The sequence below is a fragment of the Xenopus tropicalis genome, chromosome 4 (genome assembly GCF_000004195.4).
Source record: "Xenopus tropicalis strain Nigerian chromosome 4, UCB_Xtro_10.0, whole genome shotgun sequence".
Classification (NCBI taxonomy): domain Eukaryota; kingdom Metazoa; phylum Chordata; class Amphibia; order Anura; family Pipidae; genus Xenopus; species Xenopus tropicalis.
Window position 1 is genome coordinate 64,049,600 of NC_030680.2, and position 144,179 is coordinate 64,193,778.

Here is a 144,179-nt window from a genome sequence, read left to right on the forward strand (position 1 = left end):
TATGCGATTTTCTAAATGTCATATAAATCTGCAAACTTAGGAAAGCTTTACAGCTTGGTACTTTGGAGCAAAAACAAATGTTTATCCATTATAGATTCGGGGGGATGTGTACTTTCCAAAACTATATTGCTGTCTGGGGTGAGTGTACTTTTTTTGTAGCATTATCCCACATAAAGGATGTAAATGTGTTGATTTTGCAGGAGCTGAAATGATACATCATATGGGGGTATGTTCCCATTGGGGCCTCTACATGCCACATACTTAGGTAAACCTATACATATTGGGCATCAAACTGTTCAGTGGACCCCTGGCATTCATATTTAGGGTGTTTTATCTTGGTACCTAACACTATGTGGGAGATAATATGCTGCGAAGTGGAAGCTTTGAGGGGATTTTTGGAAATGTCATCAAAATTGCTAACTTTAGAAAAGCTGTGCGGCTTGGTACTTTGGAGTAGAAAGACATGGGTACCCATTTTAGATTCGGGGGAATGTGTACTTTCCAAAAATATGACTTTCTGGGGTGAGCGTACTTTTTACTAGCTTTATCCCACATAAATGATGTAAATGTGTTGATTTTGCAGGAGCTGAAATAACAGAAATGATAGATCATATGGGGGTATGTTCATATTGGGGCCCCTACATGCCACATACTTAGCTAAACCTATACATATTGGGCATCAAACTGTTCAGTGGACCCCTGGCGTTCATATTTAGGGTGTTTTATTTGGTTACTTTATGACCTGTAGGAGATAAGATACTATAGACTGGATGCTTTGAAGCAATTTTTAAAAAAAATCACGAATTTTGATAAAAACCAATAACTTTAGGAAAGCATTGCGAATTGATAGTTTGGAGTAGACAGACCGTTGTGCCTATTCTGAATTCCCCAGAATCTGTTCTTTCCAAAAATGTACAATTTTCTGGGATAAACCTTCTGTTAGTGGAAATTTTGTCCTTGAAATCTAAAGTATGCAGCTTTCTGGAGCAGTGCTTTGGAAATTTGGTAGTGTACTGCTGGGAGTTTTTGACCTATACAAGTGACAAATCTCCATAAAACTATATATATTTGGTATTGGCACATTCAGGAGACATGGGACTTTCTAAATCAGTTGTATATTCGTGCATAAAATAATTTCTGTTTCTAGTATGTGTGTTTATATTATGGAAAATTAGATTTTTTTTTGCATTTTTAGACATTTAGAAGCCTATATCTTGTTACAGAATTGGAATTACACAAAAATTCTACCATATTTTGAAAGCTTAGGTTATTCTGAAAAAAACGATATATTGTTTTCCTGGGTAAACTAAAAGTCCCCCCGAGGAAAGGCCCCTAAAGTGAAACAGTGCAAAATGTTCAAAAACTGTCTGGCAATACAAGTTCCGCTTTGACCAAAACAGCTGGCAGTAAAAGGGTTAAGGTAAACATTCCCCCCTTACATGGTTTAATATCTTTCAGTATTGACATGTATCCTGCATTTATGCTTCCATATGTTGTGGGGGTCATACTGCATGGTACATTACTGGTTGTTCTCTCTCCCTATATATAATTTGCTAGGGATGCACTGAATGATACAGGATGCCACACCGATAGCTCTTACTGTAGGCTGCGTGCGTGCAGACAGAATTTCAACCCTCTAACATTAGGCATTAAAGATACCGGTAAACAACAAATGACAACAAGCATAACTAAGGAATTTCTGCTTACTGTATACTTATAACATGTAGGAAAATAACAGACGAGGAGATGTTTGCACTATTCCTGGATCCCCACATCTAAAGTGTTTTACATGTGGCAAGCCCAGTGTTGGTTAAGGGATGGTATTTTCCCCACAGGTGACAAATTGTGTGTGTCCGTGCCCTTGCACATAAACTGCACTCTCTTTAAATAACAAATCTTCCCAAACTTAAAGTAAGGCAAAAAGTTTCATGCAGGGCTGCAACCATTTTCTGGTTTGGTTTTGGCATGTGCAAAAAGTTCCAATGCTCTTCATGGTCAAAGGTGTATTTTATTCAAAAATAGTAGTGCTCATTTATTAAGCGCAACTGCAGTTGCGGTCACGCTAGTTTTTCCTCTGGAAATCATCAGTGCACCTACCAGTCTGTTCAGAAGAATCACACGCAGTCCATCTATTGATGTAGGGAAATTGGGTGTGTTCCACAATGGCCTGTATCAATCAACATGATTTACTTTTGCCTAAAGAATTGGGCACTGACTTATTCATGCTGGGTACTGGAAATGGCGACATTCTGATACTGACACCAACGATTTTCAAAGCAACTGCAATAAATTGTGTCAGGTGCGTCACCTTGCAGCTGCTGTGGTGCTGGAATTGTGGGGGGGAAAAAGGTTGCATTCTGGGGTAAAAATCATCATCGGGGTAAAAATCATCATCAGGATAAATGTAAACTTAGAAGAACATATACAAAAAAAATTATATACTTATAGGGGACCTGTCACCCAGACATAATAAGCTGTATAAAGAAAGTCATTTTCAAATTAAACCTGAAATGTATATAGTGTAATTAAAGTTTATTTTCCATGACAAACACAATAGAAAACAATTTGTAAATATTTCCTATGGTGACAAGTCCCCTTTAAGAAAAAAAGTGGATGGAGACCGTAAGAAAACAGGAGAGAATCATGGGACAATAAGATTAAATTTATTTAAAAAGGTTAAAGTAGAAAGAACATAAGAGTAGGGAGAAAATTAGTATTATAATTTGGAAGCCCACTTTTACCTACAAGCAGTATGGGGATGTATCTACCAATATACTGTATACATCCAGGTACCTCTTTTCATTTATATGACTGGATAACTTTGTATGGTAAGAAAATTGGGCTTGAGAAGGGGATTATGCATGTTTTGTGTTTATCTCTCCAATATATATGGAACTCCTATATAATAAATATAAATGTATATATTCATATATATGTGTTGGCATTTTTGCACTCTTTGTTGTCTATGATTTTTCATTTAACCAGGTAATCCTACATGCCCCTACATAGGGAAGCTCAGTAGAGACTATTGCAAACTATTGATTTAGGAGAATGCCCTTATCTGTGCTAGTTTAACTGACAACTACAGCTTGTAAAATAGTTGATTTATTTCATTTCTCTTAAGGGGGTTGTTCAACTTTAAAATTACTCAGGAAAACAAAAAATTGTGAAAATAGGCACAAAAGCCCAAGAAACTGTGCTGCAAGGTTTATTATCAAATGATAATCAGTGTACATTTACAACAGGTACTTATAATGGGCCCTTTTGCCTAACCTCCAATCATAATACAAAGTGAACAGGCTGCAATCCATTCAGTCCTTAGTGAAAATAAGTCCATTTCATAGTCCAAATACAAGTCCATATAGATCCACTTGTCCCCTTGTATTGCACCTTTGTTGTTTTACCTTTAAATGTACTTTTACATTGACTTTTTTATTATTTAGTAGAGAGTGATATTTAAGATAATGTGCAATTGGTCTTCACCTTTTATTTTTGTGGTTTTACAGTTATTTTCCTTTTTGTTCAGAAGCTCTCCAGTTTGGTATTTCAACAGTTATCTGGTTGCTAGAGTTTTACTTGCCCTGGCAACCAGGCAGTGGTTTAAATGAGATCCTGAAATACTAAAAGGAGAGGCTGTAAATAGGAAGATAAGTAAAAAAAAGAAATCAATAAGAGAATTGTAGCTTCACAGGAATAGTTCTTTTGGCTGTTGGGGTCAGTGACCCCCAATTGAAAACTGGAAAGAGGCAGAAGAGGAAGGCAAATAATTAAAGAAAACTATAAAAAATAAATAATGAAGACCAATTGAAAAGTCAACACAAAACTTGATACCAGTGTTATTAATTGAGATGCACATCACAAGGATGAAAGTGGAAGCTGTATCAGTGTTTCCCTGTTTTATATTCCAGAAGTCATTTTCCAGCATGATTAACCCCAAGGGTTTCTAGCCCACTCCAGTTTGCATATGTTCATATACACAAAGGAAATTTTGATTTACAGTCCATTAAGGGCATCATTTTAAGTGCAAACCTACACAGACAGCTGCAAAGGTCGGGCAGTTGCAGATTTACCCCAGGGCTGCACGATGCAATCAGATCAGCTCCTACATCACTTGACCTTTTATATTAGCTAGCTTTTATGCAAGCTGAAGGCTACAGTGCTTTGTTACTGGGTCTCTAATGGCTTATTTCAAACGCATTTCACTTTAAAGCTTTTAATGGCTGGCTTTAAGCGCATAAATCTTTCACGGTAAAGCAGTATCTTTCTTGGGTAGGAAGAACATAAATAGCAATAGTAAAATAAATAGCAAATACAGCATATAGATTGATTTCACTCTTTTCCTTAAGTGATCTGCAAGCTTTAATTGTGTACCAATACTAAATGCTTCTGAAGAACATCTGCTCATTGTACTTTTATCATGAGGTTTGATCTTCATAACGACGTTCAGTATAACAGCATTCAAGTGAAGTTGGACATAATATTGATTTCATTTTTTTTTTCATTTTTTCATTTACCCAATACAAATGTTACTGTTAGCACTATGCAAATCATTTATCATACGGTATGAAACTCACTACAATGATTTATTTATTTTTGCTTGTGCATTTTCATAAAATATTCATAAAAAGAGATGCAAAAAAGCACAACATACAACACTGGGCAAGTGTAATATATTTTAATTAAGTTCCCTTATTCTTCAGCCATTACTTAGGCATAGTCTACAGAGGGTAATTCCCAGTGGTGTAAATATTCAGTGGCAACCCCTAACTGCTCCACTATCTAGTATACCTTACTTCCTGCCACCTTTTGGGTAGGAGAGTGGCCAGGAAGGGGGGTCTCTAGAGTTATGGAGGAAGCATACCTTGCAGTTCAGGCCCCCCACAACCATGGGGTCTGCTTTCTATATTTACTGTATTAGTAATACCACTGAAGACTGAGTTACCTAATATGACATTACAGCACCCTCTGCTTCCATAATGGACACATTTGTGCTAATATATTATACTGATCAATATCAACATAGTAATAACTGGAAGCAAGTGGCTCTGAAAAATTTTAACTCGCTGACATTAGATGTTCAGAATAGCTCCACATTGGATATAGGAGATGCCAAGTGCACTGCTAATATGGAGGTGATGCTTGTTGTGATGACAACGGGTGCATCTAGCACTGCCTAGAGGGCATGGGGATTTCTCTCTGGCTGGTAAAATATAAATGCTAGGTGAAGCGATTTAGCTGGTGCTGGCATCCCCCTTTACTGCTGTACTCTGTGCCATAATTAGCTGTAAATCTGGGCCTTAAAACTGTCATATTTGAGTTTTGTTGATCCTCTAACACTTTATTAAATTCCTTAAGCGTGAATTAAACAATTTTGAATAAGACATTTGGATATATTGCAACATTTATAGAGCACACTCATTGTTACACAAACTAGAATTGCATGTTGATTTCATGTGATAAAAAGCAAACGCACACAGAGGCATGGGTAAACTGGCCAAACATTTGTATAATTAACAGTCTACAATAACATTAAAATGAGAACTGCAATAGATATCTTGTCCATGCCACATAAAGGGCTGGATTCAGACTAAACTCAGAGAGCACATACAGAGCGCCCAAAATATTTTTTTTTATGTGTAATAAGTCTATATCCCATTCTACTAAACTGCCGTGACACGTGCCCCCCTAGTATTCTGGTTACCTTTATTCCCTACCCTATGTGCATTGGGTGAGGAAGTAACAGTAAAACCAACAGCAAATGGCAACCCAGAAAAATCCTTTATCCCTCCCTTAATAAGGCAAATGGCAACTTTACCTGTTGATGTATTGTGTGGGTTGGGTTGGGTGGCAGGTAAAGACTCCAGCAAAGTGTCATTTGACTGCACCACTTATATAAAGCAATGCTAATTCTCCCCCACATACTACCATCATGATTTCTCCCTCTTTGTAATGTCAGTGATACAGTATGTCCAGGTTAGCAGAATGGTATCAGAATGCAGACCAGCAAATGTATTATTTTCATTATCATTAGATCCACAACTGATGCCTATGATTAAGTGCGCATGCGCACGAAACGCGTCAGGCGTCCTGGGTTTTAAAGGATATGAATAAAGACTGAGTTGTATGATACTCTCTGGCTGTCCGTGGTGCTTCTAGAGCTGTTTCTTCAAAGGATAGATCCACAACTGACACTTATTCCAGGTATACTCATGAACAATTGTTGGATTCCATTGAATTGGGTGCTTTTCAAAGTTTGCACTTTCCAAAGTTATCCTGTTGGTTGTTGATGGAAATAAATACATCTCAGTTCAGTAGATTGGGCAATGTACAGGGTTATTTGGATGAATACAAACATTGTTCCAATAGTGAACATTTTATGATAAGCTGTTAACAATGCTTGGCTTAGCCGATTTTATAGCCGGACACGTAACTTAACTTATGAATAATATTTTAACTGTTTACCGCTACTTCAAATTGTAGCACCATAAACAATGAAGAAAGTGAAGTTATCCAGTGAGCACAGTGACTAACTTATTTAAATAAAAAGAGGCAACTGTCTAAATATAGGGTAAACAAAATCCAATTTCTGTCAAGCCAGTCAGTGTTCTGGCATTTTCTTAAGGAAGCTCTCTTAATATATGTATTTTAGTATCTTCAGATGACAGGCAGCAAAGCATTTCTCTATAAAATTTGCACTCCCAACTGTCCATAGCAATTGTAGAACATCAGTATCAATCAGTAAACATCTATAAATTGTCAAAGGCATTCTTTTATGAAAAGTGCTCCTTCCAGTTTCTCCATTACAAGGTCCTTATGGCAAAAAGACTTTGCAAATTTTCTTTATGAGTAGAATTTGCTGTTACTGATCTGTCTTTCCTTTAACCTTAAGCAGAAAAATGAAGCAAAATGAGTGACAAGTAGTACAACAAATGGCATGTGTTATATGCTATGCTAATATATATCCATCTAGAGGCGGTAAATACACTGCTCAAAAAAATAAAGGGAACTTGAACAACACAATGTAACTCCAAGTCAATCACACTTCTGTGAAATCAAACTGTCCACTTAGGCTAATGCCAGACAAATAGGCGGAGGAAAAGCAATTACCGAAAATACTACCCTACGCCTCCTACATGTGCCTGCACCCGAATGAATGGGATACGCTCGTGTGCTGGCACATGTTGCCGAAATACGCATAAAAAACACAAGACTTTCAAACTCTTTCGTTTTTATGCGTATTTCTAGCTACATGTGCCTGCACCCAAGCGTATTCCATTCATTCAGGTGCAGGCACAAGTAGGAGGTTTAGGGCGGAATTTTCGGCAAGCGTTTTTCTGCTTGCCAACAATATCCGCCCTACGCCTCGTCTGACATCAGCCTAAGGCGTTTTTTCTTAGCCTAAAAACGCCGTACAAGCCACACAGCCCGAGACTATGGCGTTTTTCAGCCTAGTACTGGTGACGTAAGCAAATCCCATTTCCATGGTGCTAATAGTGCGAAATAGCAAAAAACGCCGCGTATTTCCGCTAGGTCTGGCAGCTGCCTTTGCGTATACATAGGAATAGCTTGCTTTGCAAATACTGGCGTATTTCGGCCTACGCTTGAAAAATCCATGCTAAGGCGTTTTCTAGCGTATTTGCGCTTGTGTGGTTTGCTTCGAGTCTTTTCAAGCTATTTCTATGGATGATGATATCAGGCGTTTTTCAGCCGCCGAGAGAATTAGAAAATACGCAGCGGAAAAACGCCACGTGTGGCATCAGCCTTAGGTAGCAACACTGATTGACAATCAAATCAAATGCTGTTGTGCAAATGGAATAGACAACAGGTGGAAATTATAGGCAATTAGCAAGACATCCCCAATAAAGAAGTGGTTCTGCAGGTGGTGACCACTTTTCAGTTCCTATGCTTTCTGGCTGATGTTTTAGTCACTTTTGAATGCTGGCGGTGCTTTCACTCTAGTGGTAGCATGGTCTACAACCCACACAAATGGCTCAGGTAGTGCAGCTTATCCAGGATGGCACATCAATGCGAGCTGTGGGAAGAAGGTTTGCTGTGTCTGTCAGTGTAGTGTCCAGAGCATGGAGGCGCTACCAGGACACAGGCCAGTACATCAGGAAACGTGGAGGAGGCTGTAGGAGGGCAACAACCCAGCATCAGGACCGCTACCTCTGCCTTTGTGCAAGGAGGAACAGGAGGAGCACTGCCAGAGCCCTGCAAAATGACCTCCAGATGTGCATGTGTCTGTTTAAAAGGTCAGAAACAGACTCCATGAGGGTGGTATGAGGGCCCTACATCTACAGGTGGGGGTTGTGCTTACAGCTCAGCACCGTGCAGGACATTTGGCATTTGCCAGAGAAAACCAAGATTGGCAAATTTGCCACTGGCGCCCTGTGCTCTTCACAGATGAAAGCAGGTTCACACTAAGCACATGGGACAGACGTGACAGAGTCTGGAGACACCGTGGAGAATGTTCTGCTGCCTGCAACATCCTCCAGCATGACCTGTTTGGCAGTGGGTCAGTAATGGTGTGGGGTGGCATTTCTTTGGGAGGCCGCACAGCCCTCCATGTGCTCGCCAGAGGTAGCCTGACTGCCATTAGGTACTGATATGAGATCCTCAGACCCCTTGTGAAACCATATGCTGGTGCAGTTGGCCCTGGGTTCCTCCTAATGCAAGACAATGCTAGACCACATGTGGCTGGAGTGTGTCAGCAGTTCCTGCAAGACGAAGGCATTGATGCTATGGACTGGCCCTCCCGTTCCCCAGAGCTGAATCCAATGTGGTGGCCACACACACTACTGAGCCTCATTTTGACTTGTTTTAAGGACATTACATCAAAGTTGGATCGGCCTGTAGTTAATTTTGAGTGTGACTCCAAATCCAGACCTCCATGGGTTGATAAATATGATTTCTATTGATAATTTTTGTGTGATGTTGTTGTCAGCACACTCATCTATGTAAAAAACGAAGTATTTAATAAGAATATTTAATTCATTAAGATCTAGGATGTCTTATTTTTGTGTTCCCTTTATTTTTTTGAGTAATATATATATATATATATATATATATACAACCCGGATTCCAAAAAAGTTGGGACACTAAACAAATTGTGAATAAAAACTGAATGCAATGATGTGGAGGTGCCAACTTCTAATATTTTATTCAGAATAGAACATAAATCACGGAACAAAAGTTTAAACTGAGAAAATGTACCATTTTAAGGGAAAAATATGTTGATTCAGAATTTCATGGTGTCAACAAATCCCAAAAAAGTTGGGACAAGGCCAGTTTCACCACTGCGTGGCATCTCCCCTTCTTCTTGCAACACTCAACAGACGTCTGGGGACCGAGGAGACCAGTTTCTCAAGTTTAGGAATAGGAATGCTCTCCCATTCTTGTCTAATACAGGCCTCTAACTGTTCAATCGTCTTGGGCCTTCTTTGTCGCACCTTCCTCTTTATGATGCGCCAAATGTTCTCTATAGGTGAAAGATCTGGACTGCAGACTGGCCATTTCAGTACCCGGATCCTTCTCCTACGCAGCCATGATGTTGTGATTGATGCAGAATGTGGTCTGGCATTATCTTGTTGAAAAATGCAGGGTCTTCCCTGAAAGAGATGACGTCTGGATGGGAGCATATGTTGTTCTAGAACCTGAATATATTTTTCTGCATTGATGCTGCCTTTCCAGACATGCAAGCTGCCCATGCCACACGCACTCATGCAACCCCATACCATCAGAGATGCAGGCTTCTGAACTGAGCGTTGATAACAACTTGGGTTGTCCTTGTCCTCTTTGGTCCGGATGACATGGCGTCCCAGATTTCCAAAAAGAACTTTGAATCGTGACTCGTCTGACCACAGAACAGTCTTCTATTTTGCCACACGCCATTTTAAATGATCCCTGGCCCAATGAAAACGCCTGAGCTTGTGGATCTTGCTTAGAAATGGCTTCTTCTTTGCACTGTAGAGTTTCAGCTGGCAACGGCGGATGGCACGGTGGATTGTGTTCACTGACAATGGTTTCTGGAAGTATTCCTGAGCCCATTCTGTGATTTCCTTTACAGTAGCATTCCTGTTTGTGGTGCAGTGTCGTTTAAGGGCCTGGAGATCACGGGCATCCAGTATGGTTTTACGGCCTTGACCCTTACGCACAGAGATTGTTCCAGATTCTCTGAATCTTCGGATGATGTTATGCACAGTTGATGATGATAGATGCAAAATCTTTGCAATTTTTCGCTGGGTAACACCTTTCTGATATTGCTCCACTATCTTTCTGCGCAACATTGTGGGAATTGGTGATCCTCTACCCATCTTGGCTTCTGAGATACACTGCCACTCTGAGAAGCTCTTTTTATACCCAATCATGTTGAATCAACATATTTTTACCTTAAAATGGTACATTTTCTCAGTTTAAACTTTTGTTCCGTGATTTATGTTCTATTCTGAATAAAATATTAGAAGTTGGCACCTCCACATCATTGCATTCAGTTTTTATTCACAATTTGTTTAGTGTCCCAACTTTTTTGGAATCCGGTTTGTATATATATATATATATATATATATATCTCTATACCGTATATACTTATTTCCAACTGATTTGTTTAGTTAATAACAGGATAATATTTACAGGGTTTTGAGAAAACTCACCAAAAGATAAAGGTACTTAATTTTGCCTGATTAAGGTAAAAAGAAGACAAAGGTATACAGAGGAAGGCTTCTGGTATACAGGCAGAACACTAAACTTGCCTCTGTATTAGATATGGATCATATATTCAATCTGATCTTTTCTCATTTTATACCTCCTGTTGGACACCTCTGGACTGGCATTCCCTTTACTGTCGTTCACAAATGCCTCATGACTGGGGTGTCTCATGTTTTGGTGAGTGTCGTAAAGAAACAGTTCATTGGTCAGGTCTGTCTGGCGCTTGCGGAGTTGCTTTGATGAAGAGTACAGTTCTTCTACTTTTTCCTAAAACATAAAAATATTAATCAGATTTGATTGCAATAATGACCTTATATATAATGACATTATAACAAAATCACAAATATCCCATTGCTGGGCAAATAAATCACAAACATTTACAAGAGAAACATTTTGATTCCATGTATTTTTGTAGAATAAAAGGGTTTTGATCCCTACAGTACCTTAAGTGGTATATCCACAGGCAAAGAATGAGCCCCTATACTGGAATCAGCCTTCCCCTGTGCTTACACCCGGAGCCATTGCATTGGCCTGGGTGCAGGCACATGAAGTGGATTTCAAAAATCTTCATACTTGCACGTTGAGGCACTGAAATCCATTCTGTGTGCCTGCATCTGGCCCAACACAATAGCACAGGGGAAGGCTGATGCCATGTTTATTTGAAACCTGAGATTCAGCTCCGTCTGGCATTAACCAAAACACAAGGCCGCTGTTTGAGAAATGTCTGTACTTTGGTTATTGGTTTCTCTCATCTATACCTATGTGATATTAATGACCCTTTACAAATCCCTTCTGCATGAAGCAGTTAGGGGCCAAAGAAGATGATGTGGGTAAATATTTGAGGTCTTACCCAAAAGCCATACTCTTTCTAAAATTATTAGAATATAGCATAATATAGAATTCATTTTGTATGTAATTTTCAAACTGCCATATTTAATAACAGTCATGGAATATTGATGTGCATTTTTGCACATTCTGTTGAATTTGTATACCTACATATCCTGAGCAGATTCTATAGAAAGCATATAGTGACCCCAAACCACAACGTCTCTTGAATTAATTTTCATAACTGCAAAGTGTCAGTTCACATAATGACTTGCAGTGTCTAGTGGTAAATATTTTCTCCTAAAAAACATACATAGAAATAACTGCCAATAACATAACGTGCAAATAACGTGTTAGATTCTTTTTATGACTGTGGTAATAAAATTAAAGAGCTTCAAACAAACAGGTGAAGTCAAACAGTTACAAATATAAAACAAAAGAGAACTGTTCTATAAAAATTGTATAGAGATTACCCAGTTCTTATGACACACAAGATGTGTAATTTAGACTTTGGATATTGGTTAAAACAGCTTTCTGTTACTGAGGCCCACAAAATTCTATTTTATGGCCAGCTGTGTCCCTTTATGCTTTTCTATTTCTCATCAAAGTGCCTGCAGATGTGACTTTTAGCAAAGCAGACTTACTATAAAATTAGAGAACTTTATTGAGGATTTTTCAAGTCGCAGAACAGATGGATGGGGGCTTCGGCTTGTGTTTAATTTCACATTTATATTACACTGGCAAGCAGCCCTAATATGATTGGATCATAACAATTATGGTTCAGTATAGACATGGTAACATAAAAAAATGACATTCTATTAAGAAATAAAAAATTAGACCTAAAGAAAAGATCCATAAATTATATATTGTATTTATACTATTTATTTATGCAGTTTCAGCATATTCTGCAACACACATCTGTCATTCACATTGGTTAGTGAAGCTTACAATCCAATCCCCTTCAACACATACATGCGTAACTGGGGTTAATTCCTCAACGCTACGCAGATTGGCACCTAGGCAGTATATCATATTAACCAATTGGTTATTAGCTATCAGCTGGAGCTAGAATGATGACAACAAAAATTTAATTGGTTGCCATGATTTACTGTCAAGAGGCAAATGTGGCCAAAGTATTAAAAAATGACTTGGATTCAAATAACCTTTTGTATGTTTCTGTAGTGTGGGGGAACACAGGGTACCTAGAAGAACGCAACAAACAAACTCAATGCAGATATTGCTAGGATCGCATTGCTAAAAGGCACCAATGCTAACCACATAACACCAATGTGCAACCAGTATTACAACCCCAATCCCATTGGCACATTGTATTCAGGTAAAGTATATACTATCTATTTTTAAATTAATAACTATGTTCAGAATATAGAAGGTCCACCGTAACACAGTAAATTTATATATATTTTACAGATGAGAGCTGATACTTATATAGTGGACTATATACTGGACCTGTTCTCAAAATATTCCATGATATTGCACTACCCCCAGCCTATTCTTCTTTAAAAAAGGAACTGCAAGATAATATGCAATGGCTGAGGGAAAGGAAGAATTTATTCTAGAAAAGCAGGAGAATGTTCTGCCACACCCAACTAGCGGGTAATTTAACCAGTAGCCTACATACGCACTTAACAAACAGTAGAAAGAAAATATAAAGTTGACCCTGGGATCATGTGATTTCCCTCTTGGGAGTCAAGAAGGAAGATCCCCTACCCAAACTCTGATGCAAATTAGAAAGGCTTCAAATTTATTTTATTTTTTAATTCCTCTGGATCAACTAGCTATTGCTTGGGTTTCATAAAAATGTAAGATTAATGGATGCATGTTTTGTTTTAGCCTGTATCAGCAGATGCACTACCTTCTACTGAGACCTATTTTGTCATTTAGTCCAGAAGCTACAGCTTATTATCTTCTTAAACTCACTATGAAATCTTTGTGTCATATGAGATAAATCAAAATCTTTAAAAATCACTGTTTATTTCTAGTGTACAAAAGTACACAGATTAAAGATCAAGTACATTCAGATTAAAGATCAAGAACATTGATATGTTTGGGGCCTTGTGGATACATCTTTTTTACACTTTTAACAAAACAAGTTCATATAGTAAATATATTATATATATATTAGATCTTTTATTAATTGTACATTTCTTGAAAAATATATCTTAATCTGTATATGTACATTTTGATACATCAGAATAACCTTAATTTGTATTGGGAGTACAAGAATGCCCCATTCATCAAAATTAAAAAATTCAATTCATCCCAAGTCGATTCATCCCAATCTTAACTCAGTGCAGGTTCTAGGCACTGCTGATTCATGTATCAATCCAAAATGGTTGTTTTTTTTGTTAGAAGGGGTTAACCAAAATACTAAATTATGCACAATGAAATCAGATTCAATTCTCAATAACTTTGGGTATACGGTGGTGCTTAACACTTCATAGACCTCATAAAATGTTCAGTATTTTTGCATAAATATGATCTAAAACATGATCTGTTTTTTATGCAAGATAATGATACCCCAATTAAACAAATTAGTTACAACATAATACATGTTTGTTTAATTATAGAGGGACCCATATTGGTGTGTGACAAACGTATGTGATGCTCTAGGATTTCCAGTTCATTTAAAGGGTGCTCCACTTCCTTCTAAAGATGGTGGAGCCCATGGCTGCAATGTCACAACGGTGCACTTGACGTCATCATGTAGAGATTTTAAAATCAAACCTGCCTGATCTAGATCTGGCCAATTTTACATGCCTTCTTTGATCTGCACCTAACAGACCTGTTGAGAAGGAGAATTACAGGAAAGCGGGAACATTGTGCGAACTGTAGTTTTGCCTAGAGGAGAGCATATTACTGCAACATGGCTTTAGTAGTGCACACACTTTTTGTAATTATTATATAATATAGCTTCTAATGTATTATAAAAATAGTTTAAGCGTTTATACATATGGCTAAGAATTACATTTGCTTTCATTATCCATTAAGTTAAAGCCTTATTTACTGCAAGCAGACATGATCTGGCAAGGTAATAAATGCAGTAGACTTGCCAAGATAATGTTAGGGGCTCATTAACTAACCATTGATTCATATTTTCTTCAAAAAAGTCTCAGAGAAAAAAATGCTGCAACTTTTCCAAGATCTACCATGCGTCTAAATGGCTAAAAATCCAAATTCGACAAGATTAAACTTCACCAGATTAAACTTGTTGAGTTTGTGTTTTGTCTGAAAATCAAACTTTTCGAAAATTCAGACTTTATCGAATTGTCGTTGCGACAATTCGATAAAGTCTGAATTTTTGCAGCGATAATTCGAAAAAGTCGAGTTTTCTACGACATGCCTCGGAACAGTAAATATCAGACATTCGGGAAAACTATTAGTTGAATTTAAAATAAAAAAAGAGAAATGATGGAGTTTTAGTAAATCTACCCCATAGTGTATAAAAAGCAGAAATGCAGAACGCAAGTAGCAAGACAATATTAGTGTACAAATGTTTGTCACTGTACAAAAGCAGAAATGCAGAACACAAATAAGCAAGACAATATTAATGTACAAATGTTTGTCACTGTACAAATGCAGAACATAAGCAAGTCAGCAATACAAGTATCAAGCTGCTTCTACTGGCAAAGCAGTCAAACATTTTCAGGAGCAGCTGGTGGTCTGGAGAACATGCAAGTCAGCCATTGTTGGGACACAGCCTGGCAGGGCATGGAGCAAGCAAGCAGTGCTAGGAATTGCCACAATCCGGGGAACATGCATTTCATGGATGTTGGGCCATGTCACCAGTAATGCAGTGTATAAGCAAAATGAGGAAGAGGTGCAACACAAACTGGTCAGCGGAATTTTGCACGTGGGCGAGTCTGCAGCAGAGCAAAAACAAACATATTTCAGTCTATGAACTATTATTAAATGTAATGGGCTTCTATTTTGATACTACTTAAAGGAGAACTAACCCCTAGCCTAAAGTTTAGCATCTCTATTGTAGTATTGAACTGGGACTTCACAGTTGTCACAGGAGCTCCCCATTTTGGATTTTGTCAGAAGTGTCAGTGACACTGACATGCTCAGTGTGCTCTGAGCAGCCAATGAGAAGCTAAGCTTAGGAGTCATGCTTATCAAGCAGAAAATTAGGTTTGCCTGCCATATAAGCTGATGCTAAAGGACTGATTATTAAAATCTGATGCTAATTGCACTGGTTTCAGAGATACTATGTAATATGATCCTGGCTTAATTACTAATCCGCCTTTTATTGTGCCATTTATATTCTAAAAATACAATATATACAATCTAACTGACAGCAGCACAGAGCATGTGCAGTGAATCAGCAGAAAAGAAGATGGGGAGCTACTGGGGCATCTTTGGAGGCACAGATCTTCCCTGCTAAAGAGCTGTGGTTGGCTTGGGCTGGTACAGAAGCACAAAACATACAACATGTACAACATTTCTAGCCTACTTCTTTAGTTAAGCTTTAGTTCTCCGTTAACTCATAATTCAAACTCATTCCAGTACAAGTATAGGATCTGTTATCCAGAATGCATGAATAACCATATTATAAGTCATTTAAACTTTAAATAAACCCAATGGGATTGTTTGCCACCAATATGGATCCATGCATCTTAGTTGGGAGAAAGTTCAATCTACTGTTTTTTTATTACAGGAAAAAAATGAAATAATTTGATTTGAAGCTTTCTGGATAACAGGTTTCTGAATAAAGAATCCCATACCTGTGCAACATTACTAAAAAGGGTGTCAGAGGTTAATGCAGGAGGTAAAAGAAGCAGAAGCAAAATGTCCAGGACTAGCAGTAATGACTTTTTATTTTTTTTTAATGAAAGAATTGGTATATTGTATTATAAATACTTTTGCAAGTTTTTATTTGATAATATGTTTCCCTTCATTTAAAGTGTTTTAATAAAGTACTGCAGAATCCATTCTAAATTATATGGTTCACGCAAGCTATCTATTGAATGAGCATACATCTTTGGTAGGCATTTATAGAAAAATCTCACAGACAGGCCAATGTGAAAATAATAGCACTATTACTAGTGATGAGCAAAGCTGTCCTGTTTCACTTCGCCCCTAATTTGCAAATCTGCTGAACTTAGAAAGCCCTTACTGGACAATATTTGTCCAAAAAACTGCTAAAGTACCAAGCTAATAACAAAACTCTGGAATAGTGAATACATTATTATATTAAAAGAGAACTAAAGGTGAAAGGGGTCAATTACAATGCCCCACGTACAATGTCACTCAGCACTTACCAGATCTTTTTGTATTTGGCAATAAACCAACAGAGAAGCAAGCTCTAGGTTTTCACTGTAACCGTTTTTTAGTGGAACTGATCTATAACCTGAAAAGTAAACAATGTTGAAGTATTAAACATCTTTTAAAAAATACTTATAAATATATATAACATATGTATTATAATACATATTATTATAAGTTGTATCTAAGTTTTTGGCATACAAATAAGTGTTAAGTTTTTGACATGTGTGCGACACCTAAACTCTAACACTGAAGCAGCTAAAACCAATAAACAATCTGAATAATTTGTATTTCTTTATCATAAAGAACACAATATATAACAGCAATAAATTTGCAATATATGGTACAGGTATAGGAGCAATGCTTGGGGTTAGGATTTCTATAGATAAGGGATCTTTCCATAATTTGTAACTCCATATTTTAAATCTGCAAAAGAATCATCTCAACATTACATAAACCCAATAGGATTGTTTTACCACCAACATGGATTCATGCTGCTTAGTTACTATAATGTACAAGCTACTGTTTTATTTTTACAGGGAAAAAGGAAATAATTAATTTTGTTTTAAAGATCTGCTTAATGGGTCATGGCGTTCCCATATATGAAGCTTTCAGGATAACGGGTTTCTGGATAAGGGTTCCTATACCTGTATTTTAATGTCTTGTTTGAAATGTCAGATTGGTTCTTTCTGCACTGGTTAATGGACCGGTGCTGAATGTTAGTTATAGGTACATAATACTGGAAAACAGAGTAAAATGCTGCGTAGAATTAATGTCACATTTATCAAGGTGCGTGTATTATTTTACATTGCCCAAATGCCAGATTTGAAACTGTTATTTTATACCACTTCAGGCCTTGTGTAATCACACAATTAAAGTCAATAGGAGGATTTCAAGTACCAAGTTCTGGCAGAAAGGAAACACAAAAAAAAGTGATGGATAAATGACACCATTAAAAGTACACCATTTTTAACACAGTTGATGCCTGGTGATGTGTGGTGTATTTCACCATTTTTTACACAACATGATAAATAAGCCCCTAAGCTTTACTCACAAATGCAAAAGTAAAGCAAAATTGAATCCAGAAAGGTAAGTTGCATTCTACTTGCTCCTTTGCAACTTGCAGTGAGAGCCAATGCACCTCTTTATCCCATTCTGATGAATTACGTGCATGTGTATGCACCAATACTATAGAACCCTGGAATTAAAGGCTGGTCAGATCTAGGGCTTTATGTAACTGACCTGCATCAAGCAATAATGTTATTAGTACCAGGGGTCAGAAGTCTGTAACACACATTATACTAAAACGGACTCTCCTTTGTGTCCAAATTGGTGCATTGCATGCAAATTGCAGGGGACTCAACTTACCATGCACCTACAATTATGCTGGAATTCTTGGGATATGGATATAAATATGGCAATGTGCATACAAATTTTGCACTTTGTAATACGTTCAAAAATGAGGCTTGTATTTTTTAAGGTCAGAATTAGTCTTCACACAAACTCACAATGAAAATATTCAAGAAACAAAAAGCCAACCCACAGGATTTGCATGACAAAACTCATATTTACCTGTTTTTAAACATTTAACTGGGATGGTGCACTGAGCTAAGAAGTTGGGGTCACTGAACATATCTTCTTCATATACTACAAACCTCAGAAAGGCAATCTCAGGCTCATGGATCTCAAACTCAGCCTGTTGAGAACTTCCTGACCATACAGGGTTGAGGCCATTATCATCTGTAATTATCAAGATGGCAAAATTAAGTTTAAAAATCCACAAGTGCTACAAAAGAATATAGAATTCAACAGAACATTCTGAACTTTGGGCACTGTTCCCAGTACTGACCAGATGTGACAACTGAACAGATTGTTGCTAGTTTAAATGTCATTTGATTAGTGTGGGGAAACAATTTCTTCACAGACCATTATTAAGATAGAATGGATATGGTAGTGTGGCAGTCCTGTGAACCTAGCAGCAGGACCAGCCACAGGCTAATCTGAATAACCGAAATGGATGTATGCAAAAAGCACATTTTGACACAAGTACCTTTATTGAAAGTGGTTTTACGTGCAATTCACTATGATGAAAAGTTCAGGTTGCCCACTGTGCTTGAGCTCATAAATAGCCCTTGTGAATAACTATTTCACCCACATGGGTGTTCTTACTAATTTATTAAAAATTCTTGAAGATATGGCATAAATGACTATACTTACTCATAACAATTGTTCTGAACTTATTGTTGTCATATTCCCCACCGCATACCTCCACTTCTACAAAAGGGCATGCAATACCTCTCCCTGGTTTTGGCAAATGTCGAGCTCCTAAGACCTGGGAGAACAATAATTTCAGGTTTCATATTGATGAAGTAATAAAAGAAGAATACAGTCAACTGACCCCCCCAAATCCTCTTTTTAATCATTACTGTCATTTAGTAGTAAAAAGTCTAACCTTAATTGTCACAATCATTTGGAGCTGTCTTCTAGAGTCACTGGGGTCATATGACTCTTCCCTCATACACTCTGGCTGCAGGATGTAGCCGCATTCTCCATTGTAAGCGAACATTGCATTATTTATTTGCATGTACCTATCTGAAAATAGAGTAAAAGAGAGGATTGTAACCTCAAATCTTGCATCTTAAAGGACATTTAATCCTCCTACACAAGAATGTAATTAGTGAACAGACTCTCTGAAATCTTCAAATGCCTGCCACTCCTGTTGTTCACAGATTAACAGTAAAGCTGCAGCTTCCCCTTTATCACTTGGGATTCTTTCTCCTCCTTTAACTCACTCAGCTCCCTCTCTTAGAAACTGACTTTGGCTTTTGGCTTACTGAGCATGCTCACTTCTTCTCAACTCAGGTTACCGAACACACCCTTCAGTCTAGCAGCCAATGAAGAGATGGCATTGCTGTTTTCTGCTGTAGCTGTGCACTCTACTGGAGACATGCTTTTCTCCTAACCTCCTGTCCTGAGCTCAGTTTAACTGTTACAGGGCTCAATCCAAGCAGGACTTTTTATCAAAGTAAGTTCTGCCTGTGTAAGCCTGCATTCTTCATTGCTTGGGCTTTACATCGCACATGTTCTGTTTGTACATGTAAATGTCACTGATAATATGTCAGAGGGAAGATGGCCGCCAAATGAAAGCTGCTATTTGTTTAAGGAAAATGTGATGGTGCTGGCAAACAGAGGAGATATATGCAATGCAAATAGTGTGGTTTGGGTGAGGGAGATGTGCCCAACTTATATACATGGAATCCCCATAAGCCCAGCCTAGAAGCTGAATGGTCAGTGGTAAGCAAGACTCTTGCAAGGCTCTGTAAGGTACTGGTGGGCTTAGGGAAGAGATCTCATTGATGGGACTTTTGGGACAACCCAAAAGTTCTTCTTATAAGGACATTACTTGTTGCAAATGCTATGTATGCTATTACTGTAGCAGACATCCTTTTATAGTCAGACACAAATCTCCAATCAATTGTGAGTTAAAATATAGTGCTTTGTGTCTGTCTTTTGCATTGTGCCCACTTTCATACATGAGCCTATACTTGGGGTACTTGGCTCATACCAACACAAGCATGCTTACCTGGAGTCTGGTAATTTAGTGCAATCATCTGGTCTCCACAGAGCCATAGGGGTAGGGGGTCATAGTTTGAAGAGTCAACTCTTGAGGACTTAGGGTAGATTCGCGTAAAGGCTTTACGGTTATACCGCAACAACTCAATGGATTTTTGTCGAGCAATACTCTCTCCCTTATTCTCTGCAAATGATCGAATTTCCCGAAAATCCGGCGACTCTACAATCAAAAATTAATTTAATCTTATTTTAGTGCAAAAGAAATGGGCGTCATTTTAAAAACAGCAGTTACCTCAAAGTCAACTAAGGATATATATATGTGTGTATATATATATATACATACATACACATACATACATATATATATACATATATATATATATATTTATAGGTATGGGATGCCTTTTCCGGAAACCCGTTATCCAGAAATCTCTGAATTACGGAAAGCCCATCTTCCATAGACTCCATTTTAATCAAATAATTCTGAATTTTAAAACTGATTTTCTTTTTCTCTGTAAAAATAAAACAGTACCTTGTAATTGATCCCGACTAAGATATAAATTATCCTTATTGGATGCAAAACTATCCTGTTGAGTTTAACAAATGTTTTATTGATTTTAAGTAGACTTAAGGTATGGAGATCCAAATTACGGAAAGACCCCTTATCCGGAATACCCTTGGTCCTGAGTATTCTGGATAACGGGTCCTATACCTGTATATACATACATATATATACACATATATATCAAGTCCAAAGAGAGCACTCACAGCAGAGGAATCAGTGAAAAACGGCAAATTCATTAGTGAGAATATTATTATATAGATGTGAATGTGCAAAATTCTGTGATTTTCACTAAAAAGGATGTAGATTAAAAATCAATAGTTAAAAAGAGATCAAATGCGAAAATCAATGCATAAAAAAGCATAATCGGCATATCAAACAATATGGAAATCAGAAGCCCAGTAGTTCATTATCCACTCATATAGTTATTAAAGTCCATATAATTAACAACCACGTGGCAACATGATTACAGTGGAATATATCCACAGAGAAATGATCCCCTGTAGAATCAATAGTAATCCATATTAGCTCAAAGAAAACAAGATAGTGAAAACTCTCATTTAGACCCTGAGGGGCAATTGTGTCAAGTCTTCGGATCCATTGAGCCTCTCTCTGTAACAATAACTTAGATCTATCTTCTCCACGTGGCAAGGGAGGGATATAATCAATCAATATCGCCCTTAACATGGCCAACAAATGTTTTTACTGTACGAAGTGTCTAGCCAACAGGGTGTCAGATTACTGATCTATGGTTGTTCATCCGTGTTCGAAAAGTTGTAATGCATTTTCCTATATAGTATAGGCCACAAGGGCACATGATAGGGTATATAACATATTCAGATATACATGAAAGTCTGTGTCGAATCAAAAACTCTTTCCCAGTATGTGGGTGGGCAAAGGTGGCCCCCGTGAAACCAACAACCACAGGTTTTACGATTGCCACACCGAAAACATCCAGGTTAACTGGTCCTCAAACATCCAGGTTTTACTGGTCCTCAAACATCCAGGTTTTACTGGTCCACCCGGCCTGTGTCTATATAATCCAAAAAGAAGACCAGTGCTCATCACATAAATTTCCAAAAAATATAAAAGCTTTGCTGTTTGATCAACGTTTCGGTCACAACTTAGACCTTTCTGAAGAAGTTTTGATCATACAGTAAAGCTTGTATGTTTTTTGAAAATTTCTGTGTGTGATGGTCTTCTTTTTTGGATCATGTTGAACTATAAGTCAGCACTCACTAGGCCTGTGCATCTTTTTGGTGACCTTCTGAATATCTTTTATATATACTACTTCATCATGCATAGTTCATGCACGTACAAAACATTTATTACTAACAGTACCTAATTTCTCCTTAGCTTCACTTTTGGGCTTACAGTACATAACCAGATCAGATAATTCTCGGGCAATCTCTTGCTGCTTCTCCAGTGTTCCCTTTTCAAAGTCCTGTTAAAATAGAAAACCACATCAGGTGTAAGTAGCTTTCATTCATTTAAGAAAATAGAAGGCACATGTTTATGCATTGTTATTTGATGAAAAAATATCATTTTCTTTTCAATTAAAACAAAAGTTAGAGGCACTTTCTTAATTATTAAATACATTCTGGCAGCTCAAGCAATTCTTAAGGACCTATAGCTAACAATATAAACAGAACAACCACAAATTATGCATTTTTACTAACTGAACATTGAGTATAAAAATGTATGTGGTTTGTCAGATTGTTATGGGCCATTTACAGTATACCTTCACCACAACAACACATCAGAAACCTCTAGCATGACTCTATCTATTGTAGCTATCTCCATTATGGGATTGCAATATAATCTTATTTTTATTATACAGTTTACCTTTGTACAGTTTTAAAGATCCCAATTCTCTGCTTTTTTCATTTACATTTGAAGCGTGAGTCTTTCAATAAATATTTTTTTTAATGCAAAGTTGTTTACTCTATGCAATTTTGGTAGTTCTTCTGATCCCAAATTGATTTTTAGCTGTATGACTTGTGGCAATGGCAATTGGTTTTAAATAAATTCCCACACAGAACCAAAGCTATCAAACTTTTCTAATTACAGTTCTGTATTAGAGCTTAGTGTGTATAAACATTGACTTACCTCTGCTCCCTTTTTCTGTTCAATCTGTTGGATGTGTTTGTACCACACAAAAAACTCTTCTATTGTATCTGCTGCAAAATCTACAGTAGGCTCTTCTGGATTCTTGGATTCCAGGGACAAAACAAACTGTTTGTTATATTTTCCATTAAGCAACTTCCCTGCAGGAAAAGGATTCATATTTAAAAAAGTGCATTAAACCATAATTAATATTGTACATTTAAAAAAAATTTAAAAAGAATTACAGAACTGCTGGGATTAAAAAAAAGACAAATTAAAAACATAACTAGGTAGTACAGTATGTCAAACAGCTAAAAACTCATCTCAATCATCTTTTTCCACCTTTTCCCAACTTATTTTTATCTTTTCCCGCTGCCTAACAATACTGATTCACTGTTAGAAAAACCAATTACTAGTTAACAAATATCACTCTGAATCCTGCTTTTGAATTTATTTATACAAAGTTATTTGCATTGCGGCCTAAACTGTAGAACTCAATACTTTTATTCGGGGGGTGTTCTTAAATAATCACATCTGGTTTTAAATCTATGAGTTAAATACAATATCAGCCTTCAATGCTACATGTTACACATTCATAAAGGTATTAAAAAAAATAATAATAATAAACCTACACAAAATATTTTGTATAGATAACCATTTCTACAAATATTAAGCTACAAGAAAATCAGGCAGGAAAAACAACTACCCTTTCCTGAACCAGAACCGCTTAATTTACATATATTTCCCTCTGCCTAATTCTTTGGCAATCATGTCCATGTTTCTCTCTCTGTGCCTCCAGTTGGCCACAGTCTACTTTTCCTGCTCTTGTATTTCAGCAATCAAAGAAGAGCTACAATCCCCTGTAAGAAAGGCCCCTTCTACCTGATCTCCCACAATTAGGGCCTCTCCAGCCTTTTCCACTGAACAAAGCAACCAGTCAAGTCTTATTCTTAGTCTTATTCTTTTTAAGAAGGGTCTGTTTCACCTGAACTGTTAGAGGAAGTCATGGGAATCTGTTTTGTCAGTTGAATGACGTGCCTAGATATTTTTTCTTCCTAAAAATGATGTTATTCATGGCCCACACAAGTTTTCATTTTCAAATGTATTTACTTTTATTGAAATGGTGAGTTCTAACAGACATAGCAAACAATGGAATAGATAGCATCATGATATGTTCTAATAGCTATAATCATTGGTTAATGTTAGCAATTACTAAACAGATTTGATTTGGCAAGGCATGTAAGCTTAAATATTATGTGGTATACTAAAGTACACTATGTATAATCTCATTTTTTTAATTGTAGTGCAGGAATTTTATGCAGTAATGAAGAAAAGAGGAAGGAACACTATTATTCTAGCTAACGCTGTCCTTCAATCTGTTGCTGATGCCTCTTTGTATTCTGATATTTTCTCATGTATCGGTTTTTGACTGTACTTGTCTGCTGAGAAAGAAATGCACTCAAAATGGCAGTGCATTTTTTTCTCAGCATTTCTGCCTGGTGTCTGTCTCTTCTTGTGTCTTTGTATGTTCCATACTATAATTTTTGGGTTGGGTTGGTTCTGCACACCACATTATAAATAATCAACAATAATAATAAAGTTTCAGTGATGTATATAAATGTGCATAAAGTATGTATTGTGCAATGGGCCATAGTCAGGTTAATGAGAAAATGTTATTTTATGACTTATCACATGAAAACTTGGCGAAATTCAATTTGAGGAAAAAAAAAAATTCTACCATCAGTTCCAGTTTTTCCCAAACTGATTTGCATTTGATTCTATGGGGAGATCTGTAATTGAATTAGGGGATAAGCTATCCTCATCAAATTGAACCTGGCCCATTGTGTACTAATGTTTGAAGACATGTACTTACTGATATTATATGATCCCATTTCCAGGATACCTCTGCACATGGACCCCAATGGACTGTCTTCAATAAGCTGTACAGTACAAAAACATTATATGTTTTATTTACCATTTGTACTAACTGAATTATACTCCTTCACTTTTCAGCTTCTACTTTTTAACCACGCACATGTACATGCAAAATAAATATCTGTAAAATGCTGCATTTTATAACACAAAACAAATCAGTTTACCATAGGGGAAACATTAAATGAAAACATTTTTTTTAATTGCCCTTTAGTGATAACTGCAGAGGACCAAACAACTTTGCCCATCTGATGTCACTTCTCATTCAGTTCCATAGGAGTTGTCAGCAGATTACCACACAATGACCATAAGGCAAATGGCACATGAGGTGATTAAAATGGTCTTGCTTCCATGCAGTTTCAACACCAAGAGAACTTTTCAAGACCAGATGATTACTGCTCGAAAACACAGCAGTTCAGAGTAAAATTAGCCTGACAACGAGGGTTCAGGCAATTAGCTTTTAAGTAAACCAAAGGGCGATTAGAACCAGTACTATATAAGTATTACCCATACTGGACAGATGAAGAAAAACACTTGCAGTAATTAAAAAGGAAATACTCCCAGAGCTAAAATATTAAATAAAATGTAAACTTTATAAAATGTTTCAAAAAGGAAAAAAATTCTAGAAATGAGGAAAAGCATATTAGATAAGGTATATTAGTGAGAGACAGAATTGGGGATTCCACCTGCTTGTTCCCTTTTTTTGTTATGCATAATTTCATAAAAGCAGGAATGCAGGATATCATTTCTATCTTTAAAGAATGGCAAAGCCACAAATTATAGGGGTCATCTGAAGGAGAAGGAAAGTTTTATCAGAGTAAGCTCTAAATAAACTAAGTAAGCTCTATCAGAAAGGTCTATGTAAATACAGTCATAAACACTTACAGAACTGCTGCTCTGGGTCCTCAGTGAAAAGAAACACCACATTTCTTTCCTTCTATTTTGAATATATGATTTGTGTCAGACTTCCTTCTCTCAGAAAAATAATTTACTAGTCTGCTCAGTTTTGCACCTCTCTCCATCTCCCCTCTCTGCTGTAATCTGAGCTGAGAGCTGTCCCCTGCCTGCAAGCTGCTGCCTGGAAGTGAAGTCAGACAAAGCTAAAATGCTGCTGCTATCTTGAACAAACAGAGGGATCTTCTGGGGCTGTTTATTCAGGTATGGTAAAGCATTCTGCAGAAAAAGTACAGCATTCTAGCTTGCACTATTGTGACTAATCTATTAGCAATATGTCTGAGTAGCTTTCCTCCTCCTTTAAGGCAAATTTCCCCTTGGTTTGTGTGTAAAACCTTATTCATTGAAGGCATTTGTGTAAAAGTACACTCCTGGCATTTCTATATTGTTGTGCTTGCAGCTGCCACCTTGCTATTTAAAATCAAGTGCTGATGCACCTGGTCTCACAAAGGAACTCTGGAGTTACCACCACCTCTGCCCCAGGTGGTAGCTGCACAGTTCACTTAGTGCCCAACAGGAGCAACAGGCACAGTGCCCTTGTATCTAAAGGACCAAGCGCACACATCACTTTCATGCAGAATGCTGGAAATGCCACCAAGAGAACTTAGAAAACTTTTAGTGCATTGGCCACAATTGCATCAGGCATAACTTCCCCTGCAAAGTGCCACAATTACACTTGAAATTGCCCTTTGTTTATTGCACTTTGAGATACTTTTGTCAAAAATGGGCCCTAAAATGCAAAAAAAAACAAAAAAAACAACTAAAGCGTTGTTCTTTAATTTCCTATGAGTTTTGCCAGTTTTGAAAAACTAGTAAACTGCACAAAGCTTTGCATTTTTCCTGTATTATTTGCCAGGTAATGACCATAATTGGCTAAGAATTCCCTGGGGTAAGGAAAGGTTATGTCAAGATTAAGAAAACACAGCTTTCAGTCAATAATATTCCTATATCTAAGGTATTGAACATCAAAGAAAAAAGTAAAGCCATATACTGGAGACAGAAGATTTAAATTTAAATTTGTAGATCAGCTTTTTCTTCTTCAATGCAGTAATTCCAATACAGTACTCTGTGGATTTTCAATATATCCAGCTCCCCCTAGCCCTTAAAGGGCACCTATCACCCATAATTTGTTTCCCCCACCAGAGGTGCAAACCACTTCCGACACAGGCTAATAGAGCCGCACTCCAGATACGGAAAAGAATAGTTTTTGTTTTAAAAGAGCTGCCCCTGCCAGTGCTGGGCGACCCGCGCTGGGAGAGAGCCCCAGGTGCGGGCACATGTTGGGACACACTTATGTGAAAAATGAGCATGTGCCTCAAATCTCCCATTATGCGCATGTGTGTGATGTAGGAAGGTGATTCACCACACCTACGTCAGGCACATGCACATAGTAACCGGAGGAGATCACATATTATGCACATGCTCCAACCAACATGGCCACTTGCACTGGTAGCTATTGTTTCCCACAAGCAGAGTGAAGGCTCTATTAGCCCGCACCTCTGGTGGAGGAAACAATATAGGGGTGATAGGTGCCCTTTAAAGTATTTTATGCATATGTTAAATACAATAACATTTTTTACCTGATTTGCAATTATTTCAGAAGCATTCATTGATATGTCCTCCACATAATTTGAGGGGAAAAAATACTGTATCTTGTCTCCATAATCTCCTTTCCACCTACAGAATGCATAAATATTGTAACAATTTGTAAAAAGTTGTTTAAATGGCTTACTAAGACATAATAGGGTTGATTCACTAAAGTGCGTTAAAACGTGCGCTATTTATAGCATGAGTTAAAAATGGTATCGCGTCTAAATGTTCGTGTTTTAACGCACGATTCACTAAAAGTATATTTGCATTAATTTAGACGCGATGCTGTGTGCGTTATTTAAGTCGCAAAGAATTTTCGTGCGGTATTTGACGGAACGTGCGCTAATCAATGCATCGCATCTTGACACAGTATATTGATTTGCTTTAAAGAGCGCCTATCAATACTTATATACTATATTATGTACAGTATATAATACTATATTATGTATATTATATAATTTATATTATAAAACTAATTAGAATTACATTTTCTTGCATTAAGTATAAAACATAAGCTTCCAGAAACATATAATTATGGAATTTACCTTCACAAATGATGGCTTACCAACGTTATTATTGCCAACTACAGGTAGCAACTACTGTTCTTTACTAGAAACTATGGACAAATGTTATTATAATAACTGAACCAGCCCAGGGTACTTCTGTAGACCATCACATTGTAATCTTCTTAGTTTATTTCTTCTTCACAGCAGGGCAACAGAAGAATGAAAAAGTAGTGCTCCATACTGCTAACAGGAGCACTGGCAAGAGTATCAAAGTTATCTGCCTCTTTAAAGCATCAGACAAAAAAAACTGACATGACACTTTTCCTTGATTGACACATTTATGAATGAGAAGTGTTCCAATTAAAAAAAAAAAAAAGATCATTAAATTGTATAATTTTCAAAATACACCCAATATCCTCTTACCATCCTTCAGAGACCCTTGAGACATTATGAATCAGGGCACCTGTGCAGAAGCTCAGCTCATCTGATCTTACAGCTGTATAGTTGTACAAAGCTTTCACTGTTCCTTGGGGCTTTAAGAGAATGAAGAGAAGGTTAGTAATGCAAAATAAATACAAAAACACAATTATTCCTTTCAGGAAATTGTTAATAAATTCCAACAATAGCAAACTGCAGGGAGTCCCTCCTTAGATTCCTAGTTCAATCAAATCTGCCCCTTCTACAAGCTGTCCGAAGTATATGCCCCTAAAGTAACATACAATGCTAACAATGTACTTGTTTACAAGGTTGTACAAATGATCCGCATTGTCAGGTAGCAAAAGGGTTGAAATATGGTATCCATATTGTTATTTCAGTTACTTCAGGTCTGCAGTTATTAAGGTCCTCTTGGATTTACAAAGAGCATTTATTTTGCATACAGTCATGAATCAGTAAATTATGGAACCATTTACAATTTGTAGCTCTGCCTCAAATATACTATTTCATACCATTGCTGGAGAAATTTCTTCAGGATTGACATACAGTTTATTCTTTACATCATATATGGCACTTAAATCCTTTTCCTAAAAAACACAAGGTAAATTGTTAGCATTTTACATAACACTGTTTTTTGTATATTACACTCAGTGTTTAATATTTTACATGTTATTTAGTGTTTCCTTGGCCTTTAGAAAGTCAACAGATATTGTACCTTATGAAAGATCAGTAGAACTAAAAACAAATACTCTCTCTCTCTCTCTCTCTCTCTCTCTCTCTCTCTCTCTCTCTCCCTCTCTCTCCCTCTCTCTCCCCCTCTCTCCCTCTCTCTCCCCCTCTCTCTCTCCCTCTCTCTCTCTCTCTCTCTCTCTCTCTCTCTCTCTCTCTCTCTCTCTCTCTCTCTCTCTCTCTCTCTCTCTCTCTCTCTCTCTCTCTCTCTCTCTCTCTCTCTCTCTCTCTCTCCCCTCTCTCTCTCTCTCTCTCTCTCTCTATACAGTGGTGTGAAAAACTATTTGCCCCCTTCCTGATTTCTTATTCTTTTGCATGTTTGTCACACTTAAATGTTTCTGCTCATCAAAAACTGTTAACTATTAGTCAAAGATAACATAATTGAACACAAAATGCAGTTTTTAAATGAAGGTTTACGTTATTAAGGGAGAAAAAAAACTCCAAATCTACATGGCCCTGTGTGAAAAAGTGATTGCCCCCCTTGTTAAAAAATAACTTAACTGTGGTTTATCAATTTCAATTTTCAATTTCAATATCAATTTCTGTAGTCACCCCCAGGCCTGATTACTGCCACACCTGTTTCAATCAAGAAATCACTTAAATAGGAGCTACCTGACACAGAGAAGTACACCAAAAGCACCTCAAAAGCTAGACATCATGCCAAGATCCAAAGAAATTGAGGAACAAATGAGAACAAAAGTAATTGAGATCTATCAGTCTGGTAAAGGTTATAAAGCCATTTCTAAAGCTTTGGGACTCCAGCGAACCGCAGTGAGAGCCATTATCCACAAATGGCAAAAACATGGAACAGTGGTGAACCTTCCCAGGAGTGGCCGGCCGACCAAAATTACCCCAAGAGCGCAGAGACAACTCATCCGAGAGGCCACAAAAGACCCCAGGACAACATCTAAAGAACTGCAGGCCTCACTTGCCTCAATTAAGGTCAGTGTTCACGACTCCACCATAAGAAAGAGACTTGGCAAAAACGGCCTGCATGGCAGATTTCCAAGGCGCAAACCACTTTTAAGCAAAAAGAACATTAAGGCTCGTCTCAATTTTGCTAAAAAACATCTCAATGATTGCCAAGACTTTTGAGAAAATACCTTGTGGACCGACGAGACAAAAGTTGAACTTTTTGGAAGGTGCGTGTCCTGTTACATCTGGCGTAAAAGTAACACAGCATTTCAGAAAAAGAACATCATACCAACAGTAAAATATGGTGGTGGTAGTGTGTTGGTCTGGGGTTGTTTTGCTGCTTCAGGACCTGGAAGGCTTGCTGTGATAGATGGAACCATGAATTCTACTGTCTACCAAAAAATCCTGAAGGAGAATGTCCGGCCATCTGTTCGTCAACTCAAGCTGAAGCGATCTTGGGTGCTGCAGCAGGACAATGACCCAAAACACACCAGCAAATCCACCTCTGAATGGCTGAATAAAACCAAAATGAAGACTTTGGAGTGGCCTAGTCAAAGTCCTGACCTGAATCCTATTGAGATGTTGTGGCATGACCTTAAAAAGGCGGTTCATGCTAGAAAACCCTCAAATAAAGCTGAATTACAACAATTCTGCAAAGATGAGTGGGCCAAAATTCCTCCAGAGCGCTGTAAAAGACTCGTTGCAAGTTATTGCAAACGCTTGATTGCAGTTATTGCTGCTAAGGGTGGCCCAACCAGTTATTAGGTTCAGGGGGCAATTACTTTTTCACACAGGGCCGTGTAGGTTTGGATTTTTTTTCTCCCTAAATAATAAAAACCCTCATTTAAAAACTGCATTTTGTGTTTACTTGTGTTATCTTTGACTAATAGTTAAATGTGTTTGATGATCAGAAACATTTTGTGTGACAAACATGCAAAAGAATAAGAAATCAGGAAGGGGGCAAATAGTTTTTCACACCACTGTATATATATATATATATATATATATGTCAATCCAAATAGTGTCAGCACTCCAAGGCTCAATATCCTGCGGGGTGCACAGCCAAAATGTGAGTATGCAAAAAGTAATAATCATCCGTGGCCGGCACATCCTTCAATGCTTTGTCAAAAATTTATTGAAAACATATTGTTTAAAACCGACGTTTCGGTCCTTATTAGGACCTTTCTCAAGTCCTAATGAGGTCCAAAACGTCGATTTTAAACAGTATATTTTCAATAAATTTTTGACAAAGTATTGAAGGGTGTGTCATCATCAGGATGACGATCCCATGTGGATCGAAATGCGTAGATATTATGCCTGAATAAAGGATTTTTTCTACGGATATTTATGCTCTCTGTGAACTGGATATAAATATATATAGTCATATACATATGGCTAAATGTTTTGTTGATTTTCTAAGGGAAAATCATTTAACATAACCTGTGCAGGAAACAAACGGCAAATTTGAATGCACATCACAATTTATTAGCTGAATTTAATAGATAAAAAAATCATTCATCATTCCAGTTTATTTACTAGTGTTATTTGTGTAAAATCAATAGTTTTGTGCTGTGCACATTGCATTCTGTTATTGCAAAACTGTTACATTGCAGAGACATTGCACATGTAGCCACATGTGCAATGTCTCTGCAATGTGACAGTTTTGCAATAGCAGAATGCAATGTCCCCTGAATGCTGTCTGCATTTGACAGCCCTCTATTCAACTGGGAGTGGGAAAAGGCAGGTATGCAACCCCCCCCCCTATCCTCTAACTTGCAGGTCATGCAGACATGTAAGTTAGGGACCATCAGTGGACCTGTGACCCACTGAAGCTTCACTGTGTACCTTTTCCTGAATTTTGTCTCCATGCTAGGTGCACTGTGCAGCCTTTCCCCTGGGCAGAATGCTGTCTGAATAAGCACCATGATGCTCCCCTCTTGCTCTTCTGCCTCAGGGAACAGAAAATGACCACTTATGTTGAAAATATGGTATACTTTGTTCTCTGGAGAGTGTGTGATAATGTCTACCAGATAGTAAATCAACAAAACATTATTTCACTATGGTTGCCCAAGATCTTTGATACTGACTTTATAAAGAAGCACAGTTAGGAATGCATTTTTTGTAAGAGATTACATTTATAATAAGCTTTAGAAAAAAAAACATACTGTGCTATATCTCTGAAGTAACTCTTCTGTAACTGGATAGCGTAGTTTCATTTTTCGGTATAGCGGGTGTTTCTGGTAATAGCTGACAAGTTCCACAAGGTTTTCAAAGTATGCAGAAGTTCCTAGTACAAACATGCGTCCATCCCTTTGTATTCTACAGTGCTTCACTTTCCCTTCAGCTCTGGGGAAAAGGGCATTTTTTAAGAACTGAAATCTTTAAAAATCATGAATACATTATCATGGCTGTAGTCTATTGTGGCACAAATATTAGCTAATATAATGCACTAATATAGGAGTTTATAATAAATCTATTGAGATCCAGAAATTTAGAAATTATTAGAATACATTTATAAATGTTTCTAAAGATGTCAAATTAAAGTTGACATCACTGCTATGATGCCATCCAGCTTCATATTGGTGGAGGAACTAACTTTGCTTTGTTTCATAGATCCCATTATAACTATATTTATGCAGCTGCAAGCATGAATAGTAATGGCAACAAATACAAGTTGTTTGTCGAACAGTAACAAGCAAGGGCTTCCTTATTTCCCTATTCTTAATATGCTGCAACTTCCAGGTATAAAGAACAATGAAATGGTAAGCGTTTTAGCATCATATAAATAAGAGACACATATCAGTTTTCAAACTCAACAGCAAGGTCATAAATACTTACATCTTTCATTATGATGTTAAAAATCCACCAATTTGTTGAGTATGTATTTTTTAAAATAAAAAAGTAAAAGATTATTAGTGATCACCTGCGGCCAAAAAGTGTTCTGGATATAATAATTTAGTCATGCTTTGTGTCCCAGACTAATAGCAGGATTAATTTGTTGTATCAAGCGAAGCAATGTAATGTAAATGCATCTGACACGGTATAACTAGGTAGGGGGAAAATGTTAAGGAAGCAAACTGATAAACCCTGTTAATATTTCATATCCTAAAATCTACAAGAACAAAATATCAAAATATTACAAAAAACAAACAAAATTATTACCCACAAAAAGTTATGTGAATTTTAGGTATGGTGTTCCATTTTATGTTATATGGAGCCCTAGGATGACAAAATCAGTGCTACAGAAAAACAAATAACTTTAATTCTGCTAAGGAATAACAAAACTTGCTTACAGCCATGTCTTACTATACCTAAAAGTAATTGCATAGGAATCTTGTTCCTCTCTTCTTCTTATTAAAAAGGCCCCATCCCGAGGGATTCTCATTAACATATCTTCTGCCTCTCCTCTGCTGAGGTTATCATAGTACCAGCTGCAAGAAAAAAAAATAACAGACTTAAAACTGCTTTTATTTTAACAGTATTTAAACATTTATCCTAAGAAAGGCAAATGGTCTAAATCCATCTCCAATTTGCCTCAAAAGGGGAAAAGATTTGTTTCTTACGTAAAATGGACAATTCCTAAATCAGGACTATTATTACTAAAATATACAGTAGAACCCTGATTTTACGTTTCCCAGGGAAATGGTGTAAATTCTGGGAAAGTATTAAATCCGGGCAAGTAAAACTAAATCTTGCCTGAATGGAACTGTGACAAAACAGCACCAACTCTGGGAAAACTTTTACATCTGTGGATGTAAAGTCGTGGTTCTACTGTAATAATAATATTAGTACCCTAATAATGCAAAATAGGCACACAGTCCTTTCTGTTTTATGTATTTGCTGGTACAACCGCTTCAGGGACTGAATTCTATAACTATACATCACATTAAGAGGAAATCCTTCTATGTTCTGGAAAAATCTACTCTATAGGTAATTACATTCTGGTATGGCCCCTTATATATTTATATATACACATCCTTAAGCTTCTGTTCTCCAATCTAATCAATCCTAACTTGGCCAGCCTTTATTTATTAACCATGACATTAGTGGGAAAAGTAAAATTACCCTTAGGTTTCAGTTGGTTGTCCCTATAGTTGCATTTACACAACCTGGCAACTAGAGATACAGTGAGGCTCATTTATAAACACTCGGCAAATTTTCATCTAGACAGTAACCAGATGTTCCAGATAAACAAACTAAGGGCATCCCAATGCGTGAGAGTTACAATTAAGCAATCCAACACAAGACACATTTTATAACAGGCATCCATTCTCTCATTGCAGTCAATGCTTGTGGAACAGTATGCCAGCAACAATTTAGGCTATATTGCCCAAGATATTTATGCATTAAAATTACTTTTTGTAATTTTGTACATTATTTTAAGATGCGTGATTCATTGAAATTGCTTGCAGCTGTCTTGGCCTTCAACTAAAAGTTGGGATTTAAGACCAGCAGTACTCTTCTAAGTACAGTTAACAAATATCTAATCTTAAAAATGTAAAAGCCCTCAGTTTCTGCATTGTTTCTCAGACACGCATTATGATTTTTAAAGAGGTACATTTAAAATTATTTTTACATTTGTATCCCAAAAAAAAGTCAGTCCTTCTTATAAATATTATTTGTTTTTCCTTTTAAGGCTATTTCCAAAATAATCACTTTATAGAAAAAAAACACATTTATTCTGTAAGAGGATTTTATTTGCCTTGTACATACTCTTTGGATAAGTGAGGGTTGGGTTGAGGAACAGCATCTGTTAGTCGCAGCTCAAATTCTGCACAGCGCAATGAGTACTCTTTGTAGTGTTGAATCAAATCATAGATACTATCAAACATTAGGTTGTCGGTCAGGAAATACTTTATGATTTCTCCATCTGTACAGGAACGAATACGGCAGTGTTGGACCCTGCCTGACCTCCTGCCAAAAGAAAGCAATGTAAAATACATTAGAAGGTCCACATAACCCAATGGTACCATGTAATGTTAGGATAAGTGATTAACAGTGTTCATACAGACAGTAACAAGAGGGTCCTCTGCACTCACCCCTTATCAATATGTATAGGCCGCAGTGCTGTCCAACTTTTGTGGTACCGGGGGCCGGAATTTTTCCGGCCTACATGGTGGAGGGCCGATAATGGAAGCCAGTTTTGACCACTCCCCTTTTTAAAACCACACCCACTTGAAACCACACCCATGTTATTGCATGGCCATAGCCATATTAAAGGTGATAGCGCAGCAAAAACCTGCCATACTCTGCCTTCCCTACCCTGCCTGTGTGTGCCATACTCTGCCTGCCCTATGCTGCCTGTGTGCAATACTCTGCCTGCCCTACCCTGCCTGTGTGTGCCATACTCTGCCTGCCCTATGCTGCCTGTGTGTGCCATACTCTGCCTGCCCTATGCTGCCTGTGTGTGCCATACTCTGCCTTCCCTACCCTGCCTGTGTGTGCCATACTCTGCCTGCCCTATGCTGCCTGTGTGTGCCATACTCTGCCTGCCCTATGCTGCCTGTGTGTACCATACTCTGCCTGCCCTATGCTGCCTGTGTGTGCCATACTCTGCCTGCCCTATGCTGCCTGTGTGTGCCATACTCTGCCTGCCCTATGCTGCCTGTGTGCCATACTCTGCCTGCCCTATGCTGCCTGTGTGCCATACTCTGCCTGCCCTATGGCACACACAGGTAGCATACAGTGACACAATGCTGGCACTGCTCCTACAGTTTGCACAATAACTATATATTAAAACAACTTTTTAATTGCAGTACCCCTTCAGTATATCTTCTTTTATACTGTGCAGGGATTATTTGTGGGTTTCTACTGAGGTGTGAACAGGGGAACAATATGGATGATTTCAGCCTGAGCCTGAGGTGTGAACACTGCAGGGGTTGAATAATGTAGGGATTAAAAGGTGTGAACAGCACAGGGGATTATATTTTTAAACAATACAGAGGGATTACAGCCTGAATCTGAGGTGATAACCATGCAGGTTGATACTATTTAAATCTTACACAAAGGTAAGTCATCAAAGCAGCCAGACAGGTGGGGGGCCACACAGAGGGGGGCCGCCAGTTGGACAGCACTGGTATAGGGCATTAAGACACTCTGTGCATTAAGCTACCAAGAGATGCCCTCCCCTTTAAGCAAAACAGGGATTGTTTGTCCATATATTGCAATATACTTAAAGCTGGCCAACTACGTCAAAGTCATTCCCGGTCTGGCCAGTCTTACACTTACTTATCTCAGAATTCTACTGCCTCAATATACCTTTAACAAAGGCACTGAGTTTTACTTTCAAGGTTAAAACCCCCAAATGGTTGCCCTTTTATTGGCTCCACTGGAATCACCTGATCACCTGTAGCTAGGCAGGGTGGGAGCTACAACATGGAGCTGGTGAAGCTGGCCTCTGCTCCTATATAAACTATAAACTACAGTAGTTGTAGTTGGCCAGTTTGATGCACGGAATGTCTTAATGTCCTATATATATTGATAATATGTGAGTGCAGAGGCCCTCTTGTTGCTGTCTGTATGAATTTTGTGATCACTGCCTCATTGCACCCCATTTAATGGTTAAAAAATGTAGTAGTGAGCGCAAATTTTCTTTTGTTTGTTATAGATTAACAGTGTTCATAGTCATGTTAGTATTTACCTATTAAATAACATTTCCAGGGCATCAGTACTGTTACATTTAGAATAGAAATTTAGAACATCTATACATCTGCCTAGGTCAGCTGGAAAGTCTTAAGCTTCTACAGAATTTCTCAAAACCATATGTTGATAAGTCAGAAAAAAGTTTAAAAAATTGACATTATTTAAAGCAGATCAGTGTGTCAATATATGTGTCAGAATGTTTGCCTGGTTGTGGGCAGTGTTTGGCTCTGAATCGTTAATCCCCATAAATTAACTTGCATTACAATTATTGCAATGTGAGTCAATAGGCCAGTACCATTTGTCATTTCTCATTACTTTGCATATTTTGTCTTTCAGGTTGGTTTTCATCAATGGAAGGGTGGGGAGAGAACTTTCTAAATTATTTGTGTGGCCCCCAAATTCCAGCATTCCTTCACTTCCACTCTTTTTTGCCTGTAACCATAAGTAACATCACCACCAACTGGTGGTGCATCACAAGCTTTTTATTTTGCTTGTGTCAGCTTTCAAAAGAGGGTCTAATTTACCCTAATTTACCCTTACCCTTTGAATGAGCAATAGTTTTTTTGACTGCTGGAGTCAGTGACCTACATTTAAAGCTGAAAAGGGACAGGAAAGAAAGGCAAACAATTCAAAAACTATAAAAAAATGAACACCAACTGAATTGTTTCAAAGAATAAGAGGATTCCAGGCATTTTTTATTTTGTACAGATTTGCTTTATATTTTATATACATATAATTTTGCTTACAATTCTTCAGCAGACTTTAAAGGGGTATAATTTTACCAGAAAGAGAGTGTGTAATCATCACGATAAGATTCACTTTGTCGTACTAAGAAAGTCCCATCTTTGCCTCCCACTTCTGCACAATACTCCTGAAGTAGCTTTTCCGCCATGAAACGCCCATTATACATTCGCCCGTGGAACCATTTCTCTTGTAGATGTAAATCTATTGTTCTCTGATTTGCAGATTTAAAAAAATAAGCATAAGTAGGGCATAATTTTTTTATAGTTCTTCTTTTACAATTAATACATTAATGCACCACTGGTAAAAAGACACCCCTTTGTAGATCAAGGTACACAAAAGTTAAACAACAGTAGTAATATGTTGCTGACTAACGTGGAATTTTTTGACGAGATTTAGACATTTTTAATTTTGTCACAGGACAAAACAGAGCCTCTTTAAAATAACTGTGTATAAGCTATGTAGCAAGATACATTAAGACTTATGTAATTATTTAAATATTACTTACACTTCAATTTCAGCTTCAGACTAACATATAAACCAGGCCGTCATCTTAAAACACAGTTGCAAAACATTTGATAATGTTGTAAATTAGGGCCATGGATTTGGAATCATGAAAATACAAATTGCGACACATGCTTTCTAATATTTGTTATTAATATACCTAAAGATTTTGTAGTTACAGCCCCATTAATAAATGGGCACCTACTATGTTGTTGATGTATGCTGGAACTGTATGCTTGAACTGTTTTCAATATAACAGTGTCATAATAATAATATCAGTGGTACCTTTGGTGCTGCGCTGTCTTCAGTCTGTTCAATTTCATCTCCATAAGATAATTTATCACCAGCAATAGCACAGTAACGAGAAGACCATTTCTACAAAGCAATAGTTCAAACATTTAATTTCAGCAAATTAAATGAACTGCTATTTGTTCATCCTGATGTAATTTAAATATAATTTACCTGGTCAATACCATCCCACATGTACAGCTCACCCTGAAGATTTTGTTCTTCTTTATGATTCTCAGTGTTTGTCCCAGGATTCTTTGTTTCCAGTTTTTTATGCTTATGAAAAAGATTAATGCAATTAAAATTAAAATAGCTGACATATCTGCATTTGATACAGTCTCATAAGCTATTTCTAGCAGGGTCCACTTTGCCTTCTGTATTAGCACATTACATATACATGCATACAATTTGTATGTTTGATGTATATCTATATCTGTTGTACAGCATTGTGAAATATATTGCTGATTCTAAAGTGCGTTATGAATAATAAGAGCAATTAAAGCTGCAACATTTTTGATCCAGTGTTGCAGGGATGTGGATGCACAAAGTTACCCTTAATTATGAGTTACAAGGTAGGGTGCAACAGTGAGCACAGGGCGCAACAAATCCCTGTCATTACTGCCTACTCTATTTCCAATCCATTGATAAGTGCAGCCAGACCCCAGACGCAAGTGCTTTAAAAATAAATGATCTCCATAAAGCTGCACCAATTTAATTTCATTATATATATATATATATATATATATATATATATATATATATATATATATATATATAATGAATAATATATAGGTGGAATAAAAGCATAATCATTATTCACAAGAAACAAAGTGCTGGTCCTTTATCTATAAATTAACAATTGACCATGCACCCTAAGTTAAGAAGAGGACTGTGTGCGGACTTCACTTTGAATATATATATTTATTTATTTATTTATGAATTAGCCAGTAGATTAACACAATGTTCAAAGATAGTTTATGTACCTCCAGTATTTAATGCTAAAATATTTTTTTAATATTAATATTTTTCTACAAGTTAAGTGAAGGGTCATGACTCACATCTGATCAATTTCTTTACCCATAAGTAGCAATTCTATGCTACACCACTTGTTATAAACATAAAAGCAGAACCAGATAAGGAGGAACTGAAAAAAAAAATGATTTGCAATGCAAACACAGTCTAATGTCTTTTACCTTTGCAGGAACTTAGTCAGAGGCATAAAACAATGATCCAAAAAGATTTCTGAATGGCATCTTCCATAGCTCCAAGGGAGCTGGTTTCTATAACTGGAGAAAAGTCATGAAGTGGACCAGGTCTGGATGTCTGTGTAATTAGTCAGGGCTAGGGAGGGCTATAGCATTAATTGTCCTGTTTTTAATTTTCAACTGTTGTGATTTAAACTATAATAGGGGTTATAAAATTAAATGAAAAAAGGGTTGACCAAATAATTTGATTGCTGTCATCATCTTAGGGAAAACTCACCACTTACACTTCCATATCATCAACATTATGAACAACATAACTATTATAATACTCAATGGAAAATGCCTAAATGATGTCATAAAGTGATTATGTACTTTCACTTATAGGAAATGCTTGCATGTGTTATGATCATTGATGGCAGTAGGAAGCATGCCAAGCAAATTAAATTAGGGCCTTGTTTATAGAGAGCAATTACCACCTATACTGATACAATAAATATAATTGTTTAATACATATGGTACAACCAGAGCACATCTGTATAGTGCAGTACTGATTTAAATTTAATTAATGTTTTATGCACATGCACAAAGGCACAAACCCAAATCTGTTGGACAAGACTGCTGCTCCCCTGTCACCTTACCTTGACATCAATACTGACATTAGCAAATGGCTATAGCTGATTTACTTTTCCACAAAGTATCAGGTTACTGGTAAAACTCTTTGTGAAGCCCTGGCTATGGCACACACGTCTCATGTTCAAATCTGTTGATATCGGCTTTATCATTGCCCAAGAGGCTGCAAACACAGTGGAAACACTACTTGCAGCATCTTAGTAGACATTTACCCCATCTGGATGCAGCTATAAGGAAATTTAGTCCACAAATGTACATATATGGAAAGCTGATTTTTACAAGCACAGTTAATAATAAACCACGAGTTAAAGCATATTTTTGGACTGGGTTGGGTTCATTCAGATTTCATAGGGATGGTATTTAGTGAATTTAGTCTAGTGTCAAACACAGAATTGGTAAAACCTGTTTAACCTGCCCATTGAAAAGTCAATCACACTGTGTTTAGTATGTTACATAGCAAAGAAAAATGTAAAGGTTTATTCTTCTTTACAACACTTGAGGCCATGACTATAAAGTAGCAAGGCAGAAAAAAATGTTGCCCATTTCTATAGTTTTTTCATTTTGCCAATTAATAAAAGTCTGGCATCTTTATTTTCCAGGGGTAGGCGAGAGAGGGTTCTATTTCTGTTACATTCTGCCAGATCCCAAACATCCTGCACAGATGTAAAAACATGGCACCAATAAAGCAAGAATGTAAATGCTATAATTCTTTTGCCAAATAAAAAGAGTAAACCCACTGCATGAAAAATATATGTAGCAAATCAGTAAATCAACAATTTATACTTGGGTGCCAATGAGAAAATAAAATACTTTTCTAATTAGGAGCTCCAATAGCCGGTACATAATGAGGCAGGCCATTGAGAGTAAAATAAGTCAATTTAAAAGACACCTTTATTATTTTAAGATAGGGTGTCAACAGTTTAAAGGTGGTTAAAATACATTGCAGGTACACAGAATCCATTCATTGTCTGTCATTGCCAATTAAATGCTATATACTATCCAAGAGTGATTGTGAGTTTTCCCTTTAATTTCTCTTTAGTGGATGATGTGAGCTTTAGTGAAGATGTTGTTAAACAGAGAATAGTTTCTCTGTTTAAAGGGTGTTTGCTGGCTGGCCTTGGAAGCTATAGAGTTGCCAGTCGATCCATTCCACTAATCCAGCTCATATTGGAGCTCACGATCCTGTGGAAAGGCATTTAATTGTACAGGTATAGGATCTGTTATCTGGAAACCTCCAACCTGCAGAAAGCTCTAAATTACCAGAAGGCCATCAAATGATTCTTCCCATTAAATACTGCGGAATAAGTTGGTGCTTTATAAATAAATGTTAATAATAATAATGTGTATCGAATTTTAAAAGTACATGGTTTCTTCTTTAAAGAGATACTGACCCCAGAAATTAAAGCTTTTTCACATCTATCATAACACTGTCTTTGCATGCTGTTTATAATTTTGCCATAAAAGTATTTGCCCGATGCTTTTACATTAGCTATCTGATCCCCATCATACTCTATGAGGGGCTGCCATATTTGTGCAGCAGTAGGCCGTAAGCATTAAAAGCTATAACTGACAGGCTGAGAAGGAACAGTCAGGCTGGCAAAATAGTCAGGTTTAGGAACTTCAAGTAACAATTATTTACAAAAGGAGACCTATCAGTGAAAAATGATCAACATGACCTATAGGGAACTTTTTATGTACATTAATATTTTAAAGAGTAGTTTCACTTTAACCAGTGAAAAAAGACATGCCATACAAGCAGCCTGCATCTCACTATTCGCAGTGGCCTAGGTACAACTTTTATTGACTGCATTGGTGTTACATTCTCGAGTTTGGACAGGGTACCAACCAAAAGTTTTTTTTACTTTACACTAAGCCACACAGTGCCAGCACTTTCAATGTTGATGTGTTAATGTATTGTCCCAAACCCTGTCTTACATATACATACAACATACAACAGAGATGCTTGAACCATTACAAAACACACCAGCCTCCAGTACTAACATTTCAACTCAAAGTACCGTTTAAGAAAAAACACATTTGCCTGACCTTACACCAAAAGTGTGCTGCCCATGACCCAGGCCTATATTGACTTTCCACCAGTTACTAATGTGTTGTTGCATGTTAGTCCAATTATAATAATACACAAAATCTTATGTATCCAGTATAAACTGGATAATACATTCTTATGTAGTCTGCAGTATATATAGAGCTATTGCAATTGTTACGTATACAACATATTAAGGGGCCGATTCACTAAAGGTCGATAAAACGAGCACTATTTATAGCATGCGTTAAAAATGTTATCACTTCTTATTTTTTGTGACTTAACGCTCGATTCACTAAAAGGACACATGTCATAATTAAGAAGCGATGTGCTTTGTGTTATTTAACTCGCGATGAGCGTTATTTCCTACTGCGTGCGATATGTCCCACTGCGCGTAATATATTTCGCCGTGTGCGATATTTAGCGCACGATATTACGCACATAACCATTACTTTCAGAAAACTACTGTTCAGGAAATTACCATTTCCCTGAAAACTGGAGGATGCCTCACTCTAGGGCCAACACATACTTGAAAAAGTACGACTACAAACTCTGTTATGTTACCAAAAGCTCACGAACCGCAATTTTCTTTAACTACCGCCTACCCCATGTAGGTGTCAATATTCATACAGATTAATGCAATATTTTGTGCGTTTAACACTTCATATGCTTTTGTGAATCATACATTAGTACTATTTCTATTCGCTAATTAACGTAATGCATTAGAAATAACGCTTTGCGATGATGCTTTTTTTGCGCATGCGATATGTGGATTAACGCATGCAAAATGACTTTGAAGAATCAATAAAAAAAAAAAGCATGCAATAAGCCTTATCGACCTTTAGTGAATCGGTCCCTAAATGTTTTTACTTTAGTATTACAACCACCTATAAAAAAATGAATTGTTACCCATGGGGTCCAGGTCCCATTTTTGTCCCCTCACACCAATGACTCCTGCAGGACAGATTGCAAAACACTGCCCTCTACTATGGTGCAGGATCCATCAAAGTCTATAATCAGGTCCTGGATACTGCAAAATTTAACACATTCCATTTGTTTGGAAGCATTTAATGCACATTATACTTTTTCAGTTGCTCCTAACCTTAATAATGATCCTCCCTTTAAGTTGTGTGGGAGAAGGCAACTGATCGGCAGTAGCTTCTATTGGTTTAGTCAAAAGAAGCTCTCCTAATACTTCTTTAAAAACTTTGGCCATGTGTCTCTGTTGTTCAACACAGCAATGTTCCTCTATAGAAAGGATAACTGGATACCTAAAGAAGCAAAAAACATACAATTACACACATGTACCAGATATTATATATTAATACAGATATACGCTCTAGTGTAGTGCTATGTGTTCAATTCCCTTTATATCATTCATCTGTTTCTTAAAACATACATACAGCCTATATTTTAGCAGTTGCCCAAAATTCTATGGAGCAGCATATGTTTAATATGCTGCTTAAGGCAGCAGAAAAGCAATTTACACGGTTTACTGGTGGGAGACCAGTAAAGGATTCGGTCACCCCTGCCTTTTCTCCTAACAGGGGCACCAGCCCGGGGTAAAAGGTAAGCGATGAAAGTAACTTGGGGGTGCCAAACATTTTGGCACCCCCAAGTGATTTAGCCTTTCCTTCTCATTTAATTTACATCTTTATCTATAATCTTTCGTTATTGAAAGTTATTTGTTCCTGAGGGGAAGATCCGCCATGTGCATGCCAAAAATGGTAAGGCCCCACAGTACCAAGTTTATAATCAACTATTACATAAACTTTAATACATTGTCCTGAAGTATAATGCATGTCATTTTTATATATTTTTATATAAAATATATGGATATGACATATTCATCTCTCTGTTATGTATATGTATCTTTTAACAGACAGATGGATATGCCATGCATGTGTGCAGGGATTTTTTTTCTTTTAATAGAGTTGAAAATAAACACTTACTCAGATGTAGCAAATGCATGGTCCCTAATAGCCTGTACCACATCATCAAATTTAATTTTTGTTGTTCGTGTCCATCCATGATAAATAATTGGCTTTCCATCAGGTCCATCCCAGCAGTCCACTAGAGTGAGAAGAAAAGAGAAATTCAGTGACTTTATAACAGGTAAAGAAACAATGAACACAGCCTGTATTGCTTCACCATATAGTTTTTTTTTTTTTTTTTTTTACATAATAGCTGTTTATGGATCCAGCAAGGAAGCAGCATGTCAGTAGTTTAATGAAGCCACATTGATTTTGTTTCTTCACCTGAAGTGTGGGTAGGTGGGAAAGATCCAAAAGTAAAAGGTAGTGTTCACTAGCTTTGGCTGCTATGTTGTTTTATCTAACTGATTGTTTGCATTCTTGATTTCTCTTTTGTAACTGATTATCAATAAATTCCTTCATTCTGTGAATGTTGCTAAACTTAGAGTTCTCTTTCTCACAGTTTGAATCTAGTCCAGTAGTAAGTATAATTAGAGGATAATTAGAGGATTAATAATTAGAGTATAATTCAAGAGGATTAATAATTAGAGTATAATTAGAGGATCATAAATAAATAAGTATATATGCAGACTTACAGCAGAAATTGCAGCTAACTCTACTCCATCATTTATCATGTGGCATGATCATTGTATCCCGGGAAGATAAAGGTTTAAGTAGGATCAATGAGTCTGCTTTGTGTAGGGAGTTACCGCCTTTAAATTATGAACAGCCAGAGTCCTTACAAAGCAAAGTACAAAAAAGAGACGAGCCGCACCCTCCACACATGAGTGTCAAACTCACATAAAAGTCGATATAGTTTGACTAAGGAGATAGTATATTAGAGATAGAAGCCGCCTGGTAACGTGCAAATGACGTATATATATTTGCCAAGAAAACAAATTAGGAAATACCCTAGCAGATATTCCCCATTAGACTTCACTTGAATGCAAAGTTGGTTCATCAGAAAAGGGGATGTTCATCTTTGATTAAAGGGGATGTTTACAAAATGTTTAACAAAAATTTGGTTTAAGTTAAAAAAAAACTTAGTGTTTTCGATATATCTACCTGGAAAGGTAGCGATGCATAGATCCTTAAAGGGCACCTGTCACCATAAGAAATAATTCCAAATTGTTTTATATTGTGTTTGCCAAGCAAAATAACCTTTACTTACACTATAGAAATTATTTAAATCATGTTTTCTTCAGTCCTGAAATTTACACTCACAGCAGGCAGGCAGGTGCCATTTTGTGGACACTGTTATTAAGACAAGCTTTGTATCACTCCAAAATCTTGTTTATGTGCCAGAATGGGGGACCTGATGCCCATGCCAATGTATTGGCTACAGAATTAGATGGTGAGGAGGGAGGGGGAATAAGAGGAGGGCAGTGACATCAAGGAAATGATAAATGGAAATGTAGGGCAGGCAATATACACTGACAGCTAGGATTTTTAAATGCCTTTATGATGTGCAAGGATGTCTTAATAAAAAAAGGAATGTGGGTTTCATGTTTAATTTGAAAAGGACCAGCAGAGAGGAGGAAGCACACGTACTAATCTCTACTGTGCATACCCCTTCCATTTGCACTTCCCTGATCTGACTGGCTGATGCAATTCAGCCAATCAGGTCAATGACTAGTGAAGGAAGGCAAAAAAAGAGGGCATGCCTGCTAGCAAGTGCCAGTTCGATATATTTTTAAAATGCACTATATTGCAAATATTGTTAAGATGACAAGGACTATTTGGTCTCCAAAACTGTTAAAAAAGGTGAACAGCCCCTTAAAAATATCAAGCAGCAGAATACAGATACACTCAGCAGCCAGGAGAGCTTTGTGCTTCCCTGCCATTACATGACCTTTTACAGTATGGAATACACATTATTAAAATATATAATACTTACCATTTGATTCGCTACAGATTACATTATCTAATTATTATTTAGTACAGACTATATCAACATGCATATTTCACCTTCAACAATCACCAAGTCAACCTTTGTTCGCCTTTACTCAATATCGCCTACTTGCCATTTTTCAGCAATAATTTTAGATCAAAGGCTGATCCTTTCACCCTTATGCCTACCACAAGGCTTGTCATAAGACCTAACAATAGTTAACTATTAATGAAATAATTGAAGCAAACTTAACTAAAGAATTATCTTTAGTGATGAGTGAAATTTTTCACCAGGTGACTCCAATGGCCACAAAAAAAGTTGTGTGGGGTGGAAAAGGTTATGCAAAAAAAATGCCCAGCTTAATAAAGTCAATTCAAAGGGTATGTAACAGATTAAAAAACAAGTAAAGAAGTATTTACATGGATGCAGCAATACACAAAATATGGAAAATTATTAGTCAACTAAAGGCATACAAAGTCCCTCCATTTTTCAAGGTACCACCTTTGTAGGGTTCCATACCCCGTAGCCAGTTCCTAGGTGTGGCTCTAACAGTCAGTAATTTCAGGGGATGGATATGTATAGAGGGCAGATGACAAGAGACATGCAACGCATAAAATACCCTGTATTTTACAACATAAGTCTTTGAGTGATAGTGTTACAAAACTTGTCTGTAGACACTGGGGAATCAGTCTTGATTTTGGTGAATTTTAAAATGGCTAATCCTTCCAAGTTGACTTTTTTAGACAAGTAGTCATTAAAGGCAGATTACATTTTATACTGTATATTCTCAAATGTCCATGGGGAGTAGTTTATATTGTTGTTTTCCCAACATAAATCAGTCTGTTCATAGGCATTTGGCATAGATTTCTCATACACCACAACTGTTCTGCTTTGAGTTGAATAAAGGGATAACCCCACCTAAACAGGTGTCAACAGGGAGCTTATACTTAAACAAGCCGAGTCTACAATCTACATATTTTTATTTACCTTTGTATGCCTCTGGTTTCTTGATAATTATGTTGGTTTGAAAAACCCAACCAGCTTCCGATTCTTCTTTTTCTTATTCTTAGCGCCCCCAATTTTCTAAATGCTACTCCTCCTACAGTTTTAGGGGTACAACACCAGACTCTCCACGCTTCTTTGTCCTTTAGCTGAGCAGGTTGCTTGTGCTTTCTAAGCGATCTCGCCCCTGTCTTTTAGTAGTGCTGCTCCGAACACCCCAATTTTCAAACTGCTGCCACTCTTACAGCTTTGAAGCTACACCACAAAACTTGAATAACATAATTATGGGGTCAGCTTGAATGTAAATATGATATTTGTTGGATGCCCAAAAGTGGGTGGAGCTACAAACAGCCAATCAGATTTTACCTTTTGACTTTCAGTGGAAGAAATTAACCTGCTGCCATTCTCATAGTATTAACACCAGGGTTCTCAAACTTTGCATAGTCAGTCAGTGGGTGACTACCTATTCAAGGTTAGAAAAAGTGGGCAAAGCCACCAACAGCCAATCACATTACTTTAATTGATTTTAACTGCTGCCATTCTCACATGTTTTATGCCAGTGTCCCCAAACTTTTCACAGTTTGTCACTGAGGGACTAAGGTTGAAGGTTGAAGTCAATCCATTTCCACTCATTGAATTTAATTGGTTTATATTTAAACTGATGCCATTATTTAAGTATTAATTTTTAACTTTGCAAAGTTAGTCACTGGGTATTTGCGGCACAAAGTTAGAGAAGGTGGGCGGAGCCATCAACAGCCAATCAGATGTCACTCATTGATTTTCAGGGGGGGAATTTAAATTGCTGCCATTGAGACACTATTAAAACCAGGGTCTCCAAACTTTGCAAAGTGGTTTTTACTATATAACCGTGGTCCAAGTTTAGATAAACAGCCAATCCGATTTCATTCAGTTACTTCACATTTTTCAAACCAACATAAAGTTTGTTCTCAAACTTCCCTTTCTAGTTTGCCATATTTTATGAATTACTTTCAGTGAATACATTTTTTTACTTATGTGTTTTTTAAGCAATCTATGAAAATTGACACCTTAAAAGTTACTTTTAGTATTGTGCAGAGAGTAGTATTTGCAAATGGTCTTTTTATGTACATTTTTTTAAGATCTCAAGCTTGGAAATTTAAAACTGTTATCTGGTTGCCAGACATTAATTATTGAAAAAAGAATATGAAAAGTAAATCCCCTTTAAACTGTAAATCAATAAACAACGGGCAAGCCGATCCTTACATTCAATGCACCTGCATCCCATGCGCAGACAGCGCACATATGCTTCAGTAGATGATTCACTCCGCAGCTGGTCCCCTGTTAAATACCTAAGTAGAAAACAAAGCTATATAAGAAAAAGGGTTCTAAAAGAAAATAAGAAAAACTGAGCCACAACCTAAGGCTATGCAATGGACAGAAATAAAACATATTCCTAGCAAAGATTATACAGAATTTGCAGTGAAAATGCACCAAGAACTCTTATAATATCTTCATGTGTTTGTCCATTTGTATAGTAGCGATTTAAATACTGTAGAGTTGATTGTCTTAAGCAAAAACCCCATTAATTGAACTGGTATTTCCATTTTTTATCAGTAAACAAAATCTGGGGTGCATAGGCTGTGTTCCATAAGTAAATCCAATATTTTTTGAATGCACTACAAGTTTTTCAAGACATTTGTAACCAAAGTATGAGGACAAGTTGGAACACTCATTATTTCACAGGCTGACGTAGGTTGGCTAACTAAGACTAGTACTTACGTATTATGTGAGGAAGCAATCCAGTAATGTGAAAGAGGATTATTCATATTTTGAACACTGATCGTGTCATATTTCTCATCCCAAATGCTGTTTTCTTTCGAAAATAAGTAGGTCAAGAACTGAATAAGCCAGAGCAACAGAAAGAGTGACAATAAATTACAAAATAGCTTTTACAGTGAAGGAGGGTTAAGCAAAAACCCCCATATGTAATAAAAGGCACTAAGTTTGCCCTGGAGCAGTAACCCATAGCAACCAATAAAATGTTTCCTTTTAAACAGGTGAACAGTAAATGCTATCTGCTGATTGGTTGCTATGGGTTACTGCTCCTGGGCACACTTAGAGCCTTTTAAGGTATAACCCCATAAGAGTCCTAAATAGTATCTTCATACTGTTTCTTCATACTAATCTCTCTCTATACGTTATCTTACCATAGAGGCTTGGTGCCTAAAAAGTGAGTTTATGTGCATGCGCAGTAAAGTGAAAAGTCAAACTATGGACAAAATATTGTTACTGTGCATGCACCGGCAAGTGGGGGGTGCCTAACATTTTGGCCCATGTCAATGACGCATTGACATGGATAGAATATTATATTTATTTTTTGTATATAGCACTATACATTTCTTTATATAGCACTACACATTTTTCACAGTGCAAAGATTATACATCAGTCTTTGAGCTTACAATCTTAAACTTCGGGTCATTGTCCTGCAGGAAGGTGCACCTCCAACCCAGTCTCAAATCACAGGCAGACTGACACAGGTTTTGCTCAAGAATATCTCTGTATTTAGCACCATCCATTTTTCCCTCGACCTGGACCAGTTTCCCAGGCCCTGCTGCTGAAAAATATCCCCACAGCATGATGCTGCCACCACCATGTTTCACTGTGGTGATGGTGTTCTTGGGGTGATGGGATGTGGGTTTGCACCAGACATAGCTCTTCCTTGGTGGCCGAAAAGTTCAATTTTAGTCTCATCTGACCAGAGCACCTTCCTCCATACATTTGGGAAGTTGCCCACATGCCTTTTGGCAAACTCAAAACATGCCTTCTTATTTTTAACATTAAGTAATGGCTTTTTTCTTGCCACTCTTCCATAAAGCCCAGCTCTATGGAGTGAAAAATGCCAAGAGGGGTGAATACTTTAGCAAAGCACTGAATATATGCAGTCATGGCCAAAATTGCCCATTTTGCAGTTTTGTGTGACATTATGTACAATTTGCTTTTTTTCCTCCCTTTTTTGTTCTGTTCCAATACACACAAAGAGAATAAACACGTGTATAGCAAAACATGTGTTACTGCAATACTTTTCTGTGAAAAAATACTTTCTGGGGTGCCAACAATTTTGGTCATGACTATATATATATATATATATATATATATATATATATATATATATATATATATATATATATATATATATATATATATATATATGTGTGTGTGTGTGCTAATGAGCTGGGGCTTAAAAGCTCCCTGCTTTTCCACTAGAGCCTTTTTGAGCTAAAGGTAGGTGCAATAGGTCTTACTACTCAGTCACATTGTTTGCTGGGGGACTTTATTTTAATTGCATCACAGACTCAAAGTCATTAGACAGTGTAGGACTCACGTACAATGAGGGGCCTTGACGTGGCACGTGAGCTTACATATTTTGGCCAAAGTGTGGTACTAACACCTCAATTTTTTGTAAAAATTATTTTTAAAGGCAAACTAAGCGCTGGCAAACTTTCTTTCTCTTTGTGTATAATTAATTGTTTTTTATCGTTTATAGCAGCTGGTCAACTCCAGATTGTGGGTTAGACCGAGCGCTGGCACAATAGTGTGTTTCTAGCAGCTGGTCAACACTACAGCATGGGTTAGACCGATCGCTGGCGATTTCTTTCTGTGTTTTGTATATATATATATATACCGGTATGGGATCCATTATCCGGAAACCCATTATCCAGAAAGCTCCGAATTACGGAAAGCCAGTCTCCCATAGACTCCATTTTAATCAAATAATTCAGGGTTTTAAAATTGATTTCCTTTTTCTCTATAAAAATAAAACAGTACCTTGTATTTGATTCCAACTAAGATATAATTAATCCTTGCTGGATGCAAAACAAGCCTCTTGGGTTTAATTAATGTTTAATTGATATTTTAGTAGACTTAATGTATGTGAAGATCCAAATTACGGAAAGACCCCTTGGTCCCAGAAAACCCTTGGTCCTGAGCATTCTGGATAAAGGGTCCTATACCTATATATATATATACTCCCTACACACAGGAACACCATATTTTATTTATTATGTTTTTATGTAATGGCATGAACTTTGCTTACCTCGTCCACAAAAAGAAATGGTTCAGCTGTTTCCCTCATAGTATCATCTACAAATTTTGTCATCCGTTCACGAACCTTACTGAGATCTTGAGCTGGGGATTCCTTTGTAGAAATGAAATGATCAGAGAAGGTAAGAAATTAACTGTATTCATCTTGTCGGGAGATTCTCATCACTAAAATGCTTACTAATATGCACCATTACCCCTTTGTGGAGTAGTTAGTAGGCACAGGAAGGAATAAGAAAGACAAAGAACACCATATGCAACCCCTAGTTCCAGACCTGAATTTGCTGCCTACACCTAGTTCCTAGGTCCTGAGAATATTTAAAAGCTTGCTGTCACATTTTTGACTGCTTATCAGATTAATCATATTTAGCCTTGTTCAGAAAAAGGTCAGCTCTGTTACAACCATCTGTCTGTCTCATACAGACACCAATAAAAGTTTGCATTCTGAGTTCAAACTTCAGCAGACCAGCAAAAGCTGTGTGCTGATTGGTTGCCATTGCACACAAAGTTAGGGAAACATTTGCCAGTGTTTTAATTTATAAGAAATGGAGTCTATCATTACTACAAGAAAAGGAACAATAAAGATCACTGCTAGTTGTGTTGCCAGTAAATATAAAAAAATACAAAGAATGTTGATGCCGAATCAAATATCACTAGAATATCGAAGCAATACAGAAATGTATCTCAAATATTAAGGGATTTATAAGTTTTACTTTTGGATCATTAGTAACAAGGGGAGAAGTTAGAAAGGAAGCAACAAACAAATGTAATGCCATGCAAATAGAGCTAAATTAGCTCATCCTATAGTAAAGGCATCCAATTTCCCTATGCAAAATGGCATAATAAACCATAATACACATTAACAACATCAGTGGGTCAGCAGTGGAAATGATCTTCAACACACAACAGAAACACCTTTTTACTGGCAGGGACAATATAACAATGTAAGATAAAGGATGACACTTAGGGGCCGATTTACTAACCCACGAACGGGTCGAAATGAGTCCGATTGCGTTTTTTCGTAATGATCGGTATTTTGCGATTTTTTCGTATTTTTTGCGATTTTTTCGGCTTCTTTACGAATTTTTCGTTACCAATACAATTTTTGAGTAAAAACGCGAGTTTTTCGTAGCCATTACGAAAGTTGCGTAAAATCTGGCGATTTTTCGTAGCGTTAAAACTTGCGCAAAAAGTTGCGCTTTTTTCGTAGCGTTAAAACTTACGCGAAACTTTGCACCTTTTAAGTTTTAACGCTACGAAAAAGGCGCAACTTTTCGCGTAAGTTTTAACGCTACGAAAAAAGCGCAACTTTTTACGCAACTTTCGTAATGGCTACGAAAAACTTTTTTACGCAAAAATCGTATTGGTAACGAAAAATTCGTAAAGAAGCCGAAAAAATCGCAACAAATACGAAAAAGTCGCAAAATGTTCGTTTTCAAGTCGGAACTTTTCCAATTCGGGTCGGATTCGTGGGTTAGTAAATCAGCCCCTAAGGGGCACATTTACTAACCCACGAACGGGCCGAATGCGTCCGATTGCGTTTTTTTCGTAATGATCGGTATTTTGCGATTTTTTCGTATTTTTGCGTTTTTTTCGGCGTCTTTACGATTTTTGCGCAAAAACGCGAGTTTTTCGTAGCCATTACGAAAGTTGCGCAAAGTCGCGATTTTTTCATAGCGTTAAAACTTGCGCGCAAAGTCGCGCCTTTTAAGTTTTAACGCTACAAAAAAATCGCGACTTTGTGCAACTTTCGTAATGGCTACGAAAAACTCGCGTTTTTTCGCAAAAATCGTAAAGACGCCGAAAAAATCGCAAAAAAAACGAAAAAGTCGCAAAATGTTAGTTTCCAATCGGAATTTTTCCAATTCGGATTCGAAATCGTGTCTTAGTAAATCAGCCCCTTAGTTTCACTTTGTGAACACATCAAACAGTATTTCTAACACTGCTGTCTACTCTCACCTGTTGCTCATGCACTAGAAACCTTTGAAAATCATGCAGGTGGACAGCTGACCCATCTGGGCGGTCAACATTTCTATAACAAAAAACACCCAATTAGAAGTGGCAATAGAGACATATAAAAGCATACAAGGCATTTCTTTTAACATGTGGCGTCATTTGCTTACAGCTGTATTTGCACACAGCCTAAATAAATGTCACAGACATTTGTCAGAAGGCAATGGAGATGACAATGACAAGTGTATCTCTTTATACATGTTTTTATGTAAATAAATTTAGGCCCCCATGTGAGAACCAGTTAGTTACAAGTTAAGGCTTTATAATGATGATGATTTTTTTTTTTTATCTTTCTTGCATTTTCTTCTGCCCCAACCCACTAAAACTGCTGCTAGCTAAGGAGCTTAAAATTTTAACTATCATAAAAAAAAATGTAATATAAGACATATCACATGGCAAAAAACGTATATATCAATATATATACGTAATAATTCTTTACTATTTCTGACATAATAAAGTTACTCTTCACTTTAACCCTTTTAGTGTGAATCTACAATTCTAAGTTCTATGGTATTTGCAGGTAGTGCTAATGTAGGAATAGTTGCTCCTTTGCATGTCATTGTTTACATTAGAATGATTTTGGGTGTGCAACCATTTGTCATGCCACTTTGGCTTCCATGGTAAGCAGAAAAAATTACATGGAAACTCTGACAAAAGTAGATACATATAAACTGCAAATCAAATCATGTAGAAGTTCCCTTTTTCCTGGAAATGCCACATTTGAAGATATTCACTAGAAATCAATTCCAAATAGTGCACCCTCAATGCCAAAGAGGAAGGTGAAGCAGCAAACCTTACCCCAAAATAAACACTGAAGAATCCTTCCGAAATTCATCCAGTATCTGAGGGGAGAAGAGAACTTACATTGAAAAGAAAGTTATGGAGCTTGTGTTTAAGACCAGTAATCATAAATAACACCAGTAATTGCTGTTAAAGGTTTAACCTTATAACATGTTAAAAACAAAACAAGAAAACAAGTAAAAACCCAAAATACTCCTTTTGAATATAGGTAATAACTGAAATATTCCCCTTGCAAACTGGTAATAAGCCACAGAATATAGAGAAAATAACGAAGCATCCACAATACTCAGGAGAGCATGAAATGCAATATGAACTTACCATCTTCTGCTGTTCAAACATGAGCTTTTTGTAGAATACGTGAAAATGTTCAAAACTAATATCATCCCTTTGAATGCCAATCTCCTGTGGAAAAATAAGATTTTTTTTTTATAACCACAATTCATCTAAAATAAAACAAAATAGTTAAGTACATTTCACATTTACCGTTAACTTGTCCTTCAGCACTCTCATGCTATTAGCTTTGAAGTTGGCCTGTGAAAGAATGGTCTTCAGTTCCCGGAAGCTAATACTTAAAACAGAGGAAAACCAAATGATGATTCGAAATAGATTTGAAATATGCCTTGTAATTCATAAAATCATATGCTATAGATAAAAAGAACACCTGTTCTGGCAACATGGAGATCAGAGTTAATATACCGTTTGATCTTTTTTTATGTTTTGGCCATATTTACACATGTGATATCTTAGAAAAGTGAGCCTTCTTTTTAAACATGTACATATTAAATAATGTATTAGAACCTACAATTTGCACACTCAGCAGGATGCATAGAATTAAAGGACTGAAATCAGATTAGATGGATCCCAAAGTACCCAGAAATCTAAATACAGTCAAATCCAGATTCAGAAGCTATTTCATGCTTAGGAACAGCGCCGAAGACTGGTGTGTGCCGTAAAAATGCAGTGAGAAAAACTGTACACCAATTAAGTAGAAATTGATTCAATGTTACCAATCAGTCCCAAAACTGATGTCAAGCTTAGTAAAAAAAAAAAAAAAAAGAACTGCATCTATGCAACTGATTTATGTTTACAGCCATGACCTCTTTAAAGCAGGTTTATATAGCAATTCGCTAATTAACTAATCTCAAACTGAAAAACCTTTTTGTGATATTATTTTAAAGTGCAATGAAATGCAAAATCGTTCTTGATGTAACATAGTTGTAGTATATATATATTTATATCTGTTGATGGATCAGCCTACCAGTTGTTAATTTAATTTTCAGTTCAGTTTCTTAACCCCCTTATTTATTATATATAAACAAAAGCAGTCAATATCCTTTAAATTATACTGTGTTGCTGTGTGTTAAAAACCATGCTTAGTGATGTAATTTGTGTCACTAAAATTTGTGTATTCTAAACCATAAATGTACCCCCCACTGGCGGCTGATAGAAATCTGATCCAAGAACCAGCTGCACTTATCAATTGAGGTGGGTTTGCTTTACTTCAGAAACTATTTACCCCAAGATTTTATGCAAGGAGTCATAACTACTTACAAAATATGCTTAGTGTTTGGTTGCATATATCTCAACATACACATACATGTGTTGCCCTAGAGAAACAACCCTTCTAGTGAAGTCAGGGACAAAGGACTCTGTGAATGAGGCTTTTGTCAATTACAGGTTAATTATTTTTATAGCACTTTCTAGGAAAGTGAGATAGATACTAAGGGCAACCTGTGTTCCAACAAGGATTGATAGCCAGGAATATCTCTACCCTAGGCTCAGCTTGCCTAAGTAAAGGGACCGCAGTACTGATGAGAGATTCAGGCCTAGTCTTCTCCCTGATTCATGTCTGCTGTGTGGGATCTGGATAACATGAGGCATTAAAACCCCAGAAGGGGAACCTTATACTTCCATAAGCTGTCTCCACATGGTGTCACATTGTGCTGTCTCTGTCTTATGACCGTCCTGATATTTACCATCAATTGCTGCTTTTTTGCCTCATCTGTCAGTGAGTATTTACCCTGAGGATTGTCTTGGACAATAAAACCAGTTCTGTTTGTTTGCTGCAAGAACCTTTTGGCATTGTTTATTTAATTTTTGGCACACAGCCTATGTGAGCTGTACTCCCACTACAACTCCCCCTTTATTCCTTCCACATAGCAAAGGCCCATCCTAGTGTGTTAGAGAGTCCAATGTAACCAATGCTCTATCTCTTGTCTGTGGACATTCAAAGTAATGCTTAATATTTGGCTTGATATACTTTACCAACCAGTGCACAATGCATTACATATGAACTGGAATGTTTTCATGATACAGGACAAGCATAGTAAAAATGTATAATGCTGCATATATATACATATTACACAAGGTCATATGTGAAAATGATGTGAAAAATCAAAGCAGTTAGTAGCATGCATTTAAATTATTAATTGCTGATTAACTATGCATAACCAACTATCAAAACCTAACATCTCATAACCAGCTTTAAAAACTCTAACTGTGCATTATATTTCAATCAAAACAGAGAAAATATAGAATAATTAATATAAAATATATATATACAATAATATAAGAAAGCAGGTTAAAAGGAGTAATAATTGCAGAAAAAAACAGAAGTACTATTGGATAAATGGAATCTCTACCCAAAACCTATTTTTTTTACACAATAAAATATAATTCTACAGAACTTTCCAATATAGCATATTTTTATGAACATATAATTCATTTATAAACTTTTGGGTCACAAAGCACACGTAAATATCTCTCGTTAAAAATTGATGCAATCATTGCCCTATGTGTGTATTTTTTTTTTTAATAATAAAATACAATTCTACACAACTTTTCAATGTAAAATACATTAATTAAAAGATCAAAGATCAAAAAGAACAAATACTGTGTTAAGTTGCATTAATTGTTGCAAATAACATTAAAATCAAGAAACCGTTTTAAATGAATTTATAAATTTTTTGGTCATGCAGCACAAAAGTTGCATGCCATCACTGCTATACTGTATGTGCGTGTTTTTTTTAACATCAAGCACAACCAAGGCTAATGGGTTAATTAATTAATTAAACAACCAAAGTAAAACAGATTTGATATATTCAAAGTACGTGGATCATTTACCTCTCAAGCACCAGCAGGCAATAAAACCAGTAAATGTACTGTAGGTTTGGGAATATCGCAATTACCTATCAGTGAGCAGACTTACAGAATATATCACTTGTACATTATACAGTTAACATGATAGAAATCATTAGCCCTGTGATGGATTTCCTTGAAAAACAGAATACAATAATTAAAAGCTCAAAATTCTAAGAATAATCATTTAGCTCCTGGCATAGCTCATAACAAAAGGCCTATCCTGTATTTCCTTTGAAAGGATGGCTGCCATAAAGGTCAGAACAAAGATATAGGCTTTATTTCAAATCTCTACTGGTTGCACTTCTAAAACAATTAAATATAACAGGGTGGAAGTAATACTGTTATCCCTTAATGACTCCCTATAGGCAAATATTTCTCTTAACTTCCCTAAGTTTGCACTGTTTAGGGCAGTGAGGCTCATTTGCTAATAACTCAATAAGCAAGACTGGCCTGAAAATTTATATTGAAATATTTGCACACACACACATGGGCGGATTTTCAATAAGGCTAGGGGAGGCTAAGCCTCCCCAAACTTGCTTTGGCACCTTAAAAAAAACTAAAAAAAAAACCTGGCTCTGTTTCTGCACTGTCCTCCGGTTCTGCTCTAAACAGTTGTGCTCTGATTGGATCTTTCTTGGATTCTCCAATCAGAGCACAGCTTTCTTGACAGACAGTAAAAATTGACCAATCAAGGCACAGATGCAGACGGCTTAGGAGATATTATAAACTGAAGGCAGTGCAGAAATGAAGACTGAAAAGAAGAATCTGCAGCTGTAACTTTACCTGAGAACCAACTTTGAACTTTTGCTGCAGATTTCATCCCACAGGCACTATACTGTATATGTTCTAAAGGCTGAATCACTAGCTGAAATTAAATTGTTTTTTGTCACCTGACATCTATAATATCCCTATCCCCTATCCTAACTCATGGATGGTTGACTCTTTCCCCCTGAAAAAGCTCATTGTGCTTTTATATATTTGTTGTTTTTTGCACTTTCTATTTTTTTTTTTTTTTTTACTTTTGTCATTGTTTTGTTAATTTCTAGTTAGTTACAGTGGAGCCAATGTATCAGTGCCAGTGTTATAGTGCCAGGGCCTGAATAGCTGCCATCTATACCCACTGCTTCTCATTGCATATAATGTGCTGGTTTTGTAAATACAGACTGCATCTCACTGCATATAATTATTATTATTAACATTTATTTATAAAGCGCCAGCATATTCCGCAGCGCTGTACAAGTGGGTTTCATACATTGGACATACAGAGTAACATATAAAGCAATCAATAACCCATACAAGAGGTGAAGAGAGCCCTGCCCAAAAAAGCTTACAATCTACAAGGACAAAGGGTTGAGACACAAGGTGTGGGAATGGGCATGACCAGAGTTGTGAGAGGTGGGGCACAGGGTATTGCTTTTAGCAGCACACCGAGGTTATGTTAAACTAGATTAGGGTAATGTGCCTGGGATGTCAGTACCCACTGCTTTTCTCTCTATAAAACTAACTTAACACATCTAACGGGAAGGTTCACTTTTAAGTTAACTTTTAGTAAGTTATAGAATGGCCTATTCCCAGCATCTTTGCAATTGGTCTTCCTAAGTAATGTTTTTATCATTTTTGAATAATTTGCCTTTCTCTTCTGCCTCTTTCCAGCTTTCAAATGAGGGTCACTGACCACAGCAGCCAAAAAGTTGCTCTGTGAGGCTACAGTTTTATTTTTCCATGCAGGCCCCTTAACTATTCATATTCCCATCTCTTGTTTAAACCACTACCTGGTTGCCAGGGTAAATAAGACCCTAGCAACCAGATAGCTGCTGAACTACCAAGTGGAGAGCTGTTGAACAAAAAGCTAAATAACTGAAAAACCATTAAAAATAAAAGAGGACCAATTGCAAATTGTCTCAGAATTTCAATGTCTACATCATATTAAAAGTTAATTTAAAGGTGAACTACCCCTTTAAGCTAACTAATCACAAACACAAATGTATGGAGAACCCCTCACAGGAGTGCACGTATAAATAGTTTTACATCCTAATCATTTTAGGGTGAAAAAAGCACTCCCACCCACACCCGCAGTATCCCTGGGAGTCAGTGGGAACCACAAGAGGTAGTTGGGAGGTTAATTATTTATGCCAGCAGCGAATCCACTAAGTCTCACATTAGCTGTAGGTCAGTCTGTGTACAGCCCATCTTTAGCCCCCCAAACAAAAATATCACCCTCCGCCTATGCACACACATATCAGAAGGCCATAACAGGAGTGTGTAAATTCTTTGCTCAAAGACATTAGTTATCAGGCCAACAGGCCAAAACAATCCAATGTTATCAGCTTTTCTTTTGTCGCATTTGCATCTGTCTCTTCAGTATGCATTTATTGTGAGACAGTCAGCATAGGAATAGTAGAACCTTGAAACATACATTATCAGTTATATTGCTTGATATTCCCAGAATTTTCTTTATCTGACCTTAACAAGAAACAGTCACAACAACATGTCAAGTTTGAAATAAAGACTCCATACATACTATCAACTTTCCAAACAGATTGTGCTTAGTGTTAATTTATGCAGAACTGATCACTTGTCCCTCTTATCCATTTTCAATAGACGTCTAGAGTATAAAATGTGTCACTGTATGTATCCTAGTATATAAAGAATATATAGAAGACATCTGGTGTGTTTTCTACAAATAAATATATACTTTTTTCTTGAAGTTGAAAAAAATAAAGACTTACCTGTTCTTTCTAGTCTGATCCACAGAGTATATCTGTTTTCTCAGCCAACTGTGGGCAAACACACAATACTGATATGACAGCAAGAGAAAATTTTTACTATTTTTATGACTTACAAGAAAGCTAAGGGACTCTTAAAATTAAATGGCAGTGAACTTCTCTCTTAAATCATTTTTCAGTGAGTTGAAATAACAGATAATATTTAAATAATAATAACAATCATAATAATAATTAATTATTATATATAATAATATTAATAATAATAGAAACTGCAACTTTTTGGAATTGTTACACATAAACCATCATCAAAAATGCAAACTTTCGAGGCAAAAGAAGGCTCTTTAAGGAAAGGGGCATCTGCCATTGACTTCTAAATGATCTTGGCAAGTTTTAGCTGGTGAATTATTGGATTCGGATTTTTAGCCTTTCGGTCGCATAGGCAATTTTTTTTTTCTTCTAAAAATTCTGAATCGGAAAAAAAAATCTGACCATTAGTAATGGCCCCCTCAGTGTAGCACTTATAAACAGAAATATCCCTGTTTAAGCAAGGTCAGTACTACAGGGTGGAGCTCACGTATCATATGTGGCAATATTTTGTAGGTATTTATATCCCTGCTTACTTTCTTCCATATCCTCTGCTTTACTGTTTGTAACAAACATCAGCATTTTCAACCTATCTCATAAGCATGCTGTTTTATATCCCAGAAAGAATAGACAGTTTTTTTTTTATTTGAAGGGAGTAAAATGTCTTACAGACAAAGGGAATAAAGAATGAGAAAATATTACATACAGTAGATAGGGAAAAAATGAAAAGCCAGTAGGGAAAAATGGATAAAGTTACAAATAGTCTAATAAGAGTAAAGGACAAGAAAGAAGAGAGAAACAAAAATAAAGAAAAAGTGCATTCAGCAGAAAAATGGAATGACTAGGGATGGTGTGGTAAAAATTTTCTTACGTGTCTTTATATTTATATTTTTTTACTGAAGAGGTTAAAAGTACAAAGGAATTACATTTTGTTCTAGTGTTCTATGCCCACCACCTAGTCGCAGTAATACTTTTCAGCATGTAACATTTTTAGGGCAGTTTAATACACAAGTGCATCAAAAGAAAGTATGAACTCTAAAGTGCTTTTGAGTATTTTTTACACTAAAGAGAACTTGAGCTTCTGATTCAATTCTGCTTAAAGGAGAAGGAAAGCAAAAAAACGAAATACATATTTTTTGTTAGGGCATCAGCCCCTGTCTTGAATCGCTACATTACCAAATTAGCCTCTGCTACTGGATCGGCGCACTGTGCCTGAGAAGATTCTGCCGTCTGCTGTCTTTGGCGCCGACATTTTCAAATGCGGTGACGTCACTTCCCCCTTCGGCCGCTTCTACTGCGCATGCGCCGCTTGGTGAACCCTGTGACGTAGCTGGCGCGCTGGCGCGCTGATCTGTCAAGGAGCCGAGTGAGTTTTTGGGCAGAAAGGTTTTAAGAGCTTTACTTCCTGGGACTGTGGCTGTGGGATGCCTGCTGGATGTGGGACTGTGGCTGTGGGATGCCTGCTGGATGTGGGACTGTGGCTGTGGGATGGCTGGGGATGTGGAACTGTGGCTGTGGGATAGTGGGACTGTGGGATGGCTGGGGATGTGGAACTGTGGCTGTGGGATAGTGGGGCTGTGGGATGGCTGGGGATGTGGAACTGTGGCTGTGGGATAGTGGGATAGCTGGGGATGTGGAACTGTGGTTGTGGGATAGTGGGACTGTGGGATGGCTGGGGATGTGGAACTGTGGTTGTGGGATAGTGGGGCTGTGGGATGGCTGGGGATGTGGAACTGTGGTTGTGGGATAGTGGGACTGTGGGATGGCTGGGGATGTGGAACTGTGGCTGTGGGATAGTGGGATAGTGGGGCTGTGGGATGGCTGGGGATGTGGAACTGTGGCTGTGGGATAGTGGGATAGTGGGACTGTGGGATGGCTGGGGATGTGGAACTGTGGCTGTGGGATAGTGGGATAGTGGGGCTGTGGGATGGCTGGGGATGTGGAACTGTGGTTGTGGGATAGTGGGACTGTGGGATGGCTGGGGATGTGGAACTGTGGTTGTGGGATAGTGGGACTGTGGGATGGCTGGGGATGTGGAACTGTGGCTGTGGGATAGTGGGACTGTGGGATGGCTGGGGATGTGGAACTGTGGCTGTGGGATAGTGGGACGGCTGGGGATGTGGAACTGTGGCTGTGGGATAGTGGGACTGTGGGATGGCTGCTGGATGTGGGATAGTGGAACTGTGGCTGTGGGATGACTGGGGATGTAGGAATGTGGCTGTGGGATGGCTGGTGAATGTGGGATAGTGGGACTATGGCTAGGGATGTGGGACCGTGGGTGTGGGATAGCAGGTATAGTAGGGAGAGATGGTGCCTATAGTAGCAGTGGGGGGATAATAGCCTCTGGGAAGGGACTGGGGCTGTGGGATAGCAGGTATAGTAGGGAGAGATGGCGCCTATAGTAGCAGTGGGGGATAATAGCCTCTGGGAAGGGACTGGGGCTGTGGGATAGCAGGTATAGTAGGGAGAGATGGTGCCTATAGTAGCAGTGGGGGGATAATAGCCTCTGGGAAGGGACTGGGGCTGTGGGATAGCAGGTATAGTAGGGAGAGATGGTGCCTATAGTAGCAGTGGGGGGATAATAGCCTCTGGGAAGGGACTGGGGCTGTGGGATAGCAGGTATAGTAGGGAGAGATGGTGCCTATAGTAGCAGTGGGGGGATAATAGCCTCTGGGAAGGGACTGGGGCTGTGGGATAGCAGGTATAGTAGGGAGAGATGGTGCCTATAGTAGCAGTGGGATAATAGCCTCTGGGAAGGGACTGGGGCTGTGGGATAGCAGGTCTGTAATGCAGTTTCAAGTTGGCACAGGAAAGTCTTTCTGCTCTATCCAACTCGATTTCAGCACAGCAAATGCAGCCAGAGGCACCGTGCAGGACTAGAAAAAACACAGGAGCATTCCGATTGGACAGTAGAGTGAAGTGGGCGGGGCTAAGGGGGGTCAAGCATTTCTTCAGAGACTGCAGATCTTGAAAGGAAAAAAAAAAAAACGGAGCTCTCTGCTGTGCACTGAGCATGTCTGTGTCCTGGACAATCTGTGTTCAGTGAGACAGGAAGCTGCACAGGCTTAGAGCAGGTACTGCATTTACTGACAAGACTTTTCCATGTCAGAGCCAGATTAAGCAACAGCACGGTGAGTTCAGGAAATATGTTAAGGACTGTGTTAAGGCTAAGTTATTGAGCTCATGTTGTTTTTAGACTTTCCTTGTCCTTTAAATACTATGACTTTCTAATTAATTTTTATAAGAATACATCATTACCACTATGAGAAGTGATTAGTTTCTATGGATATCTGGGGTTTTTTTTAGCAAACTTTGCTGCTGTTATTGCAGCCCCCCAAGTTCTTTCTTTTCTTTCTGTCTCTTCCTTTTCATTCTCTCTCTTGTTTTTGGTTATAATTACCTTTCAATTATTGCTGGTGTTGAGGCAGAAGCAACTTCTTCAAGTAAGATAGTTAAACCACATTTCCATTTTTCAGCATCGTCAACTGAATCGGCTGAAACGACAATGATGGTACAGATCATGAAGTTTTAAAACATTCACATATATACACTGACTGTAACCCTGAAACCCAAAGTATGAGAGTAGGTGAGTTATTTCTGGCCAACCCTGTCAGCATCCCTCTCCCGTCCTTAGTGTGTTAGACTAGGTGGCATGTATCAAGCAGTAGTGGCCTGTGTGGTCGAGCTGAGTGAGCTGAGTAAGTTCCAGTGGAGTTAAGTTCATGGGAATCAAGGTCAAAACTGCCTTCCTGGGTTTCCAAATTAAGACATTTTTTTAACACAAAAAAATCATGTTTTATTTTAAAAAAAAAAACAGGAATTGTGGGGAAAAACACAATCATTAGTAATCTAACCTTTATTGTTAACTTGCCATGTGGTAGGGGTGTTAGATGGCTGAATCTTTACACTGCCTTGCAGGGGCGTACCGAAGTGCTGCCGGGCCACCAAGGACCTTGGTAGAGGCCCCAGGTGCACCTGCCCACTCGCATTTGCATGCCTGCAGCTTTCCCAAGTAGGGGCACACATGCTCTCAGAAGAAAAGTACCTATAGAGGAATATAATCATGCAGTCTGGCCACCCCTGTCCCCCGGGGTCTGCTTCCTCTATAGTTACACCACTGCTGCCCTGGTAATATACAGTACTGAATCCTGCACCTGGACAATGCAAAATATACACCATGGAATCCAAATCAGCCCACAATTTATTTAAGTTCTAGCCTAATTGCAGCAAGCTTTAAGACAAGGAAATTCTAATTCATCAAGTCACCATTTTGTCAGTTCCTCTTCAGTAAGAGTAACACCCTCGGCTGGCACATGTGCACTATAGTAAAGTTAAAACAATTATATTTATCAACAATTGTTAGAAAGCATCACTGGTAAATTAAGCCAAGGAATTGTCTCTATGCATTTTGACAAATATGCCTCATTGAGTCATATTACTGGTCAAAACAAATTTCTGTTTATGTACAATGAACACACATATTAGTTGCTTTACAGGAGAATTAAAGGGATAGTTTACCTTAAAATTACCTTCTACTATGATACAGAGATATTCCAAATTATTGGGTATTTGAGTAATTATTCTGTTATTAATAACTATTGTTAATATTGGAACTTTGGCCAAACAGGCCTACTATTGTGCCACCCTACTACAGATCACTTTTGTGCAGAGCTCTTGATATTGCTGTCCTATTCCTAAAGAAAAGTAAGGTATGCTATGGGGCTGCTTTCAGAAGGCTCATGTCAAACACAAGTAAAATTATTGTGGTTTGAGAACTAAATTGTTAATGTCCAGAAATGGCCCAAACACAATGCAATAAAGCTGAGAATTTCTGGCACCATTCAACAAAAATCATGCCACTAACCTGAACAACATGGAGATAATGTACATGCAATAATAGGCCAAAATAACCCCTGAACAGTGTGCAAAGCTGGTATCCATTTACCCCAAAACAACTGCAGCTTTTAACTGCATCCAAGCTGGTTGTGTCAAGGACTAAATACTTACAGAACCAACAAAGTTCTGCTTTTTGTTTAATTAAAAGAAAACTATACCCCAGACAATGTAGGTCTCCATTTAAATATATGGTATACATTAGCTCATATGTAAAAAAAAAAAAACCCTGCTTCATCAAAATGAACCATTTTCATAAAAAAAATATGTAGTAGTATGTGCTACTAGGTAATCCTAAAAAATGTTTTAAAGGAGACCTGTCATCCTAAGAAATGATTCCAACTACTTTACTATCATGTTAAGTGAGCAAAATAAACTTTACTTATAGTCTATACATTATTTACACTTTGTTTCCCTCAGTCTTGGAATCCAGAATTACAGCACACAGACAGGTGCCATTTTGTGGCACACTGTTATTAAGGGAAGGTTTGTATCACCCCAAAATCATGTGTATGTCCAGATTGGGAGACCTGATGCCAATGCACAGGATACACAATTATAGACTGTGAAGAGGGAGGGGAAAGTGAGGACTGAAGTGACGTGCCGGAAGTGTTGAATGGAAAGTAAAAGTAATTGACTGTCCGGCCTTTATGTCTAAGGCAGGCAATATAAGATTGACAGCTTACATTTTGAATACATTTATAACAGGAATAGATGTTTTAATAATAGAAAAAAAAAAGGAATTTGTTTTTCACATTTAATTTGCAAAGGACTTTATAATACAGCTTTTTAGGTGTGGGTGACAGGCCCCCTTTTAAGTGCTAAGGGCCGCCCCCTGGGATCTTATAATTTGCGGTACATACAAACAGACCAAGGGCACACATTATTTCTGGTCATGTGATCACTGTCCATCACAAAATGGTGGCTATAGGTAAGAGATGTAAAAGGGCAATATTTACTGATATAGATAGAAGTCCAATTAAAAAAAAGGGGTCTACTGACCAAAAAATTTAGATACTTATGAAAGAGGGTCAGAACACCAATATATAAAAATAGTGCTAATTTATTTCACTGCATTACACAATGTTATCAATTATAAAGGTTCTGTTGGTTAAGTATTCATAAGTATTCATTTTGTGGGTATAATTTTCTTTTAACTTGTATTAGAATATGCATATTTTGCACATTCAAAGAATAAATTATGCATAAATAAAAAGGTTACAATCCCAGCTAAATCTGTTTAAATAAAGGTTTCAAAACAGAAAACTCTAAGGTAGGTGAATGATTCTGCAAGGCACTGTGTGAGTATTTGTCAAAATACAGTGCAAGATTTATAAATTTGTGATTTTCAAACTTCAATGTTAGGCAAAATAACATATAACATTTTTTTTGTACGCTTGCATACAAACCAAGTTATGTGTTTTTGTGCCTAATACAGTCTGTCTGTATGAAAAATTGTATTTGGTGATGGGGACAACACATTTTTCCTCCAAACCATCTGTTATTAGAAAAATAGACTTTAGAATATCTAGGCCCAGCATATAAAGGAGCATAGCATTATGGTTTGCAGTCAGTTTTTCATACTTGAGCATTCAGCAAAATGACTTCTTAAAGCACTTCCTAGGTAGTAAGATCAAAGATTTCAAACCACCAAATTTGGGGAGAAAAGTTCATTTGAAGGAAAGTGGGTCTTGGATATGACACACCATGGAATGTAAAAAAGTATCAGTATTGAAATATAAATTAAATAGAGGTTGAATGCAAACATGGTAGCCATACTCTATATTACCTGCTAAACTCAAAGTATTCAGAACAAATTGGTTCCCATAAAAAATAGTGAAGCAAACGTCTTCTTTACAACGGTCACATTTTCCACGTTGAAAATCCTTTGAATTTTTCCCTGGACGAATTTCCTTTATTTCCATTAGGTCCACTGAAAAACAATAAAATTAATCTAACATAAGAAATCTAAGATATTACCATTTTAGCTAAACTGAGCATGCACTGGAATCCGCTTAATGTGCACAAAGGAAATTACAAAAATGAAAAAAAATGATTATAGTTTACTAACTGGTTATTATTTGGTTATTTTAAAAAAGGACATTGCAACTATATATAAATTACCTCACATCCATCTGTTAGTGACAGAAAATGCCATGCTGAAAATTACATGTTCATTGAAAAACACATATACCCCATTAAGAAACGGTGCACAGTTTCATCTTATTTTACAAAAAGTCAAGTACAACATTTGGGCCTTTTTGCAGATAAAGCATTATTTGTCTGCCTCTGCTTACTGTGATGATTTAAAATGGAATACCATTGTATAAACATCATGCATAAACCTCATTTTTATGCAAAGGAAACCCACTACCTAATTTGCATTTTCATGCAAAAAGGGTCATTCAATTTTTTTCTTGGGCAAGAGTGCACCTAAGTGCTGATCTAAGTATTCGAGTTATAGGAATGCTGCACTCTGCTCTTCATGCTGGAATAGGCCAGAGTATATTGACTGTCTGAATAAGCAAGTTAAGAGAAAGTGGGGGTGAGAGGGGAGTCACCTACATGCATCTCCAAGCCTGCCCATCTTGGGTACAGAACTGATGGTGCTCCTGTTAGCAGAAAACTGTACCGGCCTGGGGTTCGTCTGTGCAAGCACCATGGAGCAATCCTCTTTCTGCATCTTCTTTCTTTACGCGGGTGACCATGCACAATAGAGTGAAAAGTAAATCTACAGAAAAGCCATCTTTTTTACTACTAGAAATGTGTAGGCCTCAGTGGATTAGTGGATTGGTGAAAGGAGGAATCCTGGGATGGTGCAGTTTTCTGCTAATAGGAACCCCAGCCAGGGTATCAGGTAAGTGATTTTAATCACCTGGGGGTGCCTAATACTTGGCACCCCAAAGTGATTTACATTTTCCTTTAAGGGGCAATCTACAGGTGCTGTGAAATGAAGTGCAGAGTTCTGTGGTAACTCTACAATAGGAGAAGACAATGTGCAAAGTGGAAAAAATGGCTGCATTGTGCTGTTTTTCTGCAATTTGCACACTGCCAAGGAGGTTGTAAATTAGGAATGCACTGAATCCATGGTCCTGCGGAACTGAATCAGAATCCTTAAAATCATGTGACTCTTTGTCACATAAACAAGGAATTTTAAAATTTTCCGCCGTACACTGCACATGGCCGAATCCCAAAATAGTGGATTCAGTGCATCCCTATTGTAAAAGAATCCTAAAATCTTAACCACTGGCCTTTTACAGCCAGGGCAGTTGCTGATCAGATCCCAAATATAGACCAGATTCATTCTTAATCGGACTCATCAGTGTAGTGTAGGGTCCTATGATCAGTATATGCAGAGCCAGGATATGGAATTCAGAAGAAAAGCATTTTCAAGTAAGAAGACTTTTATGGCTATGTAATAAAAGGCACTAAGTTTGCCCAGTGTGCAGTAACCCATAGCAACCAATCAGTGGGTAGCATTTACTGGTCACCTGTTTAAAAGCAACCATCTTATTGGGTGCTATAGGTTACTGCTCCTGGGCAAACTTAGCACCTTTTATAACATATGGGGGTTTATCTATTGTCTACAGATCTATAGCCCATAGCCCAGTGTGAATAAAAATAAAACATTTAAGCCATTCATTCTTAATAATATTAATATGTTCCCATGGATTATTATAGGAACATTTCAGTATTAACATTATACAATACTGGAGAATAACTTTTGTTTCTGTATTTTGTAAAAAAAAAAAACTATATTACATAAACAATAGATCTTTTTTGTATTCTGTAGTAGATTTGCCTCTGTTCCTTTAGTATTAGAGTATATATGCTACATTTTGATAAAGTTTTTTTATTAGCAAGGTGGAGGAAGTGGTTTGTACCACATACAATGGACAGACACAAAGCACTTCCTCTTTTCTGAAACCTAAAAAAATACATAAGTACTGTAAATGCAAAGAGTTCTCACCTTTAGTATATTTTATTAGAACCCAGGATTAAATAATGCTGCATCACTTCTGTTTTGAATTAAAGCAACTTTCAGAGTGCAATAAAATATATACACTTTTTATTAATGAATATTCCTCCATCTATGTGTGTATTCCAATAAAAACCAATTCAATAAAATGCATACAATACAGCCCCATCTATATTATAGTTATTTAACAATAAATTATGGTGGGTCTATCCAGTATTATAAGCAAATAGACTGCATATCCAAGCCCAGCACCCTTGACAAACTCATACATATACAGTTTCTACCTCAAATGCTATGAAATGGTGAATCTTATTGGCCAGATAGGCAGGCATGTTATTTTGGACTATCTAAAAACCTCTAGGTGGATGTTTTGTTTCTTGCCACAATTATCTGCTAAGCAGTTCTTTAGCACTATGGAAAAGCACAGTCTTACTGGTCAGATGGTCAGGTGAAATTTAAAATGTGGAACACTAATTCTTCACTACTATGGAATGGTGCAATCCTTAGTGCAACTTTTGTTGCACTGGTTTGTGCCTTATGGCAGTGCTGTCCAACTGGCCCCTCTCTATGTGGCCCCCCACCTGTCAGGCTACTGTGACTGATTACCTTTGTGTACGCTTTAAATTGTATTAGTAGACAGATTAACTGGCCCCATGCATTGTTCACAGTTTAGATTTAGGCTGTAAACCACTTTATTGTTTAAACATGTAATCCCCTGTACTGTTCATACCTTTTAGTCCCTGCACTGTTCACCCCCTGCATTTGTTACACCTCAGATTTAGGCTGCAGTGTTCACACCTCAGGCTCAGACTGTAAGCACCCACATTGTTCACCTGTTCACATCTGCCTGCCCTATGCTGCCTGTGTGTGCCATACTCTGCCTGTCCTATGCTGCCTGTGTGTGCCATACACTGCCTGCCCTATGCTGCCTGTGTATGCCATCCTCCGCCTGAATTATGCCATCTGTGTGTGCCATACTCTGCCTGAACTATGCTGCCTGCATGTGCCATACTCTGCCTGCCCTATGCTGCCTGTGTGTGTGCCATACTCTGCCTGTTCTATGCCACTTGTGTGTGCCATACTTTGCCTGCCCTATGCTACCTGTGTGTGCCATACACTGCCTCCCCTATGCTGTCTGTGGGAGGTGAACCTGGCAGGGGTTTGTTCTGGGAGTTTGTTAGCATTTGGAAATAGTCATTATATGGTGCCTACAGTGTGTAATTATATGCCGGGGGTTGCTGTGCTATCCACAGGAGAGGAGGCATATGGATTTAAGGGTATGTTGTAATATGACATTATAAACTTATTTCAAATATGAATGAAGGGTGATATCCATACAGTGAGCACCAAGCATTTGGGTTTTTGCTGTGCAACCAACATTAATGTGGGTATGGTCTAAAAAGCTCTTGTAATAACATGGGTGTGGTTTGAAATAGGCGTGGTTTAAAAAAGAGAAGTGGTCAAAACTGGCTTCCATTATTGGCCCTCCATCATGTAGGCCAGAAAAATTCCGGCCCTCGGTACCACAAGAGTTGGACAGCACTGTCCTAGGGAATGCTGAGGTCATGGGAGGTCTGAAAACTTAGTGTGAGGTGTATTGATTTAATAAAATGCTCTGCGGCCTTTGCTTCCCAAAAATGCACCCTATGTTGGGGACGTTGGTGGTGGAGTTTTGGGTTGGCATATTGGGGGTGGCGGTGAATCCCGAAGGAGTGTTTTCATAAGTTGGTTTGTATTCATGGAGTTGTTCTCTAAACAAGCTCTAATAAAATCCCATTTACAGCATATTTAGGAAAACTTGTCACTGTAATCTGACCAATGTACATAAATGAAACCAGAGACCATAAACTGCAACATGCATATTCCCAAGGCCAAAATAAAATAAGAGCATTTTACATAGCCTCAAAGAATGAACTGTACAACATTTGGCTTACTGAACAGTGTGAATCAGTTTTTTCTGAATACCCACAGTGTCTGAACAATAAGCGTACTGCTTCTGGTGATATCAGAACTTTAATAATCAGTAAAATATTAACCTCAATAGCTCTTGTAAGGCAATGACTACAAATGAATGGAGTTTTAGTGCCATATAAGATAAAATAGATAATCTACATTTTTATAAAGCGGGATTAGATGCTAAAATGGGCCAAGTAAAGCAGCCATTGGAACAAACACCTATGTTTCAAATAAGACTATTGGGGCTATGTAATAAAAGGCACTATGTTTGCCCAGGAGCAGTATCCTTCAGCAATCAATCAGCAGGTAGATTTTACTGGTCACTTTTTTATTGTTTGCTATGTGTTACTGCTACCGGGCAAATCTAGTGCCTTTTATTATATATGGGGGTGCAAATTTGCCTAGTCTTTATAACTGAGTGCTAGGGGCTAAAGCTTAGCACTCCTTACTTGTAGCAATATGATATGATGATATGATCGGATTCCAACCAGGGCACTCTACCTGCAAAGAGTTTGTATGTTCTCTGTGCCTGCATATTTTTTACAACAGGTGTTCTGTTTTCTCTCAACAAACTTACACACAGGTTATTTGGCTTCTATTGAAGCTAACCATACTCTAAGGCAGTGCTGCTCCAACTTCTGTGGTGCCGAGGGCCGGAATTTCTCTAGCATACATAGTGGAGGGCCACTAATGGAAGCCATTTTTGACCACTCCCCTTTTTTAAACTGCACCCACTTCAAACCACACCCATGTTATCACAAGAGCTTTTAAGACCATGCCCATATTAATGGTGGCAGCGCAGCAAAAACCCAAATGGTTGGAGCTCACAACAGGGATATCAACCTTCATTCATATGTAAAAGAATTATATCATGTCACATTAAGACACACCCTTAAATCCATATGCCGCCTCCTCCTCCCCTGTGGATAGCACAGCAACCTCCAGCACAAAATTACGCACCTTAGGGACCATTTAATGGCTATATCCAACTGCTAACAAACTCAGAGAACAAACCCCTGCAAGGTTCACCTCCCCAGGCAGAATAGGGCATGCAGAGTATGGCACACACAGGCAGCATAGGGCAGGCAAAGCATGCCACACACAGGCAGCATAGGGCAGGCAAAGTATAGCACACACAGGCAGTACTCAGCCTGCCCTATGCTGCCTGGGGAGGTGAACCTGGCAGAAGTTTGTTCTGGGAGTCTGAGCCTGAGGTGTGAATACTGCAGTGGGTGAATAATGCAGAGATTAAAAGGTGTGAACAGTACAAGGGATTACATGTTTAAACAATACAGGGGAATTACAGCCTGAATCTGAGGTGGGAACAATGCTGGGGGCCAGTTAATCTCAGTACTGATACCATTTAAATCTTACACAAAGGTAAGACATCAAAGCAGCCAGACAGGTGGGGGGCCACACAGAGGGGGGTTGCGGTCCAGGCCGCCAGTTGGACAGCACTGCACTAAGGGATAGATTTATCAAAATGTGGGATTAGAGCTCACTGCAGAAAAATTCTCTCATTTTCTATAAATTCCTATGGGATCTTTAGAAGTGTATGTATCAAATCGTGGAATCTAATTTTCACCCATTGTTAAATAAGCTTCTAAAAATGGAGGCTCTAATTTCACATTTTGATAAATATGCCCTTATGTATGAATATGATAGGGCCCTTTATAAGTGATCAAAACAGCTTTAGGGTAAGGACCCACAGAGCAGCTCAGTTGCTACTAACAATTACAAAGATTTGTAATAATGGGAGCTAAGGTACTTGTAAAATAGCAGTATTAAATGATGGGCAGACCATGCCAAGGGTGTCATGTTAATGCCTAGTTACAAGTTCAACTTCTTGTAAAAGTCCTTTGATACAGTAAGATGGGAATGTTCAATGCCTCAAGCAATTCAAGACACAATCTTTCTCAATTTAGAAAATGGAGGAAGTAACTAAGCATTCAGCTCAGAAGCAGGCAACATCATTCTTAAATCATCCACAGGCTTTAGAAAACTGGAATACAGATACAACATTTTTTACCAGATGGTATAAGTCACCTATGAAACGTAGCAAAATATTTTGTGGTACAAATGCCTAATTGTGGAGCTGTAAAGGACACCCTGAAAAACAATACTACAAAAGGATGTGTTGGCCCTGCCAACTGCGCCGCGCCCCCGTCCTTTAAGATTCTTACTACTATTTATGAATAGTTTTATGCATTGTTTTTCGGTATATTGCCAAAGATTAACAAGGTAAGAATACGTTTGTCCTTATTTGGGCTACTGAACCCTCTGAACAGCCTTGATAAAACTTCAGAGGTATTTTTTTATGGCTTTTAGGTGATGTTTTAAAGCAGAGGGCATTAGTATTTGAGCCAGCAAGAAAAACTTAGGGATGTACCAAATCTACTATTTTCAGATTCAGGTGAATACCAAATTCTCAACAAAAAAATGGAATCCCTAATTTGCATATGCAAATTACAATAATCCTCCTAACATGAAGCATGTTACAATATTTTGTCGCTCTCTTTTCTCACATGGTCTAAGTTATGTGATTTAATGGTTCGGACTTGTTTGGGCTAGGCACATGGATTCAGCATAATACGAATCCTGCTGAAAAACGCTTTGAAGATTGATCCCAGATTTAACTGCATTTATTTTTTTGTGAATATGAAATACAAGTAAGCTGATATTGTTTATCTATGAATACAATCTTATAGTTACTTTGTCACTTCATATACAGCAATGAAAAAAATAAAGTGGACACATTCTTATTTTATGAAATGCAATTTTTTTCTCAACCTTAGATCAAAAATGTTAATCTAAAAATTACTCACAGAATCCTTCAATCTTATCATTTGTCTTACACCACGCCACCTGGCCAGTTTCCATTATCACTTGGATGGTCCTTCGATCAGGCTGTGACTTCTTGTAGTTGAAGACAGTCATGACTGTGCCCAGCTCAAGGGTTCTCTTAATCTGGCTCTTCTCATATTCAGGGAGACTTCTATAATCAGAACTCCCCCTGCGATCCATTTTTCACAATCTTCTAGTCCAATAGCTATCCTTTATATATGCTGTGTGAAGAAGATAAAAACCTTTTATAAACATATATATATATACCTATTTATTACTGTACAGTTTTAATTTTATGAGCTTTCATTATAGCCACAACAAATCTATGCTCCGAGTAATGTGCATTACAGTATTAGGCTGGTCATAAAAGGTCAGGTCTTCAAACAAGTGGATCTCTGCCCAATTTGGCTACCAATGTGCTGGTCCAAATCTGGCTAATCATGCAGTGGGCCTATGGAGATTGTGAGACGAGGACTGCAGAAATGATATTTTAAACCTGCCTGATAGATATTGGGCATATTTCTGTTCACATATCAGTCCTATACAGGGGCCTATAAGCTGTTCAGTTGGTCTCAAGGGGCTGAGACACAAGATTTTTTTCAGCTGGTGTACGGCCAGCTTAAGTCTTATAATATTTAAGACTAAAAGAAAACAAACAAGGAATTTAAAGGAGAATGCAAGTCAAAATTTAAAAAGCATACTGCCCAATAGTCCTCCTATTGTTTAGTAAAAATGCCACACTTTTGGCTCACCTAATCAAATATTTACTCAGTCACACTTACTTCACATTTTCTAGAACAGGCAGCTATCTCTAAAAAGGTATTCTCCCTTCCTTTCCCTCCTTGCTTCATACTGCACATGTGTTTCATTCCCCCCCCCCCCCCGCCCCCGGGAGATCTGTTTCTGATTGGCTGGTGGGCATGTGTAGCTCAGAACAGGAGACAGGATCAAGTTATACACATGTGCATTGATACTGAAGGCCTACAGGAAGGACAGAGAGATTTCAGTGATGTCACTGTAGTCTTCACACTGCTGTAGGCTGCCAGCACCATATCTCAGAAGCAAGCAGGGATCTGTGAATTTAGATATGCAGTAAGTAATTGAATGCCTTTAGACTTACTTTTAATTTATATTAACCTTTCATTGTCCTTTAAAGGCAATAGGCCTCATTTACATTTAAAGGCTGCAACCAGACATTTATTTGCCTTTGAACACTACATGGGCTACGGTATATGAAGAATCAAATTGTAACACAGAGAACTTCAACATGGGCATTGCGTACATATACCATGGGAGCGAAAGCGACACCAACGTAGCAGAGATCTGCTTGAACTGCATGTCAAGTCAGTATGATAACAGAATACTTTAAACTGTATCTGTGGTTTAGGCCCACACACCATACAACATGGTTTTATGGATAATCTTTTACATCATTTACAGAGAACGGGTGTGAGCAGAATAATTATTCTATTAGTTTTGACAAAATAATATTAATCTTAAAACCATTTTGAAATGTAGGTTATGGTATTCAGTATAAGCATGAGCCAGATCATTTTCTCTAGGGTCTGAGACCTCAAAAGATTTTGTGATAGGGGCCACTAATGCTACTGATATTTATTTTATTTTTTTTTAAAAGGCAAAGGAACAATTCACACGTACATTTTTGGTTAAAAAAAACTTTTCGAACAATATCCTTTAAAACTAATGCAACTGCCACATACCTAATGTTATGATATAAGTTCCTTCCTTGCCTTCTTCAGGATCAGCTAGAACCCAGGCAGACACTAATCACATTAAAAGACTGCAATGTAGCAATAATTTATGCATAATACATTTCTATCTGTCATGTCCATATTACATTATATCCTTTGCAAACATGATATTCTTTGGTACTCAAAAAGTTTTTCAATGTACTTCTAAATATATATATATATATATATATATATATATATATATATTGTGTCATGTGCATCTAACAGGGCATAGTTATTACAATGCAACTGAATGTTATGGAACAATAACACCTAAAAATAAAACGGCTTTGTATCTATTTAAATATAGTACACTGTGTCCCTGCACTAGAAAAAGCTGTGTCTTTGCTTCAGGAAATGTGATGTCGTTTATATAAATAAGCTAATATGTAACAATTCAAGTTCCAATAGGTTAGTTTGTACATTTTGAATACTGCCAACACCATATTCAACATCCACTGTATTCTTAAACAATAGTAATAAATTAGTCTAAAATACTCTTACAATCTTTTCCACAATTCCGTTTGCTAAAATTAAACATTGCTACCATATTTCATCAATACAAGAAATACTATTCCAACAATAGAGCAGCCTCTTAACTGCAGCTTTGGTGAGTGTGGCCATACAATAAAGTGTTGCTGGCCCATTTAAAAGGTTACAGTTCAAAGCTAATATAATACATGCCTGCTGCGGTATAACAGATCTCTCGATGTGAACCTGTCCCCAATACTCACCGCCATCCTCCTAGGCCTGAGTGTCAGAGATTTTGTCTCTGTTAAAAGGCACATAATGTGTTCATGCATAAAACACTAAACTTCTTCCTTGTTGCCTCTTTGCTTCTGCTTTTTTTGTATTCCCCACGGCCCCCACCGCAACTAAGGCGCTGTGCTCTACTGCTTCAACTTCCTTCCTTGTGCTTCAAGCTTACACAGACCTTCCTTCCCCATTGTCAGACACACATTAAAGACAAAGAGTAAAGTTGATTCTGAATCAAACAATCAAATGGTTGCTTTCTCTCAAACATTAAGGGAATATTTAGCTTTACATTGTAGAAAATGTGAAAACTACACCAGACATCTTCTCAGGCCTAGTGATTACCACATAATTACTAAATAGAAGAGGATCTGGATAACATATTATCTGAATCAATTTTATATGGGACCATTGATCAGCCCATTTTGTTTTAATTGCAGCAAATAAGAACAAGTACCATGATATACATTCCAGCACAACAGTTGTTACAAGAACCTATTTCTCCTAATACAAAGAGAGAAGCACAGCATCTAAAGTATTCTTGTATTTCAGTTAACTTTCCTTATTTGGCAGCACCCACCTTAAGACGTACAGAGTTACTGTAAACTTTTTAAAGTGGACAGGACCATTTTTGGAGCACATTATATAAAGCAAAAAAATATATATATATCTATATAGTAAACGATACCCCACCTGACTAACAGGAGTCTAAAGAGAAAATGTAATAAAACATATGAACCGTGTATGAAAGCACCTAATTTGTTTTGAGAACTAGTGTACAAACTTAAGAGGCTAGTGTGCTGTTCCCTATATTTGATAAAATTTAATTTTGGACACAGTTTTCTTGTTAAAAAAAACTACTGGGCCATCCACAATGCCCATAGGCAACTTTAAAGTAACCAATCCACACAGTAGGGTTACTTTATTCATAAATACAGAGTATGCAGGGCCGCTTTAGGGGTGGTTCACCTTTAAGTTAACTTTTAATATTTTATAGAATACCATATACCTAGCAATAATGGTTTTCATTATTTATTTTTTATATATATTGAATTATTTGCATTTCTCCTCTACCTCTTTCCAGCTCTCAAATGGGGGCCACTCACCCCGGCAGTCAAAAACTCTGTAAGGCTACAATTTTATTGTTTTATTGTTACTTTTTATTACAGGTATCTGACCCCTTATCCGGAAACCCATTATCCAGAAAGTTCTGAATTATGGAAAGGCCATTTCCCATAGACCCAATTTTAATCAAATAATTCACATTTTTAAAAATGGTTTCCTTTTTCTCTGTAATAATAAAACAGTACCTTGTACTTGATACCAGCCAAGATATAATCAATCCGTATTGGAGCCAAAACAACCCTACTGGGTTTAATTACTGTTTAAATATTTTTTTTTTGGCAGACTTAAGTTAGGAGATCTGAATTACGGAAAGACCCCTTATCTGGAAAACCCCAGGTCCCGAGCACTCTGGATAATGGGTCCTATAACTCTACATCGTATTAAAAGTTAATTTAAAGTGAACTACCCCTTTAAGGTACCAGCAGGCCCTGGGCAAAATATCATTGGTGGGCACCCACTGGCCCAAGAAATTTGTGATAGAATAAACTTTCAAGCACGTAAAGTTCAATATATTAAGGCAATCAGTAAAGAAATAGTCTGCACTTATTGAAGTACACATGATCCCCAGATGTGCAGTAGAGCACTTTCAGTTGATTAAAATGAGGGGTCTGCTATCTCTGCAGGATGCTTCTGCCAAAAGTTCTCCCAAATGAAAGGTGGGCTAGTGGACCCCCTATCCTGGTAGGCCCTGGGCAAATGCCTCTCTTGCCTGTTTATTAAAACCTGAGAGTATGAACAAAATGGTAGAGGCAACAATCAGTTCTGCTGCAACATAACAGGTTACAGGGGTTTGCTAAAACAGAAACTACTACTTCCAGCAACCTCCAACACATTTAAGGGCTGTGACAGACGGGGAGATTAGTCGCCCGTGATAAATCTCCCTTGTCGCCGGCGACTAATCTCCCTGATATGCCATCCCACCGGCTAGAATATAAATCGCCAGTGGGATGGCATATGCGGCGGCGCAATTTGTTGAAATCGCCGAAGTTGCCTTGAGAGGAAGATTCGCCAATCTTGGTGCTGCGTATGCCATCCCACCAGCGATTTATATAGCCGGTGGGATGGCATATCGGGGAGATTAATCGCCTGCAACAAGGGAGATTTGACACGGGCGACTAATCTTCCCGTCTGCCACGGCCCTAAGGGGGTCGGTCATGTTCAAATCCATGAGCGTGGGTTTTACAAGGGAACATTATCCAAATGTAGGTATGGAATCTATTATCTGGAACGACGAGACCTGAGGGGTTCAGGATAAGCATTATTTTCCATAATTTTATTTAACAAATCTTTTACGTCTATTAAAATGTAAACGTTACATAAACCCAACAGGATGAGTTTGCCATAAATTCATTAATTACCATCAAGTACAAAATACTGTTTCACAGAGAAAAAATTAATTGTAAACAATTAGACTTATTTGCTCAAAATAATAATTTAAGAGATTCTATACCTATTATAAACCACTGCATTGTTTTCATAAAATACAACAAAAGTACAGGGAAACAATTCCATCCTTTCCATAGCATTCTTTCTCTCTCTGAGTTCTGCCATTATCAGGCACAGCTGAAACTGTCTTTCTTCCTGATGCCAGTCACACTCTGTGTAGCTTTATTAATCTCACCCATGTACTTGTAGTCTCCATAAAAAGTTACTAACTGGAAATATTAGTGGTCAAAGGTCTCTTGTCCTACATCATACACTCACACAGCATATTGATCTCATGGAAACCAATAGTATATCATTATTTTCAACCAAACCCGTAAATTTTACAGGCTGACCACTTTTTTTTTATTGAAGCCTGAGTGTGCTTCTCACCCAAGTGCAAAAGAGTGAAAACACAAATGTGCAAAAAGTGTGCAAAGGCTGACCATCTATTACTCAAGATATATTGTTTTTTTGTTTAAATAATATACTTTATTAAATGTAGATAATAATTATATATAATAAATATATAAAAAAACAAGACATTTTCAAAATCAAATATCTTTGCCAAATACTTGGTCAATATTCAAGACAAAATAAAGCTATGGACAGAAGAAGGAGTGGATGCAGGATTGGTAAGTGATCTATTACTTGAGATATACCTCAGCAGAACACCCAAAACAAAGAAAAAAACAGTCTAATGAAACAAAATGAGTTGATACCCACACATTACATTTATCTTAGAGAGAAAAAATGTGAGTGATGTCCAGTCAATCCATATTTGCAAAACAACCTTTGTCAGATTTTTTAATTCTCTTAAAAAACCTTAATTCCTCAGTCATTGAGTTTTCGACTAAAAGTTGTCTTATGAAATCATATGTACCTAAGGCTGATGCCACACAAGGGGGCAGATTTACCAAAGCACGAATTCGAATCCCGAATGGCAAAAAATTCAGATTGGAAAGAAAGTTTTACGCCTTTTTCGTCGCGGTCGCAACTTTTTCGTATTTTTCGCAACTTTTTCATCACCGTCGCAACTTTTTCGTATTTTTCGCAACTTTTTCGTCGCCGTCGCAACTTTATCATATTTTGCGTGACTATTTTGTCGCCGTCGCGACTTTATCGTATTGAACGATCTTAAACGGCGGAAAAACCTTTCCGACTTTGCATAATTTTGGAAGCCTCACAGAGGAATAAATGGCACTCTGCAGCTCCAACCTGGCCCAAGGAAAGTCACGATACTGAAGCTTGAATGAATCCGAAACTTTCGTACTCGGCGCAACAATACGATTTTTGCGCGCCGGCGACGAAAAAGTCACGAAAAATATATACGGAAAATGAATGGAGTACACTCGGGTGCAGGCACATGTAGCCGATATCCGCTATATGTGCCTGCACCCGAGTGTATCTCATGCATTCAGGGGCAGGCACAGGTAGGAGTGTATGGCGATAATTTCGGCAAGCGGATATATACACCATACGCTATGTGTGGCATCTGCCTTAGCTATGGGTTTAAACACCAGCAGGTTAGCATTTGGTTATAGTAGGTGTTCACCAAATACAGGATTAAGTTTGGGATTCAACCAAATCTCATCACTTTTCGCACAATTTGACCAAACCATTAAAGTTGTGTGAGTTTACAGTTCTGGAAAACTGTGCACAGCAACTTTCTGTTTATAGATAATGCAATTTCTTTATTTTTCTAAAAATCCACAAATTAGGGTTAGGATTTGTTTTGGTATATGGCCATATTTGCATTTGCCATATGTTAAATTGGAATGCTTTCCATCGCATGGAAATGTAATTGTTAACTGATTTCAGTCTGCCCTGTGTTTCTGTACCACATATAGCTGATATCAGTGCTGCAAAAAAATGACACGTTCAATTTTTCTACATTCCCCATTAATGTAAACTCTATTTGGTCAAGATGCACACTTACTATGCCATTATAGAATCTGCCAAAGGCTACTTCATTTTCACTATGACACAGTTATAACAGAATGAATGTATGCAACTGAATTGTACATGTCATGTAAATGGGGTAATTAACCTTTAGGGCTCTTACACATTTTAACTGTGTCCCCCTGTGGTGATCTTTGAATTATTTAGCTTTTTTTATCAGAATCTCTCCAGTATGAAATTTCATCGGCATCTGGTTGCTAGGGTGCAGTTTACCCAAGCAATCAGGCAGTGGGTTGAACAAGAGTCTGAATGATGAATTGGAGATGGTCTAAATAGAAATATTAGCATTAAAAAGTAACAATAAAGTTAAAGCACCACAAAGCAATAGTTTTTAGGCTACTTGAATTAGCGTTAGCATAATGTTAACTTAAAGATGAACTGCACCATTAAGCAACATCTACATTTATTTTTAAGTTGGTCATACACATAATGTTTGTTATTTGGCAAGGTCGCCAAACAAACAGATCTTTTCTCGATATGGCCTCCCATTTAGTAGGTCCTTTCCCAAAGCAATTTACGTTCCTGCCCAACAGATAGCAAGCTGATTTTCAGTCAGATATTGTTCAGCAGATCAGATGGGCCCACTACATAGGCCAATAAGCTGCCAACTCAGTCTAGCCAAGTCAAGTAATCTTAAAGTAGGTGCCCATTTTAAATTTCTGGCTTGGAGGCAAGTTTTAGAAGCACAGAGACACAGTTTTACAGCACACTAGCAATCCATATGGGGCCACCAAATAGCAAATTACATTCCTTATTTGGCATTTCCAGAGAACTTTTTACATGCTTGTGTGATGCAAGTGTGGCTGGGGATTGGGGATCCCTGTTCTAAGGGATAAAGTTGCACTCCTGTACAACTGTGGAGGAGCAGTTTGGAGAACGGCTCAGGTCAGCACCTTTCAGCTTTAGCAACTCCTGGAAGAGGTGTGGCGGTGACTTCACAGGGCAATAATGTCAGGGGGTGGGGACTATGACATGGAGATCAGCGATTGGCCAATTGTCATTCCAATCTACCAGTCCTGTCTGGTTTTCCTAATAAATCAGTCAAACAGTTTCGACCCAAACAGCCCTTCCAAAAACCATGCTATCCGGGTCAAAACCGGACAGGTGGCAACACTAAGGGGCACATTTACTAACCCACGAACGGGCCGAATGTGTCCGAATGCGGTTTTTTCTTAATGATCGTGGCCATTCCGAAAGTTGCGCAAAATCTGGCGATTTTTTCGTAGCGTTAAAAAGTCGCAATTTTTTCGCAGCTTTCGCGCCGAGTACGAAACATTCGGATTCATTCAAGCTTCAGTATGGTGACTTTCCTTGGGCCAGGTTGGAGCTGCAGCGTGCTATTGAGTCCTATGTCCTATGAGTCATGCTAAGTCTGAAAGTTTCGCCCGCCGCTTACGAGCGCTCAATACGAAAAAGTCGCGACAAGATACGAGCGAATCGTAATGGCTACGAAAAACTCACATTTTTTCGCGCAAGTCGTAATGGCTACGAAAAAGTCGCGACAATTTCCGAAAAGTCGTAAAGGCGCCGAAAAAATCGCAAAAAATACGAAAAAGACGCAAAATGTTCGTTTTCCAATCGGAATTTTTCCAATTCGGATTCGGATTCGTGGGTTAGTAAATGTGCCCCTAAGTATGGCAGATAGTAATGCCTATAAAACCATGTACTGCTTTTAGAAATGTCAGAGCTGTGCCCACATTCCAATAATACAATTATATTCTTTTCTGTTGTTGAATTATGAGGTTTATGTGATAAAAGGTGCAAAGTTTACTACATGTCAAGTCACCTATAGCAACCAGCTAAACGTTTACCTTTTTAATAACAGACACCTCACAGTCCCAAAAAGAAAGAAGATCTACAGATAAATTGGAGCCCTAGCTTAGGTTGACAGGAGATGTAGTTCACCAATATAAAATCTACACATATAGAGTGCTCAGAATACTGCCAGTTGACTAAAATTCGGTCAGCAGCAGCCTAATGGCAGTATTTTATGGATTCAACAAGGTAACAGGGAGACGTGTACCTTCATGATTAGATATGAACATTGACTGAATTAGCCTATAGGGACATGAGTATAAAGGTGGAAAACAGTGGTAGTCAAATTGCTCCTTATAGCCATCAGTGTTTTGGAGCCAAGGTCCACCTGAGCCGATATGTTTCTTAGATTACATTTAGAGAACTGAGTGAATTCACATGTATCTTAACATTTATTCTAACAACAACAGCTTCCAGGGTCAACCTGACACTAGCAAAAGGGTTAGAAGGAACTGGATGATTAAAATATTTTTACACCAGCAACGGTAGATTAAAAGCTGTGCCAAATATATGAAAAAGACACCAACACCACAAGGAAGCTTTCTTGAGAATACTCCCCATTTTTTATCAACACAAAAAAATCTAAAAAGCCCAGAGTTAGTAGCAAAGGACAGTACCAAAGCCCCTTTATTGCTGGATAACCCATGGGTAGAGCACAAACTGTCACCAGACCTCCACTAATTTTGCTTATGTACACATTATAACAGAGACTGGAAGCCACCGATTTTGTTCAACAATTTTTGTATTGAAGTGAAGCGCAATTTGAGCTTTCCTTGTGTAAACATTAGTTTGTTTAACTCAACTAGTATTTCTGCAAGGAATAAGTATTGCTTGTTTTTATTTCTGAGAGCAGCTATCCCTTTTACTTCTTACTGCTGCACAGTGGCGTTGAGGCTGCCATGTCTGATGCTTCATCTTCTGTGCCACAGCTCCCTGACAATGATCATCAGCCACAACAAGCCCTTCACTGGAAGGCGACCTTGTCCTGGCTTCTGGCCGTTAAATGCCATCGTGAAGCCTGAGTACTGGAATCTGAGTTAAAAAAATTCAAATTGTGGGATCATATTTTCTGTCCTTGATATTCTTGGCATTATAAGAATTTACAGATATATTTCTATTCAGACATTTTAAACAACACCCACTATCTTTTATAACATGAAAGCAATTCATTTGAGAAAATGAAAATACTGCACAGTTTTCTTGGAACCCACATGTGCAGTATCAGTTTAACACTTTTACATGCTTTGCACCATTACAACTGTCACTTCAGCCCCTCAGAAGAGTTATGTGAAGCAAAAAGGAAATGAAGAAATTACTGCACTGTTAAAACCAATACAAGTCAGTTCTCATTGGTGCCTGCAAAATATCAGATGGAGAGCTGCCTCACTCTTGGGCAACTTATTAAGGCATTACTTCTTCTCCACATTTTACCCATGTAAGAACACAAAAGATATTTATGAAATTCTGCAGAACCTCTCATAAAACAGCTATAAAACCAGTTCTACTATTAAAGTGCATCTTTCCATTTCACAGCTGTAACAGATGACAAAGAGGCTTATGCATTACCCACAAGTCTTTTTTAAGTGCAGAAGTAACTAAAAACAGTATGTTAGGAGGAGCTTTATTAATCTGCATTTAACTTTTTAGTGATAATGACATGTTCCTCTATCACTGTTAATTTGTCAAAACAAATTCCCGTAAGCCACCCCTAACAGCACTTATCTCTTCCCAAAATAGGGAGCCAGTTGTCAGCAAAGCGCCTTTCACAGGCTAGGGAACGCTTTACATTTGTAATTCAACGATCTTATTATCCTAGACTCCAAGTCCAGTGTGACCTAGTGAAGCTGCTTCACACATTGCTGGCTGAATATTGGGATTTTGTGTGTTTGATTCATGTTTGAGATGCAGGTCTGACTACACGCAAATGTAACAGTAAGTACCATGCCAGTTTAACATCTTTACCCCAGCAGTTCCACAACAATGCACACATTTAGTTATGTAACTAGAACTGCTAAAAATTCACATGGGGCTAAAAAGTTTATCCAGGTAAAATTACAGCAATCAAAGCACACTGTTCCCAATAAAACTGCCGTAATGACCTAATACTTTAAATCAGGAGAAAGATATGTAATGTTAAAGAATTGCTGTTCATCTTCAGCTTATCTGCCAACAGGCATTACACCATAGAGAACCAGAACAAAGGTCAACAACAGAAAAAAACACAATGCTACAGTCAGACATGGTTTAGACAGAGAAAATACTGATTCGGCCCCCACCCTGCCCTCTGCGCATTTGCATTAAGAGAAATGAAATCGGCTTGTCACTGCATATATAGGGAACGTTTTTCTAGAAAATTCAGCCATTAATTTCTGGCTGAAATCAGCCTTGTTGCCCTGTGACACATGGGTAAAATAGAAAGAAACACAGATGGTGCAAGACACAGAGAAATATTGCAAGAGAAAGGGGACTGCAGTGTGCAAAATGCTATTTCGGACATAACTGCCATTTTGTTTTTACCAACAATCTAGCATTTTGTCCTATCATTCCAGCATCATTAAATTCACCATCAGATGCAACTACATCCCATGCATTAAAACTGACGCAGTTGCACTTGTACTTGCACTTTGGCAGGAATCAGATGCAGCTGGCATGATTGCATACATTCACCATGAGTGTGACATAGGCCCTATGCTTTTGGCACAACTGCGACGATTGGCGCAAACCACTGTGGTAACCATGAAGCTACCACAAAGTCTGGAGGTCTGTAGCAGCCTAGTCAGTAGGTGCAACTGTTATCTCCAGATGCATCTACCTATGCAGCCACCACATCTGCTATTTTGCAAATCATTTTTGGAGAAGTCTGAACTCTTTGCAAATGTACAGAAGGGCTGAAAAGAACCATCTGTGCCACACATGGAAAAAGTTGCAATTTCCTTCTTTGTGTGAACAAAAGTCAAACGATTTAAAGAGTTTGGATTCGGCGCATCCATTGCACAGTGCTGAACACTGGCAGTGAAAAACTATATCAGGCTGTAAGGATATGGTTTAGAATGGAGTGACACGGACAAACACCGGTACCCATGTCAATATAACAGACATATTCACTAGTTTTCAGGTAAGTTTACATATTAATATTGCACACTGCCAAAGTGCACACCTTGTCATAAATAACAGAGGTGCAAAGACACTGGAGAAAACCCAAGCAGTAACTCCAAAAATAATCACAAGAGCAAAAAGTATCTGCACACTCAAAACATTTCTTTTTGTATTTACTTTTTTTAAATGTGCAGATACTTTTTGCTGTTAAGTTTACATATTAACTCCATCCTATGGGAACAAGCACTAAGGTGGCACAGGTGCGCACAGAGAAAGTTTTAGTTCCAGCCCATAGGTACTGCCCGGGCTACATAGCAGGTGTCTGTGCGTCAGACAAACAACACTTACGTACTTTACACTATATGGAGATGGTACAAAGGCGGCTGCACTTCATCTCTCCTCCGAAAAAATGTCCGACGGCGACTCGGGGCCGGTAGTTTCCTGCTGGTGTCCCCGGTGCAGCACCAAGCACATAACTGTGCGGCTCAGAGGCGGGGGGTCTGCCCAGCAGCGCTCCTACAAGGAAGTGTCCCTCTCATCTGCCCGGGCTGTACAGCGCGCTGCCCTTCCTGTTTTCACCTATTTTTTCTCTCGCATGCATTTTATGACGTAATGTCAGCCTAAAACATGAACCCTTAAAGGTGTATTCGAAAGAGGTAACCCGCATAAACCGTGTCATATAATCTGCGATTAATAGTAACGGTAACGGCACTCTGGTGCACCGCCCTTAAAAATGAAGTTTCTGTTTGTGCCGTAATGATTGTTAGGTATGTTCCAGGGTTTTTTTTTACCTTTAAGATAGGGCTGCCCGTAAATGCCCAGCTTTGGCAAGGCAGTTTCAATATCAACCACACTGCCCCGACATCCGCACATATATTCCAGGTCAGAGGGTCATTTTGACCACATCTGCAAGTGCAATATCAATGAGGAAGAGGAGCAGAAGCTCTTCTTCATATACTGCAAATCCCAATAAACAATATAAAGGAGGCTGTATGCCTATATTGTATGGCCACTCCTACAGTATCCACCTGTTACTTAAGGCATACATGCACCTAAGAAGGATCTGTCTTCAGTGCCAGTTTTACCAGGTTGCAGTTTACCTGTAGTACAATGGAATTAAATTACATTTTTAAAAAATCATTTTGACTATTCAGGTGTAGAAACCACAGGTCCTCCTTTACAATAGTGATACCACCCCTTCTCCCCATTTGAGTACTCTAGGCAAGTATGGATTGGATTGAGTATGGCGGCTGCTGGCACAGTTAGTACAACTATCTTTTGTAGCTAACTTGGGGTAGACATCAAAGGCCTGCTTCTTTGATGTCATTGTTGACATAAAAAGAAAGCTCAAAGCTGTTTGCTGCATCATAAAGTATCACTGCACTGCACTGTACACAGTCAATTGTTTTGGGTACCCACCTGAGGCCCACAACTTTGGTGGCAGACCCAGGCTGCCCAGCAAGTCAGGACTGGGATTCAAAGTAAAGGTGGCCATACATGGGCCGAATCTAACTGCCGATATCAATCCTTTAGGCTAATGCCAGACGAGGAGCAGAGCGGATATTCTCAGCAAGCGGAAAAGCGCTTGCTGAAAATACCACCCTACGCTTCCTACATGTGCCTGCACCTGGTCGAATGAGATAGGCTCGGGTGCAGGCACATGTAGCCGATATCTGCAAGAGAATACAAAGCCTTGCGTTTTTATGCTTATTACGGTTACATGTGCCTTAGTTTCGGCAGCTTATCTGCCCATGTATGGGCAGGAACTATAGAACGACGGACCTGCCCGACCAACATCTGGTTTTGAAATCGGGAAGATCTTGATCAGGCAGGTTTGATTTTTTCCATAGGATCAGGAACCGTATCAGCTCATTGATGCAGCCCCCAAACCAAGGGTGCCTATACTCACCGTTCTAATTTGATCATTTTACCCAGGGCCTCATTAAGGAAACCTAGAAAATACCACCACATACAGACTGCCATAATTTCAGGGTTCACTTGCTTTAATGCATGCACTTGTAATTCATCAGAGCAGGCTGGGTGGACATTGTGGCTGCCTTAAATCAACCTTAGTTTTAATGCTTTGCTCTTACACTTAGTTATTAAGGCTTCTATTGTTATTTTTAGTATAATCTAGTGGATGAACATCAACTACAGTATACACTTGGGCAGTGATGACCTAAATAATCACTATTATACCATATCCATATATGCTAGTAGGGACTTTGGTTAGTTGAAAGTAGAATCCACTTTGTTGGCTGGCAGAATGCACATTTTTAATAAGCAAGCCAACAACAAGAGCTACATTTTATATCTTGTAACCTATAGCAGCCAATCAGATCTTTGCATTTAGTTGATAAGAGATTACATTTTATTTGTTGATTGGTTAATTGATCAGAGCAAACATTGCATCTGTTACATTTCATCCCTATTCCAGTGCTCTGTTCTACTCTATGATATGGTAGGAAATTAAAAAAAGGAATACAGGAGGTTAAGGCCCAAGTATGAATCTGTGCAATCTCCCCACTGAAGAAAACACAAATAGATTTCATAGGAGATTGACGCATGTAGCTACTTGTCACAGCTACTAAATGTCAGAAAATACCCTGCCATAGACAATACTGAGATTTGCCTCTGCTAAAACACACATAGAGACAATTATCAGTAAATTACCAGCATTGTCTATTTTTGTAGCCACACCAAGTAGTTGCTACTAGTAGCTTTGTGAGTCTTCACCTTAAAGGATTTTTTCAATTATGTGTGCAACTTCTGTGGATCCATTATATCATCCATTTGCTGATATTGAGTTTTTAACTATGTTTTGCTTTAGTGGGAACCTTTCTCTATTCTACCAGACCTGAGACATTCCAACATGCTTTTTCTGCCTCTGGTGAATTATTTACAGACTATGGGAGTATGTCTGCTGTGAAAATATTCCTTTGGCAGTAGTATTCCCTATATAGATCTGCATATTGTTTTTCTGTATTTGATTCTTTACTTATGCAGTTAGAAAGATGTCTATACTGTGATATTCATGTGCAGGTTCAAAATAACATACATCTATCAATCTATTCTTGATATCTAAAGGATATCATGAATAGATATTTGCCTAATCACAAAATCACTATACATTCACTTAAAGAGCATACTTTAATCTAAAAATTAGAGTGTACACTGTTAGGTAGTAGGGGTCACTTTGGGCAGTAGGGGCCACTTTGGCCAGTAGGGATCTTTGCCTGAAGCATAGATGCAGAACAGGCAAAATATGATTGACAGCAAAGATTTTGAAATACTTTTACAATATGAATGTTTTAATAAGAAAAAGAATTTGGGTTTTATGTAGGTATGCACCGAATCCACTATTTTGGGATTCCGCTGAACTCTGAATCTTTGTAAAAGATTCGGGCGAATAGTGAACCATATGCACATGCAAATTAGGCTAAGAGAACTGCATGCTGCATGCACAGTTAAAAATTTTCAAATTCCGTGTTTATGTGCTGAAAAGTCACGTGATTGTAAGGATTCAGATTCATGTGGCATGTGGATTCGGCCAGTCCAAATCCTGGATTCTGTGCATCCCTATTTTCGTGTTTAATTTGAAAATGACTTTTATTATACAACTTTTTAATGTCTGGGTGACAGGCCCCTTTTAATGCTTCCGACTCCACATGCAAGAACAAAAAACATGGAGTCAGTTTTATGTAGATTTAGGTGGAATTCTCACTGAAACATTCATTTTGATTTTAATGCAGCTGTTGGTCCTGGAGAGCTAAGAAAAAAGGTTTACTGAGCAATATTTCTTTAAGAACACAAGCACTGGACTACAGCTCCCATGCCTTGATAATATGTTAATGTATGCTGGGATTTGTAGTGTGGCAGTAACCAAGTAATGTGTGCTTGAGCAGTGCAGTAGTGTTTAGTGTCTCTTTAAGGATTTTGTGCTCCTTTAACTGCTGTCTTTCTGGATGGGTCACTTTGGAAACCAGAAATAGTTTAACCACAGTTTATTTGAATCCCTCATTTTCTTATCATGTCCACTTCCTTTTTTCCTCCTTCCTAGTAGTCAAGCCACTATTTGCTTGTGAAATAATGTAAAATTGAAACACATGGAGATCCTGCTTTGTTGAAGGCTTTAAGCTGGAAAAATAAAGTTGAAACCATGAGAATGTAAAGGATAGGAGTCAGAAAATTTGGCAAAGATGGGTTAAGCTAAAAAGGCCAGGATATATTGGCTCATATTTCTGTTTTTACTAGCCCCTTCTCTTTCTTTTTTTCCTGGGTATTTTTAAAAGCTTTTTTAAAGCTTTCTCATTGTTGTTGAGTTCAATAATTATAAATAAAAGCTAAAATATGTTTAATGTAATTAATATAAAGAGAAATTATACAGTTACACAACTTACTGCTGTGTATATCACATTAAAGGCACATTTTGGTACAAACTTCCTGCTTGAGCTCAGTTCTATAAAAGGCTGCGGCGGATGCATGTATACTTAAGAATTAGTCATGAAATATGTAAAGTATGTATGAAAAAATAAATACTTTGAATTCACCTGAAACTTTTTTTTGCCACCTACTTTTACACTTTTACAGGAGGTTACAGTACAAGCTCAATTTGCATACTGTTTAGAATATGATAAGAAATATACATATTTAGAATCAGGAGTGAAGTTACTGGCTTAGTTGCAGTTACTGTACACAGTTACTGCTCACAGTGACATAACATGGAGCTTGCTGAAATGAACCCATTCAGGTGCAATATTTATTATCTTGCACAAATAAGTGGGTTCAGTGTTTGGCTTTGCTCTCTTGTGGCACTATCAGCTCTCTTTCCACCAGAGAGGATTACGAGAGTGTTGCATCTCTGCAATAAAAGAGATATTATTACTGTTAAAAAAATGAAAATTCAGCTTTTGATGGTTCTTATCTTGTCTTGTAGCAAAAGCAGCACTGCTGCTTGATTACCAGTGTAAATATGACCTAAAAGCCAGGTAGCATTTAAATTGAAAGTTAAACAACGACAAAAAAATAAAAACATTCAAAAACTGCAAACTTTCTTAAAACGCCACCATTCACATTGCACTAAAAACTAACCTTTTACGTCTATACTACACATAGCTTACTCTGAAAGTGTTTTCTTTTACATTCCTGTGTTCTGGGTGTGCCAAGAATACTGTATATGGCCTTACTTCGAAATAGGCTGAACTTTGATATCACTGAGTTTATATGGAGGAAGAAAGCAGTGAAATATCTCAGGAATACAGGAAGTCAGTTTCACAACAGTATGTACATTTTTTGCATCAGCTGTTTTAGGAGAATTGAGTGTTTAGTTAGAGGAAGTATAGGACTAAAGACTTCCCCCTCAGTATATATAAGGATTAAATCTATTATCTGGAAAGCTTAGGACCAGGGGTTTTCCATATGATAGATCATTTCCTAACATGAAACTCCATGCACATCAAGTACAAACCACTGTATGTATGTTTTAGATTAAAAACAAAATGTAATATAAATAACAAAAATAATGTAGCTGTTTGATCATGTCGTAATGAACAACAGATGAATTCAAAAAAATGTATGTTTAAATTTGAACTCTATGGGAAATGGAATGTATATATTTTGAAGCTTTCTGGAAAATAGATATCCAGATATAAATCTTATACCCTTAAAAACCTCTAGGTGAATGTTTTGTTGTTTGCCACAATGTGGTTGTGTGTTGTCCTGTAATGGAATGGGGAAATCTGAGGTGCTACTGCATTCCATGAATGGTGCAAGCTGAAAAACCCTAGGTATATATTCTGTTGGGGGGGGTTGGATCAAGTAGTTATTGTACACTAAATGGTAGGGGAACCTCTGCATGGTGCCAGCTGTCTTTGAGAGCCCATTCCCTGGAAATCAGTCTGGATTTGTCCTCTCCCTATATAAAACAATGCATTTGAAGGGAAAGGATGTAAAATATTTCCTCAATGTCCTAATTTTCTAGCAGATAACTCCATAACAGCAGTTATGCTCTTTTCCTCCCCCCCCCCCACCCCGCCCCAAAGTCCGTCTGAAGATACATTGATGCTGGGCTCCTATCCTTTTTCATTTTTTATTAAGTTCAAATAATATTAAATTTCCAATATGGTGTCTGTATCAGAAACACACAAATACCTGTGATCATATATATACATTTCTGGGTTATTAATATTATGCCCTAACCCTTGCCAGATGATAGGAGATGAATGCCCAGCTACATTTGTAAAATTGAAAATTCTCTTCAAATTTAACACACACAAATCTTCTATTTCTCCCAGTAAAAAGATAATAAAGAATATGCACAGAGCATTACATATATGCACAGTGCATTATATATACACCCAGGCAGCTGTTTTATTATATCTGAGTGCCCGCCCCTTTCAGTGTTATATAAAGTGCTCAAGGGAGGGTCAGCACTCACAGGACTTATATAAACAAATTAACTTTATTAAAGAGGAGACTAACATTTCGGCTAGCACTCTAGCCTTTATCAAAGTGGTTGCATACAGCAAACTCGCTGTTTAAAAAAGCACACAGTGGTGGGAAAAAGTGGAGATGACGTCATCCTACGTCACCAGACAGAGACAGAATATCAGAAATAAACCAATAATTAAAAAATGAAAACATGCAATAAAAACAAAAAACACAAGAGAAATAATAGAAAGTACAAGCAAGTAATCAAAAGGTCTAAGCAGCTTCAGGTTCTTAAACAGACAAAAGTATAAAAATTAACACGTTACTGTAGCTAGCTGTCAGGGGTGAGCCGAGAAAGTAACAAGTTTGTATCAACACAGTTCTGCTTCCATTTAAGCCCCATGAGTTGAAATAGATAGACTTATAATCAAGTAAAATAAAGTTGTATCTTGGTCAGTTAATGGAGTTAATAATATACATTAATATACATTAATAATATGTAATCGCACTGTGGAATGGTATGGACCGTGCAAACTGTTTATGGGACAACTCTACCCAAAATATACACTATAAAATACTCACTGGCAGGAAATCATGGACACAAAGGTGTTCAGAAAGTAAAAATCTAGCAGTAGAGTCCGACAGGGTAACTATCTGTAGAAGCCACAGGGGTAGTGTGTCTGCATATATCAAAATGGAGCGTGTTGCCATGGGGGTATATATTTATACATATATATATATATATATATATATATACCGCACTCAGTCGGAATACTTGTGAAAAATCAAAATTTATTGGAAGAAAAAAAATAAAAAAAAATATATATATATATAAAAGAACAATCTTTGAGTAATAACTTCTGAAAGTAAGTCTATAGAGAATGGCTCACTGACAATATTGTCACGCTTACATGCATAAATTCACATCAAAGAAAGACAAATACACAAATATTTTGGGACATCCTAACATCTATTTGAGGTAGATGCATAAATCTAAAAAAAAACCTTTCTAGAAATAGGTTATATTGTCAACACAATGCAACACTTGTGCAAGCAGAAGACGGATGCAGCCAGGCTGTTTTTAAAAATTAGCAGCAAGGAGAAAAGACAGTGTTACACCTCTTTGGGTTGATGTAAAAGTACCAGGAACACAAACACAATATAGTATTCACAATAGAATGAATTGTACCATTACACTAACACAGCATTCTTACAGTTGACCATAAAGGGAAACCTTTAACACTGTAAGAAAAAACAAAACAAAACAAAACAAAAAAAATATATATATATATAATATATATGTACTTGTATAAGCAGTGAATGGAACGTTCACTGTGATTACTGCTGGGAACATTTCTTCATAGGATCATTAAAGGTTCTTTTGTTACTTTTTATCTATTTATCTATTATTAGCCTGATGGAAATATTAGGGCATCGCTATGTAGCTGTTTTTCTATTGAATTATTTCCATATCTTCTATGCGAAGATACTTCATTTACATGTAATGTCTGCTTTGTAATAAGGTCCAATTTTCTCTTCTCTTTCAAAACCTTACCTTATTTCTTCACAGGCCCACTTCTGCCAAAACAACCACCTAGGTAAGCCATGCACAAATGGCCAAACCAGGGCTACTCAAGGAATCCAGAGAAAATAGGGTAAAGATGGCAGCACAGCATTCACATACAAAGTACAGTGAATTTGTCAGTAAAGAGGAGTGCTGGCACAGGGTCGAAGATTAGTATGGTATTTAGATCCCCCAGTGAACTTGAATTGTTCTTTAACTTTCATCTGCTGAAGCAAAACTGTTGTGCTTGTAATGTAACTGATATTTGTACTATATAGCTGTTGTTACTGTACTGTACTGTAAATCTGTTGTAATAATTCCCTTTTTGACATGAGCTCATTTGGTTGGGCTGTTGCAAAAAAAAAGTTCATTAACACTATCTCAACCAAAAATAAAAAACAAATATATATATTTTTTACATACCTGATTCATACCTAATGCATTCCTGATTCCCCAGAGTGAAAGAAAACCATTATAGTCATATCAATGAATGCAAAGATGTGCAACTAAACTTGTAATAAGACAGATAGCGGGGGATCTTTTCTCCCTGTAAAATAATGTTAACCAACATGTCAACTAATATGATGTCTGTAAGGATGATCACCTTCCAAGCGCCTTCCTGCTAGGTTGCACGCGTTTAGTCGCACGCCGAGTGATAGAAGGGTGCACACGCTTAGTCGCGCACTGAGCAATGCAAGGTCGCACGCGTTTAGTCGCACGCCGAGTGATGGAAAGTTGCGTGCGTCTAGTAACATGTTCCGGTGTGCGTCCTGACGCAGTACGTGCTTGCGTCTTCATTTCTGTAGTTAGGTATCCAATCATAAGGCAGAATCAGATTCAGGAACAGGCAGAAGGTCAGAGGCAGCCAGCAGACTGGCAAGGTCAAGAACAGGCCGGAGGTCAAAGGCAGGCAGCAAGCAGGCAGAGTCGAGGACAAACAGAAGTCAAAACCAGGGACGGAGAAACAATGGGAAATCCAGGTAACAAGCTGGGTCAGCAACAATCAGATGTCTGAATAAAGGCAAAGTGTCTTGCAAACTGCTGCAATCACTTTGCAAAGAACTCCTTGATCCGAGTGTCTATTTATCCCTAATGTGCATTTGCAGCGTAAAACATGCACACACAGCATGAATGTTGTGACACAAAAATGTACACATCCCAAACACAGCATGACCAGGAAGCCGGGTGACAGAGTGCCAGTTCCACGCTGATTTAGTAAGTGCGCCCTACACATGTAGCTCACAAACCCTTTTTAAGTTGCTCCCAGTGGCCTCAAAGCAGGTGCACATTATTAAATTCCTGGCTAGAAGGTAAGTTTTGGTTGCATAATAGCCAAATGTACCGCCAAACAGAGCCTCCTGTAGGCTGCACAATCACAGCCCTCATTTGGCACTCCCCAAATTATATTGCTGGTATTGCTCCCCAACTCTTTTTACATTTGAATGTGGCTCATAAAAAGGTTTGGGGATCAAATCAACAATCAACTGACACTATTCTTCTCTGACAATAACCTGCTGGACCCCTTAAAATCTGGCTTTGGGCCACAGCACTCCACTGAAACTGCTCTAACCCAGCAAACTAACCATCTGTTGTCAGCTATACCCAAAAAACACTACTTATACTCTTCTTTTGACACTGTGGATCACGTTTCCTCCACTAGTCTCTCCATATTCTCAGCCTTTGTGACACTATCCTGGTTTTCATTTTACCTCTCGGTTTGGTCTTTCAGTATCAATGGAGTATCATCTTCTCCCTTACATCTGTCTGCTGGGTTTCCACAATGCTGTGCCCTATGCCCTTTTTTGTTTTCTCCCAAATTATTCAAGTCTAAATCCCCTACTCAGTCTTTTCTGTTTTAATGTTTCATGTTTCATCAGTTGATAGCATTCCTAATACAAAATTCTGTACCAACATCCATTTTTCAAAAGAACAGATTTTATTTATATTTTCCTTTGAACATGAGGCAAGTAATTCTCCTATTTTCCCAAGTCCCCCCAGCCATGTGACTTGTTCCCTGATATGTTTTAGTTTATCTTAACTGCAAATTAGTGATGTCAAATCTCCCAGTAGACTATAAACAGAATAATGGGTAGGTAACAAAATTACAGCTGCTTAAATTGTCCCGTGCCCTTGATCTCTTCCAGTCACATATGCTTCCCCTTTGCCTTGTAAGGCAACTTTGAGCTGCTACGTGGTGTATATGTTTTCCCATCAATGATTTACTGGTATATAAATATCAGTGGGAAAATATATGCATCTCTCAGTAGCCCTTCTTTGCCTTGCCTTGTTGCAACTTTGTTGCAGGCTATTATGGGAGTATATGCAATCATATGATTTCATGTTTTCCATGTCATCTTGTGTGCCACAGCCATTATTAGCTCAATGTTTCTGTGCTGCCATATCTGCTATGATTTTGGGCTAATGGAAAATACCTTTGAACATCTTTTTCTGTAAATTGCTGGGGGTAAAACTGACTTCTTACATAATTATGCAAAAATGTCTAAAGAAGCATTGAAGCAGCTCTGCCTCTGAACTTTCAAAGGTTTCATCTGGCAATGGCTGGGGAAGTTTTTAATTTTAAAAATGCATTTTTTCCGATTATATAGGGACCTGTGAACCACCCCCCTAAAGCTGCTGCCCTAGGCACAGGCCCTCGGGCCTATATGTAAATTCACCCCTGGATGACACTGCTGCATGTAACTCACTTAATGTGCTTTTTATTTAACATCATCAGGAGTAAGAAAGGGGCATTTTAGCAGCCCTGACCACTAGTGGAGAAAATGCCCTGTATGCCACAACCCTAGTGGTTCTCACCGCTAGTACAGGTGGTTATTGAAATGCTTTGATTTCAGCATGAAAACTGCCTGTACTTGCTGTGTCACGCAGTTTCAGTTTACATAAATAGGAAGTGCTGTGAATTCAGAAGTCATCTGAATTGATAAAAAAAAAACACTAGTGGTAAATATGAGAATAGCACCTAAGCACAAAAAATTTAAAGTGTTACTGTCATGATTTTTAAGGTGTACTTTTTATTTCTAAATTACACTGTTTACATAGTAAATAATTTACTTCACCATTTAAAATGTTATTCTTGAATAAAAAAATTTATTTTGTGGTATTTATTTAGTTAGTGGTGTGTAGGCAACCATTTCAGTGCATTGTGTCTGATTCTGAGCTTTCAGAAGAAACCAGTGCTACACATTAGAAATGCTTTCAAGTATTGACTCTGACATGTAAAAGGCCACAGTTATATGTAACAGGCTCCATTGGCAATCTATCTTATTTTCTTGCTTTCTTCTCCTTTTCTTTCCCTTATCTTCTCCTTTTTCATTGTTAAATTTAAAAATGCAAACATAAAAACTTAAAAAAAAGAACTGCTTTCAGGTAACCCATTGTTTCTCCTACTCCCATGTAACTGTAAGGGCTGTGGCACACGGGGAGATTAGTCACCGCGCGACAAATCTCCCTTGTCGGGACTAATCCCCCCAAAATGCCATCCCATTTGTGGAAATCACCGAAGTTGCCTCTTGAGGCAACTTCGGCGATCGCCGCGTATGCCAATTGAAGGCTCTGTTTGCCATTATACTTGGTTTTTATGCAACCAAAACTTGCCTCCTTACCAGAAATTAGAAAATAGGCACTTGCTTTGAGGCCACTGGGAGCAACATAGAAGGGGTTGGGGATCAACATGTTGCTCACAAGCCACTGGTTAGGAACACTGGACTGAAAGGGTGTGCATTGTGCAGTGTTGGTTGCTGCCATGCCAGGCCGATTGTTAGCTTGTGGATAAACGCAGGCTGAGAATCAGCCCCTACATTTGCCTGAGCCTACTGTTGTGACTGAGTGGGCCAAGGTGCAGGCATATGGAGCGTATTTGGCCACTGATAATCCATACTCATACTCAAGTCTGCTCTGTGTGCCTGTAGCCAGGCGGACACAGTGGATCCAAGTGCAGTCACAATGGCCGGCTGAGGCAAGCATAGGGGCCTGCATTTATCTGCAGTTCGATGTGGCAGTAGCCTAAAAGCACAGGATCATGCAAAATGAACTGAGATTTCTGCCTAATACTTGCTTATTAAAGCAACAAAAACCAAAAAATAAATAAATAACCAAAAATAATTTTAGATGGTAGAATTCATTATTTGCAATGTACACAGTGTAAAATAATATTAAAAACTGCACCCTTAATATCATGACAGAATCCCTTTAAAACTATATCCACTCTTATTTTGTGCAGCCACTGTCTACTTATATTTAAAACACAGCACTTACATCAAAAGTCTCCAAATACTCTCCAAATCAACCACTTTGTTCCTCCAAAGACATCAAATTCCTACATGTCCCTTATCTATGGAATTCATTGCCATACAACATTTCCCTACCCTGCATATTTTCAAACGTCTCCTGAAAAATGTCCTTTTCTACCAAGCCTATACACTAACCTCTTAACTCCTCCAGCTTCTTTAATTCTAACAAGAAAAACACCTCGTTGTCTCAGGTTCTCTATAATGGTGATTGTTGCTAAGTACAAGGCTGTATTCTGGTCCATTTGCTTCCCTAGGTATTGGACTGCTGCTGCACCCATTGGTGTAAGAGATGTCATTGTGCAACATGATAGAGTGACGTCACTTCTGAGCGCGTGAGGTTATTTATGGCGAAGCACCAGACAAGTACTCACTACCCTCCCTCCCCCCCCTTCATCAGCAGTTTGTTATAGGAAAGGATCCGGTGGCAGTGGAAAGGGTTTTTTTTTTTACCAATATAATTTTTATTTACCATATAGGCATCTGAAGGCCACTCGCTATGCACAGGTTTTCAAGTGTGTAAATACAGCCCTGGCAAAATACCCTTGTTTTTTTACTTGATAGTTCCCAAGATGAATGATCCTTATGTGGCATACTTTATACAAAGGGGGAGATTTATTAAGACACAAACGCTCGGAGTGTTCATTCTAACGCTCCAAACGTCTTTTCGCGATTTTTTCGCGCTTGCGCAACTTTTTCACACGCTTGCGCGGCTTTTTCGTGCACTTGCCGCTGTTTACAATCGTTCGGTGCGACAATTTTGTGACTTTCGGATCACCAATACGATATTATCGTGGCTAATACGATTTTTTCGTAAGCATTTTTGTGATATTTGTGATCTTCCGAAATTATCATATCCAATCTGAATTTTTCCCATTCGGGATTCGAACTCATGTTTTAATGAATCGGCCCCAAAGTGGTCCGACTACTCATGCGATCTCTTTAGCGCGCAGGTTGGTGATGGGAGACAGGGGAGCCAGTGTGCCTTTCTTTGCCCTTATTAATACAGTGCTGCCCACTGCAGAAAACTTCACAGTCTCTCAAGGCAGAGGGTGCTGACAGTACACTGGCTTTTGCATCTTGCTCTTTGCCCCACACATAATAAATGAATACTGAAGTTGAATTACAGAATTGCAGGTGGTCGACTGGTCTGTATAAAGTAGGGCATATAATCAAACCAGTGCATAATTAATGTATTAATTAATTAATGGATTATATTTAGAGAACGTTTTGCAATGTATTGAATAATATTGATCAAGATGTAGTTTTTTTTTACATCAGGGTAGTTCCTTTTCAGACTATGAAGGTTCTGTTTGTGCAGACCTAATTCAGAACTTTCAGCATATAAATTTTGATCTTTTGAAAAGTTAACACATATGTTTACAGTGTAAATAAAAATAAATAAATATTTATAATACTCAGTAAAAGGATAAAATGCATTATAATGCAATATTTTTAACTTGAGCTTTATTCCTTGCGTGGTATGAGTGCAGCATCTCTAAAGCTTTTTAATTCTTTACATGATAGTTGTCGTCTAACACAGTGAATCCTCTTTTAGTGTCCTTTGTTCTGTAACATGCTCAATGCTACTGATCAGATCCAATTCTTTTTCTAGAAAGTTAAAATGCCAGTACCACTAAAAAACTGAAAAAAACTATATGCATTTTATAATATTTATATATTATTTATAATATATTATAAGTTTTATAATTTTATATAAAATATGCCCACTAATGGATTTTTTTTCACTGCATGGAGCCACAATATCTTGAAAAATCTTCAAAAACTTCAGTACCCATGACTTTGAGTTAGCACTGGGTATTAGGCAAACCCTTCCCACATCGCTACAATGGCATTAACCTGAAAGGGCTAGAGAAAGAATTTGTTGGGCAACTTGAAAATTGGCAGTGCACAGTTGCGTTCAGGAGATTATTATTGCCAGTAGTGGGTTTATTTAAGAAGACACCTTACCTGTGCTCCAAAATGTAAAAATTACCTAACGTAATTGCTAATGATGAGTGCATTTGTCCCTTCTCGCTTTGCTGAAAAAAACATGAAACTGCTGTAATGTACACAACTTTTATTGATACATGCGTCTTTTTTGATGTGACCGCGACTTATTTGATGCAACCACAACTTTTTTTTTTGCGTGATCATGACTTTTTTAACGCGCGCTATGCTTTTTGCCATGACCGCGACTTATTTAATACTTATTTAATAGTTATCATGGTTGCAAATATATTATATAAACTGTTTTATCATACAAAATAAAAGTTTGTTTGTTTAATGTATCAAATACCATTACATCTGTCTTCATTATCATTGGTTCCTTGTCTACAAAAGGCTTTAATAATGTTGAGCAGCCTATGAAAGCATATTCAGACTTGTTTTCTTCTGCAATTTTTTTTTTTTTACCAAAGCTCTTCTGCAATTTTTTTTTTTTGCCAAAGCATCTACAGTATATTCATTAGTGGCCCTCCCACTGGTAATACAATAAACATTTAGATAAAAACATTGGTCTATAGGGCTTTCAGTTTTATAGCTTTCCAAAATGAAAATTTAAAATTTGCAGAGAAGCATTTAAATTGTTCTTTTGGCTGGGGATACATCCTTTATATGTCCAAATAAAAACCCAATCATAGGCTAAGGTAATATTAACCTTGCTTTAAAATGTAATAGAAAATGTCTACATTTCCCATGGTGGTAGAGGAATAAAATCTAAAATCTACCTTTAAAATAGTGGGATTTAAGATATTATTATACATGATGCCATCTACTCCACTTTTAGGGGGGAAAAAACCCTTTTAGGTGAACTTGTTTTTCTTGCCATTTCCCAGCACTGCTGTGCATAGCATAGTGTTCTTAATTACAGAGGGAAGGCCCTATACTTGGAGATTATTACCGCTTTGCATTTGTTATGGAGCAATCATCACTGGCCTATGGCTGCTTGCAGTGTTTTCTTTTGTAGTGAATGTGGGACCCTGAGCATTAATTACTACTTTATGCATGATTTATTTCTGCCACCGGTCTATATTAGTCTTCATCCAGAATCTAGCAACTAACTTATATTTTGTGTATCACCACAGTGATGGGTCTATTGGTGCCCATTAATACTCTGCACCTACTATTATTATTATTATTAACATTTATTTAGAAAGCGCCAACATATTCCACAGCGCTGTACAATAAGTGGGTTACATACATTGGACATACAGAGTAACATATAAAGCAATCAATAACCGATGCAAGAGGTGAAGAGGGCCCTGCCCAAAAGAGCTTACAATCTACAAAAAGCTGGATGCCTTGAATACATTTTATGATATGGTACAGCTTTGCTGTTTAAACCCTATGTCAGCAATAAAAATAAAAGAGTATTTTGTTCTTGTTAAGTTTAGGATTATGTTGTGTTATGTTATGTTGTTATGTTGAATACAAATGGTGTTTTTCCCACAGGAAAATTCTCAAACTGTATCTTGTTATATTTTTATAGTCTTCTGCATAATCCTGTATATAACTTCCCAGTTCCAATTTTGTTTAAATCTAGAGCATACTGCCAGTATGCCATGTGTTGAAACAATGTATCACAAGCCAGCAGACTGACAGACCTGCCTTGCTGGAGGAAATTAGACTTTGCAACATTGTTTAAACATGCTCTTTAAGTTTGACATGCTCTTTAAGTTTAAAACAAATATAACTATAAAGAGAATATTCGTTTTAAAGGAGTAGGATAGTCAACAATCACTGGGTTGTGCCAAAACACAGGCATCCCCCAGTAATTGTATTCACTTACCTGATACCCAGGCCCAGTGCTCCTATCAGTAAAAAACTGTTCCAGCCTGGGGTTCCTCCAGCAAGCACCAAGGAGCAATCTTCTTCCTGTTAGCTTAATGTTATGCTTTTTATTTTAGTTTACTTATTATGCCTAATTTTAACTTCACTTGTAGCAGGAATCATATTTGATTCAGTTGAGTCTATTGAATGTTTCCTAGAGGTACTTGGCAAGTCTTCTTGTTACCTCTAATAGCAAGCTTTAGGCAACAGTTGTTACATGTCCCATTTCTCTTTGTGCTCCACAAGCTGGCTGTTCTGTGTTTTTACTTGGCTCAGAAATGAACTCTTTGCAGCTTTGCATGTTCTAAACCCTTTCCATCCCTACTCTAGAACATTGCAAAGTGCTTCAACTCTCTGCACCTAAGAGAAGATTTTTAGTGTTAGTCGATGAGTGGATCTCTGTTTAATGCTCATGCAATTTACAGAAAGTTAAAAAAATGTAATGGGTCCTTAAATGGCAAGTTAAATTAGAAAATGTTAAAAGCACTTAGGATACATAACACAATTTGTTAACTGAGTTTTATTGCCCTAAGTAATCCCTTGATATAAAAGGTCATTTACAAATAGTTATGATCTAATCTGTTGTTTTTTTGCTTCCAAATTTTCAAATGCGCGTACCAGGGGATTTTTTTACCACTCACAATTTTTTTGCCATGACAGCACCTTTTTTTTGTTTGTTTTATTACACAGCCACACCTTTTTTAACATAACCACACTAAAAGGGTGTGCCCATGTCAAAAAGGTGTGGAATTTTTTGCAGCAAAATTTTGTAGAGGGTCTCATGAAACAATTCAACAATGGGGAAATGCGGAATTTCTCTGCAAATCCATGCCTAGTAAAAAAACGTGATCATCACTAGTTACAAAGACTGGGGTAAGATGCACAAGAACACCTTCCCCTTAGTGCTCATTCAGGCAGTACTTTCACCTTATATTTTAATCTTAAGCTTCTCCCATCCCACCTTTAGGGCCTAGTGTCTACATTCCAAAAGTCTGTTATTTGTTTAGACTCAGGAGGTTTATACGCCATATTTGTTAAACAGAAAATTAGCAATTGCCCTTACCTTTTTGCAGATGCAGTTTGTCCTTCGATTCTTCGATGTTGTTGACGAATGGGTCAGTTAAGAGTTGCCTTGCATTTGGCCTGTAATAAGCATCCTTTTAAGGCACTTGTTAAGAAACCCCCGGAATGCATTTCCCCTGAAAGAATAAATTGTCACATAATTATCATTTTTAATGTTAGTGAGAATCATTCAATGGGAAAAACCTGGTATGAAAAAAATGCTATGAACCCCCTCCATGTATCCCATAATAGAGTTGGAGTAAGACCATATATAACTCTGGTGTAAAGCTCATAACCAGAGAGTTATGAGAAACAAACAGAATAGCAGAATTAGCCAGTTACCAACTGTAAACAAAAATGGCTGATTTGGATTTGTATTGTAACATAATAGCAAAATACATTGCCCTCTAACATAAATAACAAACACATGCCAACAATTGGATGGGGCTACTTACGGGGAAAGCCTTCTGCCATTTCTATTGCTGTTATTCCCAATGACCATATATCGATCAGAAATAGAAAAAATAATACCAATGGGACCCATTTAGAAAACAATATACAGAAGCTTCATGATGCTATTCTGATCATTCGGATGCTATTATTTTCAATCCCTTAGAAACTTGTTGCAGATTCTACAAAATTACATATGGGAATCATGTCACTTGCTTCTGATATTATACATTTCCAAAAGTAATAAACTTAGTTTTTAAAATCCTTTTTCTTTCTAAGGATTTTATCTATCTACTATTGTAAAAATGTACAATGAACAAAAAAAAAGTCAAGTGACACTTTTCTTTTACAAACAGAAAATCTTTAAAATTCTATTTAGGGCGAAGACATGCAGGGTGATTAGTTGCTGCAACTTGTAAAAACTCACGGCAACTAATTGGCATGGCGCAGGTGATTTGTTGTATCAACTTGTACATTAGCCCATTGAGGCTAAATTGCTGTAATTAGTTGCCATGATCATAGTTGCAGCTACTTATCACCCCATGTGTCTTCTCCCCTTCCTGTAGGCTGCCAGAGGAAAGGAGAATACCTTTTTAAAGATGGCTGCCTGTTTAAGAAAACAGATAGAAAATGTGAAGTAAGTGTGACTGAGTAAATATTTGATTAGGTGAGCCAAAAGTGTGACGTTTTTACTAAACAATAGGACAACACTTGGGCAGTATGCTCTGTAAATGTTGACTTGCATTCTCCTTTAAAAGGCATAAAGATGGTTTCTGCCCAAGGGTTGTACCACACCGAAGCTTCCTTCTCCAATAACCTTCTGAAGATCTAAACAGTCATCTGGTTTCTATAAAAGATATATATATAGTTTTATAAGAAAATTTCCACAATAAATGTAATATTACTCTGAAGTAATGAACTGGGAAATCCAACCTCTTTTCTATAAGGGAAGTATTTATGGCAGAGGGTAAATTGGTGAAGGATAGATACTGAGGGCTGGTTTAATTATGTAAAATCTATGGTTGCTGTTCTTTTACATCTTACAGTGTTGCACATTATATCAGTTTTGCTTACTGGTACCACAAACTGGTACCCTAGCCTGGGGGAGAAATGTAAATGTAGTAATTGGTGCTCTCTTCTACATCCTAGTAAAGAAAGAAAGGGTGTCATCTGATTGTGTTGATTTTGTAAAGCAACTTCCCAAATATACATTTTAAACAAATTAGCCTGGTAGATTGCTTTTTGTATTTCTAATGTTAACATTCCTTTGATATATTGTTATTGGTGTGCATTGTTAGTATTTCTTTATCAGTTATGCTTGGTGATTCCTGTAATGCTTTAGGCAAAGGGCTCTGAATAAAACTATATCCTAACCGCAATAGGATCTATAATGTTACATCTACAGTTTACATTTTGTAATTTACTTATTTGCTTACCTGGTAGATGTTAACCACAGGATGTTCTTCAGGTTTCTCCTGAGTGAAGGGAGAGGTGAAAGGGGTTATGAGATACAATCAACAGTATTTAGAAATCTATGTTGAACATTTTAAAGTGGCAGATTGTCTGAAAAAATTATGTATTTAGTATTATTAGTACTATGGATATTAGTCTTGCTTACCTTACCTGTTAATGTTAGTTTAAGAATTTTTGTTCTTTATTATGTAAAATATACATACATAGCGTGAAAGTGATTTTTAGTTTCACATTTTTGTAATATTCATATTTTCTGCTTATCTGGCAGTTGTCTATACCAGGTTCCTCTTGTTGCTCTGGTTCTTCCTGTTTAAGAGAAAAAAATAAGTAATCTGGTCAATTTAAACAACAATAAAACCTAAGGGGGTGCTGCAAAGTGATTTTGTAAATATAGTAGGCAACCCTCAATGAGCAAAAAATACTAAAATGTTACCCAGGACCTTTATGCCACCATTTTCCAAAAACAAACCTGTGTAAGGTATAGTCTAGGGCAGGGGTCCCCAACCGCCAAACCGCGGACCAGTTCCGGGCCGTGGACGGCATGGCAGTGGGCCACAGCGCACCCCCCAGTGTGTCGCATGTATTACACGCCGGGCCCCGCCCCCCGCCCCTCTGCCTCCGGACCATAGAAACATTTTTTTTCCTCCTACCAGGCCGTGGTGCTAAAAAGGTTGGGGACCCCTGGTCTAGGGGGTTACAGAGAAATGGTGGTGGTGTATTCTGTAACTGTGTATCCTGGAATACTTTTCTGCTTACCTGCAGATGTTATAACTAGGCTTAGCTGGTTCCTCCTGGCAAAAGAAACAGCACAAATTAATGTAATATTTAAACCTTTTCTGTTGGGGCATAGATCAAAAGGAAGCCCAGAAACATAGAACTAACAGTGATGACATGGTGATAATTTCTAGTCAACACTGTAGCTTCTATTTTGCTCCTGACATAAATGGTTGAATCTCAGTTGTTGTCATTATATTTCTGCTTACCTGGAAGATGGTATATCATATGGTCAAAAAGCAAAAAGGAATCAAACAGCTCCAGGCAGCAATTGAAAACTGCAGTGAATTTAATAGCAGTGTCAGCACACTACATGTTTCGGGCAGAGCCCTTTCTCAAGGGAAATAAAAGGAGTAATGTGATCAATATAAAGGTGAAGGAAACAAAAAAAACACTGAAGGAACCCTCCAGTGAGTAATAAATGCTAAAAGGGTCAAGACAGGGTTTTCACTGCACAAGCTTAGGGCTGGCACATGATAAAAGAACTGCTGTACTGAGCCTGCACCCAACCCGAGCCTGAATCCAACCCAAGCCTACATCCAACCCGAGCCTGCATCCAACCCAAGCCTGCATCCAACCCAAGCCTACATCCAACCCAAGCCTGCATCCAACCCAAGCCTGCATCCAACCCGGGCCTGCATCCAACCCGGGCCTGCATCCAACCCGAACCCGGAATCGTATTGGCACACTCTCCATCTATGTACCCTGGCCCAGATAATGTTTTATGGAAGAGGAAAACTGGCTTCCATATATATATATATATATATATATATTATAGTCCAAAGGGTGCACACCATATGCAGCAACAAAACCAGGGTGCTAGTACCAAAAAAATACACTGGGACAAGGACAGCACTCCAATGATTTAAACAATAATAAAACAAAAATGTAAATGCAAAAAGAGGGAGGTTTATTACTCAATGTTTCAGTCTCACACACAAACCTTCACCTGGAGTTAAAAACAAACAGTGCACTTCCTCCCTCCATATCTATTTTGGTGAAAAACATGTTGCTAGGCAACCAGAGGCTGACTCCCACATTTAAACAAATAAAGAATCCAGGTAATTCCATCTGCATAAAAATCAGGTAATGCCAAGAAAGAACAGTGATATAATGATCCAGTGGTCAGTGTGTTGTCTTGCTGCTTTAAGCATTAAGCATAGAAGGTTTTACAAGTTCTTGCTAATATCATATCACAGCAAATTTCAAGCTATAATCGGCCTTTAAAACACTATGTACCACACACATATACAAGCCCCTGGCAGCCATATTTCAGTTGAATCACTAAAAGCACAAACAAAATTGTATATTTTTGTGTGTGCTTTTTGCAGAGAACTTTTCTGGATACATAATAGCTTGGCCTTCCAATTCTCTAAGACAACATGGATGAAAAGAAAAATGTCTTGGAAACGTTCCCCATATTTGTTGAATGCTACGCCGCCTGTAGCAGAGAATTATTGTGACTGCCTGGTTAATCTGATCCCATCCATTTTCATAATAAGATCTTCTGCTGAGATTCTCCGTAATGGAACACAGATGGAGAGGTGGTGTTCCCTGCCTCAGAGGTCACATTATTTCTAGCAGCTAATATTATTTACAGCTATGCCTCAGTCTAAAATAAGCAGGATGTAGTTTAGTTATAACACAACTGTTTTGTGCTTAGTTATGCTATTTAGTTTAAAGGACAGCACAGTAAGTTAGTAATGCTCACTCTGGCAAGGTCCTCCAAGATAATTGGCAGTTAGCTACTAAAATTTGATTGTATAGAGTGTGCTATACTGTAAAAATTGATATGATTTGGCAATATTTTATTATAATTCCCTAAATTATGTGATGATTGGAAGAATAGAATTGGAAATGCCAAAATCAGGCAAAATTTAATTCACAGCTCCATTTGTAGCAGCCAACCCAACACACTTTATACATTTATTCCATGCTTCTAATCTGTACACAGGAAGGCATATATTCAGACTAACATACTGTATGCCCCATTTTTTCAAAGAAAACTCCATCACTCTGCAATATATACAGTGCCACACTGTTTTATTATAATTGATTTTTGTTGGGCCTTGCTTGTGTAAGCATAGGTTTGAGAGGGATAGGGAAAAAGGCTGAAGTGTATTGGTTCACAGTATCCACGAACACACTTCAGCCTTTTCCTGTGGGTAGGTAGCTATGAGTTGTAATGTAGTTTGCATCATCTAAATAACTGCAAGTTTTTGTTCTTGCATATTACATGATATCAAGTTATAAATGCTACTCGTTATATAATACAGAATTAAGATGAGCACCTTGTATAAATAAACAACCTTCTGATCCGCCAAGCAATGTAGCTGGAGTACAAGGCTATCGATTTGTGATACAGTAGAGTGCCCTTGGGCCTATCTGCCAACACTATCTACATCTGCTATAATTAAATTTCCATTTTGTGTGTAGATTCTGATCCATTTATTCATGCTGAACTCATATTCATAGGTGGAGCAAACTTTATTTAGATAGTTAGCCCAGATTTTTGATTGCTCTATGTATAATAAACTGTGTAATGTCAAAACAAAGTGTATTCCATCTTTGTATTCTAAGACATTTGGTCTATTAATGCCCATTGTGCTCAATCCAGTAAACAGTTGGCCAAAAAATTGTGAAATGAACAGATATTTCTCATTTAAAAAAATTGAAATCTTTTGTAGCACAAAAGTGATTTTTTGCAGCACAATCAGAATTTCCAGCAGCATTTTATGGCTGAAATTAGATTAAAGTAATCTGTCAGATTTCAGCTACTACAACTCCTTCTTCTACAACGATTCTTATTTCAAATTACTGTATGCCATTCTTAAATGAAGTGGTAGCATTAGATAGATGTTATAGAAACTTTAATTTATAGTGGAAAAAATTCCTTCTGCTCTGAGCTCCTTGAAGAATGTTAACCGATTCTGTACATATGTTGGAACAGATGGATCTTTGCTTTGCATAAGTATTTCCCTGGCACTATTACTGACAGTTAGATTTCCATATTATGTAATATTACAGTATTTTCTTGCATTGAGTGTTTTGTTGCCCAAGTTATTGCTTATCAGACACAGGCATAGAACTGCATGTTCCCTGCCTCTAGCTGAAAGTCAAGCCATTTATATTAAACTACTAGTATTCTGAAAAGTAAACAGATTTGATGCATCAATCTATCTTCTATTATTCTGAGTCTAAAGCTTTCTGCAATCAACAAGGAAAACAAAAGTAAAGTCTCTGGAATCTTGCCCCGTATTTTGCATTTTCATTTTCAACCACTGGGATACAATATTGAATTGTTTTTAAATACAAAAAACAATCAAAAGCACACAAATGATAAGAATAAGCTTGCAATTTCATTATAGTTCAGCTATCTCTCCATATCTCATTCTTCTTTTTAAATCCTTTTTTTACTACTAGTAATGAGTGAAACTGACTTTAATTTGCAGACAATTCGCAAAACTAAAACTTTTGCTGAAATGCATTGGAGTCAATGGAAAGGTGAAATCACTTTGTGGTCATGGTATTCTTGTCAGCTGGATAGTGGATGGTGTGCCAGGTTTAGTGCAGGCTTCCTGATCTCTCCAAATGACATTTGCCAGACAGCATAGAAATGCACAGGTTCTAATGTGCTGATCTTGACTTGATGTGTCAGGCCAGTTAATTCTACAGCAGGAATGAGAGAAGAGCGGGTCACTCCTAAGGCTGGTATATGGCGGGCGAGTCAGTCTTGATGCAGGGATGGCAGGCAAGACAGTCAATTTTAATGCACGGTTGTGAAAGGTGAGTCAGTCTTTACACAGGGATTTGGAAATTGAGTCATTCTTGATGCAGGAATATGGTAGGCGAGTCAGTATTGATGCAGGCAACTTTTTCTTTTCCAACAAGGCGAAACAGACTAAATTACAAACTGTGCTTGCTCTGTAACAGAAATATAATAATAAAGAGAAGCAGGAAATGGCAACCTGAAAACTGAGCATGAGAAAGATACAGAGAGATGTGCAGGATAGTGAAGGAAGCTAGTATAGTTTCTGGTTTGGAAGCAGAAGCAAAGCATACAGTGAAATTTGTAGAATAGCAGGGCTGGGGAAGGTTGGTGGTAGATTTGTGTATAAAGGTAAAGGTACTGGGATTTTGGAGTGAAGGTGCTGGGAGTGCTGATGATGGAGCTGAGTAATGAGTTGTTTGGGGATTTAGGAGCCATGTTTTTTACTAATATATTGTCATAAATATACACTAAATTGTGAAGCATAAGCATAATATACCCCTACCAAAATTAAAAAGGCTATAAGAAAGCTCCTCTTAGTTCAGTAACCTTTCTAAAAGCACTTGGCCTTAGCTGAATCCTAATATTCTTCTACTTTATATATGGGGATAGCTTGTACCTCCTTGGCCCTGGCAATGCAAGGCTACTGTTCTAACCACTGTGACACTCATTATTTATCAAACAGCTGCCAGCACCCTTCAACAATTTATAGATATTGTACCAATGCTGGGGGTTGAAAACCAACAACCTTTAAAAGGAAGCAAGCAGAATCCCCAATGTAAATTGGAAAATATAGCAGTAGTTATTCAAATCAATATCTACTTTTACCATAAATATACCATATATGAACTACCTGTGGTTCTCCAGCTGTGGTACCATTTTCCCAAAATCTCTTAAAAGACTTTGCACCATAGAATTATGTATTAGTAGCATTGGTGCTGCAAGGAAATGTATGGTTATATAAATAGAATCTAGCATTATGCTGGGGCTGCTTACATTGGCACTTACCATGCTCTCTATCTCCTGAAATCAGAATATTTGTATAGTATTTCATCAAGTCAAAAGCCATAATTACTGATAAATCTAACATTAACTATTTAATTAACCATCTAGTTTGTCAAGCCAGGATAAATTGTGATGTTCAGCTGCAACTAATTTAGCCTGAAGGCCTGACACGCAAAATATACGGGATCTGATCCGACATTTCACCATCGATCAAACTTTCTTCCTTAAATTCTTAATTGCAAAACTCATTTGTAACTAATGCAATTAGGAAAGATCGTAATTGTTATGCGTATGGCCACATATTTTATTCTGGCTAACCAATAATGGGAGCTGATCAGCATGCTAGCAATAAAAGGATTAGAGATCAATAAATCCACTTTGTGTAAATCCACAAGTGTTATAAATGGAGCACATAACTATGTTATACATAAATTCAGCTGCCTCTATCTTATACTCACCACCATTGATCAAAGGTTCATTGTTAATCGTTTTTTCCCATTCATCACACTATATGCCAATAATACAGTAGTTAGCTTTATTTTCTTTTTATATGTAACACTGCAGTCTGTTATATAGAAAGCTGAATATGTTCAGGTTTAACTGGTGCTTATCTTTTGACATTTGGACTATTGCATTCCTGCCTTAAATCATTGTTGAAACATTTTGGGATGAAACCATGATATGTCACACCTAGGCATCATGTACCAGAAACCCCACCACTTGCCCAGTTTCACACCTTTAGGGTCCATGATTTAGGACAGGGATCGCCAACCTTTTATATCCGCGAGCCACATTTAAATGGAAAAAGTGTTGGAGAGCAACACAAGCATGAAAAAGGTTCTGGGGGGTGCCAATAAGAGCTATAATTAATAGCCCCTATGTGGACTGACAGCCTACAGAAGGCTCTGTTTGGAATTATACCTGGTTTTTATGCAACCAAAACTTGTCTCCTTACCAGAAATTAAAAAATGAGCACCTACTTTGAGGCCACTGGGAGAAACATCCAAGGGGTTGGGGAGCAACATGTTGCTCACGAGCCATTGGTTGGGGATCACTGATTTAGGACTATTCCTCCTATATCGGGACTACTGTGCTATGCATGTGGCATAAGTGTTTGGCAACTTTTGCCTGAAAACTGCCTAGATATGTGCTATTTTATATTTTATGAGATGCAATATGAATTAAAATAAGTATTAAGTATTAAAGGAAAACTTTACCCCTAGAATGAATATTAAACCAACATGTATGTGTGCACCATGAATTTTATGATCCCAGGGGGACTTTAGTACTTAAAGTGGCAATTTTCTATTTAGGAGTACCCAATAGCACATACTACTGAAAAAGTATACTGTTATGAAAATGGTTTATTTAGATGAAGCAGGGTTTTACATATGAGCTGTTTATGCAATATATTTTTATATAAACCTACATTGTTCAGGGGTATAGCTTTCCTTTAAAGACAAACCAGTTTTTTAGGAGTCACCCTGATTATGTCAGTCACCTGCAATAACATGTTTGTTACCCACTTTCAGTAATTTTCACCCAAAACCTAACTTGCCCTTTCTTTTAAAATTTATAAAAGTATTACCTGAAGTCCTCCTATATTGTCCAGTTGAGGGCAGATTGGGGGTTAAACAGGGGCGTGACTGGGAAAATATGGGCAAGATGCACTCAGATCACTTTGGATTTGGGTTAGCATATCTGGTATTAGTAGTAGTAAAATTTGCAAACTTTACAACAGATAACATGTAGTTCTGAGTATTACCAGTAATGATGAGCAAATATGTCGCTATGCGCGAAACTGCTGAAAAATTCACATGGCTAAAGTTCACAAAATGTATTGAAGTCAGAAGGTGACAATTTTTTTTACGCAAGACAATTTTTTTTTCTTACTCTCGCAAGTTTTTTTGTCACTCCACATTAAAGTCAATGGGTGTTTTTCTCACTTTTACTGTGTGATATTTTCACCCATTGATAAATACGCTTCTAAAAATCCCATAGGAATGAATAGAATGTGGGTGAGTTTTTATGGATTAAGCTCTAAACTCACATTTTGATAAATCTGCCCCCTAAGGCTACTAATAAAATGTTTAAACATTAAATAAATGCCAGCCGCCGGTGTCCCTCCCCTTACTTGTTGAAAGTAAGTTTCATGCTCAGGGGGGTTTTGTTGGCCAGGTGCCCCTGGGGGGTTAGGGTATACGCCGTGGGGGGTTGGAGGGCCCCTGGGGCGGTGCTACTATGAGGCGAGTTGAAAACCAAAAAGCCGCTGCTGATAAGACCCGAATTTCTGGTTTTTAAAATGGAATTTTGGCTCTGCCAGTGCAGAGAGTGCAATTGTGCTCTCCTCACTAGCGACGCAGCCCCTCCTAAACCCCCTCCGGTGCTGTAATGGTAAGCGCGGGGGCTGAGGGGGGGCGGCATCGGAGGAGCCACCTTGGGTGGCCCTGGGGCCAAAAACACCCTTGCCAAGCACCCTCCAGTCTGACTTTGCAAACACCTCGACATGTATTTCTTTATTTAAACAGATACAAACTATGTTTAATGAAACATAGTTTCTCAATGATTTTATTTCCATTTTTAGTGTGAATGATGGCACAATGCTTATTCAGCATTATAGCTAGAAACTGAAAGGTTTAGGGATAATCTCTAATGCCAAAACCTAAAATATAATGTTTTCTAAAGTGGTCCAGAATTTATATAAATATATAATTTGGGATGTTTCAGTCCTCAATAGGACCTTTCTCAAGGATTTTAAAGGGTGTGCCAGTCACACAATATTTATTGCTATATATATATAATTACTCTATTATGTTGGCCAGTTTTTTTTTACATACAAAATTCAGTTTGAATGAAACACTAAACTGTAGAGAATTGCTGAATTGTGCCATATCATTCTGCTCTGTGTGAAGATTCCTGCTCCATTCATGATGAACTGCACAATCACAGTGATTTTAATGCATGCCTTCTAAATAGGTTTTTCTTAGTGTACCTAAAAATCTATTGTGTTATTTGCTACTTTATTGTCTATATTCATAAGCTGAGAGCTTTGGCAGTAACAGTTGCCAGTCATTATGTATAAAGCAGAGAATGGATTATTAATTGCTAAGTAGCTTGTCTAATCCACTCAGTAGTGCAAAGACAGTCCGCCCTGAGTAAGAAATTGATCTCTTTTCATAAATGGCTTTAAAGCTGGTGTAATGAAAGCATTAACATGAAATCTATAGCTCTGGGTTTTGTGACAATTTTGCGGAACGGCAAATATCCCATTACAAATTCTCTACTTGAGTGGCTATGATAGGAATTACTAGAAAAGATAAAATTGAGGCTTTCCTTGTCCTTTAACTCTTGATCATGATTAAGCACAGGTTAATTTGCAGCTTTACCCCCATATGTAATAAAAGGCTCCAAGTTTACCCATGAGCAGTTACCCATAGCAACCAATAGGATGTTTGCCTTTAAACAGGTGACCAGAAACTTCTAGCTGCTGATTGGTTGCTATGGGTTACTGCTCCTGGGCAAACTTAGTGTATTTTATTACAAATGGGGGTAAAGCTGCAAAGTATCCTGTGTTCAATCATGATCAAGAGTTAAAGGACACAATGGCTTAGGCATGCTATGTACTACAATATCAGTGCTAAATCCACATACAGCTTTTTAGTGAGCACCCCACCCAGATTGTGATGACTGTAATCATATATAATATCCATACATTTTTATATTGACTGTTTGTATCAGGGAGAAAAATGCCAGTGTTGTTTCAAAATGGTTATTTTAAGTTGCATTATGGGCCCCAGTGTTCTATAGGTTCCTTAGTGCCAGGTCAGCGGAGAACTGGCATTTTTTTTTTCCAATACTATACTGTTGATGTACCATTAATGTACCATTAATTGCAACGTGATGTACCATTAATTGCATATTTTGTTCATGCTGAGGTTTCCAATCTTGTAATGCAGGATGGGCCCAGGCACAGTTGGCCAACGGGATCCATCTAATGGATATTGTCTGGAGTCTCAAATTATTTTTCCACAAATTATTTTGCCTTTTTGCCTTACTCACAGCTTTCTTCTGTAGCCCCCAGTTTCCATGGTTTGTATTATTTGATGTACCACTTTTCTGTTGTATTGGAATTGTATTAAATTGCAGAGAGATATCGGTTGTAAGCTAGAGGTTCAAATAAACATATGCAGACGCACTCTGTGTTTTACTTCACTGCTCCCCATTCTCTAAGAAATACTCAGCGCACTGTTATTTGTATTTAGAGCAGCACAAAATGTTGGACTTGTGAATAGTTGGTAATGGTACAGTGCTCTGTCGACTGAATCAAGCCTGCTGTGCTCATGAGTTGGTTACGTTGGTTATGTTCAATGACCAACAAATTCTTTAAACAAAAGAAGAAAGAAACTAAAGTAGAAATAAAGGATAATGAGGGTAAGTGTTTCCATGTATCTGCATCTTGTTATTAGGTAACAGGGATACCTAAATGGTAGCCCTGAAGGGCCCCTAGGTACATAATGGCTGGATGCCACTGCTGTAGTTGAACACCATGGTGGAGATTGTTGCTCCTCTGCACTTACAGCATAACTTGTATGAAAGCTCTGTACCTGACAGACATCATACAGTGTAAAATTACCTGTTTATTTGAAAAAGCTAATAAATGCTCATTGCTAAACTGCATTTCCTTTAAATGCATGCAGTGCAACCTTTCTAGCTGGATTTTCTATAAGTATCCCATAAACCTTAAATTGATGCGCTTTTACGTTTGTTGTGGTAGCAGGAGTAGTACATAGAAGATCTGGCACTTTAAGCTCCTGTTAAATATTGAATCTACCATACTACAGAGGGTTACTTGCAATGCATTCTGGGCATTCTGGGTTTTAAATGTAACATCTGCAAATGGAGACTAAAGCTTTTCACAGTAATTGCCCATTCTCACACCTTGGGCCCGATTCACTAAAGTGCAATAAAAATTATTGCATGTTTTTTTGCGTTAAATAAGTCACGATAATTAGCACGCGATTCACCATAGTATTATCACGTGCATTAAGTCGCCATTTTCGCATGCGGTATTTCTCGCGCTAGTTTTACCACATGCGTTAATTTCCGCGCTGAAAAGAATATGATCGCATGATTCACTATAACTTAGGCGCGCTAAATATCGCATTCGGCTATGCGAAAATTAACACCTACTACAGGCAGGCGAAAAATTATAGAAAAGTACAGTAAATTAGTTTTTGGCAATAAAATATGGACTTATTTATTTATTCATTATTCAAGTATGTGTCTTTTTACTCAATTTTACTAAAGTCTTGGCATGTATGGAATTTCGCTACTAATATACAATACTATAGCGGTAAAAATTTAGTCGCCAAAATATACAGTGCAATAGTGGTAAAAATTTAGTCGCAATATTTTACAGTACAATAGTGGTAAAAATTTAGTCGCGATATTATACAGTACAATAGTGGTAAATATTTAGTCGCGATAATATACAGTACTATATAGCGGTAAATATTTAGTCGCGATAATATACAGTACTATATAGCGGTAAATATTTAGTCGCGATAATATACAGTACTATATAGCGGTAAATATTTAGTCGCGATAATATACAGTACTATATAGCGGTAAATATTTAGTCGCGATAATATACAGTACTATATAGCGGTAAATATTTAGTCGCACAAAATACATTACTAGGTATATATTGGCGATTTGTCGCGACTTTGTAATCTCGTGTCACGCGCGACTTGCGGCCATTTCGCATCAAAATGGACCTCCGCCTGCTCCAGTGGATTTGGTCAGACCTGAAGCGCTGGAACTTTCAGGAGATCTCTGAAATTGCTGCAGGTAATTATTCTACTTTAATATGGTTTTACACAATACGTTTCTTAAAAGATTTAGGAAGTAATTTGAACTTGAAATGTATATTTTCTCTCTCTCTCTCTCTATATATATATATGTGTGGAATGTATGAAGCTGGCACTCACGTATACAGTAGTCACTGGATGCCTGGGTGCAGCGTTGAAAAACGGAAAATTTACAGCAACATAAATACCGCACTCACAGGACTTATGGTGAAGAAAAAAGTTCATTTATTGTTCAAACATCAAACTGACGTTTCGGCTGTGTCCACAGCCTTTTTCACTTTTGAAAAAGGCTGTGGACACAGCCGAAATGTCAGTTTAATAAATGAACTTTTTTCTTCACCATAAGTCCTGTGAGTGCGGTATTTATGTTGCTGTATATATATATGTGTGTGTGTATATATGCATGTTTTTTCAAAAATACACAATAAAGTTGACAATAAAGAGGGAATTTTAAATATGTTGTGGCATTTTGAAAAACAAATACATATACACACACATATATATATATATACAGCCAGAATACTCGGGACCAAGGGTATTCCGGATAAGGGGTCTTTCCGTTATTTGGATCTCCATACCTTAAGTCTACGAAAAAATCAATAAAACATGAATTAAACACAAAAACGATGGTATTGCCTCCAATAATGATTATTTACATCTTACTTGGGATCAATTGCAAGGTGCTGTTTAATTACTACAGAGAAAAAGAAAATCAGTTTTTAAATTATGAATTACTTGATTCAAATGGAGTCTATGGGAGACGGGCTTTCCGTAGTTTGGGGCTTTCTGGATAACGGGTTTCCGGATAAGGGATCCCATACCTGTGTATATATATATACACACACACATTTTCAAATACATATGCATAAATGAGTTTAAAGCAGTTGCACCTGTTCTCCTATATAATACTAACAAAATAATGACGATGATAAAAAGGTACAAAATATAGTTAGCATGGACCCAAAGATGGACCCAAAGGAATTAGAGGCGTTACTTGGAGGATTTCCTGCTGACAATCATTACCGAGCTGGAATAAAATAATGGAGATTAACAACAGAAAAAGCTGAATGCAGCTTGTACATGATTTACCAATTTGGGCACTACTATGTGCAAGTTTCTATGTTGCAGGTGCCTGCAGTCATTCTGTAAAATAACACTGCTTTGTGGGTAAAATAAAATGGTGGATTGTTTGTGAATGTTTGCACCTTGCCCTTTTATGTATCTATGGCTGTGTACTGTGGAGCAGTGATATAGGAGGGCTGTAAAAACATATATTTCTCACAAATATATCTTTATAGCCACTTATTGAAGTAAAGAAACATACACATCAGTCTGCTCAGCTTTGACCTTCAGCTTTTATTAACTTTTAGATAAACTTTAACCATAATCTGTGGTTGCATTACTTTGCTCTGCTGATTTGTGAAGCTGAATCTTTTTTTCCTCATTTCTGCACAGTGATATGGGTCTGTTCTGCCTCTCCTAATTATCACTCACAGAAGAAATGTATAATATTTTTGTTTGCATATTTGTTTTTTTTAAATGCATTTTTAACAAACATATTTGGATGCCTGGGTGTGTCTGGGTGGGCATTTTGGAAAAGAATGAAATGACTTGAGGCTTGAATAAGTACCAAAGACACAGCTAGATTAAAGCAAAATGGGGCATCGTGCATAGCAGTAAATATGGCCCTATTGTTACACTGCTGACTTCATGTTACTTCCACTTACACGTTGTGAAAACAGAGCCCAGGTCCTGCACAAAGTGTGGCATATAAAGTCAGCAGTTTTTGGGACAGTGTTAAAAAGCAGCTATGTGCAACTCCCAGCACCCATACTTCTTTCCTTCTGGTCATCTGTAGTAATGTAGGCAAAAATGCTTCCCGTGAAACGAGTGTTGATGTTTGGAACAGTACTGGATTGGACATAGTTGACTGTAAATGCAGTGTGATAAGAGACATTTCACAAGCAATTCTCAATGTTTTTTACCTGCAGTGCAGGGGTTTTCACAGAATTCCAGCATTGTTGCAGCTGCAAGGGAGAGATGTGCTTGGCACAATTGTCACTGTCTGAAAAGTAGTAGGTAGCAAAACAAATTACCAGTCCACATATATGCACTGTATATAATGAGTTATTTGTTATCTCTAAGCCCAACAAAGTCTTCATAGGAAAATGATGGGGATTGTGTTATCTCAATGAAAACAACTTAGTCTGTTTAAAGGGGGAAAAATGGGAGTTTAGGCAAAAAAACTATTTTCATTAGTGACATATAATAGCAACATATTGTTTAAGAATAATATTTAAGAAAAATTAAAAGAATAGGCACAAGTCCTATTTATTGCAGTCTTGTTGACCAAATGGTAATATAGGTGTAAACTGCCATTTTAAAAGTTGTATAAAAGTTGGGTAGATAGAAACAAAATTGATGGCCTTCGCCAATGATCTATTCATGGAAAAAGCACCAATAACATTCTGTATCATAAAACTTTTTTCGGACATTGGGACAGACAGAAATTATACAATTTAGCAACACAACTTTCAATTTCACAAACTCGGGTTTAGACCTACAATTAATACCCCACATTAGTTTGGTAGCCTTACTTCATATGCCCCACCACAGCCTACCAGAAGAAGTGCAACATAGCACCATTCTCAACACAGCTTGGAAAACCATTTAGAGTAACAATGGGTCTTTAAACCACACACTCACACTGGCTCCCTAACATAGGCAACCCAGAATTCCAAAATGGAGCAGCTAGCCCAATATTCCAACTTTGGGACTGAAATGGAATCTATTGAGTAGTTCACCTGATCTTAACAGCTAGGAAAACATATCAACAGTAGCAAAGGCAACTACCCTATTCCCAATAATAAATACACACATCTTCTCTTTCAAGCCAAAAGCTATGTGTCAAAGATACAGCATGCCTTGGTGAATCCGGACTGGGAAAATGATTTAGATAACATCTTATTGTCAAAAGATACTATTTCCTGAGCTATTAAAGGAACCTACACTACCTTATATAAAACACAATCATCTTCACAGGCCTATCACAGTGGCAGACAAAACTCCCCACTCTAACAATACCAGATTTACTAAAAGCAACCAGGGATATTTATTCCCACACTGTAGAGACCTAATGAATCCCAATATTAGCCCAGCTTGCCTGAAATGCACAACACCACAGGAAGGTTTGTTCCACTGTTTATGGAATTACCCACATATAAAAGCATTCTGGATACAAATAAGGGACTAGGCCACAACTGTCCCTGTAGTTAACTCATATCAAAATTTACAAAGGGGACCAAAAACTTCTGACTATATATTAGTAACAGCTAAAAAGGCAATAAAAAATAAAAAAAATAAAAGCTAAAAATACAATGGTGGCTACAAACCACCACACCCCCATTTACACTCTTTCAAAAAAATAGTGATCCCATCCATTCCTTATGGAATAAAAGCAGCATGATACTGCAAGATCCACCAATCCAGTTATCTGAAGAAAAGCTCAGGTCCAAGTTCTAATTCCAATCCACTGGTGTCTGCTCGGGCCTGCTCAGCTCCTGCCGTGTTTAAGTAAGGATAAAGGAGGAAGCCTAAGGGGCTGATTTACTAACCCACGAATCCGACCCGAATTGGAAAAGTTCCGACTTGAAAACGAATATTTTGCGACTTTTTCGTATGTTTTGCGATTTTTTCGGATTCTGTACGAATTTTTCGGATCCAATACGATTTTTGCGTAAAAACGCGAGTTTTTCGTATCCATTACGAAAGTTGCGTAAAAAGTTGCGCATTTTGCGTAGCGTTAAAACTTACGCGAAAAATGCGCAACTTTTCGCGTAAGTTTTAACGCTACGCAAAATGCGCAACTTTTTACGCAACTTTCGTAATGGATAGGAAAACTCGCGTTTTTACGCAAAAATCGTATTGGATCCGAAAAATTCGTAAAGAATCCGAAAAAATCGCAAAACATACGAAAAAATCGCAAAGTACCGATCATTACGAAAAAAACGCAATCGGACTCCATTCGACCCGTTCGTGGGTAAGTAAATCAGCCCCTAAGTATAGGCAGTGCAAAAAGTGTGGTATCCAAAGAGTTAACGAGAATCCCAGGTTGATATTCAGGCACAGGTCGGTTCAGGCAGCAGGATCAGGCAAAAGGGTAAAAACCAGCAAATCAGTCCACAAAAGCAAATTACTGTGTACCTAGGAGCTCAAGGAAGAAGTCCTATATACAAGCATTGAACCTGGATCTCTGGCATACCTTTAAATTTGTATTTTGCGCCAAGTGCAATGACATCATGCGCTTTATGTATTCCAAAAGTTGAAACATTCTTTATTGCAAACTACACTCTGATCTATATTGTGACATAAAGCTAACTCTAATGAAACATATTACTACTGCTCTGACCCATAGGATGTTGTTGGATAAAATATGTTATCTTTATTGCAGTTAAAATAAAAGAAAACATAAAGGGAAAACTTGTATAAATTTATCTCAAGAGGCTTTACATCTCCAAGAGGCCTAGGTGCCCAAGAGACTCAGAGATAACCAGAGCTACTCATTCAAAATCCAACTACCTGATATTTCCTTCCATGTGCTTATACATACCTTCTAATCTCTTGCACTGTAGTAGGTACAGCAGACCAGCAATTCTCCAGGGACTAGCTTTATAGCCATGGTAAGTTGAGGAGAAAGGCACAGACTCAAGCACCATAGAGAAGCAATGACAGAAACCTGTGGGAAAGTGCCCCCTTATTTTTTCCAATGTGAGCACAAATTGGCAAGCACATTTTCAACATTCAGGACATAAAATGTTTTATAAACCTTAGTTAGAGTGATTCCCCATCTGTAAAATAAATAAATATTTTTTTTATAACATAATAAAAATGTATCATTTTATATGCATGAAAATATAAGATAATAAACCTGAAGTACACCAGTACCAATAGTTGGATTAAGTTAGATTAAGTTCTATGGAGATACTTAATTTATGTAGTCAAATTCCCAGAGTACCAAAGAGAATTTTCAAAGCACCACACAAGTAATTATTATAATTTATCTTACCAAAACACATGGACTAGATTGCAAAATGACAAATAATAAACTTTCACCAGCATTTTGCCAAATATAGCACATTTTTTCACAAAATTTAAATGACAACATCCCGACACTGAAGATTTTCCGCACAACTGCATTTGATTTACATTGAAATGAAAGAGTAATTATGTGCATTTTAACACATTACATGCAATTACTCCAATCCAACTCCTTGTCATGCAATTTAGATGGAATTATGGGAAATACACACATTGTTGGCTAAAAATAAGGCTTGCTCCCCAACTTGCAATTTGCACACTGCACTTGGGCTCATAAATTAGCTCCATATATATTTGTAATACACTGTCTAAATCAGTGCTGTCCAACTGGCGGCCCGCGACCCCCCTCTGTGTGGCCCCCCACCTGTCTGGCTGCTTTGATGGCTTACTCTTGTGTAAGGTTTAAATGGTATCAGTACTCTGTGATTAACTGCCCCCCCTGCATGGTTCTCACCTCAGATTCAGGCTGTAATCAGGCTGTATTGTTTAAATATGTAATTCCCTGTGTTGTTCACACCTTTTAATCTCTGCATTGTTCACCCCCTGCAGTGTTCACACCTCAGGCTCAGGCTGTAATCATCCATATTGTTCCCCTGTTCACACCTCAGGAGCAGTAGAAACCCACAAATAATCCCTGCACACTACAAAAAGAACATATACTGACATAGACATACTGAGGTGGTACTGCAATTAAAAAGTTTTTTAATATATAGTTATTGTGCAGACTGTTGGAGCAGTGCCAGCATTGTGTCACTGTAGGCTGCCTGTGTGTGCCATACACACAGGCATCATAGGGCAAGCAGAGTATGGCACACACAGGCAGGGTAGGGAAGGCAGAGTATGGCACACACAGGCAGAGTATGGCACACACAGGCCAAGTATGGCACAAACCAGCCAAGAATGGCAAACACAGTGAAAGTATGGCACATGCAGGCAGGGTAGGGAAGGCAGAGTATGGCACACACAGGCAGGGTAGGGCAGGCAGAGTATGGCACACACAGGCCAAGTATGGCACAAACCAGCCAAGTATGGCACACAGGCAGGGTAGGGAAGGCATAGTATGGCACACACAGGCAGGGTAGGGCAAGCAGAGTATGGCACACACAGGCAGGGTAGGGCAGGCAGAGTATGGCACACACAGGCCAAGTATGGCACAAACCAGCCAAGTATGGCACACAGGCAGGGTAGGGAAGGCAGAGTATGGCACACACAGGCAGGGTAGGGAAGGTAGAGTATGGCACACACAGGCAGGGTAGGGAAGGCAGAGTATGGCACACACAGGCAGGGTAGGGCAGGCAGAGTATGGCACACACAGGCAGGGTAGGGAAGGCAGAGTATGGCACACACAGGCAGGGTAGGGCAGGCAGAGTATGGCAGGTTTTTGCTGTACTACAACCATTAATAGGGGTATGGTCATTTGATAACATGGGTGTGGTTTCAAGTGGGTGCGGTTTCAAAAAGGGGAGTGGTCAAAACTGGCTTCCATTATCGGCCCTCCACCATGTAGGTCGGAAAAATTCCGGCCCTCGGTACAACAGAAGTTGGACAGCACTGGTCTAAATAATTGAAAATTGATAAATATATCTTTATACTGCAAAACATTGTTTTAATGATTTTTTACAAAATTCCAAAAAAATCAACTTAAACTTTGTAGAATTTTATCTACTATGCAGTCTGGAGTTACAAAGACGAGACATCATAAATATGAGTGCCACAGGTCTTTATACATATATTGAAACAGCTTACTAGTTAATATCCCATAGAGCCCCCTATACCTTCTGGCTCCCCCCAGCTCCCACTTCTGTAATTATACACCTACCTCCCTGTCTGTCAGAGTCACCCCAGTCAGGCTGTAGCTGCTGGATAATCTAACATATATTATATATATTATTCTCCTTTTTTGGTATCAATCTTTACAGTTCATTCAGCCTTAAGGTGGCTGATATAAACTTGAAACTAGGGAAGAGGCTTATTCTGTCTGTGGATCCTCTAGCCTGCCCCAGGCCTTTATCGTATTAGAAAGATAAATCTGCTGCCTGTCAAAACATTTAGGGATCCTATCTGATATATTTTAGCCTAGGGTAGGCATTGACACAGAAGATGGAAAGCGTCAGGGTTACAGTTATATTACTGTAATAAAATAAAAGTTTTATACTGTAGTTGGTATCTGTCAAACTGTTGTCTTTACATGGTTATAAAATTGCTTCCTCAGCTAGCTGTTTCAGATATATATATATATATATACATACAGTCCAAGTACCACCACTCATGTAAAAAATAGGTAATCTTATTTGGGCATGTGTGCAGTCCACCATATGTAGCAGGAAATTTAGTATCAGAAACAGAATCCACACTCGCAAGATTTACAATGACTAAAGAGTGAATTTATTTTGCGGCTGACCTTTTTGGTCTTTCTCAAAGCACTGAAAATGAGTGTATACACAACGTAAAAGCAAGTGATGGTGGGAAAATGGAGACAGTATCATCACATCATACAAAAAAACAACAGAATTAAAAAAAAAACAACAAAATACCAAAAAAGTAAAATTGCACTCTCTGCGCATCTAGTGATGTCGCCCCTCTCGCGCCTCTGCAATGCTTGGAAAGGTAAGCACTGTGTGCAAGGTGGATTGGATCCCTGAGATCTAGCTATCTGTCTATCATCTACCATTTGTCTATTATCTATCATCGGTAGAATAAAAAAGTTTTCAAGCCTTAACCCAAAAGTCTATAACCAATTCTTACAGCATCTTTGAAACCCAGACTGTGGTGTCTCTAAGCAATTTATCCTTCTCTGACTTCCATTCCGTTCCATTCCATTCAGTATGTTATTATATATTTTACAATGTTCTTTTTTTAACCTGAAGGAGCTATTAAGGGGATCCTAAAATAATGCACTGCCTCTGTATGGCTAATATGCTGGGAAGTTTCCTCTAGGCTTTACAATGCTGGCCAAGGGTGCCACCAACTGGGCCTTTTTTGCAATAGCAATTTGTGTTATTTTTAACCAGTAATGAGAAAGAAAAGAAAGAAAAGAGTTAGTTTAGGAATCTGTTATGGAGTCACTGAGGCCAGATTTATTGCCGCAGATAAACAGGAGAATCCAGGGCGGCTATTGATTATATAGGGCTGCTAGGGTGAGTTTGTTAGGAAAAATTTGCACCGTATAAATGGGAGAGCAAAAGCTAATATACATAAATAGCATAGGAATAGAGAGATCTTGCTTGCACACTGTCTATACTGCCCTCTGCAGTCTGTCTGTATCCAGACAGGGTCACTGACCCCAGCAGCCAAAAATCTATTGCTTGGCAAGGCTGCAGTTTTATTGTTATTGTTACTTATTATACATTCTCTTTCTATTCAGGCTTCTCCTATTCATCTTACAGTCTCTCATTCACACCACTGCCTGGTTTCTAGGATGATTTGGACCCTAACAACCAGATAACTGCTGAAATTTTAAACTGGAACAAAAAAACAAATAGTTCAAGAACCACAAATAATACATTTCTGGTCTCTCTGCCAAAAGCTACTTTTTAATTAAGTTTGTATCTTTTTTAGCATTCAGTGCAGGGGATAAAAGGGAAATGATTTTCAGTAAGAATTGAGGACTGCGGGTTGAGCTGTTAAAAGAGGGACTGTCCCGCGAAAACTGGGACAGTTGGGAGGTATGCCCTTCCACTTGTCCAGTGACAAACACTGATTTTGCAAGGTCCCTGGCCCTAATTAAGCCTTTAGGAGTTTTCGCCTGTTGAGAATGGCAGAGTTCACCTGAGATCTGAGTGGTGCATTGGGGGAGGCACATTGATTAAATATGGTGACAGAGAGAGTCATGAGAAAAAAAATTTGGCAGACATGGATTCGCTGTGAAATTCTTTATTTCCCCATTGGTGAATTTTTTCACAAAACTGCTGTGAAGATTCCCTGCAAAAAGAAAAAAAACGATTGACTCCAACATAGTTGGAGTAAGAAACAAGTCACAGTCACATTAAAAAGTCATGCCAACCACAGATGCTCTATTAAAATAGAATAAAAGAAGGACTTCATGAAAGTAAAAGCTTTTATATGTTTCCTCTACTAGCATGTATTCCCATGGTTGCAATTATGCACTGATGTTATTTCCTTTCCCATGCCCACAGCAATTGGGTTGCTGACACTACCTATGCAGGCCCCTTTTGGGTAGATATTTGTATTTTTTCCCTATATCATCTTTATGTTTTAATTTTTGTAACTTTAGGTGCATTGGACTGAATCATTCAGTTTTCATAAGCGACCTGGCTTATAAAGTAGACTAATACTTTCTGCATTAGTATTTATTTTGTGTACATTATTTCCTGTGTGGCAGGACAATTGCCCTTCTGTGCAAAGCAATTAATGCCATATGATATGCCAATTTTGAACACCACTGTTGAATGATGTACACTATGCTAGCTCAGTTGTCTATTTTTGACAAACAAAAAATACTCCTTATGCATAACGTTTCCAGACCATCCACTCCACACTAGATGAAAAATCCAGCACTCAGTAATGAGTGCAGTGTCAGGACGCACAGCCAAGCCAACCCTGTACTTAACACCTGCCTTAGGCCCTGATGTATGCTCTGCATCCTGACACTCCTACCTTGCAGCCTAGAATGAAGTTTTACTGAAACAAAAACAACTTTTTACAAAAAGAAAAAAGTTTTTTAATGTGTAAATCTCCCAGGTCTTTAGTATGTCCTTGCCGGCTCCTCTCTGCTTCTCCTACGAAAATGTACTTGATCTTTATGGTAGAGTGCGCTAAAGTTAAAGATCAAGTACACCACTTTCTATCTGGCTAAGAAAAAAAGGTGTAGGAACACATTCTTTCCTATATCCATAGCAACACAAAAAGATGGAACAGCCTTATATAGAATACTGCACCATATTGTTATTTTTCTTTTACTTTTTTCCTGTGCCCTACATTTTACAACCCATTGAGAGGCCAAAATGAAGGACAGGGTAGGGGTGGGTAGTGGGCAGGAGGGGAGGATGGCTATGTGTCTTCCCCTGCCTGATTTTAAAAATGGAATGTTGCCTAACATAGGCAGCAGTCCATTCAAAGTGCAGCCCACAGATCTCTTTCTGGTTCAAAATAGCCTGCTGCTATTTGCCACATACAGATACAGTGTGCAAATTGCATTTTTTTTGTACTTTGCATGCTGCGTCTCGGTTTGCAAATGAGCCCTTATATTAATTGTGTTAATGTTAACTCAATAGCACTCATTTACAAACACAAATGCAGTGTGAAAAGTGCAATCACAGTTAAAAGTCACCATGTTTTTTACCCATAATGCTGTGTTTTTTCCCCCATCATTTCAGCATAATTGCAGCGGAGAGGTGGCAATGTGCCTGATGCAGCAGAGCCCAGCACCGCCTCAGGCCTCAAGTTGATGCCCCCCCCTTCACTCCCCCCGTGCTTGTTTTTTTTTTTGCATCAGAGGGGGGCAAGGGGTGGTGCTCTCTACACTAAAAGAGCCGAAATTACGATTTAAAGTCTGAATTTTAGCTCTTTAAGTTACGAAGAGTGATTTTTCACCTCATGCCAGCAGCACCTCTGGCGGAGCTCTAGACTAACTGCCTGCCCAGTGGAAGCCATTCAGTACAGGGCTGCATTACATCCACACTGGTTTCAAGAGATTTGATCAATTAGATTAGTAAAAGTAATATAATATTATTATATAACTCTTTGGTCTTAAAAGTCCACTGTAATTCCACAGAAAATGGGCTTTATTTTAATGCAGTGACTCCACTGTCACAAGATGGCAGCATTTCTTCATTAAACTATATTTTCCCTGTCTATGGCAAGACAAGAAGAAGCAATACTTGCAGATTTTTAGGCAAATACATATTACAGTCGTTGCTAACCCTCCCCCACTTCCTCTCCCACTGTTTGGTGTTTATCTACCAATTAAAACTGTGCCCTAGGCACGTGCCTACACTGCCTACCCCAATTAGGAGTGTTGCTTGAATGGAACTATAAGGATAATACATCCAGTCTGGGAATTTCTAAACCTAACAAAATCTGTTTGGTTGGTAGCTACTCAGTTTTACAGACCAGGTCTAAGTGCCACTTTGTTGCGTGGATATAATTGTAAGACTTTCTGTTTGTTGCAAATAATTGTAAAGAAAGACTTAACTGGAATTATATATAAATAAATACATTTTTTTTCAAATAAAACTTTTTTTGTAACCTGTGGAGTGCAGTGCTATTTACTATTGATCTGCATCCAGGCAAGTTGACATTTTGGTTGCGGGAGTCCACCTCCAAGGACCTATTATAGATAAATGATAATAATATAAAAGGTTGAGATTGCAAACTCCATTTACATTTTTTAAAAAAAGTGAGCCTACTAGTTGTTAGACATTGAAGCAAACAACCTGGAATAACATCATAACAATTATGTTGGTTTGCATGTTAAAGTGTGAAACTACCCAGTATGCTGGGTCTCATTTTCTTTCTGGTAACATTAAAGGCCCAACAAGAGAAATAAATATATTTAGGTGTCAGCCCTGCCACCTACAACACCTACCACTTCATCAGTGCCATCAGCAAGCCTTGAAAATGATGGGATCTGCAGCTCACAACATCCAGAAGACCAAAATGGTTACATATGTAAAGTGTGCAAAGTGGAATTTTGGATGAAATTCACCATGGTTTACCAACAATGCAGCATTTTTTATAATTGCAGCTACATGGACAGTTGCCCATGATGCATCAACGTTAGCAAATTTGTGGTTTCATGTTTTAATGAATCAGACACAAGCTGAGGTGAAAATTGTTAGAGTGGGCATTGTGCCATTCACAGCACGTGGTATTAAAACACATTTGTGTGTCATTCTTGGTCGCGAGCTGCTAAATACAACAGATCTCTTTTTTTACCCAAAAACTGGATAAGGCGTGTCTTTGCATGTTGTCCTTCAATTGCACCTCTTGACGTATCCCACTATGACAAACATGGAATTTACCTCAACATTGAAGGTAGCTCCAAGTACACGTCAATAGGCGTCATGGGCATGATTCATCACAACAGACTGGGTGGGCACACTGGTGCAAATCCACTGAAGTGCAAGAGAGAACCTATAATGAATGTAGTCAATACGTGCAACATTTGTGTCTATTTTGTCAGTGCTATACTGTATTTAGGTCTGGAGCCACCCTAGGCACTGGACCTAAATAAGCCCCCCCTCCCCCAGATGTGGAAGTGACATCAAACATAGTGTGTGTGTGTGATGTCACTTTCTGTATGAGTGATGTCACAACGTCCAAAGCACACAGGGAACCCCCTCACCTACCCGAGGACCACCGCCTAAAAGCTGGTCATCCTAGGCACAGGCCCTCAGGTGCCTATATATAAATAGTGTGAGATCACAATTGTAGCTGCTTTTATATATGAGTTCTCGAGAACAAGATATCCTATCTATATCATGCATTCTGAAATAAAATAATTAGCAGGGTATACCACCTCACGTGTTCCACTGACATCGAAAGTGCCACTTTGCTCCAATACACCAAAACATATAATGTTATATTTAAATGAAAAACAACCCTATTCCCAAGGTCATTTACTACTAGATCATGATCTACCTTTTGGACACCCCTACTATGAGGTAAAATGATCTAGCAAAGCTTTAGTTTAGAGGATTTGGGCATTCTGTCATTTGAAAGTCTAAAGTATATCTTACATATTCACCAGGGGAGGCCAAGCCAGCCGAGAGCCCTCAGGCAACCCAGCCGCTCACCTTGCCTCCCCTTGTGTACAAGCACAAGTGCAAGTGAACGCACGCGTATGTGCAAGGACTAGCCAGGACAGCCAGGACTAGGGGTAGGCAGGAGAGGTACCTGCCTAGTGCCCCCCACCATTGCACCTTAGGCAGGTGCCTCTTCTGCCTACCCCTAGCTCCAGCTGTGGTATTCACATTTCATGAATGTCTACCTGGACACAGGAGCCCTCCACATATCCCCATGGTTCCTGCCACCTACACACACATCCTGCCCCTCCCCCTGAGCCCACAGGGTTTTTTCCGGGTGTCCCACCGACCCAGCCGACCCTGCCTGGACATAACTGCCTGTAAATGCAACAGGCTGTCCAATCTGCTACACTCCGTTTATCTCAAAGTTGTCAATTTTCTATTGCAATTACATTGGCTGCAAACATCACACTTGCAGTTTATGAAAGGTTTTCTCTAGTCTAAATTGCCTAAAAGTCTGGTCTAGCAGGCTGCGCCAGTTACTTGCAATGCACTATGGAGAAATATCATGGCTAAGTTGTTTTGCAGTAGCAAAAATGTCAGGGTGAGGAGTCACACCAATACACCATTTATATCACAATTAACATATTGAGACTGTATTTGTGATAAAGAATGAGCTTTCACTGCACTAGGGGTATAGTAGTAGTTCCATGATAGTGGCCCTGTGGCCTATTGCGTATTTGCTAAGTATTTTGGCATTCCAGCCTAACCCCAATGATACTGTAGGACTGCTTAGAAAGAAATATCTTGAGCTCCTGTCAATTGTCTTTTTAAAATAAGTAGCCATAAACACAGCTTTACCTTCCACAAAAACATCAATGATCTAGCTAATAAAATTCACAAAACTCATTTGGTATGAATTTCGTAAGGAACCCATGGTCCTTTAAATAACTGCTGGTCTATTTAATAAAAACATAGATTGTATTCAGAAGTGAAAGCCCTAAAACTTAAACTACGAAACTTATCCCAGATACCCACACCCAGCTGTACTGTTCTACCATCAGTTCTATCGAGACTGATCAATACCTAAATATAGCTTCTGAATTAATAAAAATACTGTATATGTATGTACTTAATGATCATTTGGGGGGATCCATGCTCATATCCTTGCTTTTCTCACTACATATGTCTTTTGCATTTTAATAGATTGTCCACGTCTTTAAATGATAGTTTGGATTTAGCTTCACTTGTTTTAACTTTAATGGCTTCCTGGCAAATGGATTGGTTATGATACAGTAAAATAGAATTTTAGTTATAAAAGGATTTTTTTTAAACCAGAAAGAAAATAAAGCTTTCTTGGTGTCTGCCATGAATAAAAATGTTTTAGCAAAGGGCATTGCTAATTTGCTGAGTATTACCTTATTTTTATTGAGATGTATTAGGGCAAAACAAGGGGAACATTTTATTAGTACTGTATATACAGTGGTGTGAAAAACTATTTGCCCCCTTCCTGATTTCTTATTCTTTTGCATGTTTGTCACACAAAATGTTTCTGATCATCAAACACATTTAACTATTAGTCAAAGATAACACAAGTAAACACAAAATGCAGTTTTTAAATGAGGGTTTTTATTATTTAGGGAGAAAAAAAATCCAAACCTACATGGCCCTGTGTGAAAAAGTAATTGCCCCCTGAACCTAATAACTGGTTGGGCCACCCTTAGCAGCAATAACTGCAATCAAGCGTTTGCGATAACTTGCAACGAGTCTTTTACAGCGCTCTGGAGGAATTTTGGCCCACTCATCTTTGCAGAATTGTTGTAATTCAGCTTTATTTGAGGGTTTTCTAGCATGAACCGCCTTTTTAAGGTCATGCCACAACATCTCAATAGCAATCAGGTCAGGACTTTGACTAGGCCACTCCAAAGTCTTCATTTTGTTTTTCTTCAGCCATTCAGAGGTGGATTTGCTGGTGTGTTTTGGGTCATTGTCCTGCTGCAGCACCCAAGATCGCTTCAGCTTGAGTTGACGAACAGATGGCCGGACATTCTCCTTCAGGATTTTTTGGTAGACAGTAGAATTCATGGTTCTATCTATCATGGATCTATCACAGCAAGCCTTCCAGGTCCTGAAGCAGCAAAACAACCCCAGACCATCACACTACCACCACCATATTTTACTGTTGGTATGATGTTCTTTTTCTGAAATGCTGTGTTACTTTTACGCCAGATGTAACGCACCTTCCAAAAAGTTCAACTTTTGTCTCGTCGGTCCACAAGGTATTTTCCCAAAAGTCTTGGCAATCATTGAGATGTTTTTTAGCAAAATTGAGACGAGCCTTAATGTTCTTTTTGCTTAAAAGTGGTTTGCGCCTTGGAAATCTGCCATGCAGGCCGTTTTTGCCCAGTCTCTTTCTTATGGTGGAGTCGTGAACACTGACCTTAATTGAGGCAAGTGAGGCCTGCAGTTCTTTAGATGTTGTCCTGGGGTCTTTTGTGGCCTCTCGGATGAGTTGTCTCTGCGCTCTTGGGGTAATTTTGGTTGGCCGGCCACTCCTGGGAAGATTCACCACTGTTCCATGTTTTTGCCATTTGTGGATAATGGCTCTCACTGTGGTTTGCTGGAGTCCCAAAGCTTTAGAAATGGCTTTATAACCTTTACCAGACTGATAGATCTCAATTACTTTTGTTCTCATTTGTTCCTCAATTTCTTTGGATCTTGGCATGATGTCTAGCTTTTGAGGTGCTTTTGGTCTACTTCTCTGTGTCAGGAAGCTCCTATTTAAGTGATTTCTTGATTAAAACAGGTGTGGCAGTAATCAGGCCTGGGGGTGACTACAGAAATTGAACTCAGGTGTGATAAACCACAGTTAAGTTATTTTTTAACAAGGGGGGCAATCACTTTTTCACACAGGGCCATGTAGATTTGGAGTTTTTTTTCTCTCTTAATAACGTAAACCTTCATTTAAAACCTGCATTTTGTGTTCAATTATGTTATCTTTGACTAATAGTTAACGGTTTTTGATGAGCAGAAACATTTAAGTGTGACAAACATGCAAAAGAATAAGAAATCAGGAAGGGGGCAAATAGTTTTTCACACCACTGTACTCGAGTATAAGCCTAGTTTTTCAGCACCCAAAATGTGCTGAAAAAGTCACCCTCGGCTTATACTCGAGTTGGGTGCCATGGGTCCCTCTAGAATAGCACCCTCTCTCCTTTGTGTGCAAATTAGGCCACCTGCAACCAGACGCTCCAGTGCCCTGGCCTAGGCTCCCACTAGCAATACTTATTTGCCCTTACATCTCCTCCGGGACTGGGTCTGCTGCCAGTTTGCCAATGTGCAATGAGCGTGGGGTAGTGTTCATATTGTTTTTGTTGACCCTCTTCTCCGCTTACAGAGCTTGTTAACTTATATTGAAAAACATATACCCCACTGATGCCTCAATTAATGTAATTTTATTGGTATTTATTTTGATTATTAAAACTTAGCAGTAGCCGCTGCATTTCCCACCATAGGCTTATACTCGAGTCAATACGTTTTTCCAGTTTTCTTAGGTAAAATTAGGTACCTCGGTTTATATTCGGATCGGCTTATACTCGAGTATATACGGTATTTTCAACCTGTGACTCGAAAATCTTTTCAGTAGCAAAAGTAGTAAAACAAGTTTACATTAGCTTTTTCACTCTTAGAACAACAAGATTTTGCAATAGAATTCTCATTCCTTAAATAAAGGTTAAACTGTTGAGCCCTCCAGCATTCTGCTTGGAAAATACAGAATAGACCTGACTAGCTGAGAAGAGTTGACACTACCTGCTGTGAATAATTAGCGCATTCAGAGGATACTGTATTCAGTGCATGACTATTTTGCTGAAAGGCATCCCAGCATTTACCAGAAATGATATGACTCTTTATATCATGGGGTTGTTCAGTCAATTCTAAAACTGCCCTGTCTGCCCAGTGATTTGCAAAATCAAGGTTGCTGTTGTATTGAAATGCAGACAGACCACTGCATACCAGATAATAATATCTGTCCTTTTCAAATAAATTGAATTTCTTCTTAAACTCTGTCCAGGGGATTAAAAACCCATCAATAGGGTCTAATATAACCACAATCCCCTTATTCTCTGAGCTCAATAAGAAGGAAGTGGCATTTATCCTATCTGCGGCTGTCAATAAATGTTTGGCTGGCATAAAGGGGGTTTCGGAATAACTGAGTCAATGACATGTAACAAGATATTTATATGCAAAAATTAAATCTCTTTATTAAGGGCTCTTTTTAAAATCACTAGGGACATTGTTCCATTTACTGTGTAATCAAGATCAAATATCAGTGTGGGATTTTTGAAGTATTTTTATTTCAGGATTGGATAAGATATCTTGTCAATGCCGCCAGGTTAAAAACTCTAAAATTAGGTACAGATTATTTTAATCCAACTAGTTTAACTGGTACTCTCAATAAGCAGAGGCAGATTTATTGGAGATCAATCCAAATCACCCTGCCTTTTAGTTTTAAATAATTAAACCCAAATTTGGCTTTTTGGTTTTTCAGTTGTAATTGTTTCTAAAGGGATTTAGATATAGAGCCATAAACATTCATTATCTCAGTTTGTTTTTCCAAAAGATTGAGCTAAAGCTGTCCCGTGGATGGGGCACTCTAAAGGTGTCCACACACGTGGCGATCTGACGATCTTTCGTGCGACCATCGGTCGCACACCGTTCAGGGCTGAAACAGCAGATAAGGAGGTAGAAACAATAGGATTTCTACCTCCTTCTGCCGATTCAGCCCTGACGGCAGATTTTGGTCAGGTACCTTCTATGGCGCCCGATCAAAATTTTTTAAGCAGTCCGATCGGCGAGTCGTCCGATATCAGCAGCTTCCTGCGATATCGGTTGACTCGCCGACATGCCATACACGCACCGAATATCTTATGAAACGAGGTTTCGTACAATATTATCGGTGCGTGTATGGCCAGCTTAAAGGAACAGTAACACCAAAAATTGAAAGAGCTTTAAAGTAATTAAAATATAACGTACTGTTGCCCTGCACTGGTAAAACTGGTGTGTTTGCTACAGTAACACTACTGTAATTTATATAATAAGCTGCTGTGTAGCCCCGGGGGCAGCCATTCAAGCTGGAAAAAAGGAGAAAAGGCACAGGTTACATAGCAGATAACAGATAAGCTCTGTAGAATATAATGGGGCTTTATCTGTTATCTGCTATCTGCCTGTGCCTTTTCTCCATTGAATGGCTGCCCCCATGGCTACACAGCATATATAAACCATATATAAACCATAGTAGCCTTCTGAAGCAAACACACCAGTTTTACCAGTGCAGGGCAACAGTACATTATATTTTAATTACTTTTATACACTTTCATTTTATGGTGTTACTGTTCCTTTAAGGGCTCTGGCACACGGGGAGATTTGTCGCAGGTGATTTCGGCAAATCGCCGAAAATGCCTCGCAAGGTAACTGTGAGGTAACTGCGCAGCATGTGTCATCCCACCAGCGACTTACATTTTCGGCGGTGGGATGATAGTTCGGGGAGATTAGTCGCCTGTGACAGGGGAGAGCAGCTAGTTACCATTAAGAGAAATTTCCATTTTTTTAAACAAAACTTTGTCTCTAGTGCAGAGTGCGCAAATGGGGGGGGGGGGGGGCGGCATCAGGACTGATGTGAATGATGTATAATCTTTGTAGGGTGCTGTGCAACATTTGCCAACTATACAAATACAGAACACTGGTATGGGAGCTAGTGTGTTATCCAGAGTGCTTATTCTGTGGGAGTTGTCCCAAACAATTATATTAAATGGGAACTCTGGCTTCAAAACTAAAATTTGTTAAAAAGCCCCACACAACACATTACCCCTGATATACCTGATATACCTGATATATCACTGTAATCTGTTCCTTCACAAAGTATGAATAAATACCAATTTTAATGCTGAAATCCAGCTGCAAAGCAGTGCTTTTCTTTCTGCATAGTTTGAAATCCTGGCAGGGGAGGAGGGACTAAATCTTGAGTAGTCAGCCAGATTAGCAGGATAACAAGGGACTAGGTCTAGGCAACTGTTCAAAACCATAGTATTACATTGAAAATCATGAAAGGCTGCATATTTATCAATCGATGAATATTGCAAAATTCCTTGAAATTATTTTTACTTTTCAAAAAGCTCAAGTTGTGTTTGGGTGGCGTTCCACTTTAATAAAACTAATTACAAATTGTCAGCTGCTAAATACAACAGATCTCTTTTTTTTACCTGAAAACTGAATAAGGTGTGTCTTTGCACATTGTCCATCATGTGCAATAAGATTATTTATCCATGTATTTAATGCACAATATTGATATACAGTCCACTGAAGGATGTTGGGAAAAAGCCGGTTACATTTATTGTTTATTAATTATTTATCACATCACTGTCTCATGATTTCAGTTTTGTGAGAACACTTGGCAGACATCAGAGGTGAGATTTTTGATACAAATGCTTTGGAATGCAGAGCATCATGCTTGGGGCACAGAGCTATTTTTTACTCCTCTGCTGTATAAAAGTCACACCCCATTACTTCAAGGCACACAGCAACAGTTGCTAGCTTTGCTTCCCAAGAGGTTCAGAAGTAGCTGAGAACATTCTGTTACACGAGCCACGTCAGCCTAGTGATCTTTACACACTGTATCTCTTATTTAAGTTAAATAGGAACCTAAAAAGTTAAATGTAAATATCAGTGGGCTTTATAAAGAGAAATGTAAGTTTTTATCAATAATTGCATTTGTTAACACAGCCTGGCCTCCCTAAGGCTGATGTCCCACACAGAGGTAGTTGCCCACGATAGATCTTTGCTACCGCGGTCTAGTAATCTCTCCTAAGCAAATGGAATTGTTGGTAGAAAGGCCTACTCAACGTTTTCAGAAGTTGCCTGCAAGAGGAAACTTTACACAATTTTGGAAAACTGAAGCGAGGCATAGGCCTTTCCACTAGCGATTCCCTTTGTTGTCAGTGCAGGGACGTTTTTGGCCCCTGGGCTGCCTGAGGAGACTCCTCTGATGCCACTCACCCTAGCCCTCCCAGCGCTGGAGGGGGTCTGGGGGGGATCTGCATTGCTACTGTAGATTGCTTTTTGCCGCCCCTTGTAACTTTGGGAGGTGCTGCTGCCTGAGGCATGTTTCCCATCTTGCTCATGGTAGCAGCACCCCTGTGTCAGTGGAAAGGCATTTAGGAAAGATTAGTCATGGAGATCAATCACAGAAGACTAATCTCTGCATAGGACATCAGCCTAATAGAGGGGACAGATTAGGCAGACAGACTTCTCCTTGGCAATGCCAAATGTTAGGCACCCCCAGTGATTGTAATTGTTTACCTGATACCTTCTGTTAGCAGAAAATTGCACCACCCAGAGTACATGCAAATGACCAACTCTCTTCTTCCTTTCTTCTTTCTTCAAAGTTCGGGGGCCAACGCATGCTCAATAGAGAGCTAAAGCCGGCTTTTTTGTTAAAGTTCAGCTTTTCACTCTACTATGCATGCACACCTGCGCGATGAAACAGAAAGAGGACTGCTCGATCCCATGTTCCCCAGGCCGGTGCAGTTTTCTGCTAACGGGAGCACCAGCCCTGGTGGCATCTGGTGATGAGCAGAACCTATTCCCTTTCCTATTATTTTATACAAGAGTATTGATTTGCAACTGCTGTCAGGTAATCCACGTGGTTTTTTAATCTTAGAAGAGCAAGTTGCAGGTAAAACTTAGCATCTATAAAATGGATAGTGAAGTACTGGAATCCTAAAGAAATCAGATGAATGCGAGTACTGGACAGGCCAAGAATTATTCTAATGACTCTGATGTAGTTGATGACTGTGATGTAGCTGGCTAGCTTAAATCAACTGAATCATAAGGGCAAACAATCATGCTTTGTCTGAATTAGTAATACTATTGGCAGCAGCACTATAAGCACCCCTTGCAGTCCCTCAGGGCTGAGTTTCTGCCAGTGTCTAGACCACATAAGTAAGGTTAAGTGTGCACGCCACCACCAGATGAGAGAACTATAATAAAAACCAATGGAAACACACCAAGTGCTATATTAAAGAAATAATGCTTTAATGCAGAGACAAAAATGCACTTACAAACTGTAAAAAATAAAAATTCATAAACAAATAGTGCTGTTTTGCTCCAATAAGCTTAACATGATTTGTAATCTCTAGCTGGAACGATAGCAGCAACTATACCTTAAAATCAATAAATATTATTTAACTCTTTATAAAACACTACACAATTTAATATATTAACTCTATAAAACCTACAAATAGCTACTATTTCACAAATGATATCAGTTCTATGGGTTCATTAGTCAGCAATATATAGAGCCAGAATTGCTTTTAAATTACCATCTCTTTGTAATAAATCATTCTCTACTATTTCTTAACTCTGGAAGGATAATACTTTCAAATTACAAGCATGTTTCTCCATAAAGTGTTGTTGCAGATGATTCAATTTATACACTCTAAAATTCTGCATTTAAAAAGGGCGCACAAAATTATGGTGACCAAGAAAGCAGACCCCTGTCAGGAACCCAGTAGCCCTTGCACAGACACCAACATCCTCCCCCTACCCCATGGTTGAGAGTGTGACTGGGGATGCGAAAAACTCAGGCCCCTCACACATTGTAATGGCAGCATCAGGCAATCCTGCAGGACCTCCAGAACACTAAACAATGGATAGGTGGATGGAAGAGGTGCAATCCTAGCCCCTCCTGGAGGGCGCTGAAATGCCTAAAGAAAGCGCTGAGGGACTGGGGAGCCGGCCGGTATTTAATTCCCTCCAGCAAGCAAAGAGTTAAAAAATGAGCTTAGCTTTGGGCGGGAAGAAAAAGCAGCTATACTCACCCCCTCCCCTTTTTTGCCTGTCAGCTCTTCTCTGCAGTGTCACTTGGCAGGCACGGAGCAGCATCTCCCCCCCCCCCCCCCCCTGTTTAAGAGCAAATAGCCAGTACCCATAGGGCGGTAAGTTCTCCCAATTGCATGTTTTATATATTTTCCTTACAGGCTCTCTTTACAAAAAAAAAAAAAAAAAAATCGGTTTGTCACAGCAAATGGCGGGGGATAGTCCTTGGCCATTTAATCTCTGGTGGTGTTTGATGGTTTTCACATGCCCACTGCGTTTGCAGTGGCCGGCATTCGTTATAAACAGTTATAAAAAAATGTTGTTGCGATGTTTGGTAAAGTTTGTATTACATGGCAAGGACTATTTTCTCTGGATTTCTGTAATAAAGCTGTGGCCGATCTCCACCCACAAAAGCTATGGTGTCATCGTGTTTTTCTTGACTAGGCGTTACAGTCAAGGGGGACAATTTTGGTAGGGAGGGAATAAGTCTCCACAGTCTCCACTGATGTGCCCTAGACACTTGTCTATTCTCCCAACCCCTAATTCTGTCCCTGACCCCCTGGGTCTGCTTCCTCTATAGCTGAACTACAATTCTGTTTTATTTGTAAGAAATGACCTAAAGTAATGTTATTTACACACTGATGTGGATGCATGATACAAGTGTGTGGAGCCGTCAAACTAATCTCATCCTGTAGAAAAATGTAGTTTCTTTCACTCTCCCTCTGTCTCAAAAATATCAATCCTATCTTACTTTTTTTGCCAATTAGGTAATTATCAGCACTTAGCACCCCTGACTCTGTGCTTTGTAAATTACTGCATACACTTGTGGTGCTGTATAAACACAAAACCAAACTAAGCTTTACAGCTGACAATAGATATTTCAAAATACAAATTCATTTACTTCAAAGCAATATTCAGAGGCCACAGATTTGAAGTAAGTCACAAGACTTATAGGTGAAATATGTTAAAGGAACAGTAACGCCAAAAATGAAAGTGTATTTAAGTATTTAAAATATAATGTACTGTTACCCTGCACAGGTAAAGTTGTGTATATGCTAAAGTAACAATTCTATAGCTTATATAAATAAGCTGCTGTGTAGCCATGGGGGCAGCCATTCAACCTGGAAAAAAGGAGAAAAGGCACAGGTTACATAGCAGATAACAGATAAGCTCTGTAGAATATAATGGGGCTTTATCTGTTATCTGCTATGTGCCTGTACCTTTTCTCCTTTGAATGGCTGCCCCCATGGCTACACAGCAGCTTTGTTTATATAAACTATAGTAGTCTTTCTGAGGCAAACACACCAGCTGTACCAGTGCAGGGCAACAGTACATAATATCGTAATTATTTTTTATACACTTTCATTTTTTGGTGTTACTGTTCCTTTAAGAGGCTGAGAAGCAATGTTCTTTTTCTGTAATGTTGGATACATCCAGGTTGGGTTACTGATATCTGAACTATTGCCCAGCAGAATCATCACATAGATATTAGTGGACATTTATGAATGTAAAACCTGACCTGCAGTGGGAGTTCTGTGTCAGCCAGTGAACATATACTGTACATGCACCTCAACATCCACCTTTAGAGACACACAATTAAATGTAAAGAAAAAATGAATGCACAGAGTTAGTTGTAAGCCTAAAGATACATGAGCTCATATGAATCATCACTTAGTCTACTTTGTCCTCATTTGGTTGATTAACCCTGATAGCATTGCATCATATTATCCCCCATGCCTAATGAAAGCTAAAAAGTTTGCCCAGCTTCAGCAACCCATAGAAACCAATGAGAATTGCTTTGAAACAGATGGCCAGTAAATGCTATCTGCTGTTTGGTTGTTTAGGTGCACACTTTGCACCATATATCACACAATTCACTGCAAAAAGTTTCAGTTAAAAGGTTGCATAATCTAGTATGTGGCAATAGGTTGGTCAATGTGCCGTTTATGGAACCCTAGTAACAGGTCATTGCATAAATCACCTGGTCTGATCATCACTTGTATCCAAACTGCTTAAAGATTATTTTGCACTTCACTTTTCAATAAATACCTTTTTTTGTATTTCATACCATCTGACAAAAATCAAACCATTAAGGATATAAAATAACATCAGAATAAAAGACACTTCAATATAAATTTACCATGCCATCATTTAAATAACAAAACCAATAGGTAGTACATTTGACCGGACACAGTAAGTAAGAAATTATTTGACCGAGAAACAATGGTCAGTTCATAGTAACTTGGTCTACTGCGGGTAATTAGTCAACATACGATTTTTAAAGAACCAGCCGTGAAAGTCACAAAATAATATGAAACATGACACATTATATATATATAATCCTGCATGCTGCTCTAGGCAGAAATGCTGCTTTCAAATGAAAGTACTGTCAGTTTATTTTTAATAAACTAAAAATAATGCATTGTCCAATAAGAAAACAATAATCACCATATTCAGGTCTGTAATGAGTAGCAGACCAAAAAAAGCACCTTTAAGGCATCTTTAAAAGTTGGTAATTCAGTATAATTGGAGTTTTGGTAGCCAAAGCTAAGTGCTTATTTGATTTACTTCTATCCAACAACAAGCAGTGCAAACTATTTGGTGCCAGGAATTTCTGGGTTACAGTCTTCCTGTTGCTGTGACTTCCATCTTACATGGCCCGCAGCAGCTTGTAGCACAGAATTAAATGAAATGTCAAAATTTGGAAGAGCTCATAATGCTGCTTCTATGATAACTTAAAATGTTGGCTTTGTCATTTTGAATTTAATAAAACAGTCTGTCTTTGAAAATGATGCAACTAACAGTAATAAATAAATAAATGTATGTATATATTTATATCTCTCTCTCATTTCTTATCGTTATTAGGCAGCCAGCTAAACTGGTAATGTCGCCTTGGCAATACAAAATCCATGGACATGTCCTTCTGCTCTTTCTCACTGTCTATAAATTGGTACCCAAGAAGATTCATTGCACCTTTACATATGTTCTGGATTTTCTGAATTTTTTGGAAGGACAGATCTTTCCTCCAGGCCTGTGAGACATTTGCTGCATTCCGGGATGTGGTTTTAAATGCTTCTTTTTTGCTTCCAGGGCCTACTCCATGGGTAATATTATAGATCCAGCTTTTAAGTTTGGCTGTCAATTTTAGGTTGGAAAATTCATACATTTGGTTTATTTCTCTTAAAGGGTCCCTCACAACATCCTCATATCGCACTAACATATAGCGGCCTTTAAGGAAACTGGGAGCTTTATCCATGGCTGTTTCATACATCTGGACATGACTTCGGCAGACTTCTCGCAAAACATCATACCTGACGTCATCTACTTTTGTGCCATTGGTGTTAAGGACAATGCCATTGTCTCTAGTCAAAGCTTTCATGGCTTGCTCCCGCGATTTGGCGACTGCTCGTGGATCACGAACCAAATGAATGATTTTAAGATTTAAAGAAGGGTCAGTGAGGAGTGGATAGAGAACCTTTAGATCAAAGAAGCGCACTTCTTTTAAAACAATATGACTGTAGGTATTACAAGACTCTTCAATTTTACTGAAGGAGTTGCGCCCACAAACTACTTTACACACTGTTTCATTTGTGATATCCTCACGATTAAAGTGACTGCAAGCAGGATATGAGCACAGAGCTCTGCTTACAGACCACTGAAATAGTTCTGATACGTTCATCCTTTTTGGAATGTAAGCATCAAATACAGACATGTCACACAAGAAAACAGATCGAATGAGATCCCTTACTGCCATGTGCAAGGTTTTGGCATTGTTTTGAAACATAGACATCCATACATGCCATGCTGGTTCCATCAGGTAAAATACATCTGGGTGCTGGCTGAAGATTTGCCCAATGAAGGAAGATCCTGACCTCCAGGATGAAAGGATGAGCAGATGGACTTTCTCTGTTTTTGTTTCAGCATCTGGCAGCACTGTGTTCCTTGAGTAGATAACAAGCAGGAATATTGTTTGTAGAAGAAAGAATCCTGCAACTATAACATTTAGAGCCCGGAATCTGACCATGACTTCCAGCTTTCTGTTTTCTGAAAAGAAGAAGAAGAATACAAAATGTAACAGTGTTGATGAAGCAAAGTATATTTTATTAGAAGAAAAAAAATGTAGGTCTCGTTGTTACCCAAAGGATGATTTTTATTAATAGTGTTTAAAAGAGCATAAAAGGCTACTTCTTTGTATTCTTTACAATTTTTCTGGTACTTACTCCTAAGTTATCCAGAAAGCTGAAAAAAATGAACTAACAAAACTCAACAGCAACTGAAGTTGATTTTTTATTCTCAGGTGCTTCCCACCTCTTGACTGCACCAAAATCATCATTTACAACCATGGTACTCTGTATAAAATCACATGTAATTCTGAAGTTTTTAATGAATTGTAGCATTTGTGCAGATGAAAATTTTAAATGTAAAAATAAGTGTTAACTGAAAAGTTAACGGAAAAAGCTGCAGTGCCAGTTCAAACATGTACCACACCCTCCCCGCCATAGTGAGGTGAGGAGTGAGCAAAGAGATGGAACTAGGGGTTGGCAGGTAGCTGGGCAAGTGTCTCATGCCTCCCCTCCGTTACTGTTGTGCCCTAGGCATGTGCATTTTCTCCCTATCTCAAGTTCTGGTCCTGAAAAGCAACTATGTTAAAGGGACACAACTTTAATAACCACTTTTTACAGCCAGAATTTCTTTGCCAAGGGAATTTGCTCAGCTGACTACCATAAGTTATGCCAGGTTTGAGGCAGTGCAAAATACTGCTATAATCCCAAAATATATTTAAAAACACTCAGCCTTTTATAAATTCTGTTAACATCTCTTTATCAGGCAAATATTTTTACCACAATTACTTCATAAGTCACTATGGTCAAAATAATAGCTCCAAAAAAGTTTGCCAAGCAGCCTGGCTGCACCCCTTGGCATAACTATAAAGCATCGGCAGAAGAACTGCTCTGTATGCAAACCAACACACAATGTGTTACCTAGGTCCAATAACTCATAGCAAAGAACCACCAAGTAGCATTTACAGGTCACTTGTTAAAGCCTAATATCTGTTTTATTGCTGTGGGTTAATAGACCTGGTACAAACTTTATTACTCATGACGCAGGTGGGGACAATTACAAAGTACACTAGGGCCAATTAGTGGATTTACACATCCAAGTATACACATAATATAGATAAAAATAAGATTATGCAGTGAAAATATGAATACTCTTCTATTACAACAGCAGGTTGGCACAAGCCGGACCATCATTGCTTTATTGCATTTGCAAAAGAGATGAGTTTCATGCCGTAAGAGGGCACTTAATCATAGACAATGTTGGTACAATACATCACACGGTATTTAACTTTAAAATAAACAAAATATTCAAACAATTATCTATTGAGAGGTCACTTCACAGAATCTTTAAGGCTCTTCTGCTGCTCATGAAAATGAAAAAGATATCGGTCGGGCAGGCCTGTCGGAAGAGCCCATACACAGGCCGATTAGCTGCCGAATCGGTCCATGGGACCAATATCGGGAGCTACTATCGGCCCGTGTATGGGGACCTTTAGTGTTAATTTTTAAGAACCTTTCCTTGTCCTTTAACACACTAGGAACAAGTGTGGAACCCCTTCCCCTCTGAAATGTATCTAGTATATATTTGTCACATATGTTCCCAAGACTCAGGGTATGACGTTCCCAAAGTCAGGGTATGACTGGGCCGCCGGGCCATAGGTTGCTTCTCCTTTAAGAGTGTGCCAGAGTCATACTCTTATGGTGCCTTAGCAAATTTTGAAAGTTTTAAAATGGGGAGTGCTTTCACTGTAATTTAACAATCATTTTCTTGTTCATTTGACTCCCAAATATGTACAATGGTAATAGGCAACTTTAGTGCAATTGCCAACCACTGTCAGTTTAGCAACTAATGGGGCCCCATATGCCTCACTGTTATGAGCTAAGATTGGATGGGGTCACTGACCAAAGGTTGGACAAAACTAAAAAAAAAATCTGACATACACTTCTCTGGGCAGTCACGTAATTTTTCTCTTAATATTCTGCTAAATATACAGGCATGAGCTTTATTTATAGCAAGCTTTCTTTTTCTGAATATTTGCTTATTATTATAAGTGGGACTGCATTCATGGCAGCTTTGATAAATGTAACTCAAAATGCCTCCAGAGACTTAAAGGTCTCTTTTTTGCATAATGAAAGCACAATCTATTTTTTGCATAATGATAATGATAATAATTGCATTCTAAGTACATTTCCTTTAGTCATTAATTAAAAATATTTGGTCGATATTGGGAAACCAGAAGAATCTTTACGTACGTCACTTAATGAGATTACATTCTATAATGGCACTATTGTCAGTAGACAGATATCTGTTCCATTTCCCTGTAATACTAGGGGTTAGGTAAAACCTCAAATTCTTTATGTGTTACTAAGACTCTCTAAATCAGGCATATCACTTTATAAATTAGAAAGAGCTATCTTATAAAGGAGTGCCAGG

The 144,179-nt window shown here is 38.0% G+C and overlaps 2 protein-coding genes across 6 annotated transcripts in view; both read right to left on the reverse strand.

The window, feature by feature from the left end:
* Window positions 1–4,564: 4,564 nt before the first annotated feature.
* On the reverse strand, window positions 4,565–86,055 carry plcg2 (phospholipase C gamma 2). Of its 4 annotated transcripts, none has more exons than XM_002934948.5 (33): window positions 85,829–86,055; window positions 73,534–73,773; window positions 66,563–66,706; window positions 63,281–63,374; window positions 59,800–59,847; window positions 54,413–54,497; window positions 54,248–54,331; window positions 53,927–53,970; window positions 53,075–53,147; window positions 51,111–51,212; window positions 48,796–48,914; window positions 48,280–48,365; window positions 44,124–44,244; window positions 43,274–43,442; window positions 38,467–38,568; window positions 38,290–38,379; window positions 37,542–37,714; window positions 34,831–35,031; window positions 33,429–33,548; window positions 32,283–32,463; window positions 28,986–29,060; window positions 28,462–28,571; window positions 27,523–27,619; window positions 24,930–24,996; window positions 23,060–23,217; window positions 22,292–22,394; window positions 20,399–20,608; window positions 19,268–19,407; window positions 19,033–19,147; window positions 18,388–18,555; window positions 16,812–16,900; window positions 10,802–10,971; window positions 4,565–6,883 (listed from the first exon to the last, which is right to left on the reverse strand). In XM_002934948.5, the coding sequence occupies exons 2-33, from the start codon at window positions 73,730–73,732 to the stop codon at window positions 6,841–6,843; spliced, it is 3,780 nt and encodes a 1,259-aa protein (XP_002934994.2). In that variant the 5' UTR covers window positions 73,733–73,773; window positions 85,829–86,055; the 3' UTR covers window positions 4,565–6,840. The 4 variants fall into 4 exon arrangements, with proteins under 4 accessions (XP_002934994.2, XP_017949009.1, XP_017949011.1 ...); XM_018093520.2 differs by having other exon boundaries at window positions 6,752–6,883; window positions 10,749–10,971; XM_018093522.2 differs by lacking the exon at window positions 85,829–86,055 and adding an exon at window positions 76,038–76,132 and having other exon boundaries at window positions 6,752–6,883; window positions 10,749–10,971.
* Window positions 86,056–139,021: 52,966 nt separating this feature from the next.
* Window positions 139,022–144,179, reverse strand: part of chst6 (carbohydrate (N-acetylglucosamine 6-O) sulfotransferase 6) — a 21,031-nt gene continuing 15,873 nt past the window's right edge. For both annotated transcript variants that reach the window (XM_004913608.4, XM_031900794.1), the window contains exon 2: window positions 139,022–141,728. In XM_004913608.4, the coding sequence (XP_004913665.1) occupies window positions 140,530–141,708 (1,179 nt within the window). In that variant the 5' untranslated portion in view covers window positions 141,709–141,728 and the 3' untranslated portion in view covers window positions 139,022–140,529. The remainder of the gene's footprint in view (window positions 141,729–144,179) is intronic.

Bases quoted from the DNA above. Each gene is read 5' to 3' on its own strand.
- plcg2 (XM_018093520.2), bottom strand. From the start codon at position 73,732: ATGGATCGCAGGGGGAGTTCTGATTATAGAAGTCTCCCTGAATATGAG. The intron at 28,572-28,985 runs GTATGAAATAGT...ATTCTCTTAAAG, and splicing joins AAGAAATTTCTCCAGCAATG to CCCCAAGGAACAGTGAAAGC. The intron at 27,620-28,461 runs GTAAGAGGATAT...TGCATTCTGTAG, and splicing joins TCAAGGGTCTCTGAAGGATG to GTGGAAAGGAGATTATGGAG.